The sequence below is a fragment of the Macaca mulatta genome, chromosome 3 (genome assembly GCF_049350105.2).
Source record: "Macaca mulatta isolate MMU2019108-1 chromosome 3, T2T-MMU8v2.0, whole genome shotgun sequence".
In the NCBI taxonomy this organism is placed as follows: domain Eukaryota; kingdom Metazoa; phylum Chordata; class Mammalia; order Primates; family Cercopithecidae; genus Macaca; species Macaca mulatta.
Genome location: NC_133408.1, coordinates 58,438,307 through 58,580,851, shown reverse-complemented (window position 1 = coordinate 58,580,851; position 142,545 = coordinate 58,438,307). Strand labels below are relative to the sequence as shown.

The following is a 142,545-nucleotide window of genomic DNA, read 5'->3' as shown; positions in this document are numbered from 1 at the left end:
AGTGGACTGAATGTCCTCATGGGGATGAAGGACGGTTGGGGTCAGGGTCCTAGAGGGGGGGCTGGAAGGAGGGAAGGAGACGGCCAGAAAAGGATGTAGGACACAGAGGTGCCATCGTGGATCACCAAGAGGTTCAGTACTGGCCAGAGGGAGGACAGGAGGTCAAGGCACGTGTGGGGCACTTGGGAGATGCATCTGTGCCTGCACACAGCTGAAATCCCCAGGAAATAAGACAGGAGCAGGATGGGTTTCTGCAGCCAAGGCGAGACCAAAGTGCCACCTCACTGCCACCCTCAGTAAAGACTAACTTGCGCCGGGCGCGGTGGCTCACGCCTGTAATCCCAGCACTTTGGGAGGCCGAGGCGGGCGGATCACAAGGTCAGGAGATCGAGACCACGGTGAAACCCCGTCTCTACTAAAAATACAAAAAATTAGCCGGGCGCGGTTGTGGGCGCCTGTAGTCCCAGCTACTCGGGAGGCTGAGGCAGGAGAATGGCGTGAACCCGGGAGGCGGAGCTTGCAGTGAGCCGAGATCGCGCCACTGCACTCCAGCCTGGGCGACAGAGCGAGACTCCGTCTCAAAAAAAAAAAAAAAAAAAAAAGACTAACTTGCCCTTTCCCCCAACTCCCCTTCCAGAAGTAGCTCGCTCTCCTCTGCGTGCCACACATCGGGGGGTCAGGGAAAGCTCCCCCTCCTTGGAGAACTGGTGTTCCTTAGGCCAGGGGCCAGTCCCTGCAGAGATGAGGAGCTGGGAAATCCCCTCCTCCCATCTCGCATGTCCACGTGTGCCAGACCCTGTGCTGCGGGCTTTTCACACACAGCTTCTTAGACGCTTAGCCTGTGAGGCGGGTGCTGTTGTCCTTCCCATTTTGCAACTGAGCAAACAGCCTGAAAGAGACAAAAACCAGGTAGTTAGCAAGAGGCCAAAGCCATTCCCTGGTCTATGCTGTTCTGCAGCCTGAGCCTGGGGTGGCCAGGCGGGGTTGTGCAGTAGGGGGAAGGAGAATAGCCCCCAAAAATGCTGCCAGAATGGTAAAGGGCCTGGACTGCAAAGCTAGTGACTTGAACTTTATTTTGTGGCACTGACGGTTTTTCCAGTCATTGTAATGATACAATAAGATTTGTGTTGTCTTCAGGTTACCATGGTAACCGTACTTCCACCCACTGAGGGTGGATTGGAGAAGGCAAAAATAGGGCAGAGAAGCCAGGGAGGGTTGAGAAGGTCTGAACCCAGGCAATGGGCAGCTGGGCCCCACGAGGGATGGGGTTAGGATCTAGAGGCAGCAGCAGGGTGTGAAGAGGGCAGAAGGTTCTGGAAGGGTGATGGTGGTGCTGGTCTCCAAGGCTGGATCTGTGATCCTGTGAGACACATCCAGGGGCCCATGTTCAGTAGGTGAAACCTGAGTGGTATTTACTGCAGGCAGGGTGGCAGGCAGGCTGGGGGCCTCTCAGAAGCGTGGAGCTGGCAGAGAGAGACCTGCCCAGGGCGCCGGAGGAAAGGGCGACTGCGCAGGAACAGAGTAGACGAGGTGGGGAAACTTTGGGTAGGAAGAGCTGAGTCAGGAGCATTGAGGCAGCGGTTTTCAAACCTCAGAAGCAACAGCAGGACCGGGCACAGTGGCTCAGCCTGTAATCCCAGGACTTGAGGAGGCTGAGGCGGGTAGATCACTTGAGGTCGGGAGTTCGGAACTAGCCTGGCCAATATGCTGAGACCCTGTCTCCACCAAAAACTACAAAAATTAGCCAGGCATGGTGGCAGACGCCTGTAATCCCAGCTACTTGGGAGCTTGAGGCAGGAGAATTGCTTGAACCTGGGGGATGCAGAGGTTGCAATGAACCGAGATCACACCACTGCACTCTAGCCTGGGTGACAGAGCAAGACTCTCCCAAAAACAAACAAACAAAAAACCGCCAGATGCAGTGGCTCATGCCTGTAATCCCAGCACTTTGGGAGGCCAAGGCAGGAGGATTGCTTGAAGCCAGGAGACCAGCCTGGGCAACATAGTAAGACCCTGTCTCTACAAAAAGAGAAAACAATGAGCCAGTGTGGTGCTGCACATCTGTACATCTGTAGTCTCAGGTACTCGGGAGGCTGAGGAGGGAGGATCGCTTGAGCCCAGGAAGTCAAAGCTGCAGTGAGCTATGATCACACCACTGCACTCTAGCCTGCGAGACAGAATGAGACCTTCTCTTTCAAAAGAAAAAATTCTAGAATTGTTCTTGAATAGCAGTGGTTAACATTTTTTAAAAAGCTTTGGAAGGTAGTGAACTCCCCATCGCTGCAGGCATTTAAGCAGAGATTGAGGTGCCACTCACCAGCTAGGCCGCTTCCCATAGGGCTTGCTGCAGGAGAGGAGAAAGGGACAGGAGAGCCCTGCCCGTTTGGGAGGGGCTGCGGGGAGGACTAGAACCAAGGGGGGGCCCCTCTACCCACCAAATCCACTTCTCTTTGCTGCTTCCCACAGCTCCTCCCTGCACATGGGCCGAGCCGCCCCTCTCCAGCTCCCTTTTGGGCAAACACAAGGGCTCTCCCCGGACCCAGGCCAGCTTCCGCTCCTTTTAGTTCTCCTCTGACCCTGGGGGTACAGCCATCCCTGCCAGCTTGAGGGGACTCTGGGAAGGCAGCGCCCCACCTCTCCTTCCCCAGAGCAGGGGCTCCAGACCCAGGGATGGTACAGAGCTGCCAACTTCCTGTGTGACTCCAGCAAGTCAGGCTTGCCTACCTGGGCCTCAGTTTCCCAGTAAAATGGGAAGAATTGCCCATGCCACGTCTGCCTCCCCTGGGGCCACCCTGGAGTGCATAACCAGGTGAGGAGGAGGGATGGGCTGTCATGAGTGGGACGTGGTGAGGCAGACAGGCTGGCCAGGCTGGAGTATGGACGGCCTGGGAGGCCTGGCTTTGCAACATGGACTGGGCCCTTCAGACCTGGCCCTGGCAAGCTCTTTTGCTGATGTCCCCATGACTGAGGAGCCCATACAGCCCCACTGGTCAGGGCCAAGCTCTTGGCGGGCTCCAGTTTTATCTAGGACATCCCCACATTGTCTCCTCTGTAAACGTTCCACTTTCATCTCAATTTAAGGAACTATGTCAAATTGCATGCTGCTAGCTGGGTGCAGTGGCTCACGCCTGTAATCCCAGCACTTTGGGAGGCCAAGGAAGGAGGGTCGCTTGCATCCAGGAGTTCGAAACCAGCCTGGGAAACATAATGAGGTCCTATCTCTACAAAAAATAAAAAATTAGCCGGGCATGGTGGTGTGTGCCTATAGTCCCAGCTACTCAGGAGGCTGAAGTGGGAGGACCGCTGGACCCTGGAAGTTGGAGGCTGTAGTGGGCTATGATTTTGCCACTGTACTCCAGCCTGGGCAGCAGAGTGAGACCTTGTCTCAAAAAAAAAAAAAAAAAAAATTACATGTCGCTGAGAAAGATCATTCCACCTACACTCACCTACCTCTCTCCACACCAGAATTGTTTGAGGCCCATTTCGAGAAGTTCAGCTGTGGGGGAAACGCCTGCCAGGCAGAGGGCTGTGATCCCTTTTCGGGGGGTACAAGTGGAGAAAGGCCAGAAGCCTCAAATACAATAGCACCACTTGTCATCGTCCTCTTTGATCTCCTGCTAAGCCTCTCTCTTCTGTGGGGTCTCCTGTCACCCAGTGGGTGCTGTGGTGGGACAGGCTTGCTGGAGAGGATGAGCTGAGCCAGGCCTGGATGCTAGTGTAGGATTGACCTCTGCAGAGGGTACTGGGGGGACACGGGGAGGGACTGAACAGTGGCAGGCACAGGGATAGGTCCCTTTTTGCCTTCTCAGGAACCAGTACCATCACTTTTGAGCTGTGTGATCTTGGATAAGTTAACCTACTGTCTCTGATCTTGGATAACTTAACTTGCTGTCTCTGATCTTGGATGAGTTAACTGTCTTTGGGCCTCTATTTCTTTGAGGTGATACAGAACAAGGGCATTCTCCATGATCCTCCCTTCTGCTGCCCAAGACCTGAGAGTCATTTCCTTGTCCCCAGTCACACACAGGCACACACCCTCTGGCCCCTGCCTCCCTCTCTCAGCCTTCCCCACCCCCTCTCCACCCTTCCAACTCTGTCTTGAGCTCTTGAGAGCTCTTTTTTTTTTTTGAGACGGAGTCTCGCTCTGTTGCCCAGGCTGGAGTGCAGTGGCATGATCTCGGCTCACTGCAAGCTCTGCCTCCCGGGTTTATGCCATTCTCCTGCCTCAGCCTCCTGAGTAGCTGGGACTACAGGCACCCACCACCACGCCCGGCTAATTTTTTGTATTTTCGGTAGAGACGGGGTTTCACCATGTTAGCCAGGATGGTCTTGATCTCCTGACCTCATGATCCGCCCGCCTCGCCCTCCCAAAGTGCTGGGATTACAGGCATGAGCCACCACACCCGACCATCTTTCTCGAGTTTCTAAAGAGATCGCAATTCCAGCACCAGTCACATGTTTCTCCACTGAAATGTGTCTGCTTGTCTTTGTTAATTAGGGTTCAGTAATGATCTCCCTTCTGCCTTCCCAGGGAAAGCTGGCATCTGCGGGGCGGGGCTTGGAGGCCTTTGTGGGCAGACGAGACGCCCTACTGCCAGGCCTAGAGTTGGCCCAGTGCCTAAAGTGGCAGAGTCAGCCATGAAATGATGGCATGTTGGGGAGACCCTGCCCTTTTCTGGCTGTTAGGGACTCAGCTGGGGTCATTACAGCCCCATCCTGCCCCCAAACCTTCCACATGTCGGGGAAGGGAACCCCACGCTTCTTTGCCTTTATTAGACAGGGGCTTCCAGGCTGGGCGCGGTTGCTTATGCTTGTCATCCCAGCACTATGGGAAGTTGAGGCAGGCGGATTGCTTGAGCTCAGGAGTTCGAGACCAGCCTGGGCAACATGGCAAAATCCCATCTTGACAAAAATTAGCCAGGCATGATGGCACATGCCTGTAGTCCAAGCTACTCAGGAGGCTAAGGCAAGAGGCTCACTTGAGCCCAGGAAGTCAAGGCTGCAGTGAGCCGTGATGGTGCCACTGCACACCAGCCTGGGCAACAGAGCAAGACCTTCTCTCAAAAAAAAAAAAAATTAATTAAAATAAAAGTAAAAATAGACAGGGGCTTTCTGGCCCCAAAAGGGAGCAGGGTTGGGGGTGCCTTTAGAGTCTCTTGCAACATCCCAGAAAGCCTCCCACAAACCCTTTCCCCAACAGAGACCACCCAAGCTGACAAGAGCAACCCACACCTTTATTTAGGCTGGAATGAGATCAGCACCGAGGGGTCGCCAGGCACCTTGTGCCGAACAGAAGCTGATGAGTGTGTCTGAGCCACCGAAGTAGAGCAGGGGCAGGGTGGTAACCATGGCTCAGTACATGTGGTTTACTGGGTGTACCGGATCCTTCTAGCCTTGTGGGGAGGGGTGTGGTGACAAAGGAGGAGGGAGGTGGAGGTGGGGGGACACGCAGGCCTAGCCCTCTAAGGACCTTCCCGTCATGGAGAGGGCTCAGCGCCGCCCGCAGAGGATTTCGTGGGGTCCAACAGAGGCCTTGGGGACTCAGGTACAGTCACTCACCCGTGCACGGGCACAGGTGTCTCCACTGGGGCCAGCACTGTGCCAGATGCTGGTCTTTTATTATTATTCCATTATTCTTTTTGTTTGTTTTTGTTTTGTTTTGTTTTGTTTTAGAAACAGAGTTTCGCTCCTATTGCCCAGGCTGGAGAGCAGCGGTGCAATCTCAGCTCACTGCAACCTCTGCCTCCTGGGTTCAAGCGATTCTCCTGCCTCAGCCTCCTGAGTAGCTGGGATTACAGGCATGCACCACCAGGCCCAGCTAATTTTTTTTTTTTTTTTTGTATTTTTAGTAGAGATGGGGTTTCACCATGTTGGCCAGGCTGGTCTCGAACTCCTAACCTCAGGTGATCCAGCCGCCTCAACCTCCCAAAGTGCAGGGATTACAAGCATGAGCCACTGAGCCCGGCCTCATTATTCTTATTTAATGTTTTTGTAGAGACAGTGTCTTGCTTTATTGCCCAGGCTGGTCTAGAACTCCTGGCTTCAAGGGATCTCACCCCCTTGGTGTCCCAAAGTGCTGGGATTACAGGCGTGAGCCACTACACCCAGCCTAGATACTGGACCTTTTTTTTTTTTTTTTTTTTAGGTAGGGTCTCTCTCTGTCACTCAGGCTGGAGTGCAGTGGCATGATCACGGCTCACTGCATCCTTGACCTCCCTAAGCTCAAGTGATCCTCCTGCCTCAGCCTCCCAAGTAGCTGCGACTGGAGTTGTGCACCACTGTGCCAGGCTATAATTTTTGTATTTTTTTTTTTTTTTTTTTTGTAGAGACAGGGTTTTACCATGTTTCCCAGGCTGATCTGGAACTCCTGGGCTCAAGTAATCCACACATCTCAAACTTCCAAAGTACTAGGATTACAGACGTGAGTCACTGTGCCCGGCCTATGCTGGATTTTTTTTTTTTTTTTTTTTTTTTTTTGAGACGAAGTCTCACTCTGTTCCCCAGGCTGGAGTGCAGTGGCGCGATCTCGGCTCACTGCAAGCTCCGCCTCCCGGGTTCACACCATTCTCCTGCCTCAGCCTCCCCAGTAGCTGGAACTACAGGTGCCCGCCAGCACGCCCAGCTAATTTTTTGTGGTTTTGGTAGAGACTGGGTTTCACCGTGTTAGCCAGGATGGTCTTGATCTCCCTCCTGACCTTGTGATCCGCCTGCCTCAGCCTCCCAAAGTGCTGGGATTACAGGCGTGAGCCACCACACCCAGCCAATGCTGGACTTTTAATCAACACTGATTAAAAAAAAAACAAAACTGGCTGGGCGCAGTGGCTCATGCCTGTAATCCCAACACTTTGGGAGGCCGAGGCAGGTGGATCGCCTGAGGTCAGGAGTTCGAGACCAGCCTGGCTAACATGGTGAAACCCCATTTCTACTAAAAATACAAAAAAATTTGCCTGGCGTCATGACACACACCTATAATCCCAGCTACTTGGGAGGCTGAGGCAGGAGAATCGCTTGAACCCAGGAGGCTCAGGTTGCAGTGAACTGAGATCATGCCACTGCACTCCAGCCTGGGCAACAGAGCAAGACTCCATCTGAAAAAAATAAATAAATAAAAAGCAGAGGAAGAGAAGTGGAGATTCCCCCATTCCAACAGCCTCCTTCCCACCCCCACTGCAGGTTTGGATTTGGGGGTTTGATGACTCTGGCATGTCTAGGCCCTAGAGGGGTTCAGAAGGAGGGGTCTTGGGGACCCAGAGAGTAGTTCGACAAGTCAATCCCACTTTAAGACAGTTCCCTTTGAGCCAGGCATGGTGGCTTATGCCTGTAATCCCAGCACTTTGGGAGGCCGAGGCGGGCAGATCAACTGAGGTCAGGAGTTCGAGACCAGCCTGGCCAACATAGTGAAACCCCATCTCTACTAAAAATACAAAAATTAGCCGAGAGTGGTGGCTCGTGCCTGTAGTCTCAGCTACTCGAGGGTCTAAGGCAGGAGAATTGCTGGAACCTGGGAGGTGGAGATTGCAGTGAGCCCAGATCATGCCACTGCACTCCACCCTGAGTGACAGAGCGAGACTCCATCTTAAGAAAAAAATGGCAGTTCCCTTTGTAAAATGGGTCAAGGCTTAAGGGCCCCTCCTGCATGCAGTGTCCAGGCCCAGCCAGGTCTGGGGTGGCAGGAGAAGCACAGGCTCATGATCACTGGCCTGGGCACAGGTGTCTGCCCCATTGCAGCTTGGCCCTCCTCTCTCCAGGCCTCAGTTATCTCATCCATGAAATGGAGCTGATGGAATTCCTGCTAAACCTGTGCACACGCCCTACAAGGGGTTAAAAACTGAACCTGAATGTACCTTTTTTAAATTTTTTCGAGACTGGGTCTCACTGTGTCACCCAGGCTGGAATGCAGTGGTGCAATTGCTGCAGCCGTGAACTCTGCCCGGGCCTGGCAGCGAGATGGGGCTCTGTGAAGTGGTTCAGGACGGGAGAGGAGGACTATTATGCCACGCTTCTGCTACAGATCGTAGTCTCTCCCCTCTAAGCCACCCTTTCTCATCGCTGGCTGCGTCTCCCTGCTGTGAATCCGTCGTAATTACCAACATGAGATCGTCAGTCTGAGCTGAAGACCTCTAACTAGGTGGGGAGAGTCAGGGCTGCCCAGGGCTCTTGCACTTTGTCCCGGGAGAGAGCCGCAGAGCCAGCCCAGGCATCACCCGAGCCAGCTGGTTTAAAATTGTGTACATAGCATGGCTGATTCAGTGAGCTCGGTTGTCTTTTTTTTCTCGTTGGCAAAATTCAGTTACTCCTTGGGCTAACAGACAGCAGGTTGGAAAAGATAAGATGAGAGTTGCCCAGGCAGCGTTCAGAAGAGAGAGGAGACCGAAGAACAGAATGAGCAGGAGGGGGCAGGAAAAATGTCAAGGGACGGCCTGTCCACCAAAGGTGTCACTGTCCGGGGCAGTGGGCAAGAGGTCACTGCTGTGGGGATGGGTTCTTTCAGCAAGACTTTCTCACAGCACTGGGGGCAGAAACATGAAGGTGAAACCCCGCACACACTGAGTCCCAACTATGACATTTCCAAACAGGGAACACTGAAATGTTTGCAACTGTGGGTGTCATTTACAGCCAGTCTGGGTTCAGGGAAGCTCAGGCAGGTCCCCTCCCCGAGAATAGGTTTGCTGACTTGGCATTCAGGACAGTAAACTAAACCCCACCTTTTTTTTTTTTTTTTAGAGACAGGGTTTCCCTATGTTGCCCAGGCTGGTCTCGAACTCCTGGCCTCAAGCAATCCTCCCACTTCAGCCTTCCAAAGTGCTGGGATGACAGGCATGAGCCACTCTGCTCAGCCTGTAGTGCTTTTTGATTGTGAGATTAGATCCAACAGGCCCAGAGTCCCAGTTGAGGAATGTGGAAACAGGCTCAGAGAGGTTGAGTGACTTTCCGTACACCACACAGCATTCGGGGTTAGACTCAAGATTGCCTTCCTGTCTAATGAGCCAGGAACTTTCCCCATCCCTGTCCCTGGAAATCCCCCTTTTCCCCACTGTATGCAGGCATTCAAGCAGGGGCTCATCCAGTCCAGCCCCTACCAGAGCCTGCCCTGCCCCATTTCCTTCAAAAACTCACGATATAAAAAAATGTAGCTTGGACAACATAACAAGATCTTATCTCTACAAAAAATGGAAAAATTAGCTGGGCGTGATGGCCTGCACCTGTAGTCCTAGCTACTGCACTTCAGCCTGAATGACAGCAAGACCCTGTCTGTATCAAAAAAAGAAAAGAAAAGTAATTATCTGTCCTCTAAATTAAATAAAAAGAAAGAGGTAGGAAAATGCAAGAGCAGCTACAGAGAAAAATCAGTGTTCTTCCTGAGCTTGATGTTGACTGAGCTAGAGAATCCCACGGACAAGGCACATTGTGGGCCTTGCACAGTGTCTGCACATAGTATGTGCCGAGCTTGTTTATTTTTTAATTTTTGTTGGTTGTTTGTTCGAGACAGGGTCTAGCTCAGTTGCCCAGGCTGGAGTGCAGTGGTGCGATCATGGCTCACTGCAAACTTCCAGGCTTAAGCGATCCTCCCACCTCAGCCTCCCGGGTAGCTGGGATTATAGGCACACACCACCATGCCCAGCTAATTTTTTTTTTTTTTTTTTTTTTTTTTTAGAGACAGGGTCTTGCCATGTTGCCCAGGCTGGTTTCAAACTCCTGACCTCAGCCTCCCAAAGTGCTGGGATTACAGGCATGAGCCACTACATCCGGCCAGTTCTTGGTGTTATTAACAAAGGCATTTAGCCCCACTCCACCCCGCCACACTCCAGAGGTGATCAGGACGCCTCGCCAAACCACCAGCCCCCTCAGCCAGCCCAGCCCCACTTTCCTCACATGCACACTCCCGCCACTTCTGGTTCACCGCCTGGCACCTGTGTGCGCCATATAGAACTGCCATAGTGTCCTGTTGACTGCCCCGTAGTGTCACTCCCGGTTAGCCGCAGACTGGTTTAGGGTTGCACTTCTCCCCAGACCAGGCAAGACTTGGAAGGAACAGGGGAAGTTTCCTGATTGGCTAATGCATGTTGAGCACCCGAAATTACAAGATACTGCAAGTTTCCTTGTGTCTTACTCGCCGCTCCCAACTGCCTTGGAGGTCCGTGTGATGAGCCCCAGCGTGCAGATGAGCCCACATCCTTGGAGCTTTGGGCCCCGTCTGGTGGTCACCTCCTCTGGGAAGCCCTCCCTGACTCCCAGCTGAGTCAGGATCCCTGTTACAGGCTCCCGCGGGCCATGTAAACCAAAAAGTGCCTGAAACAGGTCTCCATCGATTTAGAGATTTATTTTGCCATAGTGGAGGACACAGCCAGGAAAAAGAGACTCAAGCTGCAATAGGGTCTGTGGCCTGTGCTTTTTTCCAGAGAGGGTTTTGAGGACTTTGGTATTTCAAGGGGAAAGAGGGGCTGGGCACAGTGGCTCACGCTAGTAATCCCAGCACTTTGGGAGGCCAAGGCAGGTGGATCACCTGAGGTCAGGAGCATAATGGGCAGCATAATGAAACCCCGTCTCTACTAAAAATAAAAAAATTTAGCCAGGCGTGGTGGCGGGTGCCTGTAATCCCAGCTACTCTGGAGGCTGAGGCACGAGAATCACTCAAACCCGGTAGGCGGAGGTTGCATTGAGCCAAAATCAGGTCACTGCACTCCAGCCTGGAAAACAGTGAGACTCTGTCTCAAAAAATAAAAAAATAAAGGGGGAAGGGGAATAGTTAATGATGTATTCGTCCTGTGCTCAGTAAATCTGCATTTTACATAAGATAAACAGAATAGAGGAAGTCAAATACACATTTGTCTTGGGTGGACAGAGCAATGATTTCTCTTCTTATCTTTGTCCCCTGCCGGTGAAGATAAGCTGTGATTTTACATGGCCAGGGTGAGGGAGGCCACCAGGGGAGATAGGTGACCTTCTATCTCACAACTATCTGCTTAGGGACAAAAGGCTATCGCGTGACTCAGTTCCCAAGCTTAACATTTCCCTTTGGCATAGTGAGTTTGGGGTCCCATGTTTTTTGTTTGTTTGCTTGTCTTGTTTTGTTTTTTTCTTGAGATGGAGTCTCGGTCTGTCGCCCAGGCTGGAGTGCAGTGGCGCAATCTCAGCTCACTGCAACCTCCACCTCCCAGTTCAAGGGATTCTCCTGCCTCAGGCTCCTGAGTAGCTGGGATTACAGGCACGCATCACCACGCTCAGCTAATTTTTTGTATTTTTAGTAGGGACGGGGTTTCACCATGTTGGCCAGGCTGGTCTAGAACTCCTGACCTCAAGTGAGCCACTATGCCCGTTCTGGGCCTCGTCTTTGAGGGGCCTGCTAAGCTTCTTTCTATCCTGCAGGCTTCGTAGCGCTCTGACTTTGAGTCTCACTCTGTCCCGGCACAGGAGAAGACAGAGGGGTGGCATTGTGGGCTGAGAGCAACAGATTTAGAGGAAACTATCTTAAAGATTAAGCCTGCTTTCTACAGCTACTATAGCAGATGCCAGGCATGGTGGTTCACATCTGTAATCCCAGCATTTTGGGAGGTTGAGGCGGGCAGATAACCTGAGGCCAGGAGTTCGAGACCAGCCTGAGCAACATGGTGAAACCCTGTCTCTACTAAAAATACAAAAATTAGCCAGGCATGGTGGTGGGCACCTGTAATCCCAGATACTCGGGAGGCTGAGGCATGAGAATCACTTGAACCCAGGAGGCAGAGGTTGCAGTGAGCCAAGATCGTACCACTGCACTCCAGCCTGGGTGACAGAGCATGACTCTTAAAAAAAAAGAAAGAAAGAAAGAAAGAAATGTAGGGGAATCCGAGACATCAGGAAACCCAGGGCTCATGGTAGAGTGGAAAGACCAGGGCTTTGGGGTCGACACAGAGTACTCCTGGTGCTTAGTGGCTGTGTGACCTTGGGCAAGCTTCTTTACTTCTCTGAGCCTCTGTGTCCTTGGCTGCAGTGTCTAGGAAAGTATCTGCACACAGTGATGTGTGTGATCCAGGCCATCCTTTCTCTGTACTGTGCACACACAGCCGTGCCTGCTGAGAATTCTGCCACCAAAGATTCCTCAGTGGCATGGGGACAGATGGAATGTGCCGTCGCTTCCCTGCAGGCTCTAGGAACTGGTCCTTGGGCCCAGGACTCCATTACAGTGGTCTGCATGGGATTTGGACAAGGGTGGCCTTGATTCTTCCCACATCCTAGTCCTGAAAGAAAGGGCCATGTTGGGCCACAGGAGAAGAGGAGGGTTCTAGGAGATGTGGAGCGTGGGGTCTTGGTGTGGCTGAATTAGAGGCATTACTCCACAAGATAGGGACACGGGAGGAGGACATTGTCTGGGATGGCTGATGTTTGCAGTGTATCTGGGCACCCAGGGGGGCTGGCAGGCTGTGCCTGAAGACAGATGCAGCAACTCAGAGATGTGCGGAGATTCCTCAATGTGGGTGTGGATGGACCAGGCCAGGGACCTGCAGGGTTTGGAAGGACCTGAGGTGGTGAGTGTTGGAGCCCTGGGAAAAGGAGGAACCAGGCCAAGCAGGTGCCCAGCCTGTCTCCTGTGGGAAGCTCCCTGCTCTTTGGGGCAACCCCCACATTGGGAACAGGGCCTCCCTTCTGGGCAGCTTGTGCATAGGAGGCCAAACCACCCAGATGGGGTCAGCAGACTCCAAGCAGCACAGAGCACCAGCCCAGGAGATGCAGTTCCCAAGGCAGCCTCTAAACAGAAGTGAGCTCTTCGCAGAGTTTTCAAGATTAAAAGAGCCAGGTAGGCCGGGCGCGGTGGCTCAAGCCTGTAATCCCAGCACTTTGGGAGGCCGAGACGGGCGGATCACGAGGTCAGGAGATCGAGACCATCCTGGCTAACACAGTGAAACCCCGTCTCTACTAAACATACAAAAAACTAGCCGGGCGAGGTGGCGGGCGCCTGTAGTCCCAGCAACTCGGGAGGCTGAGGCAGGAGAATGGCGTAAACCCGGGAGGCGGAGCTTGCAGTGAGCAGAGATCCGGCCACCGCACTCCAGCCTGGGTGACAGAGCGAGACTCCGTCTCAAAAAAAAAAAAAAAAAAAAAAAAAAAAAAGAGCCAGGCACAGTGGCTCACAACTGTAATCCCAGCACTTTCGGAGGCTGAGGGCAGGAGGATCGCTTGAGCCTAGGAGTTGAAGAACAGCCTGTGCAACAGAGAGAGACTCTCTCTACAAAAAATTTAAAAAAAACCTTAGTCTGGCACGGTAGTCCATGCCTGGAGCCCCAGCGACTTGAGAGGCTGAGCGGGGAGGATTGCTTGAACCAAAAAGTTCAAGGCTGCAGTGAGTCATGATGGCACCACTGTACTCCAACCTGGGAAACAGGGAGTCTCAAAAAATAGTAGTCAGGCCGGGCACGGTGGCTCACGCCTATAATCCCAGCACTTTGGGAGGCCAAGGTAGGCAGATCACCTGAGCTCAGGAGTTCGAGACCAGCCTGGCCAACATGGCAAAACCCCATCTCTATTAAAAATACAAAAATTAACCAGACGTGGTGGCAGGCGCCTGTAGTCCCAGCTCTCAGGAGGCTGACGCACGAGAATAGCTTGAACCTGGGAGGCAGAGGTTGCAGTGAACCGAGACCGCACCCCTGCACTCCAGCCTGAGCAACAGAGTGAGACTCTGTCTTGGAAAAACAAGAGGAAAAAAAACAGGAGTCATTTTGTTCCAAAGATCCATCAGTCTCCTCTGCCCTACATCATCCGGCCCTGGCTCCCTGCCTGCTTCTAGCTCTACTCCCCCAACATCTCACCCTTACCCTATCCGCCTGCCCCAGAGGCCCAGCCCACGTGACCCCACGCTTCTCAGAGAGATTTCCTGTTGGACATGCAAACCACCCTTCCTGCAATCCCAGCCCCGTCCTCAACCCTGGCACAAGCCTGCAGGCTGCTGCAGAGCTCTACCCCAGACCCCATCTCCAGCCCAACCACCCCTCAGCCTTACAGCCCAGCTCAGGCCCCGTCTCCAGGGCCAACTGACCCCAGCAGCTTCTCTAGGCTACAGGGAGGGGACAGCGGAGCACGCCAGGGCTCAAGTAGCAGATAGGCCATGACGGTTGCCTGGGCAGTGAGCGGGGAGAATGCACAGCCCCCACACTCCCAGACACAGTCTGTTTCCCATTCACAGATCTTGGCCAGCGAGCAGTCAGGGGATTTCCAACAGCCCAGCACAGTCACACCAGCCCCTGTGCACAGACCCCGCTAGGCCCATCAGTCGTCTCCCCTATACCACCCCGAAGTTCAGCCACTTCCAGTACACAGGATCTTTCTTTTTTTTTCCTTTTTTTTTTTTTCCTTTTTTTTTTGAGACGGAGTTTCACTCTTGTCGCCCAGTCTGGAGCACAGTGGCGCAATCTTGGCTCACTGCAACTGCTGCCTTCCAGGTTCAAGCAGTTCTCCTGTCTCAACCTCTTGAGTAGTTGGGATTACAGGTGCCCGCCACCACACTTGGCTAATTTTCGTATTTTTAGTAGAGACGGGGTTTCGCCATGTTGGCCAGGGTGGTCTCGAACTCCTGACCTCAGGTGATCTGCCCGTCTCGGCCTCCCACAGTGCTGGGATTACAGGTGTGAGTTGCTGCACCCGGCCAACACAGGATCTTTCACCCTTGAGTGCCTGTGATTGGATGGTCCTTCTGCCCCATTGTCTTCCCACTGCCACTCCATCCTTCACAAACTCCTACCTGCCTTTTCGGAGTCCGTTTTTTTCTGTTGTTGTTTTCATTTTTGTTTGAGACAGGTCTCCGTCTCCCAGGCTGGAGTACAGTGACGTGATCTCTGCTCACTGCAACCTCCACCTCCCAGGCTCAAGCGATTCTCCTGCCTCACCCTCCCGTGTAGCTGGACTACAGGTGCCCGCCGCCACACCCAGCTAATCTTTTTGTATTTTTAGTAGAGACAGGGTTTCACCATGTTGGCCAGGCTGGTCTCGAACTCCTGGCCTCAAGTGATCTGCCTGCCTCTGCCTCCGCAAGTGCTGGGATTATAGGCATGAGCCACCATGTCAGGCCTTGAGAGCCCATTCAAGCATCCTGCTCTCCTGGGGGAGGTCTCCCCAGACTTGCCCAGACAGGGTGGGCATTCCTGATTCATGCCCCTTGTCTCCTAAGTGTGTTCTGTTGTACTTTAGTGACCAGGTGACACCCCCTCTGGCTGGGATCCCCTCAGGGGAGCAGCCCTGTCTCTTCTCTTTAGGTTGTTTCATGCCCAACACAGGGCCTGTGCTGGGGACACTGGTAAGAAAATGTAGGATGGGCTGGCCACCGTGGCTCACACCTGTAATTCCTGAACTTTGGAAGTCCAAGGCAAGAGGATCACTTGAGGCCAGGAGTTCAAGATCAGCCTGGGCAACATAGCGAGGCTCCATCTCTAACAAAAATTTAAAAAATTAGGCGTGGTGGCGCACATCTTTATTCCCAGCTACTCAGGAGGCTGAGGCAGGAGGATCACTTGAGCCTGGGATTTGGAGGCTACTATGAGCTATCTATGATTGCACTACTGCCTTCCAGCCTGGATGACAGAGCAAGACCATGTCTCAAAAAAAGAAAAATGGATGGATGGACAGACCAACAACTGAGACTAGAAACCAGCTACTGCCAGGTGCAGTGGCTCAAGCCTGTAATCCTAGCATTTTGGGAGGCTGAGGTGGGTGGATCACCTGAGCCCAAGAGTTTGGGACCAGCCTGGGCAACATGGTGAAAACCCGTCTCTACTAAAAAATACAAAAATTAGCTGGGCATGGTGGTGTGTGCCTGTGATCCCAGCAACTTGGGAGGCTGAGGCAGGAGAATCGCTTGAACCTGGGAGGTGGAGGTTGCAGTGAGCTGAGATTATGCCACTGCACTCCAGCCTGGGCAACAGAGCGAGACTCTGTCTCAAAAATATATAAATAAAATTAAATAAATAAATAAATAAATAAACAGGTGCATGGGAGTGGGTGGGGCCTGCAGATAATGTTTTGGCAAGTCAGGGATGCCTGGTGGGAGAAGCAGCAGGTCCGGTGGCCAAGCCGATGCCAACTCTCATGCCCCCTTGTCTTCCTCTTTAGATAAAGATGACGCCAACAGACTCGGGGAGAAGGTGATCCTGTGGGAGCAGGTGAAGGAACTCTTCAACGAGAAATATGGTCAGTGCCTATGGTCGGGATCAGCACACCAAGCCCTCCTCCCGGGGGAAGCAGGAGGCCCTCCCTCCCTCTGCAGCCAGCCTCGCCTTCAGAAGCCCCCAGCTGGCCTGCCTGCTCCCTGGGGACACGGCTGCTCTGCCTATGACCCACATTTTGTGTATGTTGATTTTCTTTTTTTTTAAACAGGGTCTCACTCTGTTGCCCAGGTTGGAGTACAGTGGTGCAATCTCTGCTCACTGCAGCCTCCACCTCCTGGGCTTAGGCGATCCTTCTGCCCCAGCCTCCCAAGTAGCTGGGTCTACAAGTGTGCGCCACCACTCCCGGCTAATTTTTCTATTTTTAGTAGAGAGGATGTTTCACCATGTTGCCCAGACTGGTCTTGATCTTCTGGGCTCAAGCGATCCTTCCACCTCAGCCTCCCAAAGTCGTGGGATTACAGGTATGAGCCACCACACCCAGCCTGTGTGTCTTGATTTTTAAATTCTCTAGGTGTGATGGCTGCTGGGCTGAGGCAGACCAGACTCCAGCCCTTTCCCTACCGGGCTTTGCCTTGGACAGGAGACATCTTTCCTCACTGTGACTTCCTGTGCCCTCTAGGTGAGGCCCTGGGCCTGAACCGACCGGTGCTGGTCCCTTATAAACCGATCCGGGACAGTCCAGATGCCGTGGAGGTCACGGGCCTGCCTGATGACATCCCCTTCCGGAACCCCAACACCTACGACATCCACTGGCTTGAGAAGATCCTGAAGGCCCGAGAGCACATCCTCATGGTCATCATTAACCAGCTCCAGTAAGGGCCTGGCCTCTGGAACGGGCAACAGAGAGGGTGAGGCCATGGGGAGGGTGAAAGTCAAGGTCACAGTGGGTCAGCTGGGATCCAGACCCAGGTGTACTGTAATAGTTCCTGCCTCTTTCTCCTGAAACATACACTTCAACACTCATGGACATTTACTTATTTTTAAAGATTTTTTTTTTTAGATATTAAATTTGTTCTCTGGGGAAGAAACAAAAACAAAATATGTTTTCATTAAATTTGACTTCTTCTGAGTATACAATTCTGATTTTTAACATATGTAAATATAAATATGTATTTAAATATGAATGTTTAAATAAAACATGAATATTTATTTAAAAAATAATTATAATTCCATAGTCTCAGTGATTACTTTTTTTTCTTTTTTTTTGAGACAGGGTCTTGCTCTGTCACCCAGGCTGGAGTGCAGTGGCACAATCTCAGTTCACTGCAACCTTCACCTCCTGGCTTCAACCGATTCTCGTGCCTTAACCTCCCAAGTAGCTGGGATTACAGGTGTGCACCACCATACCAGCTAATTTTTGTATTTTTTGGTAGAGATGCAGTTTCACCATGTTGGCCAGGCTGGTCTCAAAGTCCTGACCTGAAGTGATCTGTCTGCCTCAGCCTCCCAAAGTGCTGGGATTACAGGCGTGAGCCACTGCACTCAGCCTCCGTTATTACTATTATACCATATATCCTTACAGTCTTTTGGGTTTTGGTTTTTGTTTTGAGACAGGGTCTCACTCTTTTGCCCAGGCAGGCATACAGAGGTATGATCATGGCCCACTGCAGCCTCAATAGGGTCTCACTGTGTTGCCCAGGCTGGTCTTGAACTCCTAAGCTCAAGTGATCCTCCCACCTCAGCCTCCCAAATTGCTGGGGTTACAGGTGTGAACCACCACACCCAAACTGTGCGGCCCAGTCTTTCTTTTTAATACAATAGATGATTTTATTATTTTCAGAACAATACACAAAGCAACCTGGAAAATACAAAAAAAAATAGAAGAAAAGAACATAGCTGTAACTCTCCTACTGAAAGTCAACACTGTGATGCATTTCTTTATATTTTTAAATTATTATTTTATTAATATATTATTACTTTCTTTTTGAGATGGAGTCTCATTCTGTCTTGCAGGCCACTATATTGGTAAGGCAGGTCTCAAACCCCTGACCTCAGGTGATCCACCCACCTTGGCCTCACAAAGTGCTAGGATTACAGGCATGAGTCACCGCGCCCAGCCACTTTTTATTTTATTTTATTTTATTTTATTTTGTATTGCACAGGCTAGTCTCGAACTCCTGGGCTCAGGCCATCCTCCCATGTCAGCCTTTCAAAGTGCTGGGATTATGGGGGTCAGCCACCACACCTGGCCTGTGGTGTATTTCTTTTTTCTTTTTTTTAAGATGGAGTTCTGCTCTTATTACCCAGGCTGAAGTGCAATGGCACAATCTCAGCTCATTGCAACCTCCACCTCCCAGGTTCAAGCAATTCTCCTGCCTCAGCCTCCCGAGTAGCTAGGATTACAAGCATGTGCCACCACACCTGGCTAATTTTTTTTTTTTTTTTTTTTAATAGAGACGGGGGTTTCACCATATTGGTAAGGCAGGTCTCGAACCCCTGACCTCAGGTGATCTGCCCTCCTCGGCCTCTCAAACTGCTGGGATTACAAGCTTGAGCCACAGCACTTGGCCTGCCTTCAGTGTTATATTACATGTTTTGTTTCTTGAGATGAGGTTTTGCTCTATTGCCCAGGCTGGAGTGCAGTGGCACCATCTTGGCTCACTGCAACCTCTGCCTCCCAGATTCAAGCGATTCTCATGCCTCAGCCTCCTGAATAGCTGGGATCACAGGTGCCCGCCACCACCCCCAGCTAATTTTTGTATTTTTGTAGAGGCAGGGTTTCACCATGTTGGCCAGGCTGGTCTCAAACTCCTGACCTTAAGTGATCCGCCTACCTCGGCCTCCCAAAGTGCTGGGATTACAAACATGAACCACCATGCCTGGTCTACCTGTTTTTTTAAATTAAGATAATATTTGCATGTGTAAAAAAAAAAAACAAATTGTTCAAAATCAAAAAGTGGAGGTTTCCTTTCTCCCACAGATAGTTCACCCCCTGAAGTAACAACTAGAAAATGCAGGAAAACGGCCAGGTGTGGTGGCTCACGCCTGTAATCCCAGCTATACAGGAGGCTAAGGCAAGACAATTGCTTGAACCCGGGAGGTGGAGGTGGCGGTGAACTGAGACCATGCCACAGCACACCAGCCTGGGCAATAGAGCGAGACTCCGTCTCAAAAATAATGATAATAATAATAATTAATTTAAAAAAGTTAGCCAGGCATGGTGGTATGCACCTGCATTCCCAGCTACTGGGAAGCTGAGGCAAGAGGATCAATTGATCCCAGGAGTTCGAGGCTGCAGTGAGCTAGGATGGCACCACTGAACTCCAGCCTGGGCAAAAGAGTGAGACTGTCTCAAAAATAATAATTAATAATAATGCTGTGATGACTATCCACTTGCATAAATCTGGGCACACATTTCTGATCACTTGGTCAGACAACATCCTCGCTTTATAGATGAGGACAGCAGACCCAGAGGAATGATTTGCTGGCACAGGCCCATCATCCAGGGCCTATATGGGGGCTCCTCTGTTGGGACAGTGTGTTCTCCATTTTTATTTGGGTCTTACTGGGCAGCAGCAGCAGCACATCTCAGGCAGCAGGTGAGAAGGAGGGGAAAACAGCCAGATGCAATGGCTCATGCCTGTAATCCCAGTACTTTGGGAGGCGGAGACAGGAGGATCACCTGAGGCCAAGACCAGCCTGGCCAACATGGTGAAACCATGTCTCTACTAAAAATATAAAACTTAGCTGGGCGTGGTGGCGGGCGCCTATAGTCCCAGCTACTCAGGAGGCTGAGGCAGGAGAATGGCGTGAACCCAGGAGGTGGAGGCTGCCGTGAGCCGAAATTGCACCACTGCACTTCAGCCTGGGTGACCGAGCGAGACTCCATATCAAAAAAAAAAAAAAAAGGAGGGGAAAACCTCATTTTCTAACTGCCACCTAATTTCTTTCTTTTTCAGACCCTTTGCAGAAATCTGCAATGATGCCAAGGTGCCAGGTGAGTCGGAGGTGAAGAAGCCGCCCTTCTGCCCCGCAGGGACTAGAGACTGTTCTTTTTGAAAAAAGGTAGAGCCGGGCACAGTGGCTCACGCCTGTCATCCCAGCACTTTGGGAGGCCAAGGCAGGCAGATCACTTGAGGTCAGGAGTTCAAGACCAGCCTGAGCAACATGGTGAAACCCCGTCTCTACTAAAAATACAACAATTAGCTAGGCGTGGTCATGGGCACCTGTAATCCCAGCTACTCGGGGGACTGAGGCAGGAGATTTGCATGAACCCAGGAGGCGGAGGTTGCAGTGAACTGAGATCGCGCCCCTGCACTCCAGCCTGAGCAACGGAGCAAGACCTCGTCTCTTAAAAAAAAAATTGAATAAATTTCTTAAAGGCAGAGATAGATGTGGTCCAGGTGGGCATGCAATAGATGGCTGACCACCTTGAAAAATATATAACCCCTCTCCACCCTGGTACCTCCCCAGGGAGCCTGAGGTCTCCATGAATGAGGCCAGGTATCCCCAAGAGGCCCCCGGAAACCTGCAGGTGCCCTGCAGAGGGGAGGCCCTACCATAGCACCAATGAATGTAGGAGGTCAGCTAGAAGGACAAGAGGCAGGCCGGGCCTCAGGGAGCATCATGGAGGCCTCCTGGGTAGCAGAGGGGTAGCATGTGACTGAAGGGGTGAGGCAGGCAGGCACTGCCCGAGACTGGCCAGACCCCCTCCGTTCTGCTGGCATCTGCAGGGTATACAGATCCTTTCGTCAGGCACCTGGGGCCGCCTGGCATGATGGTTCTGATTAAGGTGGATGATGGGACTTAGGAGAAGGTACTCCCAGGTGACTATGATGTGCACCCGATTAAGAAACACTGATTGGGCCAGGCGCGGAGGCTCACACCTGTAATCCCAGCACTTTGGGAGGCCGAGGCAGGCAGATCACTTGAGATCAGGAGTTCGAGTCCAGACTGGCCAACATGGTGAAACCCCGTCTCAACTGAAAATAGAAAAATTAGGGCTGGAAGCGGTGGCTCACGCGTGTAATCCCAGCACTTTGGGAGGCCAAGGTGGGTGGATCACCTGAGGTCAGGAGTTCGAGACCAGCCTGGTCAACATGGCAAAACCCCATCTCTACTAAAAATACAAAAATTAGCCAGGTATGGTGGCATGTTCCTGTAGTCCCAGCTACTAGCGTGGCTGAGGCAGGAGGATCGCTTGAACCTGGGAGGCAGAGGTTGCAATGAGCCAAGATTGTGCCACTGCACTCTAGCCTGGGCAACAGAGCAAGACTCCGCCTCAAAAAAAATCAAAAAAGAAAGAAAAAGAAAAATTGGCCTGGCATGGTGGTGCACGCCTGTAGTCCTAGCTACTTGGGAGTCTGAGGTGGGAGGATCGCTTCAGCCCAGGAGGCAGAGGTTGCAGTGAGTCAAAGTCACACCACTGTGTTCCAGGCTGGGTGACAGAGCAAGACTCTGTCTTAAAAAGAAAAAGAAAAAGAAACTGATTGGCCGGGTGTGGCGGCTCACGCCTCTAATCCCAGCAGTTTGGGAGGCCTAAATGGGAGGATTGCTTGAGTCCAGGAGTTTGAGACCAACCTGGGCAACATAGTGAGACCTTGTCTCTACAAAAGGTTTTTTTCTCCTATCCAAGTACTAACCAGGCCTTCTGAGATCAGGAAAGATCAGGCGTGTTCAGGGTGGTATGGCCATAGACCAAAAAGTTTTTTCTAAAATTTAGCAGGGCATGGTAGTAGGCACTTGTAGTCCCAGCTACACAGGAGGCTGAGGCTGGAGGATCACTTGAGCCCAAGAGTTTAAGGCTGCAGTGAGCTATGATTATGCCACTGTACTCCTGCCTGGATGACAGAATGAGACCCCAACTCTTTTTTTCCTTTTTTTTTTTTCCAAGACAGAGTCTTGCTCTGTCACCCAGGCTGGAGTGCAGTGGCATGATCTCACTCACTGCAACCTCCGCCTCCTGGGTTCAAGTGATTCTCCTGCCTCAGCTTCCCAAGTAGCTGGGATTACAGGCTCCTGTCACCACACCCAGCTATTTTTTGTATTTTTAGTAGAGATGGGGTTTCCCCATGTTGGCCAGGCTGGTCTCGAACTCCTGACCTCATGATCCGCCCACCTCGGCCCCCCAAAGTGCTGGGATCACAGGTGTGAGCCACTGCTCCCGGCCTTTTTTTTTTCCCAGACAGAGTCTCGCTCTGTCACTCAGGCTGGAGTCAATCTTGCAATCTTGGCTCACTGTAACCTCCACCTCCCGAGTTCAAGCGATTCTCATGCCTCAGCCTCCCGAGTAGCTGGGACTTCAGGCATGCACCACCACACCCAGCTAACTTTCTGTATTTTTAGTAGAGGCGAGGTTTCACCATGTTGTCCAGGCTGGTCTCAAACTCCTGACCTCAAGTGATCCTCCCACCCCAGCATCCCAAAGTGCTGGGATGACAGGCGTGAGTCACTGTGCCTGGTTGAGACTCCATCTCCTAAGAAATAAAAAAGAAGAAAGAAAAAATACCGATCTAATCTTACCTCACCTCATTGTACAGCTGGGAAGCTGAGGCGCAGAGACGCCCAGGGACTTGCCCAGGCCACATAGTGAGTCAGATGCTGTGTAGACCCTGCTGTCAGGACCACCCATCTGAACCATAGACCACCGTGGGTCACAGGGCCCAGTATGGCTGCTCAGCCAGGATAGTGATAGGATTCAGCAAGGCCACGCTACAACCTGGCCTGAGACCCAAGGCCCTGACTCCTGTCAGGACCAGGTTCACCTGGAACTCCAGAGCCTGAGGTGGCACAACCCAGCTAGAAGCCACCTCCTTCCATCAAGAGCTGATCACAAGCCTGGGCCATATAGTGAGACCCCCCACCCCGCCCCACTATCTCTGCAAAAAGTTAAAAATTAGCCAGGCGCAGTGGTGCATACCTGTTGTCCCAGCTACACAAAAGGATGAGGCAGGAGGAGTGCTTGAGGCCGGAAGGTGGAGGCTGCAGTGAGCTGTAATTGCGCCACTGCGCTCCAGCCTGGGCGACAGAGTGAGACCTTGTTTCCAAAAAAAAAAAGAGCCAGTTACAAGGGTCAGGCATGGCACTGAACACACAGATCTGGAGGCGACTTGGTTTGCTCGCAGGTCAAAGGCAGAGATGAGGCTGGGCACGGTGGCTCATGTCTGTAATCCCAACACTTTGGGAGGCTGAGGCAGGGAGGCAGGTGGATCACCAGAGGTCAGGAGTTCAAGACGAGCCTGGCCAACATGGTGAAACCCTGTCTCTACAAAAAAAAAAAAAAAAAATTAGCTGGGGGTGGTGGTGGGCACCTGTAATCCCAGACACTCAGGAGGCTGAGGCAGGAGTAAACCCAGGAAGCGGAGGTTGCAATGAGCCGAGATGGCACTACTATACTCCAGCCTGGGCAACACAGCCAGGCTCTGTCTCAAAAAAAAAAAAAAAAAAAAAAAAACATGGCAGAGACATAGAAGGCCACATGAAGGTCTCAGAAGGATTTGGGACAGATGCCCAGAGGGTGGATACTGTCACCCACATCCACCACTCCCTCCAATGTGGCCATCTCTCATGGTGACTCAAGGATGACCACAGCCCATGGACCAGTCTGAGACAGAGGGTGGGGCAGCCTCTGACTTCTTTTTCATGTGGAATCTCCCACAAAATTCCCTCTGACTCAGAGCCTGGGCTCCTCCTGCCTCCAGGGTCTTCTCTTTCCCAGGGTCTCTATGCCACATCACAGACCCCTAGTTTCTGACTTTTCTCCAGTTGAAGAGACATTTGCCCCATGGACCTCGCCTGCCCTTACTCTGTGTCATTAAGACCCTTCTGGTGAGCTGAGTACAGTGGCTCACACCTGTAATTCCAGCACTTTGGGAGGCTGAAGCAGGAGAATTCTTTGAGCCCAGGAGTTCAAGACCAGACTGGGCAACATAGAGAGACCTCGTCTCGACAAAAAATTAGCCAGGCAGGGTGGTGTGCACCTGTAGTCCCAGTTACTCGGGAGGCTGAGGCAGGAGGATCACTTGAGCTTGGGAAGTGGAGGTTGCAGTGAGCTAAGACCACACCACTGCACTCCAGCGTGGGCGACAGAGTGAGACCTTGTCTCAAAAAGACAATAAAAGCCCTTCTTCATTGGGCTGGGCGAGGTTTCCATGCAGTAACCCATCCAATCAGGACATGCCGCTCAGAGTTTTACATCTTCATCTCAAGTGAATTCAGCAACCGCAGAACACCTGCTCCGTGCTGGGCCAGGTGCTGGGTTCTTGTATGCATGCGGTGCTTTCTGAGTCTCACCTCACACTGGTTTCCCCATTTGACTCAGAGAGGTTCATCGGTTTTCCCAAATTCACACAGTGATAATAGTAAGTGGCCACAGGGAAATTTGAACTTAGGACTTCTCATTCCAAACCAGAGTTTCTTTCCCTGGGGCACTGCCTGTCTACTTGGACCTGTGAACTCTCCACTCAGGGCCACCATACATCAGTGATAACCATAGCAATACAATTTTTAAATATTTTAATAGAGACAGGGTCTCACCATGTTGCCCAAGCTGGTCTCTAACTCCTGACCTCAGTCAATCCAGCCACCTTGGTCTCCCAACATGCTGGGATTACCAGTGTGAGCCACTGCACCCAGTCCCAGGTCCTCTTTATACCCTCCCTGGACCACCTAGCCTGCAGGCCCAGCCTCCCCAGAACTCCCAGAGCCTCTCCCGGGGCCCCACATCCCCTCCCAGCCTTAAAGAGCCCAGGAAAGAATGTGGCCTCTGGAGTCACACAGACTTGGCCTTGGAGAAAGTCCTTTAACAGCCCTGCCCCTTCGGGTGCTCATGAGTGAAATGTGAATAGGATTTTAGAGGGTTGCTGGGAGGATCCCAGGAGACAATGTGCAAAGCATTTAGCACAGTGCCCAGCATCCAGAAAATACTCAGAGACTGAGAATGTGATTAATATTGTTGCCACGAGTCAGGCACGATGGCTCATGGCTGTAATCTCAGCATCTGGGGAGGCTGAGGCAGGAGGATGGCTTGAGGTTGGGAATTTGAAACCAGCCTGGGCAACATAATGATACAAAAATACAAAAAGTTAGCCAGGCGTGGTGGTGCACACCTATAGTCCCAGCTACTCGGGAGCCTGAAGTGGGAAGATTGCTTGAGCCCAGGACTTGGAGGCTGCAGTGAGCTACAATTGCACCACTGTACTCCAGCCTGGACAACAGAGTGAGACCTTAAAAAACAATATAGGCCAGGTTTGATGGCCCATGCCTATAATCCCAGCACTTTGGGAGGCCGAGGTGGATGGATCACTTGAGGTCAGGAGTTCAAGACCTGCCTGCCCAACACAGTGAAACCCCATCTCTACTAAAATACAAAAAATTAGCCGGGCGTGGTGGCAGATGCCTGTAATCCCAGCTACTCGGGAGGCTAAGGCAGTAGAATCGCTTGAACCCAGGAGGTGGAGGTTGCAGGGAGCCAAGATCGCGCCACTGCACTCCAGGCTGGGTGACAGAGCAAGACTCTATCTCAAAACAAAACAACAACAACAACAACAAACAGAGAGAGGACCTAGGGCCTGAGGGGTGAGTTTGCTGGGGAGGAGAAGGGACACCTGGGAATGAGGATGCAGTGTTAACGAAGGCAGGCAGGCCAGCAAGAGCAGGAGGCCGGGGAGAGTGGGCCCTCGGGCTTGCTTTGGGAAGGAGGCTGGACAGGTGGGCTCTGGACAGGTGAGCCCTGACCCCCAGGGGATCAGGAGCCTGAAATCCTGAAAGGGGGACTCGAAAACTTAAGACAGAACACTTTTCCAGAGAGCTCAGGAGGCTGAGACAGAAAACCCTCAGCTTCCAGCATCAACAGGCTTTTCCCCTCCTTCTAGCCAAAGACAGCAGCATTCCCAAGCACAAGAGAAAGCGGGTCTCGGAAGGAAATTCCATCTCCTCTTCCTCCTTGTCTTCCTCTTCCTCATCCTCTAACCCGGATTCAGTGGCATTGGCCAATCAGATCTCACTCATGGTAAAGTTGCACAGATTTGGACTCCAGCCCTCTTCTCTGTGACCCTCCCCCCTCAGTCAGGCAGGGCCGTCTACTCTGGATGTGGGCCCAGGGGATGGGGAGGCATTGGGCTTTGAGGGGGGACCTTCTGGCCTTAGGGGTTATAGATGCATCCACCCGTCTCACCCAAGAGGTAGCCCATCCTTCTCACGGGGTACTCACAGGCACTCAGGCAGGAATTCACATCCCCGCTGGGCAGATGGGCCAGCGGAGGTCCAGGGAGGGACCTGCCCATGCCCTTCAGCCATGCCAGAGCTGGAGACATGAAAAGAAATGTCACTGGCCAGGCGCGGTGGCTCACACCTGTAATCCCAGCACTTTGGGAGGCCAAGGTGGGTGGATTACCTGAGGTCAGGAGTTTGAGACCAGCCCGGCCAACATGGTGAAACCCCATCTCTACTAAAAATACAAAAATTATCCCAGCATGGTGGTGCACGCCTGTAATCCCAGCTACTAGGGAGGCTGAGGCAGGAGAATCACTTGAACCCGCGAGGCGGAGGTTGCGGTGAGCCAAGATCATGCCATTGCACTCCAGCCTGGGCAACAAGAGCAAAACTCCATCTCAAGACAAATAAATAAATTAATTAAATTAAATTAAATTAAAAAAAAAAAAAAGAAAACAGGCTGGGCATAGTGGCTCACACCTCTAATCCCAGCACTTTAAGAGGCCAAGGCAGGTGGATCACCTGAGGTCAGGAGTTTGAGACCAGCCTGACCAACATGGAGAAACCCCATCTCTACTAAAAATACAAGATTAGCTGGGCATAGTGGTACATGCCTGTTATCCCAGCTACTGGGGAGGCTGAAACGGGAGAATTGCTTGAACCTGGGAGGCAGAGGTTGCAATGAGCCAAGGCTGCACCACTGCACTCCAGCCTGGGCGACAAGAGTGAAACTCTGTATCAGAAAAAAAAAAAAAAAAATTGGCCAGGCACGGTGGCACATGCCTGTGGTTCCAGCTACTTGGGAGGCTGGGGTAGGAGGACTGCTTGAGCCCAAGGGGATTGAGGGTGCAGTGAGCCAAGATCATGCCATTGCACTCCAGCCTGGGCAAGAGAATGAGACTCCATCTCAAAAATAAATAGGCTGGGTGTGGTGGCTCACACCTGTAATCCTAGCACTTTGGGAGGCCGAGGCAGGTGGATCACTTGAGGTTCAGGAGTTCAAGACCAGCCTGGCCAACATGGCAAAACCCCATCTCTACTAAAAATAGAAAAATTAGCCAGGCATGGTGGCCGGTGCCTATAATCCCAGCTACTCGGGAGGCTGAGGCAGGAGACTCGCTTGAACCTGGGGGGCCAAAGTTGCAGTGAGCCGAGATTGCGTCACTGCACGCTAGCCTGGGCAAAAGAGTGAAACTCCATCTCAAAAAAATAAAAAATATCAAATATAAATAAATAACCTCTGAGAAAAGCCCCTCCAAAAGCAGAGCTAAGCATTTTGGGTTCGTTCCGCATCACCTGGAGTCCTAGCCCAGTCCCTTTGTCACTCTCTCTAGCAATGACCAATGTACATGGTGGACTATGCTGGCCTGAACGTGCAGCTCCCCGGACCTCTTAACTACTAGACCTCAGTACTGAATCAGGACCTCACTCAGAAAGACTAAAGGAAATGTAATTTATGTACAAAGTGTATATTCGGATATGTATCGATGCCTTTTAGTTTTTCCAATGATTTTCACACTATATTCCTGCCACCAAGGCCTTTTTTTTTTGAGACGGAGTCTCGCTCTGTCGCCCAGGCTGGAGTGCAGTGGCGCAATCTCGGCTCACTGCAAGCTCGGCCTCCCGGGTTCCCGCCATTCTCCTGCCTCAGCCTCCCGAGTAGCTGGGACTACAGGCGCCCACAACCGCGCCCAGCTAATTTTTTGTATTTTTAGTAGAGACGGGGTTTCACCGTGGTCTCGATCTCCTGACCTTGTGATCCGCCCGCCTCGGCCTCCCAAAGTGCTGGGATTACAGGCGTGAGCCACCACGCCCGGCAGGCCTTTTTAAATAAGTAAAAAAAAGAAAGAAAAAGTGCTGCCTTTACTTTTATGGTCACTGTTTCACATTCTCGTTTGGATCGCAGCCGCAGCTGTCACTGGGGACAAGGTCGGGAAACGCAGCTCAGGTGCCCTGCCCTCTTCCTCATCACAGCAGAGGTAGTGTCCAGGAAGCCCTCAGAGCTCTTTGTGCTCCTGGGAGCATGTGACATCAAGAAGAAAAGCCACGGAAGGAAAATGTGCCATGGGGCCGGGCATGGTGGCTCACGCCTGGAATCCCAGCACTTTGGGAGGTTGGTGGCTCACGCCTGGAATCCCAGCACTTTGGGAGATCGAGGTGGGTGGATTGCTTGAGGTCAGGAGTTCGACCTCGTTGGGCTGTAATATTGATGTTTTGGGAGGCCAAGGTGGAGGATTGCTTGAGACCAGAAGTTTGAGACCAGGCTAGGCAACACAGTGGAACCCTTTCTCTAGAAAAATTTAAATGTGGCTCACACCTGTAATCCCAGCACTCTGGGAGGCTGAGGCGGGTGGATCACCTAAGGTCAGGAGTTTGAGACTAGCCTGGGCAACATAGGGAGACCCTATCTGTACAAAAATACAAAAATGAGGCCGGGCACGGTGGCTTACGCCTATAATCCCAGCACTTTGGGAGGCCGAGGCAGGTGGATCACCTGAGGTCAGCAGTTCAAGACCAGCCTGGCCAACATGGTGAAACCCCGTCTCTACTAAAAATACAAAAATTAACCAGGCGTGGTGGCGGGTGCCTGTAATCCCAGCTACTCAGCAGGCTGAGGCAGGAAAATTGCTTGAACCTGGGAGGCAGAGGTTGCAGTGAGCTGAGACCACGTCATTGTACTGCACCTGGGGCAACAAGAACGAAACTCCGTCTCAAAAAAACCAAAAAAAACAAAACAAAAAACACAAAATTAGCCAGGCATGGTGGTGCGCACATCTGGAGTCCAGCTACTCAGGAGGCTGAGGCATGAGGAGGTTTGATTGCTTGAGTACAGAAGGTTGAGATTGTAGTGAGTCGTGATTACACCACTGCACTCCAGCCTGGATAACAGAGCAAGACCCTATCTCAAAAACAAAAACAACAACAAAAAAAGTGTTAAATATGGTAAATGTCAGAGAGGGAGGGGCCCATCCCGGTGAAGCACTGTGGCTGGATGGGAGGCATTTTCAAAAAGGGGTTTGGAGACCAGGCGCAGTGGTTTACGCCTGTAATCTCAGCACATTGGGAGGCCAAGGTGTGCAGATTGCCTGAGGTCAGGAGTTCGAGACCAGTCCAGCCAACATGATGAAACCCCATCTCTACTAAAAATGCAAAAAAATTAGCTGGGTGTGGTGGCGTGCGACTGTAATTCCAGCTACTTGGAAGGCTGAGGCAGGAGAATTGCTTGGACCCAGGAGGCAGAGGTTGCAGTGAGCTGAGACTGCACCATTACACTCCAGCCTGGGCAACAAGAGTGAAACTCCATCTCAAAAAAAAAGGGGGGGCGGTGGGGGCAGGACAAGTATTCTTTTTTCAGAGGCAAGGTCTTTCTGTGTCCCCAGGCTGGAATGCAGTGGCACGATCACATCTTCCTGCAGCCTCAAACTCCTGGGCTCAAGCAATCCTCCTGCCTCAGCCTCCAGAGTAGCTGGGGCTACAGGTGTGAGCCACCACGCCCAGCCAATTTTTTTATTTTTTTGTGTAGATGGAGTCTTGCTATGTTGCCCAGGCTGGCTTCAAACTCCTGGGCTCAAGCCATCCTGCTGCCCCAGCCTCCCAGAGTGCTGGGATTAGAGGCGTGAGCCACCATGCCCAACCTGGAATGATTTTGGATAGAGCTCTGGATACCTGACAGGCAGAGTGACGGGTCCCAGCTGGGTCTTAGAAAGACCACTTTAGGGGCAGGTGGGAAATTGAAGGAAGGGACCAGACTAAAGGCAGAAAGACAAGTCACAAGAGCGTGGCAGGCATCCAAGACTTGGCACCCAGTCCCTGCTCATTGAGTCAACACATATTTACTGAGCCCTGCCCTTCTGGCTGGGAGGCCAAGCAGCTGAGTGTCCTCACTGGGGAAGCAGCTGCCAGGGAGCACAAAACAGAGTAAGGCTCATGCGGTGGCTCAGGCCTGTAATCTCAGTGCTTTGGGAGGCCAAGGTGGGAGGATCACTTGAGGCCAGGAGTTCGAGACCAGCCTAGGCAACATAGTGGAACCCTTTCTCTAAAAAATTTTAATTAGCTAGGTATGGTGGTGTGTGCCTGTGGTCCCAGCTACTCTGGAGGCTGAGGCAGGAGGACTGTTTGAGACCAGGAGTTTGACACTGCAGTGAGCCGTGACACTGCTCTTGAGCATGGGCCACAGAGCAAGACCCTGCCTCTGAAAAAACAAAGCAGGGGACCTCACCTAATGCAGAAAGTAGGAAGAGTCCTAGAAGCTGAGGCTTGAAGAGCAAGTGAGGCTTTGGGGGCACAAAGAGAGGAGGGCTGAGGCAGGTGGGTGTTTGAGAGGAGAGCCATGTGGGCAAAAACGGAGCTGGACAGGGACTTCGTGCATTCCAGGAATAAGAAGGTGTCACCACAGTAGACACAGGGTGGCTGGAGGTGACATGTCGGGGCAGGTGCAGACTCGGTCAAGGTTCCCGAGGACGCTCAGCACATGGTGCTGGGCTGAAGTGGTGGGCAGAGGCGGACATCCAGCCCGGGTTACGTCTGCCCAGCCATGCACTCTGGGACAGAGCTGCGTCCTTTTACTCACTGACCCATGTAGAAGGCCTCATAAGCTGGGCCAAGGCAATTTCCAGAGGGCAAATGAGACCCACAACAGGAAGTACCTGGGGGAGAGCCAGGCCTAGGTCTGCATTTTGGAAGGGTGCCCCTGCCCGCTGAGAGACATTGGAGAAGGAAGGGAGGAATAAATCGGAAGACCACGTGGGAGGCTCCAAAAGAAGGTAGCAGTGGAGGCCAGGCGCAGTAGCTCATGCCTGTAACTCCAGCACTTTGGGAGGCTGAGGTGGGTGGATCACCTGAGGTCAGGAGTTCGAGACCAGCTTGGCCAACATAGCGAAACCCCATCTCTACTAAAAAATACAAAAATTAGCCGGGCATAAGGCTGAGGCAGGAGAATCTCTTGAACCCAAGAGGCAGAGGTTGGCAGTGAGCTGAGATCGCACCACTGCACTCCAGCCTGGGCGACAGAGCAAGACTCTGTCTCAAACAAAAAAAAAAGAGAGAGAGAGAGAGAGAAATGGCAGTGGTTTGGGCCAGGTGGAGAAAATAACTAGAGGGTCAGCCAATCAGATGGACCAGGGGTTCTGGAGAGTCAGGGGTCAGGGTGGCCCCAGGATCTGGCTCTAACCATCCACCCAGGGCCCAGAATGAGGCCTGTGGCTTGGAGGGACTGAGTTCTGAGTCAATGAGGAAATGGTCTGAGGAAATGGTCTGAGTTCTGAGGAAATGGTCAAAACTTTAGTCCAGGGCTTTTGCAAGCCCTCAGGGTCAGTCTCATCCATGCCCAGAGCTGGGAGGAAGGCTCCATCCCAGCCCTCCAGACCATGCTTCCTCCTGGAAAGATGCTAGAAACCACGTGCCTGGCACAGCCACCCCTCTCTCCACTAGTGCAAACCCCCCACCCAGTCAGCTGCCAGCCTCACCCTCCTCCCTCCCACCTCCTAGTGGCTCCCAGTGCCACCAGGCACCTCCACTCCACCATCAGCTCCTGCCCTGGGCCAGGCCCACTTTTTCCACTCCAGGATGGGGGCAGGGGTGACCTCCTAAAATGGCCACTACCTCCAAGCAGAAACTCCCTATGAAGTCAAGATGATCTGAAGAGTCCTTGCAGCTGTCACCTAGCCTTCAACCCTCACATCCTGTAACCTATCCCTCACCCATGATCCTGTGACTCTGGATTTAAAATCTGTTTTGCTTTCCTTGCACCAAGTGCAAGCATCTAGGCACGGCATTCCAAGCGCCTCGCAGGGCGTAGGGGTCCCCAGTCTTCTGTCCCACCGTTCCGTCCCCAGGGAGCGGACCACCTGGCGCCCCCTCCCGCCCGCCACCGCCCGCTGGCGCCTGTCGGTCGTCTAGACCTGCCGCCCCCACTCCACCGCTCAGATCCACGGCCAGAGCCAGAAGTGGCTCCTGCCTGGCCGGGAGCGGCGAGGCTGAGACTGTGCCCGCGGGCACTGCCATCCCATGCATGGAGAGGCGCAGAGATCGGGGGTAGGGCCCAGGGAACCCAATCCTCCTTCATCGCACAGAGGCCCACGAAGCTTCCCATCTGTTCTTTCAGGCTCACTGTGCAGATGGCGTGCAATTAAGTGGGTAGGTGCAGCAAACCCTTGTGTCCTCCTGCTTCCCTAAAGGCAGAGGATTGAGCCACTGCACTCCAGCCTGGGCAACACAGTGAGACCCTATGTCTTAAAGAAAGGGCAGAAGTGGGGACCCCTCTCCCACCCCCTTCCCCTGCTCCAAGCCAAAGCCTTTGAAGCAAGAGGTTGCCTCCTGTGAGTTTCCCCCAGTCCCTGGGGGCCTGGGCTTTGGGAGGTGTGTCCAGGCAGAGGACAGAGGTCTCCTACAAAGGGCCGCTGTTCCCTTCGCCCACCCTGCGCCCGCCCAGCCCCTTATCCGATGGGAAAGCCTTACCGACTCTTCCTCACAGAAGCGCCCAGATGCTGTTTATGCAACCTCTCCAGAATCTCCGTGTACTGTACTTCTTAAAAAGTGATTTGATTCAAAGCACTCATTCTTTAATTAAACTTCATTTAGCTGCCATCTGTCTCGGTTCGAAATGGCTTCGTGTTTTGCAACTCTAAATGAGAATTGTTATTGGATTAAACACATCCCCACAAAAAATCACAAAACATGTTCAAAAGTAATAAATGAAGGATGGTTAGGAGCTACATCTTAAACGTTCTAATTGCCAGGGAATGTATTCTGGTGGGCACACAATCATTTTATATACAAATATTTGTATAAAAATCTGGTATCAATGAAAAGATCAAGATTATAGAAAATGCTGGAATTATATCTGACTAAAAACAATAATAAAGCAATAATTGGCGCAGGGAAGGGCCACAAAACGAGAGGGGGCACCTGCTCCCCTCAGGCCACCCTCCCGCACCGCCCAGGTGCCTAGTTTGGTACACTCAGGGGAAGATGGTCCTGAGCTCTCCTGGCTGAGGCTTCCAATGGCTCTGCGAGGTACCTCTTTTTATGGAACCAAAGCATTATTTATCTTCATTATTATTACTTTTTTTTTTTTTTTTTTTTAAAGAGACAGTGTCTCGGCCAAATGAGGTGGCTCACACCTGTAATCCCAGCACTTTGGGAGGCCGAGGTGGGCGGATTACGAGGTCAGGAGTTCAAGACCAGCCTGGCCAACATGGCAAAACCGCATCTCTACTGAAAATATAAAAATTAGCCGGGCACGGTGGCGGATGCCTATAATCCCAGCTACTCGGGAGGCTGAGGCAGGAGAATCGCTTGAAACCAGAAGGCAGAGGTTGCAGTGAGTGGAGATTGGGCCACTGCACCCCAGCCTGGGCAACAGAGTGAAACTCCATTTCAAAAAACAAAGAGAGAGACAGAGAGAGGGTCTCTTTGTGTGGCCCAGGCTGGAAAGCAGTGGCTCGATCATAGCTCACTGCACCTTGGAGCTCCTGGGCTCAAGTGATTCCCCCCGCTTCAGCCTCCCAACTGGCTGGGACCACAGGCACATACCACCACGCCCAGCTATTTTTTTTCATTTATTGTAAAGACAGAATCTCGCTATGTTGCCCAGGCTGGTCTCAACCTCCTGGCCTCAAGGAATCCTCCCACTTAGGACTCCCAAAATGCTGGGATTACAGGTGTGAGCCATTGCACTTGGCCCCTGCCCTGTAATTTTTAAATTTCATCTTATTCTTAAAACTCATAGCTGGGCATGATGGTGGGCATCCAGCTACTAAGTCCCAGCTACTAAGGAGGCCAAGGCAGGAGGCTCACCTGAGCCCAGGGATTCAAGGCTGCAATGAACTATAATTGTGCCACTGTACTCCAGCCTGGGTGACAGAGCAATACACTATCTCAAGTAAATAAATATCATTTTATTAATATCAAGTATAATACTTTTTTTTTTTTTTTGAGGTGGAGTCTATTCAGTCACCCAGGCTGGAGTGCAGCATTGGGATCTTGGCTCACTGCAACCTCCACCTCCCAGGTTCAAGTGATTCTCCTGCCTCAGCCCCCAAAGCAGTTGGGATTACAGGCTCGCGCCACCACGCCCGGCTAATTTTTGTATTTTTAGTAGAGACGAGGTTTCACCATGTTGGCCAGGCTGGGCTTGAACTCCTGACCTCAAGTGATCTGCCTGTTTCAGCCATCCAAAATGCTGGGATTACAGGTGTGAGCCACTGCACCCAGCCTATAATACCTTATTTTCTGTGTCATTATTTTCTGGTTGTCTGCCTGCTTTATGCTTTATGGTGTCAGGGACTGTGTTCATTTCATCCAATGTTCTATCCTAGTGCCTACATCCAGGACATACAAGTTACTCACTAGATGTGAGCCAGTTGGATGAAAGAATACAAACTACACCGATCTCCTAGAAAATAAGAGAGCCCTTAAATCTTTTTTTTTTTTTTTTTTTTTTTGAGACAGGGTCTCACTCTGTCACTCAGCTGGAGTGCAGTGGCATGCTCCTAGCTCATTGCAGCCTCCCACTCCCAGACTCAAGTGATCCTCCCTCCACAAAAGCAGTTTTGTTTTTTGTTTTTTTTTTAAAGCAGGCTGGGATTACAGGCATGAGCCACCACGCCCGGCCCATTATGCAAGAACTTTTGTGTGTTCTGTTAATCCTCACAGGCCTGCAAAGTAAATATTATTTCTTCACTTCACAAATGAAGAATCTGAGGTTCAGGAAGATGAAGGGCTGAGTCCAGGGTTATACAACTAGAAAAGATGAAGCACCAAGTTTGACTTCAGAGGAGACCGCCAGACTGAGAGACTCAGGCCCGAGTACTGCCCCAGGTGAACCCTGCAACTTGGGGCTAGGCAGAGCTTGTCTTCCAGTTTTCCCTCATGTGTTTGAAAGAGAGTAACAGAGGTACATTTGAAAAGAAAAACAGAAATGGGTCCCAACAAGTCAGGTTTGCTCAGACCAGACCTCCTCTGCACAGGAAAAGGACATCAATAAAGATCCAAGCTGGAAAGACCAGAGAAATATGTGCACACACACACTCACCCACACACATACACACAGGCACACACACTTTTTATTTTTTTAGTAGAGACAGAGGTCTCACTATGTTGCAGGCTGGTCTCAAACTCCTCGACTCAAGTGACCTCCCAAAATGCTGGGATTACAGGCATGAACCTCTGTGCTCAGGCTGCTTTAAAAAAAAAAAAAAACAAACTGCTTTTGTGGTGGTTTGTTTGTTTGTTTGTTGTTTTGAGACGGAGGTCTCACCTTGTTCCCTAGGCTGGAGTGCAGTGGCGCAATCTCCACTCTGCAACCTCCGCCTCCTGGGTTCAAGCGATCTCTTGTCTCAGCCTCTGAGTAGCTGAAATTACAGGCGCCCGCCACCCCACCCAGCTAATTTTTGTATTTTTAGTAGAGACAGGGTTTCATGTTAGCCAGGTTGGTATCAAACTCCTGACCTCAAGTGATCTGCCTGCCTCGGCCTCCCAAAGTGTTGGGATTACAGGGAGGAGCCACTGCACCTGGCAAAAAAAAACACATTAATTAGGGCTGGGTGCCGTGGCTCCCACCTGTAATCCCGGCACTTCAGGAGCCCAAGGTGGGAAGGAGGATTCCTTGAGGCCAGCAGTTCAAGAGCAGCCTGGGCAATGTAGCCAAATCCCATCTCTACAAAAAAATAAATGAGCCAGGCGTGGTGGTGTGTGCCTGTAATCCCAGCTACTCGGGAGGCTGAGGCAGGAGGATCACTTCAGCTTGGGAGGTAGAGGCCACGGTAAGCCATGATCGCATCATTGCATTCCAGTCTGGGTGACAGAGCAAGACTTTGCCTCAAAAACACATGCCAAAAACAAAACAAAAAACAAAAAAACACCAAAACTGTCAATTAGAGGTGCTGCCACAATCCCAATAATAGCACAGTGTTTGACTCACAGTTATTAAGAAGTTGGCACTTGAAAAATAAAACGAAGCAGTGAGAAGACATTCTCCTCCCCAGTTCTTAACTGCCCGTTCCTGCTTAAGTACAGCCGTGCGAGCCTCCACTCCCTCCAGGAGGAAACCCACAGGCGTGAGTCTGGGATCGGAGACCCAGACCTGACCCCAATAGCTCTCTTTCCTGTCCCCTAGGGAGCCTTGGGTTCCAGCCAAACCAGGCCACCGCCCCCACTCACCAGTCTCAGATCATTCTAGAGCCTCTCACACCTCCAGGCCTTTTGCCTGGCTGGTTCTTGCCTTTCCTTTGCCTGGCCTTGATCCAGCTGAAATGTCTTCTGTCCCCTGAAGCCTTCCCCAGCGGCCCAGGCCCAGGAGGCGCTCTCAGAGCCAAGTCACACAATGTGTCATTGTCCCTGCAGAAATGATTCATTGAACACACAGCTTGAAACACAAGCTCATGATACCGCCGTCTAAATACCTCCCGAGCAAAAAGAATGTTTTCTTTTTTTATTCTTCCTTTGTGTATGTATGTGTGTTTGTGTGAGAGACAGGGTCTCACTCAGTTGCCCAGGCTGGAGTGCAGTGGGGCCATCATAGCTCACTGCAGCCTCAACCTCCTGGACTCAAGCCATCCTCCCACCTCAGCCTTCCAAGTAGCTGGGACTACAGACACGCACCACTGTGCCCAGATAATTTTTTTTTTTAATGGAGTTTTGCTCTTGTCCAGGCTGGAGTGCAATGGCGCAATCTCAGCTCACTGCAACCTCCACCTCCCAGGTTCATGATTCTCCTGCCTCAGCCTCCCGAGTAGCTGGGACTACAAGCTCTGCCACCACGCCTGGCTAATTTTTTGTATTTTTCTTAGAGACAGGGGTTCTCCATGTTGGTCAGGCTGGTCTTGAACTCCCGACCTTAGGTGATCCTCCCACTTCAGCCTCCCAAAGTGCTGGGATTACAGGCGCGAGCCATCGCACCCAGCCCACCCAACCTTTTTGGTTTTATTTGAGACAAAGTCTCACTCTCACTCTGTCACCCAGGCTGGAGTGCAGTGGTGCAATCTCGGCTTACTGTGACCTCCACCTCCCGGGTTCAAGCGATTCTCCTGCCTCAGCCTCCCAAGTAGCTAGAATTACAGGCACCTATCACCACACCCACCTAATTCTTGCATTTTTAGTAGAGACGGGATTTCACCATGTTGGCCAGGCTGGTCTCAAACTCCCGACCTCAAGGGATCTGCCTGCCTCAGCCTCCCAAATTGCTGGAATTACAGGCATAAGCCACCACGCCCGGCCGCAGCTAATATTTTTTTAATGTTTTATAGAGACAGGAGTCTCACTATGTTGCCAGTCTGGTCTCTAACTCCTGGCCTCAAGGGATCCTCCCGCCTTGGCCTCCCAAAGTGCTAGGATTCCACATGTGAGTCACCACACCTGGCCCAGAATGCTCTTTTCTTCTTCACAGGCTTCAGGCTTCATGCTCAGAACAGAGTCTCACTCTGTCACCCAGGCTGGAGTGCAGTGGTGTGATCTTGGCTCACTGCAACCCCTGCCTCTCGGGTTCAAGCAATTCTCCTGCCTCAGCCTCCCAAGTAGCTGGAACTACAGGCATGCAACACCATGCCTGGCTAATTTTTGTATTTTTATTTTATTTATTTATTTTTGGAGATGGAGTCTTGCTGTCACTCAGGCTAGAGTACAGTGGCGCCACCTCAGCTCACTATAACCTCTGCCTCCTAGGTTCAAGCTATTCTCCTACCTCAGCCTGCAGAGTAGCTGGGATTACAGGTGCCCGCCACCTTGCCCAACTAATTTTTGTATTTTTAGTAGAGACGGGGTTTCACCATGTTGGCCAGGCTAGTCTCAAACTCCTGACCTCATGATCCACCTGCCTCAGCCTCCCAAAGTGGGGCATGAGCCACCTCATCTGGCCGACCCCATCTCTAACATAAAAATTTTTTTACACTGGTAGGGCGTTTGGGAGAAGATTAGGTCATGAGGGTGGAGCCCTCATGAATGGGATTAGTGCCCTTATAAAAGGGACCTGTGGAAGTTTGTTTGCCCATTCCGTCATATGAGGACATGTGAGAAGGGACCATCTATGAGAAACGGTTCCCTTACCAGACACCAAATCTGCCAGCACTTTGATCTTGGACTTCCCACCTTCCAGAACTGTCAGAAACTGGCCAGGCACAATGGCTCACATCTGTAATCCCAGCACTGTGGGAGGACGAGGCAGGAGGATCACCTGAAGTCAGGAGGACCTAGGGGAGTTTGTCTAAACACTTCTCGAGTCATTTTAGTAGAACAAACCAAATAAAATGGTGCTAAAGGCAAACATTCAATATATTTCATTTTAAACTAAAAAATTAACATATAAAATGTCATGCAGAGCAGACACCATTCTTTTTTTACATATTTACAATTTTACATATTTACTTATCAATATAATTTCTATCTTTACAATTATAAAATTATTTCGAACTGTGGAAAAGTGGTACCCTTTAATTTCCTTGAACATACACTTTGTAGCATTCGTTTTGTCCTTTAAAAGGCAATTATTTACCAAACCACAGTGAATGCCAGAGGAAGCACATAGGAAAATCATGGAGGGAAAAAAGATTGAGACAAAATCTGCACACAAGCCTTAAATGAATCTGTATCAGTAACTCAAATAAATAGTATTTTATTATTAACTAAGCTTCCCCTGCTAGGAAAAACAAAACAAAACAATCCCCATATACTGTACCTTTAAAAATGCTCTGACATTTATAAGCAATTTAGTTACATTCTAGATCCCAATCAGTTCAGTGTAGTAAGGGCTACCTATAATTTAGGCTCAAATAAATACTCTCCATGTAAACTGTGATCATCCTGCACAAACTTGAGGTTGCAGTGGTGGAGGAAGTTTATCATTTTCAATGTTTTCAGAGTCAACAGCTACTAACGGTTGATTTGGAGGCTTAATTTCCAGCGGGTATTTCTCAACAATGTCTTGAACTTCTCTTGTAATTCCATCTGTCCAATCTATGAGGTCTTTTTCCAGTTTCTTGGCTTCATTCATGATCCTTTCTTGTCGTTCATTCAACTGAGACAGGAGATCCAAGTTCTTATACATTTGCTTGACGCCTAAGCAAGCATCAGGAGACCAACTCTCAGCTTCTTGCTTCCTGGGAGAGGTCTGGCCAGACATGTAGCGATCAAAATCCTCCTGACTTAAATTCAAAGACTGGGCGTCTAACTTCTCAATGAAAGCCACGGCACAGCACTACAAGAAGAGGACGTTAATACAGTCATATTAGGAAAGCTACGCACACTCCAATCGATTTGTAAAAATCTTTTGATCACAGAGAATTTAAAATAGAAGCAAAAGTAAACAAAACAAACTCATGAACTTCCGTGTAATTCAGCCTCAAAAATTACCTACTCCTATCCCCGGTCATGCTTCCTGTACACTCCCAGGAGCTCTGGGGCCAATGTCTGGGTGCAGCCTCCCCAGGTACACCATGAAGCCATTCTGTCTGAGTCTTCCCAGACCTGCTATCCCCACCCAGGATATAGTCCCCGAGTGGGTGTGGTTCCTCAAGACACTGGTATGGCACACGGACCTCTGATCCTCAAATAAATATTTTAACATCAAGTGGTTAAAAGAACAGCTCTGAAGCAACAGAACCTGAGTTGACTGTCACCTCTTTCACTTAACAACAACAGTGAGTGACCCTGGGAAAGTTACTTAAGCTCTCTGAGGTTTCTGTACCTGTAACAGAAATACCAGGTATTCTGTTGGGAATGGGGGAAATACCATTCAGGTTTATTGTGAGAATTAACAACATAACACATGTCATGGGCTTCCAAGAGGCCTGCAGTGAGCAATGAATACATGGTAGCAATTATTAGCACAGAAATGCCACTGCAAATGCCCAATTCAACAGACATCTGAGCCGGGTGTGTTGGGTCATGCTTATAATCCCAGCACTTTGGGGGGCCGAGGTGGGAGGATTGCTTGAGACCAGCCTGGGCAACGGTCGGGATAGAAACCTCACCTCTAGAGAAAAGGAATAAAGAAAAAGAAAAATGTGATTCATCCGAGGAGAACGGAAGCGCATGCCCATCTGGCTCATGGTGTGTGTGGAGCTGCTGTGGCCCCTGTGACTGGAGAGAGGAGGTGATTCTAACTCCTCACTTAGGTGAATGGAGACATGGCATGGCCACTAACAGAAATAAAGAATACTGGAAAAGAAACAAACATCTGAAGGGGACGTAGCTCTGAACAAATTATATTTGAGGTGCGATACAAGTGTGAGGTCAAGACAGGTGACACAGAGCTGTGGGTCATCACTGCACAGGTGAGTGACAGCTCTTTGACAGAGGAGATGGTGCAGGAAGAGATGCAGAGACGATGGAGTCCCAGGGAATGACACAATTCAAGGTGGAAGTAGAAGACAGACTTTACAAAGAGACAAGGAAGTAGTGGGATTGTGGAAGCCAAGGAACAACACAAGTTGCAGAACAAAGGACTCATGGAGAGTGCTATGAGAAGCGAAGAAGATCTGTTGGTGATAATAAAGTTGCTATGTAAAATATTCTATTAATATCTGCACTAACACTGAACTGTCTTAGTTTCAAATAATTGATAATGTAACGCCACCAATGCTTCATGATGACAAACTGACATTCAAAGGAGAAATACAAACTCTGTTTGTAGAAGATGTTCAATTACTCGAATACATGGCTTTTCATTTTCAGAACCTGATAGAGGACCAACCCAGAATGTCTGTATTTAAGGATTTAACCCACAGAGTTTCAGATAAAATGCTGCTGCTAAAATACTAAATACAAGATTATGTTTGCTGTGATAAGAGCAATGGTAGAAAGTATTCAACAAAGCACACCAAACAAAAGGGATTTCACCATTTTTTTTTTGAACATGTGATAAGATTATCTGAGGCAACAGCTTCCTAATTATGATTTCCTTAGGTTACTAAATCGAGTGCCCGCGGGGTTTGTCAGCTGGAAACTTTCTACTTTTGCCAGAGCAGTTTCATTGGAGCAGTGGGTGTAGGGGACGAGACAGACTCTGAGTCAGGCAAGAAGAGGATGAAGAGGGAAGGCACAAATGTACTTAAGGCTGCAGGCCAAGGGCCCTAGAAGCTGCTGTGTGTGTGCGAGCCAGCCACCTCTACTGTCAGTGACTGTGGCTATGCTCGAATGCATCCTGGTCCTCCTTCACTTCTCTCACTATCTGCCATGTCTCCACCTTCACACTTCTCAGGGACTTCCAAGTTGTCTGACCCACTCTGGATAAAGAGCTGAATCCAAAAGGCTCTTCCCTCGCAAGCAAGTGTATGTTTCATTTATATTAAGAAATATAAGGCCAGGTGTGGTGGCTCATGCCTGTAATCCCAGCACTGTGGGAGACGGAGGTGGGTGGACTGCTTGAGGCCAGGAGTTCAAGACCAGCCTGGCTAACAAGGTGAAACCCTGTCTCTACTAAAAATACAAACATCAACCAGGCATGGTGGCACATGCCTGTAATCCCAGCTACCTGGGAGGCTGAATCATGAGAATCGCTTGAACCCGGGAGGCGGAGGTTACAGTGAGCTGAGATCACGTCTTTGTATTCCAGCCTGGGCAACAGAGACACTCCATCTCAAAATAAAAAAGATATATGAGTACCTCTAATCTCATTCTACATGGGCCACTTAAACTTTTTTAGTACTACAGATTAAACCACCATGTACCTGGAAGGATGGAAAACAGTGTGAATAAAGGTGAAAGCATCTGATCAAGAGCATTCCCAAGTCCCTCCACCTGCAAATCACCCTCCCGAGATGCTGGTGACTAGAGTAACACGTAGCTGAACACAATGGTGGAGGGTGATGAGTGATGGGGGCAGGTCCAGGTTTGGAGGAACCTGAGGCTTCTACAACTTTTGGAATCTACTTACAGGAAAAGGAAAAAAAGCGACAAATACAAAAGTAGGTATAAATGTGAATACATACTTAGAATCTAGAAATAAATCATGACATATTTCTAGAGATTCATGTACCTGTTTTGAGACATTTTTTGGCAATTTATCAAAAATGCTCCCTATGCATCCTGGCTTCCCCTCCCCATCTCTTAGTTCCTAGGCTTTCAACACAAAAAACCAAGTCCATAAGCTGCCCCAAGGATCCAAATTCATTAGCTTCACAATATATTCAGTTGAAAGCAAATAAGCAGAGTTTACTAGGAAGAAAAAGAAAGAATTCAGGTCAGGAGCAGTGGCTCATACCTGCAATTCCAGCTCTTACGGAGGCTGAGGTGGGCGGACTGCTTGAGCCCAGGAGTATGAGACCAGCCTGGGCAACACAGTGAGACCCCATCTCTAAAAAAAAAAAATTATCCCAGTGTGATGGTGCATGCCTGTGGTACCAGCTACACAGCAGGCTGAGGTGAGAGGATTGCTTGAGCCTGGAGGTCAAGGCTGCAGTGAGCTACGATTGTATCACAGCACTCCAGCCTGGGTGACAGAGTGAGACTCTGTAGAAAAAAAAAATACATAAATAAAAGAAAAAAAAAGGTGGGAAGTATTCAGCCTTATTAACTGATACATAATTAGATACTGTCTTGCCTATAATCAATAACCACTGTAACAACATAATACTTGAAAATCATTTCACATCCTCTGAACTGACCTGTAAAAAAAATCTCAGTATTCAATTCTTAGAACTTGAGAAATAAAACAAAAAAAATCAATCTTAGATCCTCTATAAAAATGAATTAAAGTGCAAGATTTGCCTTCTTCACGGTTGAAGAGGCCCAGCCAAGTGAAGGACTCTTCTACCCAGGACCGTGGGGAGTGATGCCCAACGCATGTCATCTGTTTCCGTAGGACAAACACAAGTTCTGACCAAGTGCTGGGAGGCAGAGTGTCTGTATCACCTGGTCCTTGTGCTCCCTGACACACAGTGAGCTTCCTCAGCCATGCTGCCTTCTCAAACAGGAGCATTTACCTGTCACAGGCCTGAGTCACCTGTCACATCCCCAAAACCACCATCTTCCTAGTCCTTCTCTACAACACCAAGAACTCACTTACTCACCAGATTGGTGAAATAGTAGCCATCCTCTCCAGTCATCAGTCGGCTTGGATTGCAGAAGCGTGTGATATACTGGATATTAGACTGAAGGGGTGGGGGGTCTGTCCTTCAAAACGATGTAGATGAGGGTGGGGAGGAAGTCATCTGCTGACGCTGGCTCGTTCTTGGTGATCTTGATGGCATTGAAGATGTGCTTGCTGCACTTGGTGATGCAGGCCAACTTGTCTCGAGGCACACGCTTGGAATCCATTTCAATGATATCTACAAAGCAGAAAAGACAATATTTCCCATGAAAAAAGAATCACAAAAAAGAAGCAATAGGAAAATCATGTTTTATCTCTAAAGTTATGAAGGAATCCTCACTAACCCCCTTTCCAGGAGTTAACTTAGTGTATATGTGACTTACTAAATATGATCTCATACAGAAAACAGAAACAAGAGCCAGATACTACACAGTGTGCCCTACAAGCACATTTCTCTAATCCTCAGATTATGCAATGGATACTCATATTTTTTTCTTTTTCTTTTTTTTTGAGATGGAGTTTCACTCTTTGTTGCCCAGGCTGGAGTGCAGTGGCCTGATCTCTGCTCACTGCAACTTCCGCCTCCCAGATTCAAGCGATTCTCCTGCCTCAGCCTTTCAAGTAGCTGAGATTACAGGTGCCCACCACCATGCCCAGCTAATTTTTGTATTTTTAGTACAGACAGTGTTTCACCATGTTGGCCAGGCTGGTCTTGAACTCTTCACCCCAGGTGACCTGCCCACCTTGGCCTCCCAAAGTCCTGGGATTACAGGCGTAAGCCACCATGCCTGGCCAAGCCCACACTTCTAATCACAATGTAAGCTGCCTCTGAGCTCCATGGAGAAGGAAGAAGTTGTCTGATAATCTTTTTATTGCTTCTGTACTTCTGTTACATTTTAGAATGTTTTCGACAATCTCAATTTGCATACCGCTTTTTAGAAATGTGGCTACCACACAAAGCATCTTTCTACTGGATGCGAGAATACAAAAATCAGCTGGCGTAGAGGTGCATGGCTGTAGTCCCAACTACTCTGAGTTGGCTGAGGCAGGAGACTGGCTTGAGCCCAAGAGGTTGAGGCTGCAGTGAGCTACGATCACACCACTGCATTCCAGCCTGGCAAAGAGTAAAATCATGTATCCAAAAAAAAAAAAAACCTATTGTCGCCGCTGGCTGAGCGTGCTGGGCCGGCCCCGCTGTGGGGCCGCGCGGGGACAGAGCCCGGGTGCCCATGGCCTGGGCCGACGCGGCTGAGCGGGCCTGCGTGCCTACCCCCGGCGCTGGCGCCCAGCACCGAGGGGCTGCCGCTCGCCTTCCTGCAGAGCCTGCGCACCCTGTTGGACATCCTGGACGACCGGCGGCGCGGCTTGCGTGCACCTGCGCGAGATCCAGTCCCGCTGGCAGGGCGCCAACGGGCAGGACCTGCCCCGCGGGATGCTGGAGGGCCTGCGCCAGGTGGCCACGGCCGGCGGCTACCTAACTTTCGAGCGCTTTGTGGCCGGCCTGCGCACCTCGCTGCTGAGCGCCAACTGCGGCCCCCGGGACCCCACGTGCGCCCCAGCCCGGCCTGGGGTTGGCGCTGGACAACGAGCCACGGATGGTCCTGGAGAAGCCCCTGCCCAGGTCCAGGCGGCGCGGCCCACAGCCCGGAGCAGCTGTGCGCCCCAGCAGAGGCGCCGTCCTGCCCCACGCAGCCTGAGCGGTCCCAGAGCGCGAGCGCCAACACAGGTGCATCGGCCTGCAGGGCCCTGGAGGCGGACTCAGTGCCCGAGAGGAAATCAGAGGCACACCATCACCACCGGCATGGACTGCGGCCTGCTGAAGCAGATGAAGGAGCTGCAGCAGGAGGAGGTGCTGCTGCAGGGTTTGGAGATGATGGCAGAGACGCGACTGGTACCAGCAGCAGCTACGAGTGCAGGAGCGCCAGTGCTGCCTGGGTCAGAGCACAGACAGCGCCGACTTTGGGGCTGCAGGGAGCCCCCGCCCACTGGGGCGGCTACTGCCCAAGGTACAGGAGGTGGCTCAGTGCCTGGGAGAGCTGCTGGCTGCGGCCTGTGCCAGCCGGGCCCTGCCTACGTCCTCCTCCGGGCCCCTCCGCCCTGCCCTGACATCCACCTCGTCCCCAGGCTGACAGCAGCAGACTATCCTTATGCTGAAGGAGCAGAACCGACGCCTCACCCGGGAGGTGACCGAGGAGAGTGGGCACATCATGCAGTTGGAGCAGGAGAAGTCGGCTTAAGCAGCTGTTTGAGGCCCACGCCCTCAGCCAGCAGGATGTGGGGGGACCTCTGGACTCCACCTTCATCTAGCCCGTGTGGGCTGAGCGGACCCCCGGGGCAGACCTGGCACTCAGCCTTCAGGGCGGGCGCCCCGTCGCACCCTGGCTTTGACTGGAGAGCCCCTGCAGGCCCAGGCAGTCCCGGAGTGCAGGCGCCTTCCTGCCTCACTTGCCATCCAGGCTCCCCAGGCTTGCCCCCGGCTGGTCTCCGCACCGAGCCCTCGACTCGGTTTTGGCTCCTGGTGCTGACATACACTGGGGCTCTCTTGAGTCCGCATGGTCCGCAGTTACTACTGCCACTGTCAGGGGACAGTGGGGGACTCCTCCACGAGTTACCGCCTCCCCGTTTCCAGCGGTGCTGCCCTGGGTCCCATCTCCAGGAAAGGCAAGGCTCACGCCAGGCTGCACTTCCGACAACGGCCAGCAGAGGGGGGCTGGGCGGCTCCGATGCGGCGCTGAGGCTGCACCCGAGACCAGGGGTGCAAGGGCAGCTTCCTTCCCTCAACCAGGGCACCAGGACAAGGTGGCTGTCGCTAAGACAGGGGCAGATGGAGGGGGTGGGGATGGCCTCTAAGCGGGGGGTGCCCGCCTGGCAGCGGAGCCCCAGGGATGGCGGTCAGACTTCGGGTCCCGGCCAAGGCTGAGGGACTGGCTGCAGCGGATCGGGGAGCCAGGCAGGCGACAGCTTAGCCTGCATATGCCTCCCGCAGACCCCGGGGTGATAGCCTTCCTCATTCTGGCCAGGAGGCTGCCCCCGTTGAGTCCCACAGAACAACCTGTGAGCCTGGCTCCTCAGGAGGGGGTTCAGCCTGGGCCCCCAGGCACGTTCTAGGCAGAGCCTGTGCCCCCAACTCAGGATTCCCAAGGTCTGGGGTCCTGCTCACCCCGCCGCCCCGTTTCCTCCCACACCCAGCCTGGCCCTAGGTTTCAGCAGGGAGAGGCCACTTCCCTCAGCCAAGAAAAACGAGAACCCCCAGGGTATAAGAGGAGGCTGGGGTAAGTCCCCTTGGGCGTCACTCCCTGCCCCCCTGCCTAGGCCCACTCCTGTTGGTGCTGGGGTACGCACTGGTGGGAGGCCCTGCTCAGCCCATCCTGGAGGGTCCCAGTGCCACCAGAGCCAGGTGCATGGCAACATCATGGATAGGTTCTGCAGCCCAGGGCCCCCCAGTGCAGGGTCAGTGTGTGTGGGGTGGGGTGCAGGGACCCCTCGTGCCCAGAGCACTTTGGTGCACTGTCCCACAAGGCACCCCTGTCTCAGAGGAGGTGTTCTGGCAGGCAGCATGGCAACTCCCTTCCAGAACCCAGCTCCACGTTAACCCGCCCACAGCAACCCCTCAGAGCCACATCCCCTGCTGCACCTGGCCTGCAGGGGTGTCCCAGGACAGGCCCAAACCAGCCCAGCGTGCAACTGCCCTCCTACCCTGAGGATGGGAGTGAGCTTTCCAGGGGACATAAGGACTCCAGGCCTGGACCTCCTGGGAGGGTAAGGGAGTAGGTCCTGAAGGCCTGTGCCCCACAGCCCCAGCACCAAGTGGACTGCAGCGCAGTGGGTGGACCAGCGGCAGCCTGGGAGAAGTCACCACCACCCCACCCCCGTCAGCAGGCTGCAGTCAGACCATTAGGGCCTCCCCACATCTGCCTTTGAGGGTGCCTGTCATGCCCTGGAAGATCCTAGCATCTTTACAGGACTGGAAGCAGGAGACAGAACGGTGTCTGCCCCAGGCTCGCAGATGGTTTGAATGGTAAGACAGGGTTTTACTGGGTGAAAAGGAGGAAAAGGGGGAAACGGGGACTTTCACAAGGTCGAAGTCCCTGCTAGAGTGCTTTCCGCCAGCAGCTAGAATCCCAGGTTCTACACAGAAAGAAGAGGGGCCAGGCTCCCCACTGCTACAAAAGGCTGCGCAACTTCCCGAAGCTCCACCCCAGTGCACAGGCCGGCTGGAGTTTTTCCGGGGACCCCTTCCCACCTAACAGTCTCACCATGACCATCTCATTCTTTTTGCTATATCTACATAGTCTTAAATAGATTTAATACATGTTTTGATAATTTACATATTTTATGGACATTTCTATTTATCTAACCCACTGAATCATTTTTGGTGGCTTTATAACATTCCATTATATTAACTGACTTATTCGACTCTTCTCTACCACTGTGTATTTGAGTTGCTTCCCCTCTTTCTTTTTTTTTTTTTTTTTTTTTGAGACGGAGTCTCGCTCTGTCGCCAGGGCTGGAGCGCAGTGGCCGGATCTCAGCTCACTGCAAGCTCCGCCTCCCGGGTTCCCGCCATTCTCCTGCCTCAGCCTCCTGTGTAGCTGGGACTACAGGCGCCCGCCACCTCGCCCGGCTAGTTTTTTGTATTTTTTTAGTAGACACGGGGTTTCACCGTGTTCGCCAGGATGGTCTCGATCTCCTGACCTCGTGATCCGCCCGTCTCGGCCTCCCAAAGTGCTGGGATTACAGGCTTGAGCCACCGCGCTTCCCCTCTTTCATTGTTGTGCATCGTAGCTATCTTCTTTTGGGTTACTTCTCTGTGATACATTTCCAAAAGTGGCATTAACCGCTTAATAAGAATAAATAACGTTGTAACTCTAAGCATCTATTGCTACTCACACTCCTCAGAAACTCAGCGCACACTGTCATTAACCACGTGTATGTGCTTATTTCCCTATGGCCCTGACAACATTGGGCTTGATGATTTTCATTTGGTTTTACTGATTTTATAGGTGTAATATATGTATTTATTCCTCACTTTCTGCCAAAGAACATTTAAAGTCTATTTAAAAGATAAATGCAATTCAGCACAACAGCACAAAATTTACTATATTTTCTATAGTAACATCTATTACTATAGAAAATATAGTAAATACAGATAGATATTAAACAATTTTTAAAAATTTTAAACAATAGGCCAGGTGCAGCAGCTCACCCTATAATCCCAGCACTTTGGGGAGCCGAGGCAGGTGGTTCACCTGAAGTCAGGAGTTCATAGACAAGCCTGGCCAACATGGTAAAACTCTGTCTCTACTAAAAATACAAAAAATAGCCAGGCGTGGTGGCATGCACCTGTAATCCCAGCACTCAGGAGACTGAGGCAGCAGAATCGCTTGAACCCGGTAGGTGGAGGTTGCAGTGAGCCGAGCTCGCGCCATTGCACTCCAGCCTGGGGGACAAGAGCGAGACTTCATCTCAAAAAAAAAAAAAAACAAAAAAAATTTAAACAGTAAGTAAACAAAAACAAACAAACAAAAGCATGGAGAGACCCCAAAAGCAGAGCCACAGATGACAAGACAGAAATGTTTTCCTGGAAGATGTCTAAATTAGTCAAGAGTCAGCCCATACATCTGCCTCTAACTAAACTTTTTAGCAATCATCACTAAGATGAAAACAGTTACATAATTCAGGGTTCAAAAGACGAAAGCAAACGAATTCTTCAGGTGAAATTCTGACACCAAAATCAAAAATTTCTCCCAAGGGTTCTCACAAGGATGTCACAGTAGAAGAGCATGAATACGGCCGAGAACAAACCCCTGGGACCGAGAACAAACAAATTCTTCAGGTGAAATTCTTTTTTTTTTTTTTTTTTTTTTTTTTGAGACGGAGTCTCGCTCTGTCGCCCAGGCTGGAGTGCAGTGGCGCGATCTCGGCTCACTGCAAGCTCCGCCTCCCGGGTTCACGCCATTCTCCTGCCTCAGCCTCCCGAGTAGCTGGGACTACAGGCGCCCACAACCGCGCCCGGCTAATTTTTTGTATTTTTAGTAGAGACGGGGTTTCACCGTGGTCTCGATCTCCTGACCTTGTGATCCGCCCGCCTCGGCCTCCCAAAGTGCTGGGATTACAGGCGTGAGCCACCGCGCCCGGCCCAGGTGAAATTCTGACACCAAAATCAAAAATTTCTCCCAAGGGTTCTCACAAGGATGTCACAGTAGAAGAGCATGAATAAGGCCGAGAACAAACCCCTGGGACCGGCTGTCACAGACCTCATCTACATAGGCCATTGACATCACACGCCAAGGGCCAATACATCCTGTGGAAGCCTGCAGCAGTCTGACGGTCTGGCTTAAGTCTAAAAGGATGGCAGGACTCTCGGGGTCGCGGGCAGTCACCTCGTTCCCTCAGTGAAAAAGGCCAAAAGCACTCACGGCACTTTGTGATCAGCGTGACTGCAACCCTCGTTACTGTCGACTACTTACCCATATCCATGCCATTTGTTGAATTAAAATTGATCCCTCGTCTATAAAGGCCTAAGTACACCGGGCGCGGTGGCTCACACCTAGAATTCCAGCACTTTGGGAGGCCGAGGCAGGCGGATCACAAGGTCAGGAGATTGAGACCATCCTGGCTAATACAGAGAAATCTTGTCTCTACAACAAAATACAAAAAATTAGCCGGGCATGGTAGCACGCGCCTGTAGTCCCAGCTACTTGGGAGGCTGAGGCAGGAGAATCGCTTGAACCTGGGAGGCAGAGGTTACAGTGAGCCGAGACTGCACAATGCACTCCAGCCTGGGCGACAGAGTGAGACACCATCTCAAAAAAAAAAAACCACCAAAGCGTAGGTACTACCTTTAGTGAAGTTTACATATTTCACTATATTAAGCTCATTTATATTCATGACTTCCCACTGTTGCCTTCCACTTTATCTGAGTTTTATTTTTTATTGCACAGACTTTTAAAAAGTTAATACAATTAAGCCTTTTACCTGGTCATTAAAAACAATTCTTTTGGCCAGGCGCGGTGGCTCACACCTGTAACCCCAGCACTTTGGGAGGCTGAGGCGGGTGGATCACCTGGGGTCAGGAGCTTTGAGACCAGCCTGGCCAACGGGGTGAAACCCCATCTCTAATAAAAGTACAAAAAGTAGCCGGGTGTGGTGGTGGGCACCTGTAGTCCTGGCTACTTGGGAGGCTGAGGCAGGATAATTTCTTGAACCCGGGAGGCAGAGGTTACAGTGAGCCAAGATGGCACCATTGCAATCCAGCCTGGGCAACAGAGTAAGACTTCATCTCAAAAAAACAAAACAGAACAAAAACAAAAACCAATTTTTTTTTAAGTTTTTAATTTTCTCTTTTTATTTTTAAAAAATATACAGAGACAAGGTCTCACTATGTTGCCCAGGCCGGTGTCAAACTCCTGGGCTCAAGTGATCCTTCTGCCTTCACTTCCCAAAGTGCTAGAATTACAGGTGTTAGCCACTGCACCAGGGCAAAACAATTTTTTGAAAGTTCAATTTTAGCTCCTCTCCACAGCTGAAATACATGTTCTAATCTACTTCCCCCCCTCCAGAGTCTGGCTCTCTCACACAGGCTGGAGCGCAGTGAGTGGAGTGAGCTCACTGCAACCTCTGCCTCCCAGGTTCAAGCAATTATCCTGCCTCAGCCTCCCAGCTAGCTGGGATTACAGGCGTGAACCACCATGCCCAGCTAATTTTTGTGTTTTTGTTTTTTGAGACAGTCTCGTTCTGTCGCCCAGGCTGGAGTGCAATGGTGGGATCTCGGCTCACTGCAACCTCTGCCTCCTGGATCAAGTGATTCTCCTCCCTCAGCCTTCTGAGCAGCTAGGACTTGCCACCACGCCTGGCTAATTTTTGTATTTTTAGAGACAGGATTTCACCATGCTGGCCAGGCTGGTCTTGAACTCCTGGCCTCCAGTAATCCAGCTGTCTCGGCCTCCCAAAGCGCTGGGATTAAAGGCATGAGCCACCACACCTAGCCTATATCCTAATCTACTTTCTTCTCAATTTTTTCATGTTTAGCTCTTTGATTTGGCTGGAATGTAAGGTGCATGGTACGAAACACATAACTAAAATAAACTCTATACAGGAATCTGTCAGCAGCAGCAGTTAGTAAAGTGCGATCTTGCTCCCCCTCCTCCTCCCAGTTGTCATATAAATTGCTCCTCATAAATTAAATCTATTTCTGAAATCTCTGGTTTATTTCACTGTTCTGTATTTTCATCTTTTACCCAAATCTCATCTAGGTGTGATGACTTTCATTTTAGAATATATTTAAAAGTCTGCTGGATTTAGAAGCCTCCCCACTTCACAAATTCTTGCTTTTTAACCGCTCACCAAAAAAAAACCATATAATATATTTGTTTCATTGTTTTTCTAGAATAAATAATGTAACATTTTGTAATTTAAATGATATTTTAAGTATTTATACTAACCTGCAAAGTATTTTTTTCTTTCTTTTTTTTTTTTGAGATGGAGCCTCGCTGTCACCCCAGCTGGAGTGCAGTGGCATGATCTCAGCTTACTGAAACCTCTGCCTCCCGAGTTCAAGCGATTCTCCTGCCTCAGCCTCCTGAGTAGCCGGGACTATAGGTGTCCTCCACCATGCCTGGCTAATTTTTATATTTTTAGTAGACACAGGGTTTCACCACATTGGCCAGGCTGGTCTCGAACTCCTGACCCCAAGTGATCCGTCCACCTCAGCCTCCCAAAGAGCCAGGATCACAGGTGTGAGGCTCCATGCCCCGCCACCATCAAACTGTCTTTTAATTCTTTAGATGAACTTCTAATTTGCTACATTAAATTCTCAATATTTAACATTATTGCTGTTGTCTTTAAAAATTATTATTTAAAAAAAAAGCTAGGCTGTTTAATTTTCTTATCACTAGTATGTACACTGTAAGTAAATTTTTTAGACTTATCTTGCCATGTTGCTGTATTTGTACTTTTATTACTGTTCTGTTTTCCCTTGGATTTTCCTAAGATTATTTTTTCATGGATTTCCCAAAAATTACATTTGCATTCATTCTAAAAGCACTCATTACATGATGAGTAGAACTCAAGCCACTGTACCAATTATACAAAAAGGACAAGAAAATGCTCAGACGGCTTTCAATTTACATGGGAAGACTGAATGCAATCATTATTAATATTCTGTAATTACAAACAAGAAGGACAAAGTACCGTGGGGCACACTGTAAGTGTCACTTTTTCTTACTGGAGCTGTCTCCTTCTCTAGATTGGTACGGTGGTAGCAGCAGTAAGTGTGCTTATTTTATACTAACGCCTGTGGTGAGACGATGGTGACCAGATCTTTCTAGCGATGCTCGCAAGAAAAGTTGTTACCTTCCTGCTCTGAGGTGTGAACCCAAGTAGATCCAGTACTACTCTATGAGAAAAGTCCTGATGCTACCCACCCTACCCCAGAGTTGACTGTGAAAGCAGGATGGGCCTCGATCTGAGCATGCTCCGTAGGTCAAATGCATGGGTTTTTATTACCACCACCCCACACCTCTATTTCCAGTTCTCCAAGGAGACTTCCATCTAGCCCTCACCTATGAATTGATGAAATATATTTACACTATACATTCTCTAAGTTTCATTTCTGTACTAAACTAGATCACCAGACAAATATATCCATAGACTACACTTTAGATCTGCTGGCGATATTTTTTCAGAGAACTAGTTTTAGTTTAAGCTTGGGCTTTTTTTATATTTTTAGACAAGAGTCTTGCTGTGTTACCTAGGCTGGAGTGCAGTGGTGCCATCTTGGCTCACTGCAACTTCTGCTTCCCAGGTTCAAGTGCTTCAGCCTCCCTTGTAGCTGGGATTACAAGTGAATACCATCGCACCGGCTAACTTTTGTATTCTTAGTAGAGACGGGATTTTGCCATGTTGAACAGTCTGGTCTCAAATTCCCAGCCTCAAGTGATCCTCTCGCCTTGGCCTCCCAAAGTGCTGTGATTATAGGCATGAGCCACCACGCCCAGCCTATGCCTTGACTTCTATGTAGGTAATCACAGTAGTAGCTACATTAAGAACATGTTTATGAACTCCAAGTACCATCAAATTATGACCTTGTTCTCTCAATCTTATTTTAAATTCATTTTGTAAACCTCAAATCCTTTCAATAAGCAGAATGGGTCTATATAACAAAAGGACTACTATTACGGAGTGTGAGAATTTTTCTTTTTCTTTTTTTTTTTTTTTTTGGAGACAGAGTTTCGCTCTTCTTGCCCAGGCTAGAGTGCAATGATGTGATCTTAGCTACTGCAATCACCACCTCCTGGGTTCAAGCAATTCTCCTGCCTCGGCCTCCTGAGTATCTGGGAGTACAGGTGCCTGTCGCCACGCCTGGCTAATTTCTGTGTTTTTAGTAAAGACGGGGTTTCACCATGTTGGCCAGGCTGGTCTTTAACTCCTGACCTCAGGTGATCTGCCCACCTCAGCCTCCCAAAGTGCTGGGATGACAGGTGTGAGCCATCACGGCCAGCAAAAAATGAGCTTTTGGTTTTTTTCTACTATTAAGACCTCAAGTCTAACTTTAATACAGGAGATAACATTTTAACTGATATTTGAATTTTCTTTTATGGTGCTATAATTTAACTTGTTATTGTTTTATTTATCTTTCTTTAGAAATGGCATTTCACTACATTGCCCAGGATGGAGTATAGTAGCTATTCACAGACTTAATTATAGCTCACTGCAGCCTCACATTACTGGGCTCAAGCAATCCTCCCGCCTCAGCCTCCTCCTGGGTAGTGGGGACTACAGGTACACACTGCATGCCCAAATCTGTCCTTTTAGTTCATGTATTTTCTGCAAAAGCTTATCCATTCATTTAATCTTCTTAGGTAGTTTACACATGGTTTTACACCTTTCATTTGCACCAAATTTTAGCACTTAACTTAGAACAAACCATATTCATTGTTGTGATTATTATTACAGGTTTGAGCATTCCTAACCCAAAAATCAAAAATCCGAAATGCTCTAAAATCCCAAATTTTTCAGTGGCTACATGACACCACAAGTGGGAAATTCCACACCTGGCCTCATGTGATGGGCTGTAGCCAAAACTGTTACATGCACAAAACTGCTTAAAATGTGGTATAATATTACCTTCAGGCTACGTATGTAAGGTATATACACAACAAATGAATTCTGTGTTTGGACTTAGGTCCCAGTCCCAAATTATCTTATATATGTGTAAATATTCCAAAATCTGGGAAAACCCCAAATCTGAAACACTTCTGGTCCCAAGGCTTTCGGATAAGGGATACTCAACCTGTAGTGCTCGCTTCCAACTAGAAACTCTCTGAGTTCCTTTTAGAGACCCGAGTGGCCTGTCTTACTGGTGTCAAGGGATCACGTTCTCCTCCCCCAGCTCAGTACAACCCCTATAATTTTACAGTACAATACAGAAAACTCCTTTTCCATTTCTACCACAGTTTATGCTCCAGTAGAGTATTTATTTCATAATGTAAAAGAACTCCCCTGCCACTCTGTCTCTCGTCCCGCTTTCCATTCTTGTAGGACTTACACTATGTTACAGATCTGCTTATTGTCCATTTCCCCCACTAAACTGTTAGCTCCACAAGGGCACCGTTCACCACCATATCCTCACGCCTAGAACAGCACCAAGAACAGGGTTAGTGCTCAGTATGGGTTGACTGAATGAATGTGGCCATTTATTACCATTCCTCCCTTTATAAGATGCTGAAGACAATTCTCCATAGATCTCTTTCTACCTATCTGTGAACAGAGGCAATGACTGCCTTTGTTTTGCAACATCTTTTCAAGGATATCTGTATAACAGCTTTCAGAGACAGAGATAGTGCCTCCTTCAAGAGAAAAGGCTAGACCACTTACTGTCTAATAAGGATCCCTAAGTCCAAGGTTCCTCTCCTCTAATACAACTCACTGCATGCACAGGCTTTCCCTGGTCTTCTCTGCATTATCCCATAGCAACAGATACTCAGGGGATAAGCACAAATGCAAATGCTCTGGCTACTGCTGCTGCTGTAAGAAACTGGCCTTTGTCTCTGACCCAGGAGACTCGTGTCTTTGGCTAGTATCTGTGAAACCATGGCAGGTTAAGGTTAATTTGTTAGCCTGCAAATAAGGTAACTCTCAGGCCCCACTCAGCGTTTGCCAAAGGGGCAAAGTAAGAGCAAGTTTGTTTTGGTAAGCTCTTTTAGGCTCTACAAAACTCCAAAAGGTTTGTCATAGTTTTCCAAGAAAAAAAGATAACAGAACAGTGAAAGTAAACCCTTTTCCTCAAGTACTCTCTAATCCCTGTAAGGGATCATCTTTTCTATAACATCTGAGTAAAGCTGTTGTTTTATTTTTCTAAAATAAATGTTTTACTTTGTGATTAAAACATTGACAAGTGGGTGTCTTTCTTTGACTATTATGCCAAGAGGCACTTTGTACACTTTCTTAACGGTCTGACTGAGATCTTTGTTTTCACTTTGAAAACCTCTGACTGGCCGGGCGCGGTGGCTCAAGCCTGTAATCCCAGCACTTTGGGAGGCCGAGGCGGGCGGATCACAAGGTCAGGAGATCCAGACCACAGTGAAACCCCCTCTCTACTAAAAATACAAAAAATTAGCCGGGCGCGGTGGCGGGCGCCTGTAGTCCCAGCTACTCAGGAGGCTGAGGCAGGAGAATGGCGGGAACCCGGGAGGCGGAGCTTGCAGTGAGCCGAGATCGCGCCACTGCACTCCAGCCTGGGCAACAGCGTGAGACTCCGTCTCAAAAAAAAAAAAAAAAAAGAAAACCTCTGACTATCTTCCTTAACTATGTTTTCTGTGTATTTCATCTGGAATTCCCGTCATTATGATATGAATCGCCACAATCTATTTTCTGGGTTCATTAAGTTTTGTCTGTACTGCTGTTAATTGTTTAATCTATTTAGGTTTTAGTTTTGATGTCCTTTTTTTTTTTAACCAATTTGTGCTGCCTGAAGTAGTTTTTTAAAGGAAAATAAACATATGAGGGCTTTAATCCTCTTGAAAAATGAAACACTAACATTTAAAGAGTGCCAAGCATGCAGTCCTCACATTCTGAGAAAGTCCATCTCACCAGGGAATATATCTTGAGGTCATTAGTAACTAGTAGAACACAGAGTTAAACATTTCCACATTTAGATGAAGAAAACAGGGCAAAACTAACTGATTTTCTCAAATTCAATTACTGGCAAAATAAAGGTGGTGGGAACCATTAAGGTACATACGCTCATTTTGCATCTCCAAAAACCAACCAACCAAAAACCAGAAATCTGTCATTTTTAGCAGCTAGACAGTGTCTAACAAACTCATGTTCTTCATAAAGGTCATCATAAAATTATTTTTAGCATAAGAAATGTTTCAACCCTTGCTTTCCCCTTTATTGAATGAAATGTGTAGTGGGCTAAGAAATCCAGTAACTCCCATGCTACAAGCTACACAAGAGAGACACAGTGCAGACGGGAGTGTCCAGATTGCCAAAAAGTAGAATTCCCAGACATTTCGTTCATTTAAAATACTTTGATGTCACTAGAGTCTGAGCAGATACAGTGTGATTAATGAAAATCCAGATAACCTGTAGTCTCCTATTGGCCTTTTTTTACTAAGTGGAATGATTAAACATGTGGTACTAAAAATCAGAGAACACTCCTGAATACAAGTTCATTAATGTAACTGTGAGATCAGCTTACTGGGCTGTTTACCCACTGGTTACTTCAGGTTTCCAACCTTGAGGAAAGTCAAAAGTATTCATAGATGAGAAAAGGTGAACCAGCTTTTCATGAATTATGGAAAGAGATTTAAAGAAAAAAAAAGTCTTGTAAGAGGCAGCTAAGCCTTCTTCACCACACCAACAAGGGCGGGTCTCAGGAGCTGCCCATGCAGCTTGAACCTCACTTTAGTAACCAGAACCACCGGGCTCAGCTCTTTCCCCTAAACCAGCATGTGGAACAAGACCTCATGCTAGATCTTCCTGTGATTCGTAAGTGTGACGGTTGGGTTTTCACGCTGGGTTTTCATGTGTGAGATATGCCTCCCTCAAACCTTGTTACAACACCGGCACATTGCCTGTCAGATATGAACAAAGATGAAAAAAAGACCGCATGCTCATAAGGGTGGAACTTGGCACTGACAGGGTTCGGCTTGGCAGTGCTTGCTGAACACTTCCTGAAACTGGACTTCACTCATTGTGAGAGTCTCACAGAGGTTCTTCAGGTGAGGGTTATTGTCTTTAATTTCTTCTTCTGGAACACACAGTGTTGCCTTCTCCAAAACATCTGCCACCTCTAACGAGTCCTCGCAGAAGCCCTGAATGCTATACATATTTGCCGCCTCCACCAATTTTTGGCTGCTCTGCTGCGAGCCCTCAGTATCTGCCAATGCTTGCTTATCTTCTTCCACAGCCTCCTTCAGCTGCTCTTCCAACTTGACTTCTTCCATGAGTATCTTGTCTGTAGAGGGAGTATCTGTCCCCCATTTGGTTTGGATCCACGTCCTCTTCCAAGTGCTGGCAACTGTTCTTTTGTTTTGTAGTTGTGTGCAGAACTGAGAAGGTCTGGAGACACTGCCAACACCGGGAGACTGTGTGGCACCAGCCTCACGCATGGAGCCACCATGGCTGCCCCGGGATGATGATATAAGTTTCCCCTCGCCTGTCACTCTATGCTTCTATGACACGTTTTAAATTATTTTTATTCCTTCAATATAATTATCAAATACATCTTGTATCTACTTTTGTTCCTTATGACATAGATTCAGAGAGCTCAGAGCTATTTCCACGGCCTCACTTCTCATCCTCAGTGCTCCTAATTTTAAAATTGGGTCCTGGGTTGCTATCCCTGCTGAAGTTCTCACAATAATTAAAGTCTATTTGCTGGTTAAAGTTGCTCTGTTTTGGATACATACTTCTGTTCTTCTAACAGTAATTACACAGCAGGGCAAATTACTCCCTGCATAAATACATAGTTTAGAACAGTGGAGTCATTGTAAGGTACAGGAGGACACTTATCTCTACTTATTCCAGGAAAGATCACAGGAATGAAGATATAGCCATGTCTTAAATTGTGTATTTTTTGTCCTCATTCAGGTACAAAGCTTTAGGTCCATATAATATAATCAGTATCAGATTTTTTTTTTTTTTTTTTTGGAGACAGAGTGTTTTGCTCCTGTTGCTCAGGCTGGAGTGCAATGGCGCAATCTTGGCTAACTGCAACCTTCACCTCCCAGGTTCAAGTGATTCTCCTGCCTCAGCCTCCCTAGTAGCTGGGATTATAGGCGCCCGCCACCACGCCCACCTAATTTTTTCTATTTTTAGTAGAGAGAGGTTTTCACTATGTTGGCCAGGCTGGTCTCGAACTCATGACCTCAGGCGATCCCCCTGCCTCAGCCTCCCAAAGTGCTGGGATTACAGGCGTGAACCACATAAATAAAACAGGTACAATCTAATTCAAAACAAAAAAGGCAACATCTCTTTTAAAATATTTTTTATCTCGGCCGGGCGCGGTGGCTCAAGCCTGTAATCCCAGCACTTTGGGAGGCCGAGACGGGCGGATCACGAGGTCAGGAGATCGAGACCATCCTGACTAACACGGTGAAACCCCATCTCTACTAAAAAATACAAAAAACTAGCCGGGCGTGGTGGCGGGCGCCTGTAGTCCCAGCTACTCGGGAGGCTGAGGCAGGAGAATGGCGTCAACCCGGGAGGCGGAGCTTGCAGTGAGCTGAGATCCGGCCACTGCACTCCAGCCTGAACTGCAGAGCGAGACTCCGTCTCAAAAAAAAAAAAAAAAAAAAAAATTTTATCTCAATGGAAAACCAAAGATTATGCTGACATCGGTATGATTAGAAAAAAATTCTTTAGTGTTTGGAAGTGAATCCTTCTCTGTCTGATAATTCTGCTTCTAGTCATGATGGAATATTCTAATGGCATCAGGTTTACCCTACCATCTTAACAAATTGAAAGGTCAGACAACTATATGAACGAAAGGTTTTCAGACACTAGATGACAGGCAAACAGCAGATTAACTCCTGAAAGAAGGGAAACAAACATAGTCTGTCCTAGAGTGTCACAGCTCACTGCTGGGAGAGTTTTAAAGTCATGGCACAGGGAGAGGCCACTCAAACAGAACCTAGCTGACTTGGTGAACTGAGGAGACAGCATTTGGAGTTCAGGGAGGCCAATGTGACCAGAATCTGCATGGCAAAATATCATGCAAATGCTACGAAGGGCAGAGGGCTACAAAGAAAAAGCTCCAAGTATCTGCAGAGGGTTCCCTTGAGTGTGGCTGACTACTGCACATGCATATGAGGAAACTACCCAAGATGAGAGAAAGAACCACCAAGTAACATGTAGAACCACAGCACAAAGGACGGGAGGAAGAAATGTAAGAATCCTGTTTAAGATTCTTATGTGTAAAGTGGTATAATACTATTGTTTTAATTTTTCTTTTTTCTGTAAAGTGGCATACTACTACTTGAAGGTAGGTAAGTTAAAGATGTATTCTGTAAACCCCAGAACAACCAGTAACAAAAACCAAACCAAACAAAACAAAGAGGTATAGCTAACAAGCTGATAGTGGAGATAAAGGTGTGGTCATAAAGAAGGCAAGAAAAGAGGAGAAAAGGAACTAAGACAAGATGAGATAAACACAAAGAGCAAGATGGCAGGGGTAAACTTTCCCTTATCAAAAATCACATTAGGCTGGGCATGGTGGCTCATGCCTGTAATCCCAGCACTTTGGGAGGCTGACGCAGGTGGATCATCGGAGGTCAGGAGTTCAAGACCAGCCTGACCAACATGGAGAAACCCGTCTCTACTAAAAATACAAAAAAATTAGCCGGGCATGGTGGTGCATGCCTGTAATTCCAGCTACTTGGGAGGCTGAGGCAGGAGAATTGCTTGAACCCGGGAAGCAGAGGTTGTGGTGAGCCGAGATCGTGCCATTGCACTCCAGCCTGGGCAACAAGAGTGAAACTCTGTCTCCCAAAAAAAAAAAAAAAAAAAAAAACACCTTAAATATAAGTGCTATAAACAGTCTGATTAAATGTCAGAGATTATCGGAGTAGATTAAAAAACAAGACCCCACTTCATGTTGTCTGTAAGAAATTTACTATAAAGAGGCCGGGCGCGGTGGCTCACGCCTGTAATCCCAGCACTTTGGGAGGCCGAGGCGGGCGGATCACAAGGTCAGGAGATCGAGACCACGGTGAAACCCCGTCTCTACTAAAAATACAAAAAATTAGCCGGGCGCGGTTGTGGGCTCCTGTAGTCCCAGCTACTCGGGAGGCTGAGGCAGGAGAATGGCGTGAACCCGGGAGGTGGAGCTTGCAGTGAGCCGAGATCGCGCCACTGCACTCCAGCCTGGGCGACACAGCGAGACTCCGTCTCAAAAAAAAAAAAAAAAAAAAAAAAGAAATTTACTATAAAGATACAAATATGTTAAAAACTAATGAAAGGAAGAGGATACTCTGAAACAATGAAAAAGAGCTTAAGTGGTTATACAAATGTTAGACAAAGTAAACTTAAGAACATGGACCGTATTACCAAGAACAGAGAGGGGTATCTCATCATAAAAAAGGGGTTAATTCTTCAAGAAGACACAGCAATCCTAAACATGTATATACTGATAACACTGCTTCAAAACACATAAGACAAAATTTGACAGAACTGAAAGGAGAAACAAATTAACAATGATATTTGGAGATTTCAGGATTCCTCACTTAGTAATTGACAGAGAAGTGATTTTTAAAACGTCAGTAAAGACAGAAAACTTGAATGATGCTATCAACCAACTTGACCTATCTGACTCTGGTAGAACACTCAACCCAATAAAAACATAATACATATTCCACCTGACAAAATAATAATGGTAGTAACTTATATACAGATAATGCCTATAACCACTAAGTACTTTTACAATGCTATTTTGTATAATTCTCACAAGTCTATCAGGTAGTACACTTATGATATTTACAAATGAGGAAGCTGAGGTCTGAATATGTTAAGTAACTTGAATAATGTTGCAGTCACTTACATAATAAAGACAAGAATTGGAACCCAGGTCTGTGCACTTAAATCCAAAGCCTGAGCTGTTGACTATGCTACAACTACCTCAGTAAGCCAAAGAGAGGACTGAAGACTCTTCAGAAAAACACCAATCCCTCTGACTCTGGAGGTCTGTAGGCCAGTCAAAGACAGGAAAACCCTACTCATTTCCTTTATTGTTTTGCTTACAACATGCTTCCCTCCCACACATACTTATCCAAAGAGACAATTTGCTTAAAACAAAAATCCCCTTTTAAAATATAAATGACAATTAATTCTACTAGCTAGTTATGATCATAGAAGTTACTAAAATCAACACTTGGTTGTTTTTCTCTAAGTTTTCTAAAAATCAACCCCTACTAAGAGGCCAGAAGTTTGGATTAGAGAGTGGAAAGTGAGAGACAGTTCAGGTGTTCGATACACAGGAAGGAGGTGAGTTATGTCTGAACAGCCGATAGGGATTCAGTGTGTAAGATGAAAGAAGTGAAGAAGGAAATATGGAAAACAACAACCTCATCCACATTAGTTTATAGTTCTGGCTAGGGCTCAAATGGCAAGTGCTTGCTCTTCAACTTAAAGTCACCTTGTGTTTGTTTTTTGCTTGTTTTAATCAGGGTCTCACTCTTCACCCAGGCTGGAGTACAGTGGCACAATCACAGTTTACTGCTGCCTTAACCTCCCAGACTGAAAGGATCCTCCCACCTCAGCCTCCACAGTAGATAGGGCTACAAGCACTAGTTCGGTTGATTTTTTTTTTTTTTTTTTTTAAGAGATGGGATCTCACTATGTTGCCCGAACTGCTCTTCAACTCTTGGGATCAAGCAATCCTCCTGCCTCATTTCAGTCTCCAGAACACTGGGATTACAAGCAGGAGCCAGTGGACCCAGCTTCGCCTTATGTTTTTAATACAGAAACAAAGCTTGTGTTTCAGGTATAGCAAGCAGACCATGATTGTCAAGCCTTCCATTGCCCATCGCCCAATCTCTCTCCCTATCTTTTTTTTTTTTTTTTTTTTTTTTGAGAAGGAGTCTCACACTCTGCTGGCCAGGCGGGAGTACATTGGTACAATCTCGGCTCGCTGCAACGCTGCCTTCCAGGTTCAAGTGATACTCCTGCCTCAGCCTCCTGAGTAGCTGGGATTAGAGGCACAGGCCACCGTGCTTGGCCAATTTTTGTATTTTCAGTAGAGACAGGTTTCACCATGTTGGCCAGGCTGGTCTCGAACTCCTGGCCTCAAGTGATCTGCCCATCTCGGCCTCTGAAAGTGTTGGAATTACAGCCGTGAGCCACTGCACCTGGCTTGTCTCCATGCTTCTTCCACAGCCTGCAGAACTGTGAGCCAAATGAACCTCTTTCCTTTGCAAGTGACCCAGCCTCAGGTATTACTTTGTAGTAATACAAACGGATAAAGCCATTGTTTTATGTCCCTTACAGGATAGTTACCAAATTCAGGAAAATTTACACTGATACAATACTTTTACTCAATTGAAAATCCATATTCCAATTTTCTCAACTGTTCACAATGTTCCCAGCCTTTGTTTCTCTCGCATGACATTTTTGAAGAACACAGGCCAGGTATCTTGTTGAATGCCATTTAGATTGGGTTTCCCAGTTGTTTCCTCATGACTGGATTCAGGTTGTTAAAAATTTTCGGCTTAGACATTTCATAAATGATGTTGTGTTCTCAAAGTGTCGTGTCTGGAAGCACATGACATCTATCCTTGCCTCCTACATCACCATTTTATAGTTACCATTTCTCCATTTATAATTAATAAATAATCTGGCTGGGCATAGTAACTCATGCCTGTACTCCCAGCACTTTGAGGCTGCGGTGGTGGGATCACTTGAGGTCAGGAGTTCAAGACCAGCCTAGGCAACATAGCGAGACCCATCTCCTGTCTCCACAAAAAAAGGAAAAAAAGAAAAATAAATAAATAAATAAATAATTCATAGGCAGTTAATTTGAGATCATGTTCATAACTTGTTCCCTGGGAAACTCCCTCCCCTCATCCCAGATTTAGCACCCAGATAAACTTTACTTGAATCAATTTTTACTACTAACATGACTACAACTTTTTTTTTTTTTGACATGAAGTCTTGCTCTTGTTGCCCAGGCTGGAGTACAATGGCATGATCTCAGCTCACCGCAACCTCCGCCTCCTGGGTTCGAGCGAGTTTCCTGCCTCAGCCTCCCAAGTAGCTGGGATTACAGGCATGCACCACCATGCCCAGCTAATTTTGTATATTTTTAGTAGAGACGGGGTTTCTCCATGTTGGTCAGGTTGGTCTCAAACTCCCAACCTAAGGTGATCCACCCACCTCGGCCTCCCAAAGTGCTGGGATTACAGGTGTGAGCCCCTGCGCCAGCTGTATTTCTCTATTTTACTAGTTAAATTAACACAAGGATTATGATTTTGTTTAATCAGTTACACTCCATTTATTGTCCTTATTGATTTCTTCACTTTATTTTTTTTTTAAGAGGGGGCCTCGCTTCGTGCAATCTCTGTCTCTCCCAGGTTCAAGCAATTCTCCCGACTCCACCTCCCAAGTAGCTGGGATTACAGGTGCTCACCTCCACACCTCACTAATTTGGTATTTTTAGTAGAGACGGGGTTGCACCATGTTGACCAGGCTGGTCTTGAACTCCCGACCTTAGGTGATCTGCCCGCCTTGGCCTCCCAAAGTGCTGGGATTACAGGCGCGAGCCGCCGTGCCCAGCCTTATTGTCCTTATTTATTTTGACACTCAAACTTATCCCACACTTGACCAGTGGAAATTCCTCCAAGCTGGCTTCTGGATCTTCTGAAATGTCCCCAAAATATTGAAGGGGCCCTTTTTTCCCTGTCCCAGCCCCAGAATCAGTCATTTCTCCAAGAAGCCCTGGTTCACTTTAATGAATAATAGTATTTAGAATCTAAGGTCTGGGTGGTATTGGTATTTTAACTCTAAAAAAGAAAAGATACGCTTTGTAGGATCACTGTCTTCAGATCCGTTCGTGAATGAGGTACAAAAGATGATACTTGGGATGACAAGATTATAGGAGTTCTGAAAGAAAAGGGCACTTTGAAATGTATAAGCAAATATCTCAGCTTGGCCAACCACTGTGACTTCCTCTACACAGCTCACTCACCCTGACTGTGGAGACTAAAACACTTTAACTGAGTCTTTACAGTCAAGATATTCCATGTACTTTCTCTGAAGGCGTATCCAACTCTACAAGAATGTGAAAATATTCTTCAAATTCCGTAGAAGGTTATTTGTATTTTGCCTGCTACCAAGCTCCTATGTATGGCGTAAAAGCTTTCCTTTATGCTACTAACGGAAACAAGTAAAATATCAAGAGCAAGGGCATCACGGACTAAAGAAGATGAAGAATACGGAATACAAAAAGTCTGTTTCTAGTCTAGACCCAATACATTAAAACTGCACTCAGGCTAACCTTATCCACACACAATGGCCAAAGAAGTAATCAGTGTGAAATGCAAAATTTGCCTGGCTAAGTTATATTAAGTGGTCTGTGAAACAAAGATACAATGGAATCTTCTTTTCTAACATGAATTTTTAAATACTTTAAGGTCTTTATCCCCAAAAGCTTTCTACAGACAAAAAGCAACTAAAGAACAAAAAATCGAAAGGACAAAACTACCATCAAAAAGATGGGGGGCGGGGAGAGACAAGAACAAAGGTAAAAACCATTCTGCATACATATTTTTGAAATAAAAGTCACCTGGATTGTTTCTTTTTTAAATTAATGAATTTTTTTTTAGAGATAGTGTCTCACTCTGCTGTCCAGGCCGGAATACAGTGGCACAATTACAGCTCACTACAGCCACTAACTCCTGGGCTCATGTAATCCTCCTACCTTAGTCTTCCAAGTAGCTGGGATTATAGGTAGGTACAAGCCACGGCACCCAGCTCCAGAATTGTTTCTTTTTAAAGTACAGCCTCTGCACTAAATTGTAAATCTCCTTTCCATAGTATAATGCACACTGTACAAAGGCTTTTGAGACACAGGTTTTTAAAACTATCAAGGAGAGTCAGCGAATATAAATGACAATTATGTACTTAAGTAACAGAAACTTAATTATATATATATATTTACTATTGATTATATATATTAAATAACCTAGGTTTCTGAAGTATACACACTGAATAAAGGAATATAATGGAAAAATATTGACCCAGGAGTTAGGAGACCCGAGTTCTTATACACAAACTCATTGTGCAGCCTTGGGTAAATTAGTTAACCTTTATGGACTTTCATATTGTCATCTGCAAAATCAGGCTATTAGAGCTGATAATTTTATAATTTTCTTACTATTTTATCTGTTATCATAAATACTTATCATTTCACTACATACCATCAGTAAACAGACTTTAAGCTAAATAGGAATTAAGGATTTTTTTTTTTTTTTTTTTTTTTTGAGACAGAGTCTCGCTCTGGAGTGCAGTGGTGCAATCCTGGCTCACCGCAAGCTCCACCTCCCAGGTTCACGCCATTCTCCTGCCTCAGCCTCCCGAGTAGCTGGGACTACAGGTGCCCGCCACCACTCCCGGCTAATTTTTTTTTTTTTTTTTTTGTATTTTTAGTGGAGACAGGGTTTCAATGGCCTTGTGCTCCCTGCAAGATTATTCTATCAGAAGAATAACTTGCATTTTAAAAAAGCTAACACTTTCTGGAGATCTACTGTGTGTGTCAGGCACTATGCTAAGCTCTTTACATGCATTAACTCATTGAATCCTCATCACATGCCTCTGGTAGGTATTACTGTCCCTCACTGTGGACAAGACTTGGAGTTGTTAGTCCGCCCAGGGTCACAAAGCTGGTAAATGACAGGATTGACTCCAAAGTCACCTTACTAACCACCTGGCTATCCCACCTCCTAATAAATAAATCATGAGCCCAATACATTCTTATCTAATCTCTGGCAAGTACTAATTTTTTTCTCCTTTATAGTAGAGACAAAATTGCTACAACTGGCAGCCAACCAAGAAACAACTCATTTTTGTATTTTTTCTAGAGACAGGGTTTCACCATGTTGCCCGGGCTGGTCTCAAACTCCCAAGCTCAGGTGATCCATCCATCATGGCCTCCCAAGTGGCCTCCCAAAGTGCTGAGATTATATAGGTGTGAGCCACTGCACCTGGTATCCAATCCATGTCTTACAGAGAAGTGTGTTTTTGGTTCTATGCAATATTTCCTTTTATTTCCTTATAATAAAACAAAAGGAAACACCAAAAGTCACAAAACCTAGAAGACCGGCAAGGATCTTAAGGGGTAACACTGTCTTATTATTCATTCTGTTGCCTCCAGGGGAGAAGACGTCATTACAATTACCATAGGGTAGGAAGTGGGGAGCAAGTGAGGGGGCTCCCAGAGAACAGGTCTTCTGACAGCATCAGTGTTGGTTCCCAGTCTCTCCCATTATTTCACGTTGACTACATAACTGAGTAACAACATAAATTTTCAGAGACTGAAGCCTAACAACAGAGATGCTTTCCTGCTTCATGTTGGGCCACTTCAACTGGCTAGGCTGCTCAGTTGTAGAACAACTGTGACTTAAGTGACAATCCTCTTGCTGGTTACATGGCATTTTAAGAAGCAGGGTGAATATGATCACCTACATACAAATCCATGCACTGGAAAATAGCTACTACGGCTCACTCTCATCCCCCCAGGAGCCCAACGTGGGCCTTTTCCTATATTTTCTCAATACACTTTCTCAAGACACAAGTTGTCTCTCAAATAAGCTCTCGAGCAGAAAATCTCTCTCAGATGACTTTCAAGCCCAGAAATCACCATTTCTGACAAGCTGTGAACAGTGAGGGCATTACACCACAGAACAAACCAGGATCCACAAATAAAGGCACAAAAAACAAAACATCCAAAGAGACAGTCATTTGGATGGGGATGAATTTCATAAACAAAACTACCTATTTCAATTCTCTTTATTCCTCCTATAAACAAATTTCTCTAAAACACAATGTCTTTCAACCAAAGGAGTATTGGTTTCATATATTGTCTGACCCTCAAACCCACTTTCAGTCTCAAATCTGAGCTGATGTTCTCAAAAAGTTGATAGATATTACAAAGCTGAGCCTGTGAGCATTGTGGATCTACTCTGTGTCTCACTCAGGCAGAGAAGAAAAAAAGAGTATCAGAACATTACCCTTCTTTGATCTGACCCTGGAAGACGCACTGAAGAATTTCTTCACTGTGGTAACCTCGCGGGTCTTCTCGTTGGTTTTCTTTTCTTCAAACTTGGAGAATGTGAGGGATTGGGCCCCTTGGCTGCTCTGACTGCTGGCAAAGGCCTCTTCTTCCTCCCGCTGGAGTCTGCAATTCAAGAAAGGATTAGAATGATCTAGATATTCTCCAAGGTTCTCTGTATCTGAAGGTTATTACTCCATTAATTCAGGAGGATCTCAAGATTTTAGAACTAGAGACTAAATATACCAAATCAGCCTGAGGTCTCACATAGCTACAGGATGGGCTGCTCTTCATGCACTACAGATTTCAAATGGGAGCTTCTCATGCTCATTCAGCAACTGCTCTAGGGCTACATGAAAGAAATCAAGTCTAGTCCTTTTCCCTAACAAGCTCAGGGTTAGAACAGATGAAAAGGTAAGTAAACTGCTACATAATGGGACAGCTGCTACATTAGAGAGTAAAAATTGAGTGCTGTGAGAACACAGGAAAGAACAACTCAATCTGCTGGAGGAGTCTGTTGGGGCCTTACAACAGTGATGTTTGGGCTGGGTCTTAAAGGACACATAGGATCCTTTTTTGTTTGTTTTTTATTGAGACAGAGTGTCACTCCATCACCCAGGCTGGGGTGCAATGGTACGATCTTGGCTCACTACAACCTCTGCCTCCCAAGTTCAAGCAATTCTCCTCCCTCAGCCTTCCAAGTTATTGAGACTATAGGCACACACCACCACGCCTGACTAATAAGGCTGAATAGTATTCTAAGTGAAAGGATATTCCAGGAAGAAGGAACTACAGATGTGCAAGCCTGTGGTTTGCTTCACAACAAGGTGAATGTAGCCAGAGCACTGGGCGTGTGATGAACTGTGATGCTGGATACATAGGAAGGCACCAGAGGGTAAGGAATCCTGACTGCTAAGCCCACTATTCTGGATTTCATCATGTGGTGGGGAAGCAAGACTGTAAATCCAAAAAGTTATCGTTGTCAGATCTGTGCTTTAGAAAGATCATGCAGGTAGCTGTGTGAACAACCTGAAGGGTAGAGAAACTAGAGACAGGGACAAGAAGTAAGAGTATATTATAAAGGTTTAAGTAAAAGAAAATAAGTACCTGGGAAATAGGAGTATAAAAGGTAAAATTCAGAAGCCTTTTCTGAGTTGGAAGAAATAGAACTTGGTCAAGTTGTAGGTAGCAAGGGAGATGAAACAGAAATCAAGAATGAAAACAAGATTTTTTAGCTAACTTGGTAAATAGTGATGCCATTAATTGACTCAAGAGAAGGATTAGGAGGAAAATGTTCAGAATGGGGAGAATAATAAATAAAAGCAATAAAATTTGGCTTTGGATTAGCTGCATGTGAACCATCTGTAATAATTACCAAACACAGGTCGGATATGGTGGCTCACGCCTGTAATACCAGCACGCAGGGAGGCCAACGTGCTCGGCCGGATCACTTGAGTTCAGGAGTTTGAGACCAGCCTGGGCAACATGGTGAAACCCTGTCTCTACACAAAATACAAAAACTAGCTGGGCATGGTGTCATGCTCCTGTAGTCCTAGCTACTTGGGAGGCTGAAGTAGGAGGATCACTTGAGCCCAGGAAGCAGAGGTTGCAGTGAGTCAAGACTGTACCACTGCACTCCAGCAGGGATGACAGAGCAAGACCCTGTCTCAAAACAAACAAACAAAAAACTCAAGCACTATCTATAAGACAGTGGTTCTCAAAGTGTGATTCCCCAGACAGTAGGAGCAGCATCACCAGGCAACTTGTTAGAAATGCAAATTCTCTAGTCTTACTCCCAAGCTACTAAAATCAGAGACTCTGAGGGTAAGGTCCAGCAGTCACTGCTTTTACAAACTTTCCAAGTGATTTAGCAGCGTCACAATTAAAAGCAGTAAGAAACAGAAATGCCTATCTCCATTCTTCTACTCCAAGGAGCTTACTGTCTAAATTTGAGAACTAAGACTAACACAACCCAAGGAAAATAATCAGAAGTTAAGACATACACAAAATGAAGAAACTACTGAAAGCTGTTCATCAAAGGCTAACTGAGAAGAAGAGGGGAAAACATCCTTTTCCTTAATATTAAACTGACGTGCTGATAGCTCAATGCAGAAGAGAAAAATGTATTTCGACGGTGACAGAACTATGTATCCAGTCACGTCACTGTTCAACCACTCCTAGTTAAGTCCTTTTACCGCTCTGCCAGCTCCCAGTCCTCCTGCATCTCCTACAGCCTGGCCTTGTGGTACTCTTCCCTCCAGTGCTTGGAGCAGAAACCCTGCCAGACTGGGTTGCCGTAGTAACCACATCCTTTCTTGCACAGGATCCACATGAATTCCGCCGCGTTCGGACTTCGGGCTCATCTTCTTCCTGCTAACCAATGAACAAACAACAAAGTGTTGTTGAAAATGAATCATCATTCTACTAACTAAAATCTTACCAATTATGAACAAAAAGTGAGTGATTCCATTATCTTCAAGCCGTAAGAGAGGGAAGAAGGGAATGAAGGAGGGAGGGAAGGAGGGAGGGAAAGAGGGGAGGAAGGAAGAAGAAAAAAAGGTATATATAGTAAATTCCTGCCACAGTTATATTAAAAAAAGACTTATTCCCTGCCCAAAATACAAAGAACCCATTAAGAAAGAGCTAACATTAAAGACCTAAATGTATAGGCTTGAAACTAGAAAACTCCTAGAAGAAAACTTAGGGGAAAAGCTTCCCGACACTGGATTTTGCAAGGACTTCTAGGATATGACACCAAAAGCACAGGCAACAAAAGCAAAATCAGACAAACACATTAATTCCATCAAACTTGAAAATGCTTGCACAACACAGGAACCAAATGACAGAGTAAAAAGGAACAACACACAGAAAGGGAGAACATATCTGCAAACCACATATCTAATAAGGGGTTAATATCCAGAATATAAAGGAACTCTTACCACTCAATAACAAAAAAAACCAAGATGATCTGGTTAACAAATGGGAAAAGGACTTCAATAGACAATTATCCAAAGACATACAAACAGCCAATAAACATGTGAAAACGTGCTCAACATCACTAATCAGGGAAATGCAAATCAAAACCTACGTACCCATTAGGATGACTACTATAAAAAAATATGCAGTTTTTGATGCAGTGGCAAATAAGCATATAAATACTTGTTCAACATTGTTCAGTCATTAGAGAAATGCAAATTAAAACCACCATGAGATATCACTCAAATCATTAGAATGGCTAAAACAAAAAATATTGACACAGCCTGGGCAACATGGCAAAATCCAGTCTCTACCAAAAAATACAAAAAAAAAAAAAAATTAGGCAGGGATGGTGGTGCATGGATATGGTTCCAGCTACTCAGTAGGCTGAGGTGGGAGGATCACTTGAGCCCGGGAGGTGGAAGCTGCAGCAAGCCAGTATCATCACACCACTGCACTTCAGCCTGGGTGACAGAGTGAGACCCCACCTCAGAAAAAAAAAAAATACTGACAATACCAAGTGGCAGCAGGGATGCAGAGCAACTACAACCCTCACACATTCCTAGTGGACTACAAAATAGTACAGACACTAGAGAAAACACTTTTATAGTTTCTCAAAAATGTATACATACAATGACCATCCAACCATACAATCCCTCTCCTGGGTATTCCCTCTAGAGAAATAAAAACTGCTATTTACAAAATTCTTTTTTTTTTTTTTTTTTTTTTTTTTTTGAGACGGAGTCTCGCCCTGTCGCCCAGGCTGGAGTGCAGTGGCGCAATCTCGGCTCACGGCAAGCTCCACCTCCCGGGTTCACGCCATTCTCCTGCCTCAGCCTCCCGAGTAGCTGGGACCACAGGCGCCCGCCCCTGCGCCCGGCTAATTTTTTCTATTCTTAGTAGAGACGGGGTTTCACCATGGTCTCGATCTCCTGACCTTGTGATCCGCCCACCTCGGCCTCCCAAAGTGCTGGGATTACAGGCGTGAGCCACCACGCCCGGCCTACTTACAAAATTCTATACACAAACAGTTATAGTAGCATTATCTGTGATGACAAAAAATGACCACTAAAATATCTTTCAATGGGAGAATGAATAAACAAACTATGGTACATCCACACAACAGAATGCTACTCAGGAAAACAACAGGTATCAGTACACCCAACAACTTCGATGAATCTCAAAGGCTTTATGCTGACAGAAGCCAGCATCTTAGTTCCTTCTGGCTGCAGGAACAAAATACCATAAACTGGGTAGGTCACAAAAAACAGAAATTTATTTCTCACAGTTCAGGAAGCTGGCAAGTTCAAGATCAAGAAGTCAACAGATGTTGGTGTCTGGTGGTTCAATGAAGGTACCTTCTCCCTGTGTCCTCACATGGTGGGAGCGGAAGACAGGCTAGGCTCTCTGTAGTCTCTTTTAAGGGCACTTATAAGCCCCAGTCATGGGGGCTCCACTTTCATGAACTACTCACCTCCCAAAGGCTCCACCTCCTGGTAGCATCACCTTGCGGTTTAGATTTTCAACATACGAATTCGGGGGACACACAAAGATTCAGACCATAGCAGCCATCTTAAAAGTTTACACATTGTATGATTCCATTTAGGAACTAGGGGTAGGAAAGGATGTGACTATAAAGGATGAGCACAAGAAAGTTTTTGGGTGATGAAACTTCTGTATTCTGATTGTGGAGGTGTTTACATAAATCTATTAAAATTTTAAAATTCCGGCCGGGCGCAGTGGCTCATGCCTGTAATCCCAGCACTTTGGGAGGCCGAGGCGGGCGGATCACAAGGTCAGGAGATCGAGACCATCCTGGTTAACATGGTGAAACCCCAACTCTACTAAAAATACAAAAAAATTAGCTGGGCGTGGTGGTGGGCGCCTGTACTCCCAGCTACTTGGGAGGCTGAGGCAGGAGAATGGTGTGAACCCGGAAGGTGGAGCTTGCAGTGAGCCGAGATCGCACCACTGCACTCCAGAATGGGCGACAGAGCCAGACTTCGTCTCAAAAAAAGAAAAAAAAAAAAAAAAAAAAAATTCCCAGAACATTATACTCCTCCCAAATAAATTTTACTCTATGATTAAAAAGTTGTTGCCACCACTGCACTCCAGCCTGGGCAACAGAGCAAGATGCCATCTTAAAATAACAAAAAACAAAACAAAACAAAACAAAACTTGAGAGGCAATTTCTAGGTTGGATTAGGGAGAAGTACAGAACAGGAGACATGGAAACTGACCAAGAAGCAACTACAATTAGAGGACTAGAGGTAACACAGTGGGTAGCTAGGTATGGTGGCACTGACCTGTAATCCCAGCTACTTGGGAGGCTGAGGCACAAGAATTGCTTGGACCCGCGCGCAGAGACTGCAGGAAGCCGAGATCGCACCAGGGCACTCCAGTCTGGGCAACAGAGTGAAACCCTGTCTCAAAAATAAATAAATAAATAAATTAATTAATTAATTAAATATGTAACACAGTGGGAATGGAAAGACGACAGACGGAAATCTACCTTAGAGGTAAGATCTGTAATAGTTACTTAATGAGACTTGGCAGGGAGAGGGAAATCAAATAACATTAAGAAATCCTGGCCAGGCACGGTGGCTCACGCCTGTAATCCCAGCACTTTGGGAGGCTGACACAGGCGGATCACCTGAGGTTGGGAGTTCGAGATCAGCCTGACCAACATGGAGAAACCCCGTCTCTACTGAAAATACAAAAAAATTATCCAGGCATGGTAGTGCATGCCTGTAATTCCAGCTACTCAGGAGGCTGAGGCAGGAGAATTGCTTGAACTCGGGAAGCAGAGGTTGCAGTGAGCCAAGATGGTGCAATTGCACTCCAGCCCCAGCAACAAGAGCGAAACTCTGTCTCAAAAAAAAAAAAAGAAATCTCGACTTATTCCATCAAAAAGGGAGTAAGTGGCAGAGTCATCACTAAGCTTCCGGGGTCTGTCAGGCTGGAGTACAGTGGTGTGATCACAGCTCACTGCAGCCTTGACTTCCCGAGCTCAAGCAATACTCCCACCACTCAGCCACCACGCCTGGCTAACTGTTGTATTTTTTTTGTAGAGGCGGTGTTTTGCCACGTTACCCAGGTGGTCTTGAACTCTAGGGCTCCACTAAGCCTACACTTAGTATGCCAAGTCCTGGGTTTCAAATTATTTTGAAAGTTTGAGCTAATCTTGCCATTATCATCCTGCTGTCCCTTCCCTTCCAAGAGAAATGGGCAAAAGGAAATACCTATTTTTTCGCATAGATCAATTCACTTCTTAAAATTTTGTACTGTAAGTATGATAGTACTAGTCCATGTTACTAAAATAAACACAGTTTGGGGAATCTGCCTAGCACATGTGCAAATACCTCCCGTGTATCAGGAAACTGTCCTCTCAATCCACAAAGATAAGCTGGCAGCAGCTACATTTGTATAAGGTATTTGAATGGTCCCCCAATTCAGGGTCACAGCTGATTCTCTCTGTGTTAGAGTCTTTTGCTTGGAGTTTTGGAAATGGGACTAAATCGGGGCTGTTCTCTTGAATGATGGAACTGTGTAACATGATCATCTTCCATCAAGTGGTCTGAGTATCAGGACAGTCTACACAGTGAAATAGACATACCCGAAGAAGCAGAGAAAAGTAGAAGGCCCAGTAGGTCCTGAGTGATTTCAATCTCCCAGATCCAATCCCTGGCTAATGTTTAGCTGCACGCCCACCCTCAGATTCTGAGACATACACACTGGTTCCCTAACTGCTTTTTTCTTTTTTTCTTAAGCTGGTTCCAGTAGAGCCAAAAGAGTCTATGCCAAAAGACTTCTACAAAGCCGGGCGCGGTGGCTCGCGCCTGTAATCCCAGCACTTTGGGAGGCCGAGGCGGGCGGATCACAAGGTCAGGAGATCGAGACCACGGTGAAACCCCGTCTCTACTAAAAATACAAAAAATTAGCCGGGCGCGGTTGTGGGCGCCTGTAGTCCCAGCTACTCGGGAGGCTGAGGCAGGAGAATGGCGTGAACCCGGGAGGCGGAGCTTGCAGTGAGCCGAGATCGCGCCACTGCACTCCAGCCTGGGCGACAGAGCGAGACTCCGTCTCAAAAAAAAAAAAAAAAAAAAAAAAAAAGACTTCTACAGATGCTCTTTAAGAGCTAGAAAAACATAAAGGAGTGCTCTGTGCATTACTTGGCATACATTAAAAGCTCTATATGTATTAGACAGAAACAGTAACAATAGCTCTGAGTCTAAGAAGACTGATTTGGTGGCCAGGCGCGGTGGCTCACGCCTGTAATCCCAGCACTTTGGGAGGCCGGGACGGGTGGATCATGAGGTAAGGAGATCGAGACCATCCTGGCTAACATGGTGAAACCCCGTCTCCACTAAAAATACAAAAAATTAGCCAGGCGTGGTGGCGGGCACCTGTAGTCCCAGCTACTCGGGAGGCTGAGGCAGGAGAATGGCATGAACTGGGAAGGCAGAGCTTGCAGTGAGCCGAGATCGCGCCACTGCACTCCAGCCTGGGCAACAGAGCACGACTCCGTCTCAAAAAAAAAAAAAAAGAAAGAAGACTGATTTGATGTGGACCATGAAATCACAGGGATCAGTCGTATCTGCACTCGAACCCCAGCTTTGCCACGTACTAGAAATGTGACTGTAGGCAAACTATGTAATATTTCTGAAACTCCCTTTCCTATCTCTCTCTCCAACCTCACTGCTCCTATCATTCTCCACCTTTATACCAAATTAAACCTCACAGGACCTGTGCACCCATGACCTTCACTCTCTGGTGCTACACCTGTGATTATGTCACCTTTCACTGCAAAAAGGACTTTGCAGATATAATTGAGTTGACTAATCATTAAAACAAGGAGATTATCCTAGATATCTAGATGGGCCCAATGAAGCACATGAACCCTAAAACGCAGAAGAGAATAAGGACCCAGAATGACCAAAACAATCTTGAAACCGAATGTAAGAAAACTTATATTTCCTGATTTCAAACCTTACTACAAAGCCATGGGAATTACTACAGCATGGTACTGGCACAAGAACAGTCATAGAAATCAACAGAATAAATTGAGATTCCATAAATAAACTCACAATTCTTCTGTCAACTGATTTTCCACAGAAGTACCAAGAGTATTCAATGGCGAAAAAAGAGTCTTTTCGGCCAAGCACGGTGGCTCATGCCTGTAATCCCACCACTTTGGGAGACTGAGGCGGGCGGATCATGAGTTCAGGAGATCGAGACCATCCTGGCGAACACAGTGAAGCCCTGTCTCTACGAAAAATACAAAAAAATTAGCTGGGCGTGGTGGTGGGCGCCTGTAATCCCAGCTACACAGGAGGCTGAGGCAGGAGAATGGTGTGAACCCAGGAGGTGGAGCTTGCAGCGAGCAGAGATCACACCACTCACTGCAGCCTGGGGGACAGAGCAAGACTCTGTCTCAAAAAAAAAAAAAAAAAGAGTCTTTTCACCAAATACTGCTGGGAAAATCGGATAGCCACATGTAAAAGAATGATGCTAGATACCACATACAAAAATGAACTCAGAATCAATCAAAGACTTAAATGTAAAAGCCAAAACTAAAGCTCTCAGAAGAAAATACAGAGGTAAAATTTTCATGATATTGGATTGGACAAAGGATATTTAGATATGGCACCAAAAGCAGGAGCAACAAAAGACAGATAAATTGTACTCCAACAAAATTTTAATGTTTGTGCTTCAGAGGACCTTATTAAGTGAAAATAGAACACACAGAATGAGAGAAAACATTTGCAAGTCATTTATGTAATAAGGAACTTCTATCCAGAATATATAAAAAATTCTTGGCCGGGCGCGGTGGCTCAAGCCTGTAATCCCAGCACTTTGGGAGGCCGAGACGGGCGGATCACGAGGTCAGGAAATCGAGACCATCCTGGCTAACACCGTGAAACCCCGTCTCTACTAAAAAATACAAAAAACTAGCTGGGCGAGGTGGCGGGCGCCTGTAGTCCCATCTACTCGGGAGGCTGAGGCAAGAGAATGGCGTGAACCCGGGAGGCGGAGCTTGCAGTGAGCCGAGATCCGGCCACTGCACTCCAGCCCGGGCGACAGAGCGAGACTCCGTCTCAAAAAAAAAAAAAAAAAAAAAATTCTTATAACTCAATAATAAAAACTAAGTAACAATTTTTTCAACGGGTAAAAGATCTGAATGGACATTTCTCCAGAAAGACAAACAGTCGTGAGTATGTGAAAAGATGTTCCACATCATCTGTCATCAAGGAAATGCAAAACGAAACCAAAATGAGATGCCACTTCACATCCAGTAGGATGACTAGAACCAAAAAGTCAGAAATAACAAGTGTTGCCAAGGATGTGGGGAAACTGGAACCCTCATACACTGTTTGTAGGAATGTGAAATGGTACAGCCATTGTGGAGAAGCCCTGCAGTTTCTCAAATGATTAAACAATATTACCATAGAAACCAGCAATTTCACTCCTAGACTAAGAGAAACAAAAACATATGTTCACAGAGAAACTTGTACATGTTCTTATCAGCATCATCCATAATAATCCAAGAGCAGAAACAACCCAAATGTACATTAACTGATGAATTAATAAACAAAATGTCATATATCCATAAAATGGAGTATTATTTGGTCATAAAAAGGAATGAAGTACTGATATATGCTACAACATGGTGAACCCTGAAAACATGCTAAGTGAGAGATGCCAGTTATAAAACACCACACATTATACGATTCCATTCATCCGAACATCCATACCAGGGAAATCTAGAGAGACAGAAAATAGACTGGTGGTCACTTAGTACTGAGAGGGAACAGGATGGAAATAAAGGGGATAGAGAAAGGGCATGGGTTTCTTTGTGAGATGATGAAAATATTCTAAATTTGGCTGTGGTAATGGTTGTAATTGTGCACTTGAAAAGGGAGAATTGTATGGTATGTGAATTATACCTCAATAAAGCTGTCTTTTTCAAAAACAGAAGAGACAAAATGTGCAGTTAGGGAGAGTCAAATCACTATTGATGGTTTTGAAGCTGGAGGAGACTAAAAGCCAAGAAATTTGAGTGGCTTCTAGAGGCCGAGAATGACTTCTGGCTGACAGCCAGCAAAGAAATGAGGACCTCACACCTTCACCACATGAAAATGAATTCTGCCAACATGAGTGTGTGTGGAAGGAGACTCTCCCTATCACCTCCAAATAAAAACCCAGGATGAGCGATGCTTAATTCTGACCTCCTGAGGTCCTCAGCAGAACACCCAGTGGAGCCTGCTTGAACCTCTAATCTACAGAACTTTGAGATAATAAATGAGTACTGTGGACACGGGCAATGACTCACGCCTCTATTCCCAGCACTTAGGAAGGCTGAATTAGGACGACTGGTTGAGAATGGGAATTTGAGGCTGCAGCGAGCTATGACGGCACCACTGAACTCCAGCATGGGCAATAGAGACCTCTTTTAAAAAAATAAAAACAAAAAATAAGTGTTTCAAACTGCTATCCTTTCCACTTCCCCCTTTGTTGGGAGAGGCTTTGCAAGTCCTGTTCCAATGTGAGGAAAGCCATGGCCCTTGCTGTACAAGAGGTGGTTTCTTTCTCATTGTTTAGGTCTAAGCTGTGAGAGACCTTCCCTAGCCTATCTGAAATACTACCTACCCCAACCTACCCTACCCTCACCTCCATTGTGGACCCAATTCTCTATGTCCTATTTCTTATATTTCTTTGGGGGTGCAGGGGTAGAGGCGGGGTCTTACCACGTAGCCCAGGCTGGTCTTGAACTTTTTATGGATGTGAGCCACCATGCCCAGCCCTCATGTCCTATTTCTTTGCCTTCCCTACCGCTCCTTGAAACAGGGTCTGACTCTGTCATCTAGGCTAGAGTGCACTAGTGCAATCACGGCTTACTACACTCGACCTCCCCAGGCTCAAGAGATCCTCTCACCTCAGCCTCTTGAGTAGCTGGGACTACAGGCATGTGGCATCACGCCTGGCTAAGTTTTGTATTTTTTGTAGAGACAGGGTTTTACCACATTGACCAGACTGATCTCGAATTCCTGGCCTTAAGTGATCCACCCACCTTGGCCTCCCAAAGTGCTGGGATTGTAGGCATGAGCTACTGCACCCAGCCTCCATGTCCTATTTCTAATAAATATTTTTTATTTACTTCTTTACTTGTTGGTCTGTCTCCCTCACTGCGAAGAATGCAATTTGCTGAGGACAGAGACCTTATTTTCCTTCTCCACTGTTACATTTCTAGTGATTCAAATAGTACCAGTGTGATGTTATAACCTATATTGGTTTTCGTCCACGGTTCCTGGCTGGTAACTACCATAGTCCTCATCCTAGGTTTTCTGTTTTTTGTGACAGGTTCTCGCTCTGTTGCCCAAGCTGGAGTGCAGTGGTGAGGTCTCAGTTCACTGCAACTCCGCCTCCTGGGTTCAAGTGATTCTCCTGCCTCAGCCTCCTGAGTAACTGGTACTACAGGTGCCTGCCACCATGCCCATGGTGTATTTTAGGTAGAGACGGGGTTTCACCATGTTGGCCAGGCTGGTCTCGAACTCCTGACATCAAATGATCTGCCCACCTCAGACTCCCAAAGTGCTGGGATTACAGGCATGAGCCACCATGGCCAGCCCCAGGCTTTTGTGTTATAAGGCTGGGTGTGTTAGGCCTCATGGGCAGCCTCTCTGACTTTTCTCTACCCTCCTTTTACCTGCCCCAAGGCAGGACTCTACTCTGGATTGGTCTTAAACCCTCCCCAGAGAGGGTCCAGCTCTATACTCTGAGGGACGAATGCTGATGTCAGGAAGCCTCCATAAAAACCCAAGAGAACTGGGCCCAGGAAGCTTTCAGGTAGCTGAACACAGTGGAGGTTCCTGGAGGGCTTACACCCAGGGAGGGCATGGAAGTTCCGCACCTTCCCCTAGTCCTCACCCCCAGCATCTCCTTCACCTGGATCCTTTGCAATATCCGTTGCAATAAACCGGTAAACATAAGCATCTCTCTAAGTTCTGTAAACCACTTCAGCAAATTAATCGAACCTAAAAAGGGAGCCATGGGAACCCGAACTTGGAGCTGGTCAGTTAGAAGTTCTGAGGCCGGGCGCGGTGGCTCAAGCCTGTAATCCCAGCACTTTGGGAGGCCGAGACGGGCGGATCACGAGGTCAGGAGATTGAGACCATCCTGGCTAACCCGGTGAAACCCCCTCTCTACTAAAAAATACAAAAAAACTAGCCAGGCGAGGTGGCGGGCGCCTGTAGTCCCAGCTGCTCGGGAGGCTGAGGCAGGAGAATGGCGTGAACCCGGGAGGCGGAGCTTGCAGTGAGCTGAGATCTGGCCACTGCACTCCAGCCTGGGCGACAGAGCGAGGCTCCGTCTCAAAAAAAAAAAACAAAAAAAGAAGTTCTGGAGGCCCGGAGTTCCAACTGATGGGGATTAGGAAGGGCAGTCATGGAGACTGAGTCCTCACCCTGTGCAATCTGACACTATCTCCTGGTAGATAGTGCAGGAAGTGAACACTATCTCCTGGTAGATAGTGAAGGAAGACACCCAGTCGGTGTGGTGTGTAGGGGAAGAATCCGCACACATATGGTCATGGAAGTCTTCTGTGTTGATGATTGCTTGGCATGAGCAGAGGAAAAACACAGTTTGAGGAGGTTTTTCCCTGCACAACTGGGCATATCATAGGTTCTCAAATCTTTATTGAAAGAACAATAACTAAATGAATAAGGTTATTGTAGAGACCATAGAATAACATGGCTATAAATAAAGCAATGATACATACTAAATGCTTAATAAATACAAAAATCCCTTCCCCGGGGCCAGGTGCAATGGTTCATGCGTATAATCCCAGCACTTTGGGAGGTGAAGGTGGGAGGATGGCTTGAAGCCAAGTGTTTAAGACCAGCCTGGGCAACATAGCAAGACCCTGTCTCTATTATTTAAAAATGTTCAAAAGTCTCCTCCTCTCATGGGTGATTAGCCATTATGTTAAAATTACTCATGCTGGATGGGCGCGGTTACTCATGCCTATAATCCCAGAACTTTGGGAGGCCAAGGCGGGCAGATCACGAGGTCAGGAGTTTGAGACCAGCCTGGTCAACACAGTGAAACTCCATCTCTATTAAAAATACAAAAATTAGCTGGGCATGGTGGCATGCGCCTGTAGTCCCAGTTACTCAGGAGGCTGAGGCAGGAGAATCACTTGAACCCAGGAGGCAGAGGTTGAGGTGAACTGAGGTCATGCCACTGCACTCCAGCCTGGGCAACAGAGAACACTCTGTTTCAGAAAAAAAAAAAAAAAAAATTATACATGCTAACCAACTTTACAAGGGAAAATAAACATCTATGGGATGGGTAAACAAACTGGGGCATGACCACACTAAAAAGGACACACTATTAACACATGCAAAAACCTGGAGGCTCAAGAGCAACATGTTGACTTTTTTAAAAAGTGTATCTTAAAAGGTCACATACTCTAGGATTTATACAACCTTTCCAAATGACAAAGCTACAGATATGGAGAACAAATTAGTGCTTTTTCCAGGTTAAGAGTGGTGAAGGCAAGGGAGAGGAGGGGAAGGAAAATGGTATAAACAGTTAACCCAGCAGGCTTGCGTTGCTCAAATGATGCACATTCTCAGACGGGCCTGCTTGGTCAGCTGGGTTAGACTGGCCCTTGGTCAGCTTCTAGAAACTGAGGTCTTGTACTAGCCCTATGCCCTAAGTGATACGGATATTTTGTATGGTTACGGTACTGAACCACACTGTTCCAGCTTGTCTAGATATTTTGTGCAAATTGTATGATTTATGGTAAACACCTGCTTTCCTTTTGGAGTTGCTCTAACAGTGGTCAGTCCCAAAGGGACTATATGCCTATGTGATATGGTTTGGATCTGTGTCCCCACCCAAATGTCATGTTGAATTGTAATCCCCAGTGTTGGAAGTGGGGCCTGTGAAAGGTGATCTGATCATGGGGCAGTTACTCATGAATGGTTTCGCACCACCCCCTGTGGTTCTGTGCTTGTGAGATCTGGTTGTTTAAAAGTGTGTAGCACCTTCTCTCTTGCTCCTGCTCCCACCAGGGGAGACACTTTGCTCCCTCTTTGCTTTCCACTGTGATTGGAAGCTTCCTGAGGCCTCCCTAGAAGCAGAAGCTGCAATGCTTCCCGTATAGCCTGTAGAACTGTGAGCTAATCAAACCTCCTTTCTTTATAAATGACTCAGTGTCAGGTATTTCTTTATAGCAATGTGAGAATGAACGAACGAATACACTATGTGACCAGCCTCCAGTAAAAGCCCTGGATTCTGAGGCGTACCTGAGCTTTCACAATAAAAAACACTTCACACGTGTTGCTAGAGTTTACGGCTGGGGAAGTAAGCACATCCTGGGCAACTCTGCTGGGAGAAGACTCTTCGAATCTTAACAGTGCTGGTGTCCTGTAGAATCTGCTCAATGCACAACTACCCTTTATTAATCCTGCTTTGTATCCCGTCACTGCAACAAACCATAGCAAGGAGTAAGTATGACCTGTGAGAGCCCCAAGCGAATTACGAAACCTGGGGGCAGCCCTGGGGACTGCTGACACAGGATGTGACTAAAAAGGCAGGAGGGAAGTCTTTGGGGTAATGGAATAGTTCTGTATCTTGACTATGGCGGTGGCTACAGGAATCTACGTATGAGATAAAATGTGCATGACACTATACACATACGTTGCACAAATATCAATTTCCAGGTTTCGACATTATATTACAGTTATGTAAGATATAACCATTAAGCAAACTAGAAGAGTACACAGGACCTGTCTGTACTATCTTTACGGCTTCCTATAGATTTAAAGTTATTAAGTATTCCAAATTTTAAAGTTTTGTTAAAAATCACACATGAGGCCAGGCGTGGTGGCTCACGCCTGTAATCTCAGCACTTTGAGAGGCCGAGGTGGGTGGATCAAGAGGTCAGGAAATCAAGACCTTCCTGGCTAGCACGGTGAAACCCCGTCTCTACTAAAAATACAAAAAAAAATTAGCTGGGCATGGTGGCAGGTGCCTGTAGTCCCAGCTACTAGGCAGGCTGAGGCAGGAGAATGGCATGAACCCAGGAGGCGGAGCTTGCAGTCAGCAGAGATTGCACCACTGCACTTCAGTCTGGGCAACAGAGCGAGGCTCCCTCTCAAGAAAAAAAAAAATCACACGTGAACGTTTTTTAATAAAAATAAACACCTATCATGGGACCAATGTGTATCAGTTAAACACACCACTCATTCTGCTGCTTCTAGGTATAAAAAGAGAGCAAGGGTACCACCAAAAGAGAGTGCCATCATTTGAAAGGCTATGTAGTGGTGGTGACAGTGTCTGTTATGGTAGAAGGCAGGAGAGTTGGCACACCCAGATCGGACATCAGAGCTACAGACGGCATAGCCTGTAAACGCAGGAAGAAACGTGGGGGATCAACTGCGTGAAACTCAACTCTTTCTCTCCTGGGCAGACAGACCTGTCCCTAGACAGGTAACCACCACCAGCACCGGTTACAGGAGGGAGCTCTGAGGGGCCACACGCTCCTGTGGGAGCACTGCATTCCAATAAAGAGGAGCTTGATTGAGCAACCTGGACATAAAGAATGCACAATTCAGCCGGGCGCGGTGGCTCAAGCCTGTAATCCCAGCACTTTGGGAGGCCGAGGCGGGCGGATCACAAGGTCAGGAGATCGAGACCACGGTGAAACCCCGTCTCTACTAAAAATACAAAAAATTAGCCGGGCGCGGTTGTGGGCGCCTGTAGTCCCAGCTACTCGGGAGGCTGAGGCAGGAGAATGGCGTGAACCCGGGAGGCGGAGCTTGCAGTGAGCCGAGATCGTGCCACTGCACTCCAGCCTGGGCTGGGCGACAGAGCGAGACTCCGTCTCAAAAAAAAAAAAAAAAAAAAAAAAGAATGCACAATTCAATTGGTCCCACTGATGTCAGACAAGACAGAGTAAAAATGATCTCTGCTGCTGGGACAGTTAGGATTCTACAAATCGTGCCCCAGGGCTAGGATTTATTCCGGGTCCAGGTACCCTAAAAAGGACAGAGAGGTACAAAGCTTACTTACAAAGCTCCCAGAACTATTAGTACTCTTTCTTAAGGCTCTGGATGCAAGCCAGTTTCGTCTCAGAAAAGCAAAACAAAAACACTTTGCAGATGTGAGTAGTTTCCCGCTATCCTTCTTGAGGGTCCGCTTCCTATTCCTGGGTTCAATGTCATGCCCTCAGAAGTCACTCCTCTCCTCCAGGCAACTCATCTGGGACTTACAGGAAACATTCCATCAATTCTAGTAAAACGATAAGCTATCCTTTGACCTCAGTTAAGGAATAAAACTTTTGGGTGATTTTTTTCCCTTAAATTTTCCCTTAAATGAGTAAAGAATACTCATTATTGGCGGAGAATGCAGTGAGCCGAGATCACGCCATTGCACTCCAGCCTGGGCGACAGAGCGAGACTCCATCTCAAAAAAAAAAAAAAAAAAAAAGAACACTTACTATTTACAAAACCCGACATATATAGACAAGTAGAAAAAAAAGTTTCCGTCATCATCCAGAGACAGTTACTGTACGTGGTACATATTCTTATAATGTTCCCTCTGCACTCATTCAACAAATATTTATATACTGATGGATTACTGTACGACAGGCACTTGGGACAGGCACTTGGGATACAAATGTAAGTAAAAATAAATCAAACAGTTTGCTAGAAACAGAAACGGAATGCCAAAGGGTATGTACATTTAAAATTTTGACATATACCAAATTGGTTTGACAAAATATACTATTTACATTCCCACCTACAGTGTATGAGAATCTGGTTTCCCATAACCTCACAAGCATAACATTACTGAACTTTAATTTTCTGTCAATCTGACAGGCAAACAAAAAAAATCATTTAACGTGCATTTCCCTAAGGTTAGCCATCTTTACAGACATTTATTGGCATTAACATATTTTCTTTGAAGAAATTAACTGATCTTGCTCATTTTTCTATGTCATTACTATTTTCTTTCGATTTATAGGTACTCTTCTTATATATCTTTCAGTCCTCAACTTCACGGTATGAAGACACCATCATTCTAATAAAAGGCTTATTAGCATTTGCACTCTGTAATCCAAGGTTCACCAACTTTCATATGATTAAATATAATGCTTCCAAAACGAATGTGAATGTCAATGTCAGAGTTTTAATGTTAAATATAACAAAACATTATTTGTCCAAACGTTAGCCTGGACAAATAATTCCAAATGATAATCAACTCCTGGGAATATAATGTAGAGCTGATTGCTGCTGGAATGAGCACAGCAAGCAGGGCAGCATTCTTAAGGAATGAGTTCCAGACAACAGTCTTCTATTGTACTAGATCAAGCCCTTCTTGGTTAAGCAAAATTGTAACTCTAATCTGAGCATGCCATTCTCTGGACTAACAGATCAAAATTACACATAAGATAATCTGGCTACTGTAGCCTACTTTGTACCATTTCTCTATGCTCTCACCCAGGGAAGCAGCACAAATGGTCAATTTATTCACTAAGTTACTGACCAAAAATTATTTCTCCTAACTCCACCTAAAGGAACAGCAACCTGCAACACATGAGACCGTCTCTGTTAAAGGCATTTCTTTTCTTTACCTTTTTTTCCTTTTCTTTTCTCTATCTGACATATGGTCTTGCTCTATAACCCAGGCTAGAATGCAGTGGCATGATAACAGCTCACTGTAGCCGTGACTGCCTGGGCTCAAGTGATCCTCCCCACTTTAGCTTCCCAAGTAGCTGGGACTACAAGTGTGCACCAGCATCCCTTGATGCTTGAGGTGACACTTGAGGGACACTTGAGGCGGGAGGATTGCTTGAGTCCAGGAGTTTGAGACCAGCCTGGGCAACACAGCAAGACCCCATCTTGACAAAATATTTAAAAATCAGCTGGGTGTGACAGCACCCATCTGCAGTCTCAGCTACTCGGAAGGCTGAGGTGGAAGGATCACTTGAGCCTAGGCAGTTGAGACTTCAGTGACTCATGATCTTGTCACTGTACTCCAGCCTGGGTGACAAAGTGAGACCCTGTCTCCAAATAAATAAGCACCTCCTTATAGTTACTGGTCTCCTCTCCTTTGGTCCGCCCCTCTCCATCACTCCACCCTGTTAGTCTAAATGTTACTCATTCTTCAGGACACCTGCAGAAAGTATTCCCTGATCCCTTCCAGGCTCCACACCCAACAGCATGGCCTAAATGCCCGGCTCCTTCCTCGGTGCTCCATCTTAGCTCACACTCCTTACCACACTGTTTTCAAAGTATCTTGACTGTCCCTTCTCCTCAACTGGGCAACTTCTAGACAGCAGAAACATGACTGCTTAGAAGGTCATTAAAAATTCAAATCCTGAACATTTCTTAATCCTATGGATATGAATCAGTAACTCGTAAAAGCAAAATGTTATTTATCATTAAATATTAACAATATAATCACATTTTCATCTCTGGCAAGTTTCTTGGTACAACAATTTTAAGGAACAGACTCTTTAACAACAGTTAAAGCCGCGCGCTGGCTCACGCCTGTAATTCCAGCACTCTAGGAGGCTGAGGCGGGAGGATCACTTAAGGCCAGGAGTTTGACACCTGCCTGGGCAACATTGTGAGATCCCATCTCGAAAAAAAATAGTAAATAAAAACAAAGCAGTTTTAGGTTTAGAGGGGGGAAAGTAGCTCTCCAAGCCAAAAACCAACTCCCAAGATGCTCCTGTAAACTCGCCCTGGAAAAATCTATCTAATCTCAAAGGCAAAACGAACCCACGGGCGCCCACGACACATTTCTCAACCACAAGGATTGGTCACCCGCGCTGAGACACCGCCAGCTGCCTATGACCTAGCCTCCAAAGCGGCAGAGTCCCTCCCTCTCTCTCCCTAAACTTCCGCTATAGCATACCCCGGCTCTCCTCCCAGACGGTTCGGAAATAGGGACTTCGACTCCTAACCCCAGCCCCACAGCCTCGCCATCAGCCACGGGGTGGAAGTCAGGACCACAGGCTTCAAATCCCCTCCCAATTCCGGGACGCTTCTGTCCCCCCAGGGCCACGCGGCATCAAGTCCCGGTGCCCCCGCCGCCGCCTGGGGCTGTGGTCTGGGTCCACGCGTCCCATCCCGGCGCGTTCCGGGGAGGTCCTGGGAGGGGCCACGAGCGAGCACAGATGTTGCTTTGGAGCCCGCGTCCTGGACGGGAAGTGGGAGCCAGGCCCAGGGAAACCGCCAGAGAGGGAGGCAGCCAGGAAACGCTCCGCGTCAGGCCTCCGGAGCTTGGCCGGGCACTGGAGATTCCGGCAACCAGCGCCTGAGACAGAAAGGCCGCGCACTGTGAGGATTAAAGGAGCCGAGGGCGGCCTGGAACTGGGCAGGCGGCGCTGATGGGGCGGGAACGTGGGACGAAGGACAGCGGGAGGCACCGACGCGCAACTGCCCCCGCCGCGCGGATGGCACAGACCAACCGCCCCGCCGCCCCCGGCCCGAGACGCCCCGCCGCCCCGCCACCCCGCTCCCAGAGCTGAGAGCCGCGCAGCTCTTAGGCCCAGTCCATCCGCTCTGTACCTCGCCCGCTTCTCCACCGGCGCCCAAAGCGCCGCTCGCCCGCGTCCTTTGGGTAGGTCTCGGCTCCGCGATCCGCTTCCGCCTCAAACCCACCCTCCTGCTAGCCCCGCTCCCGTCACTGCCAGCGAATGCAAGTTAGGCACGGCGTGCAAACGTCACTTCCGGCGCCTTTGGCTCTTGGCGGGAGGAAATGCCAGCGGATCCAAAGGTGGCGCATCCCTGTAACCCTATCTACTAGGGAGGCTGAGGCAGGAGGATCGGTTGAACCTGGGAGGCGGTGGTTGCGGTGAGCCGAGATCGTGCCAGTGCACTGCAGCCTGGGTAACAGAGTGAAACTCTCTCAAACAAAAGAAAAAAAAAAGGAACCCAAGATCAGATCACAGAACTGGCAGGTTTGGTTTCTCTTGAGGCCTCTCTCCTTGGATTATAGATGGTCACTGTCAGGCCTCTGAGCCCAAAGCTAAGCCATCATATCCCCTGTGACCTGCACGTATTCCTCCAGATGGCCTGAAGTAACTGAAGAATCACAAAAGAAGTGAAAATGGCCTGTTACTGCCTTAACTGATGACATTACCTTGTGAAATTCCTTTTCCTGGCTCATCCTGGCTCAAAAACTCCCACTGAGCACCTTGTGTGCCCCGCCCCTGCCCGCCAGAGAAGAACCCCCTTTGACTGTAATTTTCCTTTACCTACCCAAATCCTATAAAACGGCCCCACCCGTTTCTCCCTTACCTGACTCTTTTCGGACTCAGCCCGCCTGCACACAGGTGAAATAAACAGCCTCGTTGCTCACACAAAGCCTGTTTGTTAGTCTCTTCACACAGACGCGAAAGTCACCTCTTCACTGTGTCCTCACATGGCCTTTTCTCTGTGAACATGCATTTTTAGTGTCTGTATGTGTGTCAAAATTTCCTCGTTTTATAAAGTCACCAGTCGAATTGGATTAGGGCCCACCCTAATGGCATCATCTTAACTCACCTCTTTAGAGACACTGTTTCTAAATACAGCCACATTCTGAGGTACTGGGGTTAGGACTTCAACATATGAATTTGGTGGGGATCACAATTAAGCCTATAATGTAATCATAATTACTTTAAAAATAAATAACATGGTGCTATAGAATAAGCAGGCAGGAGTGAGGGTTTGGGAGCCTAGGGAGACCCTGATAAGATGATGGCTCCAAGTTGAGACCATAAGGGACTATGAGGGTGAAGCCACACGGGACGGAAGAGGAGAAGGAAGATGCCAGCAGTTCTGGAGTTTAAGCAAGACTTAAGTGACTTTCAGACTGGTCACTCATCCAAACATGAAAACTCTCAGGACTCAGAAAATGATAGTGAGGAAAGAGAGAGACCCTCTCATATTGTTTTATATTGTTTTATACTCAGTACCTGTTTTAAGAAAAAAATGAGGAAGTAAAACCAAAGACAGGCAGCCCAATGACAGGCCCGAAACCAGGCCTGGGCCTGCCTGGCCTAAACCCAGTAGTTAAAAATCAACTCATAACTTAAAAACCGATGTTATTCATAGATTCCAGACATTGTATAGAAAAACATTGTGAATCTCCCTGCCCTGTTCTGTTTCTCTCTGACCACCGGTGCATGCAGCCCCTGTCACATACCCCCTGCTTGCTCAAATCAGTCACGACCCTTTCATGTGAAATCTTTAGTGTTGTGAGCCCTTAAAAGGGACAGAAATTGTGCACTCAGAAAGCTCGGATTTTAAAGCAGTAGCTTGCCGATGCTCCCAGCTGAATAAAGCCCTTCCTTCTACAACTCGGTGTCTGAGAGGTTTTGTCTGCAGCTCATCCTGCTACAATACGACTAAGCAAAAATGCAGCACCAGTGCAGATGTTTTGGCTTCTTCTTGTGTAGCTCATCTCATATCTCGCAGTTACAAAATTTCTTTGTATTTAATGTAGAATCAGTCTTGCTGGGATATAAACCTGTATCCTCCTGTTTTGTTCCCAGGGAAGAGATGTCACAAGTCTGTTCATTTATTGGAATACTATTATTTATCTTTTCTGCAGACTTATTTTCTGCAAGTTGTTTTGGCTTTTTTTCTGTAACTGGATCTGGGTAACCTGGCAGTGCAGAGCCAGGCCCTGGGCTTCAAGACAGGGACACACTGAGGCTCAGGACACAGACATGTCCCCACTCTGCTACCCACCAGCCTAGGGACTCAGCTGGACTAGTTGGCTTTGTCAAACTCTTCATCTGGGAAACAATGTTAGATTCTAGTTAAATTTAACTCTGAATATGATCTTATCTATAATAATTTTTAAGGTTTCCTAAAAATCAAGTACTCTGTATTTCTGTCAAGCTTTGGAGCCTAAATTAGAAATAGTCCTGAAATCAAAATCTGGTTTCTGCCTATTTTTTTTCTTTACATTCTATTTCGGCTAATGATGTTTGTTCATTTTTTGAACAGCTAAATAGCAGCTTGGGCTCAAATTCACTATAAAGTTCACAATTACTCCTTGGCCATTTCAAGCCAACAGTGGCTGGCATGTTCCAGCCATGCCTTTCCTCATTTCAGTCACCCACTGACATCTAAGTTGCTCCCTAAATCCAACAGTGTGTGGGCACTTGGCACATAGTTGGTCTCCATGCTGGTCATCCGTGACAATGGCCCATTTGATTTTTTTCTTTTGCTTTGTTTTGAGACAAAGTCTCACTCTGTTCCCAGGCTAGAGTGCAGTGGCGCGATCTCGGCTCACTGCAACGTCCACCCCCGGGTTCAAGCGATTCTCCTGCCTTAGTCTCCTAAGTAGCTGGGATTACAGGTATGCACCACCACACCTGGCTAACAATGACTCATTTGAGATTCTCACCTTCTGGCTTCTAACTGCCACCTCCCCTCGCAGAGTTTGGTAGAGTTGATCCCATCCAAAATCTAGTCTTATGGAATCCCCATCTGATGACCATCATCTCATTTCCTCAATACCCTTGTGTCATAAACTTGCTTTCAGACCCTATCAGGCTTTGGACCTGTACACCTTTCCCATTTGCAGAGTCCAGAAACTGGCCCCTGTCTTATTGCTTCTTTACTTCATCCAGGTCCCATCATTCCAACCACATTCCTGAAGGTTAGCCCCATCCTTTGATGCTTACTGCTCGAGCACTTCCTCTACTCATCATCTTGCCAGGACCGCCCAGCTATCTGGCTTTCTCCCTCTCCCATGCTGATCACTGGGCCTTGTAAGACAAATGAAACACTGATCTCATCTGAGTTACTGCAACTCATCAGAGCTGGTTTTCTCACTTCATCCAGGTCCTCAGTGCTGCTTGGCAATTATTGTTTGTCTTCACGCAGTTTCCTCTCTGTTTCTCCCACAATGGCTAGCCCAAAATGTCGCCACTTTGCTCCAGCGCCTTCCTTGACCTGCCTGTTTCTTTACAGTTATCTTTATTTGCTGATCCCTCACTTCTCTAATTAAAGGTATAAATTATTCAAATTACTCTTGATTTCTTTCTCCTAATACAAATGACCCTAAAAACAAGACAGGTCAGATGACCCAAGGAGACAATGACGGTGTAGACCTTTCTTTTTTTTTTTTTTTTTTTTTTTTTTTTTGAGACTGGGTCTCACTCCATTGCCCAGGCTGGAGTGCAGTGGCCTGATTACAACTCACTGCAGCCTCGACCTCCTGGGCACAGGCAATCCTCTCACCTCAGCCTCCTGAGTAGCTGGGACTACAGGCATGTACCACTACACCAAACTAATTTTTTTTTGTATTTCTTGAAGAGAGGATTTCACCATGTTGCTCAGACTGGTCTGGAACTCCTGTGCTCAAGCAATCTGCCCATCTCAGCCTTCCAAAGTGCTAGGATTACAGGTATGAGCCCCTGCACCCAGCCCAATGTGTAGGCTGGTCTTACATGTCAGATATAAGGTTCCAATAATTCCATGTTATTTATTTTGAATGGGTGACATGTGAATGCACATGGGATGGCATTTGGGCAGAGCAGCAGCGCCTGAGTTCATCTTCCTGTCTTGGGTGGGACATCAGGAATAGTCCCCGCTGGTGTCCACTTTGGGAAGCTCTGGGTTTCAGCTGACCTCTGCTTCTCATGGGTACCTAACTGCAACTTGCAGTGCCTTTCTCAGGCATAAGAGCTGGAATTTCCATTAATCTCTCAATATTTGCATAGGTAATGAAGTGTCTTCTGAAGTCAAAATATTTGAAAAAGAATGGCCCACCCCCATTGTGTGGGTCAAAATCTCAGGTTCACCTTGGCTGCTCCAGGCTGCTGTGGATAGACATCCCTGAAGGGGTTCTTTCAAATGGTGCCTCAAGACCTTGAAACTGTTGATTATATTGCAACTGTCACACCTACGAGGACTGCTGGCCTCAGCCAACCCCTCATCATGGAGCTGTAGAAACAAGGGAGAGGCTGCCCCTGCTCATGGCGCTCTGTATAGCCTTACTGAGGGGTTCAAGTGTGTCTTGGGTAAGGCAGGCTGGGAGAAAAGATATCCAGGGTTTTCAGCTATTGGAATGCTGGATCCTTAGCCAGGGATGGGGTAAACCATATCCTAAAAAGACAGAATGATTAGGTAAAAAACAGAGTCACGGCCCGGCGCGGTGGCTCAAGCCTGTAATCCCAGCACTTTGGGAGGCCGAGATGGGCGGATCACGAGGTCAGGAGTTCGAGACCATCCTGGCTAACACGGTGAAACCCCGTCTCTACTAAAAAAAATACAAAAAACTAGCCGGGCGAGGTGGTGGGCGCCTGTAGTCCCAGCTACTCGGGAGGCTGAGGCAGGAGAATGGCGTAAAAACCCAGGAGGCGGAGCTTGCAGTGAGCTGAGATCCGGCCACTGCACTCCACCCTGGGCGACAGAGCGAGACTCCGTCTCAAAAAAAAAAAAAAAAAAAAAAAAACCGAGTCACAAATGGCCAGTACTACTTATAAACCCCAGAAATCCTGGGACACGGTGAGAGCTTTCCACTCTGGAAACATCACTTGATACCTTGGTTGGACTGTCTGGAAATTCTACCTTTGGATCTCAATCCACAAATCCAGGTTGTCCCAGGGGTGTTTTTGCCACAAAAGGGTCAGAATTGCCATGCAAACAGAGAACAGTGCTGACAGGTGTTCAAAATCAAGTCGTAAACTCCATCTCAATGGAATCCTCTAGCCCATGGAAGTGGTGGAATATTCCTGCAGGTAACTGGACAGGGGATTTCCTCTCATTGTTCTGCCTCTCTGGACCAATGGGAGTTTCCAGATACAGCCGCCTTTGAAGAATAAAATTAGATAATTGGGTGGAATATCCCCTGAATATGTCTGGAAGCAATTACATTCTGCCTTGACTCCTGAGAGTGCTGAGTGAATAATGCCACCTTCATTTCATCTAATAGCGATGTGGTCAGCTCATTAGTGAAGTTCATATTTTTGTTAAGAAACTCGTGGTGAACTCGGTTTCCAGGCAAAATATTTATTTATTTATTTATTTATTTATTTTACTTTTTATTTTAGAGACAGGGTCTTGCTCTGTCACTGAGGCTGGACTGCAGTGGTGCAATCATGGCTCACTGCAACCTCAACCGCATGAGCTCAAGTGAACCTCCCACCTCAGGCTCCCAAGTACCTGGGACTGCAGGTGCAGGCCACCATGCCTGGCTAATGTTTTTGATTTTTTTCTTTTTTTTTTTTTTTTTTTTTGAGACGGAGTCTCGCTCTGCCACCCAGGCTGGAGTGCAGTGGCCAGATCTCGGCTCACTGCAAGCTCCACATCCCGGGTTCACGCCATTCTCCTGCCTCAGCCTCCCGAGTATCTGGGACTACAGGCGCCCGCCACCTCGCCCGTCTAGTTTTTTGTATTTTTTAGTAGAGACGGGGTTTCACCGTGTCAGCCAGGATGGTCTCGATCTCCTGACCTCATGATCCGCCCGTCTCGGCCTCCCAAAGTGCTGGGATTACAGGCTTGAGCCACCGCGCCCGGCCTCTTTTTTTTTTTTTGAAATGCAGTCTCACTCTGTCACCCAGGCTGGAGTGCAGTCACATGATCTTGGCTCACTGCAACCTCTTGTTCTTGGATTCAAGAAATTCTCTGCCTCAGCCTCCTGAATAGCTGGGATTGCAGGCGCCTGCCACCATGCCTGGCTAATTTTTGTGTGTTTTTAGTAGAGACGGGGTGTCACCATCTTGGCCAGGTTGGTATTAAACTCCTGACTTTGTGATCCACCCACCTTGGCCTCCCAAAGTGCTGGGATTACAGGCGTGAGCCACTGCGCCCGGCCTGAATTTTGTTATTTTAGACACAGGTTCTTGCTATGTCGCCCAGGCTGGTCCTGGAACCCTGGCCTCAGGCAATCCTCTCAAAGTGCTATAGGATTACAGGTGTGAACCACCATGCCTGGCCAGGCAAAATAATTAGATTCTTCCTTTCTGGTACAGAAGGTGAAACTAGTGTCTCTGCTCAGTGGGATCCTGCAGGATCCTCTGCAGCTGTTGTGGAGGTAGATGCAGAGCTTCCAGGATGTGTATCCACCTTACCTTAACTTAGGTGGACATAGAGCCTACAGGATCCTCTGCTGCTGCTGCTGCTGCTATGGAGACTGAAAATGCTCTCCAGTGCCTAGCAGGCCAGGTGTAAAAGCTGACTTGGAAAGCAAGGGACATCAGTGCTGAGAGCCCCTACCTGCCTGAGAATAAGAAGCAGACAGTCCTGGATATGGCATCACTGTCATGGTTGCCTAACAGGTATCAGATAAGGCGTGGCCAGAAGTGGCCAACCAGCTTTTAAATGCCAAAGACAGGACAGTTACAGAGGGGAGAGGTGGAGAGGACATGGTGAGAGGGACAGTAAACACCTGCAACATGTGCACACACAGGTGGGTCCTTGGGGCAGAGTCAGCTGAGGTACAGTTGGTGATGAAGATGCTGTGTTGAGACACTGGATACCCAAGGCATTTATAAAAGTTCATACACATTGGAGGGACTTAAGCCTACTCATGATACTACCCGGACCTCTTTACAAAAATACTGAAGGTATAAAGATTTCTCCAACTGGACTCTGAACCTGTAAGTTTCTTTTAATGAGGGTCAAGCTCCAAGTTTTGTGTTGCTATGTGATTCTATTTCTTGATTTTAATAATGACAGAGAAAAGTATGGATACTTCCATTCCAGAAATCTACTGGGGCCGGGGTATTTGCCAGGATCACGTGATACGGGGAAGAAATGAGGGTCTGTATTACATTAAGAGAATCCTGGCCAGGTGTGGTGGCTCATGCCTGTAATCCCAGCACTTTGGGAGGCTGAGGTGGGCGGATCACCTGAGTTCAGGATTTTGAGACCAGCCTGACCAACATGGAGAAACCCCGTCTCTACTAAAAATACAAAATTAGCCAGGCATGGTGACGCATGCCTGTAATCCCAGCTACTCGGGAGACTGAGGCAGGAGAATCGCTTGAACCCGGGAAGCAGAGGTTGCATTGAGCTGAGATTGCACCATTGCACTCCACCCTGGGCAACAAGAGCGAGACTCCGTCTCAAAAAAAAAAAAAAAAAAAAAAAAATGATGGCAAAGGCCGAGCATGGTGGCTTATGCCTGTAATCCCAGCACTTTGGGAGGCCAAGGCAGGCAGATCATGAGGTCATGAGATCGAGATCATCAGGCTAACACAGTGAACTCCCCATCTCTACTAAAAATATAAATTATTAGCTGGGCATGGTGGCAGGCACCTGTAGTCCCAGAGAGGCTGAGGCAGGAAAATCACTTGAACCAGGAAGGCAGAGGTTACAGTGAACTGAGATCATGCCAATGCACTCCAGCCTAGGCAACAGAGCGAGACTCCGTGTCAAAAAAAAACAAAAAAATGAGTCTGGCGCAGTGGCTCACGCCTGTAATCCCAGCACTTTGGGAGGCCAAGACAGGCGGATCATGAGGTCAGGACCAGCCTGACCAATGTGGTGACCCCCATCTCTATTAAAAATACAAAAATTAGCCAGGCATGGTGGCGGGCACCTGTAATCCCAGCCACTCAGAAGGCTGAGGCAGGAGAATCGCTTGTACCTGGGAGACGGAAGTTTCAATGAGCCGAAATTGCGACGCTGCACTCCACCCTGGGCAACAGAGACTCTGTCAAGAGAAGAAAGAGAGAAAGAGAGAAAGAGAGAAAGAGAGAAAGAGAGAAAGAGAGAAAGAAAGAAAGAAAGAAAGAAAGAAAGAAAGAAAGAAAGAAAGAAAGGAAGGAAGGAAGGAAGGAAGGAAGGAAGGAAGGAAGGAAGGAAGGAAGAAAGAAAGAAAGAGAAAGACATGCCTGAAACTAGGTAATTTATTAAAAAAGAGGTTTAATGGGCTCACTGTTCACCATGGCTGGAGAGGCCTCACAATCATGACGGAAGGCAAAGGAAGACCAAAGGCACATCTTCCATGGCAGCAGGCAAGAAAGCATGTGCAGGGGAACTGCCCTTTTATAAAACCATTGGATCTTTGAGACTTATTCACTATCATGAGAACAGCACGGGAAAAACCTGCTCCCATGATTCCATTACCTCCTACTGGGTCCCTGCCAAAACACGTGGGGATTATGGGAGTTAAAATTCAAGATTTGGGTGAGGACACAGCCAGACCATATCACTGGTCTTTCCCCAGGTTCCCCCACCTAAGTCAGGGGATGCAGATGGATACTTGTGAGAAAGGGCACCATTGAGGTCTAGATACTGAATACACTGAGGTCCCACCTCCTGCTCTGCCAGGATACCCTGTCCCCCCTGCTAGGAGCTCCCCTCAACCACCTCCCTGTTCAGGAGGTGCCCATATATTCAAGAAAGAGTTTTCATAACTTTCTTTTTTTTCTTTTTTTTAGACAGAGTCTTGCTCTGTCACCCTGGCTGGAGTGCAGTGACATGATCTCAGCTCACTGCAACCTCCACCTCCCAGGCTCAAGAGATTCTCATGCCTCAGCCTCCTCAGTAGCTGGGATTACAGGTGCACACCATCACACCCGGCTAATTTTTTGTATTTTTAGTAGAGATGGGGTTTTGCCATATTGGTCAGGCTGGTCTCAAACTCCTGACCTTGAGTGATCCACCCCAGTTGGCCTCTCAAAGTGCTGGGATTACAGGCATGAGTCGTCACACCTGGCCAGTTTTCATAATTTTCTTTACTTCCACTATAGTGGGAGAACTGTCTTCAGAGAAAACCATCCTGGACAGGTGGGTTGGCCCAACCAGGAACAGGTTTCAATGAGGTGTTTTAGAAGCAGTGATGCCTGTGTACCCTGGTGAGAAGGAGCATGGCATGAACATCAGAAACCAGACTTCACCTTAGAGAAGGAGAGGCCACAGGTGGGGGCTGAAGGAGCAGTTCTCACAAGTGATCCTGTGGGCACTGGGGCCACACCATGCACCTTGGTGCACAAGTGTCAATGTGGTTTGGAGTGGGGTAGAGGACTCAGGGTATTAAAAGCATCAAGGCATCCAGGGGAGAGCCACCGCACCCAACTTTACTTTCACCCACAGACTGATGCACCCAACTTTACTTTCATCCACAGGCTGACGCACTCAAGGAAATGTTACTCCACGACGACCTCAGTGATACACACAGAACCTGTTTGCCAGGCCCTTGCCACAGGCTGTAATCTCAAAATGGGGGCCACCAAGGCTTGTTAGAATAACTGGGACTCAGAGGAAAATTTTTTTTATTATTATTATTTTTGAGACAAGGTCTTGCTCTGTCACCCAGGCTGGAGTGCAGTGGTGTGATCATAGCTCACTGCAGCCTGTCTCCCAGGTTCAAGCCATCCTCCTGCCTCAGACCCCAAGTAGCCAGGACCACAGGCGCACACCACCACACCCAGCTAAGAAAATAATTTAAACATTTTATTCATTTATTTTTTTATTTATTTATTGAGACGAAGTCCCACTCTGTCACCTAGGTTGGAGTGAAGTGGCAGGATCTCAGCTCACTGCAACCTCCGTCTCCTCAGTTCAAGTGATTCTGCCTCAGCCTCCCGAGTAGCTGGCATTATAGGCGCCCGCCACCATGACCAGCTTATTTATTTATTTATTTATTTATTTGTTTATTTATTTATTTCGAGATAGAGTCTCACTCTGCCACCCAGGCTGGAGTGCAGTGGTGCAATCCTGGCTCACTGAAAGCTCCGCCTCCTGGGTTCATGCCGTTCTCGTGCCTCAGCCTCTGGAGTAGCTGGGACTACAGGCGCCCGCCACCACACCCGGCTAATTTTTTATATTTTCAGTAGAGACAGGGTTTCACCATATTAGCCAGGATGGTCTCGATCTCCTGACCTTTTGATCCACCCGCCTCGGCCTCCCAAAGTGCTGGGATTACAGGCGTGAGCCATGGCATCCAGCCTAATTTTTGTATTTTTTGTATTTTGTATTTTGTAGAGATGGGGTTTCACCATGTTGGCCAGGCTGGTCTTGAACTCCTGACCTCGGGTAATCCGCCCACCTTGGCCTCCCAAAGTGCTGGATTACAGGTGTGAGCCACTGTGCCGGCCTAATTTAAACATTTTAAAATTTTGTTTACATTTTTAAATAAAATCTCAATTCGGTTTTTAAAAAAACACTGTTGGGGTTGTGATGACTCACATTTGTAACATCAGCACTTTGGGAGGCTGAGGTGGGAGGATCACCCAGGAGTTCAAGATCAGACTGGGCAACATAGGGATACCCAGTATCTCTAAAAAGTAATGATAGGCCAGAACTGCTTGAGCTCAAACTCTTGGGCTCAAGCAGTTCTGCCTCAGCCGCCCAAGTAGCAAGGACTACAGATTTGCGCCACCACACCGGCTTTTTCTTTTCTTTTCTTTTTTTGTGGAAATGGGGTTCTCACCATGATAGCCAGTCTGGTCTCAAACTCTTGGCCTAGAGTAATCATCCCACCTTGGCCTCTCAAATGGATGGGATTATAGGCCTGAGCCACCATGCCTGGCCATCTAGTCTCTAAATGCTAGTTAACTGCTTTGATGGAGCGGGCACGGTGGCTCACATCTGTAATCCCAGCACTTTGGGAGCCTGAGGCGGGCAGATCATGAGGTCAAGAGTTTGACCTTTGAGGTTTAAGTGATTCTCATGCCTCAGCCTCCCAAGTAACTGGGATTACAGGTGCCTGCCACTATTCCTGGCTAATTTTTAATATTTTTAGTAGAGACAGGCTTTTACCACGTTGGCCAGGCTGGTCTCAAACTCCTGATCTCAAGCGATCCACCTGCCTCAGCCTCCTAAAGTACTGGGATTACAGGCACAAGCCACCAGGCCCAGCCAAGATTCGGCCTATTTTTTTTTTTTTTTGGGACGGAGTCTCGCTCTGTCCCTCAGGCTGGAGTGCAGTGGCACGATCTCCGCTCACTGCAAGCTCTGCCTCCTGGGTTCACGCCATTCTCCTGCCTCAACCTCCCGAGTAGCTGGGACTACAGGTGCCCGCCAACACACCCGGCTAATTTTTTGTATTCTTTAGTAGAGACAGGGTTTCACCATGTAAGTCAGGATGGTCTCGATCTCCTGTCTCCTGACCTCGTGATCTGCCCACCTTGGCCTCCCAAAGTGTTGGGATTACAGGCGTCAGCCACCTCATCCAGTCTTTTTTTTTTTTTTTAATAAATTTATTCATTTTCTTTTTGAGACAGAGTCTCACTCTGTTTCCCAGGCTGCAGTGCACTGGCAGTATTTCTGCTCACTGCAACCTCTACCTCCCAGGTTCAAGCGATTCTCCTGCCTCAACCTCCCAAGTAGCTGGGACTACAGGTACGCACCACCATACCCAGCTTTTTTTTTTTTTGAGACAGAGTCTCACCCTGTCACCCAGGCTGGAGTGCAGTGCCGCGATCTTCACTCACTGCAACCTCTGCCTCCTGGGTTCAAGCAATTCTCCTGAATCAGCCTCCAGAGTAGCTGAGACTGCAGGTGCGTGCCACCATGCCCAGCTAACTTTTCTGTATTTTTAGTAGAGATGGGCCCAGCCCCTAAGATCTTTTTAAGGAGCTTAACAAACCAGTAGTTTTTAAAGAAAAAAGTAATGGGAGTGTCTAGTACAACTAAAATCAGGAATCAAAGTCAGCAGTCAAACATTCCAGGCTGGGCACAGTGGCTCACGCATGTAAATCTCAGCACTTTGGGAGGCTGAGGCGGATGGATTGCCTGAGGTCAGTAGTTCGAGACCAGCCTGGCCACCCTGGTGAAACCCCGTCTCTACTAAAAATACAAAAATTAGCTGGGCGTGGTGGCGGGTGCCTGTAACCCCAGCTACTTGGGAGGCTGAGGCAGAATGATCACTTGAGGCCAGGAGTTTGAGACTAGCCTGGGCAACATAGTGAGACCCTGTCTCTACAAAATAATTCTAAAAATTATCTGGGCATGGTGGTGTGAGCCTGTTGTCCCAGCTACTCCGGAGGCTGGGATGGGAGGATCACTTGAAGCTAGGAATTGGAGGTTGCAGTGAGCCAGAATTGCGCCACTGCTCTCCAGTCTGGGTGACAGGGAGAGATTTTGTCTCCAAAAAGGAAATAAAGGGAACAAGGAAGGGCTTCTCTTCCAAATACTCCCACTTCATTTGGGGCAATTACAAGATTCCAGGAAACATGGAAAACCTAGCTTTAGTACCTTTTTGGATGTATGCTAACGGGAAAACAAATCTCATTAATTAACTCATAGATGGCTAAGAGAAAAGGATCTTAGCGGATGTGTAGTTTCACTTCCTAAATTTAAACATGAGGGAACTGGGTACCAAAGAGACTCACCAGGTAGAGAGAGAAGAGCCTCTCTTACCACAAGGGGTCTCTTATTGAAAACCCAGCAAAACTCGTCCCCTGCCTGCATTCTCCAAGATCATAACCCAACATAGGATAGAAATGTCTCCACTTCAGAGGACAACCGGTTTGTCCTTTGCCTTTTACACTCCTTTCAGCAAGGAGTATTTCTCAACTTTGTGTTTATGCAAACTCTTGAGCAGCACAAACTCCTGAGCTAAGAGACACTCCACTCTGTTTGCAATTGAGGGCAAAGGCTGGGATGCTTGGGCACCACTCCAGGCTCCTTTCCCAGAAGTCTGGGGTGGCAGAAAAAAAAAAGCATTTATTTTTCACACACTGAGTAGAGACTTGGCTCATCAAGTAAAGGTAAACTTACGCTTTTGCTCTTTTTTTTTTTTTTTTTCGAGACAGAATTTCCCTCTTGTTGCACAGGCTGGAGTGCAATGATATGACCTCAGCTCACTGCAACCTCCACCTCCTGGATTCAAGTGATTCTCCTGCCTCAGCCTCCCAAGTAGCTGGGATTACAGGCATGCACCACTATGCCCAGTTAATTTTTGTATTTTTTTTAACTTTTTAATTTTTTTATTTTATTTTATTTTTGAGATGGAGTTTCACTTTTGTCACCCAGGCTGGAGTGCAATGGTGCAATCTCGGCTCACTGCAACCTCTGCCTCCAGTGTTCAAGTGATTCTCCTGGCCTCAGCCTCCTGAGTAACTGGGATTACAGGCACCCATCACCCTGCCCGGCTAATTTTTTTGTATTTTTAGGAGAGATGGGGTTTCACCATCTTGGCCAGGCTGGTCTCAAACTCCTGACCTCAGGTGATCCACCCGCTTCAGCTTTCCAAAATGCTGGGATTATAGGTGTGAGCCACTGTGCCTCACCACTGGGTGACAACTTTTAAGTAACTGCCGTGTACTTAGTAAATTGATAGGTATAATTGTGTGTGCCAAGGCAGATCGCTGCCCTTAGGACTTTATGATTTTGGTGAAAATCAAGAAAAATATAAATAAAACCTTTATTTCAAGCTCTATCAAACAAATGTATAGTATTACCTAGTGAAAACTGTCTGGTAAGTAATGGGTAAGAAATGGTGTAGGTAAGACTCAATTCAATGTTAACCCCAAATCTGTATTTCTACGGAGCTAAAAATCTTGGGATCTTTGGGTTTTTCTTTGGCAAATTCAGTATTTTGGGGAAGAAGGAAGGAAGCGAGGGAGGGAGGAATTTTCAGGATTGAGTTGCATTTACTGCCAGTCAGTATTAACCACAGTCTTCTACAGAGACCTCATGTCTTTTCATAAACCAGAATGCTCCTTTAGTAATTCCGAAATAAGCAAAAGAGGTCATTTTTGGCTGGGTGCAGTGGATCACACCTGTAATCCCAGCACTTTGGGAGGCCAAGGCAGGTGAATCACTTTAGCCCAGGAGTTCAAGACTAGCCTGGCCAACATGGTGAAACCCCAGCTCTACTAAAAATACAAAAATTAACCAGGCACGGTGGTGCGTGCCTGTAATCCCAGCTACATGGAAGACTAGGGCAGAAGAATCATTTGAACCCTGGAGGCAGAGTTTGCAGTGAACCAAGATCACACCACTGCTCTCCAGCCTGGGTGACAGAAGGAGACTCTGTCTCAAAAAAAAGTCATCTTTATTTTGTGGGGGGCGGGGGTTAAGGCCTAACAAAGCAGCTCATTATTTTTTTGAGTATTGGGGAGGGGGTGTTTAATCTTGTTAGACAAATAAATGACTGTTGTTCTCCCCTCGGAGTTAGTAATTACTGAAAATCGGCCGAGCTTGTTGGCTCACACCTGTAATCCCAGCACTTTGGGAGGCCGAGGTGGGCAGATCACTTGAAGTGAGGAGTTGAAGACCAGCCTGGTCAATATGGTGAAACCCCGTGTCTACTAAAAATACAAAAATTAGCTGGGAGTAGTGGCACGTGTCTGTAATCCCAGCTACTCGAGAGGCTGAGGCAGGAGAATCGCTTGAACCCGGGAGGCAGAGGTTTCACTGAGCGGAGATCAGGCCACTGCACTCCAGCCTGGCGACAGAGCAAGAATCTGTCTCAAAATAATAATAATAATAATAACAATAATAATAATAACTGAAAATCCAAAATTGAATAAGTTTCATAATGAAACCACTTTTTATTTGTTTTTTGTTTGTTTGAGACAGAGTTTCGTTCTTGTCACTCAGGCTCCAGTGCAATGGCGCAATCTCAGCTCACTGCAACCTCCGCCTCCCGGGTTCAAGCGATTCTCCTGCCTTAGCCTTCACGAGTTGCTGGGATTACAGACAGGCATGAGCCACCACCCCCGGCTAATTTCTTTTTTTTTTTTTTTTTTTTTTTTTTGAGATGGAGTCTCACTCTGTCACCTAGGCTTGAGTACCGTGGCGCCATCTCGGCTCACTGCAACCTCGGCCTGCCTCCCAGGGTCAAGTGATTCTCCTGCCTCAGCCTCCCGAGTAGCTGGGATTACAGGCACCCGCCACCACACCCAGCTAATTTTTGTATTTTTAGTAGAGACGGGGTTTCACCACCTTGGCCAGGCTGGTCTCGAGCTCCTGACCTCCTGATCCACCCGCCTCAACCTCCCGAAGTGCTGGGATTATAAGCGTGAGCCACCGTGCCCGGCCGACCCCCCGCTGATTTTGTATATTTAATAGAGACGGAGTTTCTCCATGTGGGTTAGGCTGGTCAAGAACTCCCGACCTCAGGTGATCTGCCCGCTTCAGCCTTCCAAAGGGCTGGGATTAAAGGCGTGAACCACTGCGCCCGCCCACTTTTAAAAATTATATACCATAGAAATTATATACCATGGCCCTGTCGTGCGAAGGAAAGCCTATGATGCCGTCTGATGGCCATATCTGGAATGACTGCTAAACCTATGAAAAAGTTTAAAAGTTAAAAGAAATAAGGAAATAGATCATGAACGTCTTGAAAACTTTCTCTACAAACGTGTCCATGGCAATGCAGTTTATAAAAGCAAAACATCTGAAACAATCTAGTAATAGAGGGATTGGTTAAATGAATAATGGCACATTCACATCATAAAATACTACTCAAGGCTACCTGTAATCCCAGCACTTTGGGAGGCCGAGGCTGGAGTTCAAGACCAGCCTGCCCAACACGGTGAAACCCCACCTCTACTAAAAAATACAAAAATTAGCCGGGCATGGTGGCGGATGCCTGTAGTCCCAGCTACTCAAGAGGCTAAGGTAGGGAGAATTGCTTGAACCGGATAGCAGAGATTGCAGTGAGTTGAGATCATGCCACTACACTCCAGCCTGAGTGACAGAGCAAGACTCCATCTCAAAAAACAAACCCTCAGAAATAAGATGTAAAAATATATTTACTAACACAAAAAAATTCATATTATATTATATTAAGTGAAAATTTGAAGTCACAAAGCTGTTTAGTATGAATCTATTATTATTATAATTATTATTATTTTCATTTTTAGAGGCAGGTTCTTACTGTGTCACCCAGGCTGGAGCACAGTGGTGCAATCATAGCTCCCTGCAGCTCAGAACTCCTGGATTGAAGAGATCCTCCCACCTCAGCCTCCTGAGTAGCTGGTACTATAGGTGCTCCATGACACCTGCATGACTTTTTTTTTTTTTTTTTTTGGTAGAAATGGGATCTCACTCTGTTGCCCAGGCTGGTCTCAAACTTCTGGTCTCAAGCATCGCTGAGATTACAGATGCAAGCCACTGTTCCTGGCTCTCCATTTTTGTTATGTAAAGGATAGACAGAAAAGTAAATAGAAGCTAAGCACAGTAGCTCACACCTGCAATCCCAGTACTTTCAGAGGCCAAGGCAGGAGGATTGTTTGAGCCCAGGAGTTCTCGACCAGCCTGGGAAACATGGTGAAACCCCATCTCTTCTAAAAATACAAAAATTGAAGCAGCAGGATCACCTGAGCTTGGGGAGGTCGAGACTGCAGTGAGCCGAGATCACACCACTGCACTGCAGCCTGGGTGACAGAGTGAGACCCTGTCTCAAAGAAAAAAAGACCAGCCTGGGCAACATAGTGAGACTTCAACTCTACGAAAAATTTATAAATCAGCCTCCCAAAGTGCTGGGATTACAGGTGTGAGCCACTGTGCCCAGCCTGCTGTGAGGATTTTTGATTAACCTTGTTAATCATAAATTAACAGAGCCTGATAGCTGTTAACTAATTAACTCTGTTTTATATTCTTCTTCTCTCTTTTCTTTAAATAGAGGCAGGAGTCTTGCTGTGTTGGTCAGGCTTGCCTCAACCTCCTGGGCTCAAGTAATCCTCTCGTCTTGGCCTCCCAAAGTGCTGGAATAACAGGCATGAGCCACCACACCTCACCCTAATGCTGTTTTCTAAATGTGCTATGATGAATATTAATTACTTTTGTAAAAAAAATTACAAAAACAATGAAAGTTTTTTTTGTTTTTCTTTGATATGAAGTCTTGCTCTGTCGTTCAGGCTGGAGTGCAGTGGCACGATCTCGGCTCACTGCAACCTCCGCCTCTGGGTTCAAATGATTCTCCTGCCTCAGCCTCCCAAGTACAGGCATGTGCCACCATGCCTGGCTAATTTTTATATTTTTAGTAGAGAGGGACTTTCACCATGTTGGCCAGGCTGGTCTTGAACTCCTGACCTCAAGTGATCCATCCACCTCGGCCTCCCAAAGTGCTGGAATTATAGGTGTGAACCACCGTGCTTGGCCCGAATAACTGAAACTTGAATCAGAAATGAAGCAGGGTGTCAGCTATTAGGACATTAGACTGGGTACACTTGAAAAGATCACAGTGCGGTTAGGATTTATTTCGTTCTCTTGTGCAGGGATTGGCAACTACAGTGAGTGAGCCCAGTCTCGTCACGCCTGTTCATCTATGTCTTGTCTGTCCATGGCTCCTTTCCCACAACAAGGGCAGAGTTGAGTAGCTGAGACAGAAACCATATGGTCTGGTAAACTGAAAATATTTACTACCAGGTTCTTTACGGAAAAAGTTTGCAGGCTGAACATGGTAACTCACGCCTCTAATCCCGATGCTTTGGGAGGCCGATGTGGGAGCATTGCTTGAGCCCAGCAGTTAGAGACTAGCCTAGGCAAGGTAGCAAGACCTTGTCCCTACAAAAAATTTAAAACTTAGCTGACCATGGTGGTGCATGCCTGTAGTTCCAGCTACTTGGGAGGCTAAGGCGGGAGAGTAGCTTGAACCCGAGAATTCGGGGCTGCAGTGAGCTGTGATCGCAATACTGCACTCTCAGACCCTGTCTTTTAAAAAAATAAAAGTTTTGCAGACCCCTGCTCTTTTTCTTTTGAGACGGAGTCTCACTCTGTCGCCTAGGCTGGAGTGCAGTGGTGCAATCTCGGCTCATTGTAACCTCTGCCTCCATGGTTCAAGTGATTCTCCTGCCTCAGCTACCAAGTAGCTGGGATTACAGGCACCCACCACCACACCCAGCTAATTTTTGTTTTTTTAGTAGAGACGAGGTTTCACCATGTTGGCCAGGCTGGTCTCAAACTCCTGAACTCAAGTGATCTACCCACCTCAGCCTCCCAAAGTGTCAGGATTACATGCGTGAGCCACCGTGCCCGTCCCCCCTGCTCTTATAAATTATTTAAATCCTATACTGCCTTGGGATATTTTAATATTTCACTATGCCTTAATGTTTCTAGCCAACCAAAAGAACTCTCAGCTGGCAGTTCCCAACAAATGTCAGAACTCCAGAGCTAGAAGCCACCTAACGGCAAGTTGTTTTTCCCTGGTACTCTGCTCCTGCCTCTGAGAGAAGCAGGTGCATCCCAGCCTCGAATCCAAAGCTGTTCATAAGAGGGTGGGGAGGGCTGGGAGAAGGAAGCCTGCAGAGTGGAGAACCCTAGAAGATGGGGACGTTAGGAGAAAGGATTCATTTTATCTGGGTGTCGGGGATTATATTTCCAGCGAAATTCTTTTTCCACTTAATGGAATCATACTGAGGTAACAGATATTGAAGCTGTGTGGTGCTTAAATCTGAAATGATGAGCCAGTGGAAATGACACAGAAATTGGCCATAGGGTGGGAAGAGAACTGAAGAACTGAAGAAGTGGCTCCAATATACTTATACCCACCAGTGGGATGTGACCACAGAGGTGGCTAGAACAAGAGCTCACTTAGAGACGTAAGGACTAAGCTAGGTCCAGTGGCTCACACCTATAATCTTAGCACTTTGGGAAGCTGACGCAGGAGGATGGCTTGAAGCCAGAAGCTCAGGACAAGCCTGGGCAACCTAGCAAGACCCTCATCTCTACAAAAAATTTTTAAAACTACCCATGCGGAGTGGCTCATGCCTTAGTCCCAGCTACTTGGAAGGCTGAGGTGGGAGGATCCCTTGAGCCCAGGAGTTTGAGGCTGCAGTGAGCTATGATGGTGCCACTGTACTCCAACCTGGGGGATAGTGGGAGATCCAGTCTCCAAAAATAAACAAATAAATAAATAAATGAGAAAGAAACATAATGATTAAAAAGTAACATGCAATATTATGTAAGACAACTATGGATTCTCAAATTAACTTCAAGGAACACTCTTTTCTTTTTTATTTATTTTTATTTTTATTTTTTATTATGAAGTCTCACTCTGTCACCCAGGCCAGAGTGCAGTGGTGCGATCTCAGCTCATTGCAACCTCCGTCTCCCGGGTTCAAGCGATTCTCCTGCCTCAGCCTCCTGAGTACCTGGGACTACAGGTGCATGCCACCACGCCTGGCTAATTTTTTGTGTTTTTTTTTAGTAGAGACGGGGTTTCACCATATTGGCCAGGCTGGTCTTGAACTAGTGACCTCACGATCTGCCTGCCTTGGCCTCCCAAAGTGTTGGGATTACAGGCGTGAGCCACTGCAATATAATTATATTAATAATTATATTAAATAAATAAATAAAAATGTAAAACAGAATTCATCAAAAGCTTACATGTAGGCTGGGCACGGTGGCTTATGCCTGTATCCCAGCACTTTGGAAGGTTAGGATGAAAGGATCACTTGAGGCCAGAAGTTCGAGACCAGCCTCAGCAACATAGTGGGACCCTGTCTCTACACAAAATTTTCAAACTTTAAAAATTGTCTGGGCATGGTGGTGCATACCTGTAGACCTAACTCCTCGGGAGGCTAAAATGGGAGGATCACTTGAGCCCAGGAGTTTGAGGCTGCAGCGAGCTATGATCACACCACTGCACTCCAGCCTTGGCAACAGAGTGAGACTCTGTTTAAAAAAACAACAACAAAAAGAAAAAGAAGCCTACATGTAAAGAGCTTGGGATGAGAGCACTTCAGGACCTGTGTCATCGTGCACAGTGAAGATCCTATGGTGACTAACGTGCATCCCAAACCAAAGAGCCCTCCCTGAATGCTTTGCTCTGGTTAATACTCCCAGGGATTGTCACTACTTGGGGGAAGCCCCTTCCCACCAGCCCAGCATTATAGTATCCTGGGATTCCCTACCTCTATGATATTAATAACAGCAATTTATTCCTCTGTATGCTAATAACACCAATGAAATAGGTGAGAAAAAAGTCTATGGTCAGTGGTAATTATTTGAGCTTGATCATAGCACAAACTTCTTTCACATATCAATTTATTGAGTTTCTACTATGTGCCAGGCATTGTACTAGAACTCAGAGATATTACAGAGATGAATAGAACAGCAAAATGGATGCTTCCATCCTGTCTTTTTTTTTTTTTTTTTTTTTTTTTTTTTTTTGAGACAGAGTCTTGGCTGGGCGCAGTGGCTCAAGCCTGTAATCCCAGCACTTTGGGAGGCCGAGACAGGAAGATCACAAGGTCAGGAGATCAAGACCATCCTGGCTAACACGGTGAAACCTCGTCTCTACTAAAAAATACGAAAAAACTAGCCGGGCGAGGTGGCGGGCACCTGTGGTCCCAGCTACTCGGGAGGCTGAGGCAGGAGAATGGCGTAAACCCAGGAGGCGGAGCTTGCAGTGAGGCGAGATCCGACCACTGCACTCCAGCCTGGGTGACAGAGCGAGACTCCATCTCAAAAGAAAAAAAAAAAAAAAAAAAGAGACAGAGTCTTGCTTTGTCACCCAGGAAGTGCAGTGGTGCGATCTCTGCTCACTGCAACCTCTGCCTCTCAGGTTCAAGCAATTCTCCAGCCTCAGCCTCCTGAGTAGTTAGGATTACAGGCACCCACCACCACGCTCTGGTAATTTTTGTATTTTTAGTAGGGACAAGGTTTCACCAAGTTGGCCAGACTGGTCTCGAACTCCTGACCTCAGGTGATCCGCCTGCCTCGGCCTCCCAAAGTGCTGGGGTTACAGACGTGAGCCACACAGCACCCATTCATCCATCCAGTCTTTTGACATCTAGAAAGCTGGAGACCAACACTGGGACCTCTGCTACAGCCACAGCAAAAAAGAAAAGTCTTAACATATTTGTGTCCAAGCTTGCCTGCAGAAAGAGCAAAAAGTATACGGTCTTCAATCCGGTGTTCACGTTTGCCCCCCAAATCTCCAGGACATTGAACGCTAAGTCACCTGCAGAACCCAGGACACACGGTACTGTGGGAAAAAGTAATTTTAGATTTCAAGCTTCCAGCATTCAAGTGAGACACACTTCAGGGAGTCCAGAAAAGAGATGAGAGGGCTGGGAGAGGTGGCTCACACCTGTAATCCCAGTACTTTGGAAGGCCGAGGCAGGTGGATCACTTGAGATCAGAAGTTTGAGACCAGCCCAGCCAACATGGTAAAACTCCGTCTCCATTAAAAAAAAAAAAAAAAAAAAAAAAAATTTAGCCGGGTGTGGTGGTGTGCACATGTAATCCCAGCTATTTGGGAGGCTGAGGCAGGAGAATCCCCTGAACCAGGGAGGCGGAGGTTGCAGTGAGCTGAGATTACCACACTGCACTCCAGCATGGGCAACAAAGTGACACTCTGTCTCAAAAAATAAAAAATAAAAAAAACCATGAGAAAGCCAGTCTGAACTATTAGCCACATTTACGAAGTGGACCATGGGAAGAAAAGTCCAAGCTAAGGAATAACAGTGGGTAATGAATGGGGGTGTATCAGAGACTGAAGGGGAATTGAAAGCAGTGGGCTCTTAGCCAAGCTTTTATGCCAGGGGAGGCTGCTGGCAAAAAAAAAAAAAAAAAAAAAAAACAAAACTTTTTTCTTTTATTTTTTTTCTTGAGACAGGGTCTCGCTCTGTTCCCCAGTCTGGAGTGCAATGGCACGATCTCAGCTCACTGCAACCGCCACCTTCCTGGTTCAAGTGATTCTCCTGCCTCAGCCTCTTGAGTAGCTGGAACTACAGGCACTTGCCACCACATCTGGCTAATTTTTGATTTTTGTATTTTTAGTAGAGACCAGGTTTCACCATGTTGGCCAGGTTGGTCTCTAACTTCTGACCTCAGGTGATCCACCCGCCTCTGCCTCCCAAAGTGCTGGGATTACAGGCGTGAGGCACCACGCTTAGCCCCTCCTCATGGATTCTGTAGTGTTGGATTCTAGAATTAGTCACTGACTTGCTTCCTTTCCCATTCTGCATATTCTCTCAAAGTGATTTCATCTGCTTTCTTGGTTTCAGCTACCACCTGTATATAGTAAAGATTCCTAAATATAAATTTCCAACCCAGAGTTTTCTCTTGAACTTCAAATTCTTATCCTATGTAAAACCAACAGCTCCCACGGATGTCCCCAGGGATACCTCAAACTTACTATGTTCAAATCTAACATCATCTTCCCACCAAATATTTTCATCTGTCTTTATTTCCCTCAATTCCTTTTTTTTTTTTTTTTTTTTTTTGACAAAGTCTCACTCTGTCACCTAGCCTGGAGTGCAGTGGTGTGATCTTGGCTCACTGCAACCTCCGCCTCCCGGGTTCAACTGATTCTCATGCCCCAGCCTCCTGAGTAGCTAGGATTACAGGTGCCTGCCACCAAGCCTGGCTAACTTTTGTATTTTAGTGGAGACGGGGTTTCACCATGTTGGCCAGGGTGGTCTCAAACTCCTGAACTTAGGTGATCCACCTGCCTTGGCCTCCCAAAGTGCTGGGATTACAGGCGTGAGCTACCACACTCGGCTAGTTCCCTCAATTCTTTCAATTCTTTGTCCCTTATCCATGGGGAATGAAGGGAGAAATATCAGTTGAGAAGGTGGAGTCAGAAGGTTGGCCTTCCCTTGCTCTGGCATCCTTAAAGTTTTTTTGGCCAGGCAAGGTGGCTCATGCCTGTAATCCCAGCACTTTGGGAGGCCTAGGCAGGTGACTGTACTCCCAGCTACCTGGGGGCTGAGGTGGTAGGATTCCTTGAGCCCATCAGGCAGAGGTTGCAGTGAGCTGAGACTATACCACTGCACTCTAGCCTGGGTGACAGAGTGAGACGCTGTCTCAAAAAAAAAAAAAATTGATGAGAGGGGAGAATGGGACCTGCAAAAAAGATGGAAAAGAGATGGAGATCAGAGGAGAGCCAGAAGAGGGTTGTGAAATTCAAAGGAGTAAAGTGAAATAGGGCTAGGTGAGGTGGCTCATGCCTGTAATCCCAGAACTTTGGGAGGCTGAGAAGGGCAGATCACCGGAGGTCAAGAGTTCAAGACCAGCCTGGACAACATAGTGAAACCCCATCTCTTCCAAAACTACAAAAACTTAGCCAGGCATAGTGGCACACATTGGTGGTCCAGCTACTTGGGAGGCTGAGGATGGAGGATCTCTTGAACTCAGGGGGTGGAGTTGCAGTGAGCCAAGGTCACGCCACTGTACTCCAGCCTGGGCAACAGAGTGAGACCCCATCTCAAAAAATAAAAACCAACAACAACATAAAAAAACAAAGGAGTGAGATAGGAGGCAGGATTGGACTCTGGAGGTGGAACTCAGACACCACAAAAAATTGTAGACTAGCTAAAACAGGTCTGGGGTGGAAGCAACTTGCCATAAGATACACCCACAAGTGTGCATTGTCAGTTTACCATTGCCATGGCAACACTGCCCCTTTCCACAGCAGCAACCCAACGACCCGCAAGTTACCACCCTCATCCTAGAAATTTATAATATAAACTGCCCCTCCATTTGCATATAATTAAAAGTTGGTATAAATATGAATGCAGAACTGCCTCTGAGCTGCTACTCTGGGCACACTGCTTATGGGGTAGCCCTGCTCTGTAAGGAGCAGTATCTCTGCTGCTGCTGTATGCTGCTGCGTCAATAAAAGTTGCTGTGTAAGCCAGGTGTGGTGGCTCATTCCTGTAATCCCAGCACTCTGGGAGGCTGAGGCAGGTGGATCACCTGAGGTCAGGAGTTTGAGACCAGCCTGGGCAACATGGTGAAACCCTGTCTCTACTAAAATTACACAAATTAGTCAGGCATTGTGGGATGCACCTGTAATCCCAGCTACTCAGGAGGCTGAGGCAGGAGAATAGCTTGAACCCAGAAGGTGGAGGTTGCAGTGAGCTGAGATCACGCCACTGCACTCCAACCTGGGCAACAGAATGAGTGAGACTCTGTCTCAAAAAAAAAAAAAAAATTTTTTAAAGACAGGGTCTTGCTATGTTGTCCAGGCTGGGCTCAAGCAATCCTCTTGCCTCAGCCTCCTATATAGTTGGGACTACAGGTGTGGGCCACTGCCACTATGCCCAGCTTTCGTTTTTCTTGTTTTTTGGTTTTGGTTTTTTAGAGGTAGGGCCTTGCTCTGTCACTGAGGCTGAAGTGCAGTGGCATAACTGATCATAATTCACTGCAGTCTTCATCTCCTGGGCTCAGAGATCCTACTGCCTCAGCCTCCTGAATGGCTAGGAGTACAGCCACTCCCCACAACACATGGCTAATTTATCTTTTTTTCTCTTTCTCTAGAGATGTGGTCTCACTATGTTGCCCAGACTGCAGTAATAAATCAAAAATTTGAGTCCTGGTAATTGTTTTTTGTTTTGTTTTGTTTTGTTTTAGACAGAGTTTTGCTCCTGTTGTGCAGGCTGGAGTGCAGTGGCATGACCTTGGCTCACTGTAACCTCCGCCTCCCAGGTTCAAGTGATTCTCATGCCTCAGCCTCCCTAGTAGCTGAGATAACAGGCGCCTGCCACCACACCCAGCTAATTTTTGTATTTTTAGTAGAGATGGAGTTTCACCATCTTGGCCAGGTTGGTTTCGAACTCCTGACCTCATGTAATCGACCACTTCGGCCTCCCATAGTGCTGGGATTATAGGCGTGAGCCACTGTGCGTTACTTAATAAACCAACCTCTAGGTCTGCTCAGACTTCCTGTTATGTAAGATAATAAAATTCCTTGGCCGGGCTCAGTGGTTCACGCCTGTAATCCCAGCACTTTGGGAGGCCAAGGCGGGTGGATCATGAGGTCAGGAGATCGAGACCATCCTGGCTAACACGGTGAAACCATGTCTCTAGTAAAAATACAAAAAGAAATTAGCCGAGCGTGGTGGTGGGTGCCTGTTGTCCCAGCTACTCGGGAGGCTGAGGCAGGAGAATGGCGTGAACCCAGGAGGTGAAGGTTGCAGTGAGCCGAGATCGTGCCACTGCACTCCAGCCAGGGTGACACAGCGAGACTCTGTCTCAGAAATAAATAAAAAAATAAAATTAAAATAAAATTCCCTGACTGCTTAAACTACTTTTAGTTGCAGTTTCTTGGTACAGGTGAAACATCCCAACTGGCATAAGGATTGAAAGAGGAAATTTTGTTACAGGTATTTTTGAGAAAGACGAGAGTACAATGGAAGACAAGAGAGGGCCTCATGGGGTCTCCTTTAGGGCAGTGTTACTCAAAGTGTGGTTCATGGACCGGCAGCATCATAATTATCCTGGTATTTGTTAGGAATGCAAATTACCAAGGGCTTCATCCTAGACTGGTCAACTCAGATTTTCTGGCGGTGGGACTGGGACTCTGTTTGTTTTTTTATTTTTACTTTTTAAGATTACATAGTATTTTACATATTTATGGGGTATCTGTGATATTTTGTTACGTGCACAGGATGTGTAATGATCAAGTCAGAGCATTAGTGGTATCCATCACTTTGGGAATTTACCCATGTTTTGGAAACAATTCAACTCCTCTCTTCTAGATTTTTGTTATTGTTGTTGTTGAAACAGGGTCTCTGTCACCTAGGCTCTGGAATGCAGTGGTGCAATCACAGCTCACTGCAGCTTCGACCTCTGTGGCTCCAGCGATCCTCCTTGCTTTAGCCTCCGAGTAGCTGGGACACAGATGTGAACCACCACACTCTGTGCTATATATATATATATATATATATATATTTTTTTTTTTTTACTTTTTGTAGAGGTAGGGTCTAACTATGTTGTCCAGGCTGGTCTCAAGTTATCCTCCCACCCTGGCTTCACAAAGTGCCTTCCAGCTATTTTGAAATATACAATCCATTGTTGTTAATTATAGTCACTACTCTGCTTTTGAACCATAGAACGTAAACCTTTTTATCTAAATGTATGCCCTTCATTAACCTAAATCTCTTCATTTCTCATCCAACCATTCTCAGCCTCTGGTTTCTTTCTACTCTCTAAATTTATGAGATCGATTGTTTTTTAGCTGCCACAGATGAGAACATGCAATATTTATGTCTTTCTGTGCCTGGCTTATTTCACTTAACATAATGACGTCCATCAACGTTGCGGCAAATGACGTGATTTCATTCCTTTTCATCTGTGCTTAAACAAGGTCTCCCTCCAGGGATTTTGATGCAACTGAAGTTGGAGAAAACACAGACCTAGGACACTCCTACAGCTGTCTAATCTACGACTCAGTTTTCTTTTCTGTCACTACACAGTGAGAAGGAGATGAGGAACTGGGTGTGAAAACGGTTTGAAAAGGAGAAGCATGGTTGTGGTGCACGCCTGTGATCCCAGCACTTTGGGAGGCTGATGAGGGAGGATAGCTTGAGGCAAGGAGTTTGAGACCAGCCTAGGCAACATGACAAGACCCCATTTCTTAGAAGAAAAAAAAAAATTTTTTTTTTGAGACGGAATTTTGCTCTTGCTGCTCAGGCTGGAGTGCAGTGGTTGTGATCTCGACTCACTGCAATCTCCATCTCCTGGGTTCAAGCGATTCTCCTGCCTCAGCCTCCCCACTAGCTGGGATTACAAGTGTGTCACCACGCCTGGCTAATTTTGTATTTTTAGTAGAGATGAGGTTTCACCATGTTGGCCAGGCTGGTCTCAGCCTCCTGACCAGAGGTGATCCACCAGCATCGCCTACCAAAGAGCCGGGATTACAGGCGTGAGCCACTGGGCCGGCCAAAATGTAAAAAAATCAGCTGAGTGTGGTGGAGCGAGCCTGTGGTCCCAGGTACTCGGGAGGCTGGGGCGGGAGGATCGCTTGAGCCCAGGGTTTGCAATGAGCTATGGTGGCGCCACTGCACTTCAGCCCGGGCAAGAGCGAGACCCTGTCTTTAAAAAAAAGAGAGAAAATGGCTTGAACGGGCTAAGAACCTTGATCCCCAGGAGAGTCCCTGCGCTGAACGGACCTCTGGGGCTGGACTCCACCTCCCAGCCCAGGAGCATCTTGCGGAAGGGCCTATCTCCATCTCTATGTCACGGTGGAAAAACGGTAACGGTGGGGAGTCACTGTCATTATTCACTGAACTCAAGTGCTCCGATTTGGGGTCTTCTCGTTCGGATTCCTGCGTCAGTGAGTGGGGAAGGACTGGACACCCGGGCGGTGCCCTGCGGCTCCGGGCGGAGCCAGCCGCGGTCGCGGGGCGCAGCCACCTCAGCCCTCCTCCCGCCACATCCTCCAGGAAAGGGTGCTCAGGCCTTCCATTGAGGAGACAAGGACCCGCTGCCCTGGGGACAGACACTCGAGTAAGTCGTGAGCCCTTGTGTGTAAGCGATCAGGGATCTACCCTGACGTGGGCAGGAACCGTCCTCACCGCACAAGCGGAGGCGCAGTTATGAGAGCGTAGCTGCCCACCACCGCCGGGTCTCCCGGAGAGGGCGCGCCCGCTGGCCAGAGGACCAATCAGAGCACGGCAGGCTCGCAGGCCGCCCCCCAGGGACCACTCAGGCGCAGGCCGCTGGCGCTGCCTGCTCTTCGACTGGGCGAGCTTCCTGCCAGTCATGGCGGAATCAGAGCGGCGTCGGCCAGTAGCGGGAGGCGGTGGCGTCAGGCCAGCGGCTGGGAGCAAGCGGGTAGGCGTTGACTGAGCCGCCGCCTTCCCGCCTGCGCACTGCCTCTCGGCCCCCTCAGGCCCGCCCGCAGCCGGCCGCGTCATGCCAGGCGCTGCTAGGCGGTAGGGAGTGCCCGGGGCCACCGCCTCCGCCCGCCCGCCCCAAGCCGCGCCCACTGCCCAGAGCCAGAGGGATGGTGGTAGTCACGGGGCGGGAGCCAGACAGCCGTCGCCAGGACGGTGCCATGTCCAGCTCCGACGCCGAAGACGACTTTCTGGAGCCTGCCACGCCGACGGCCACGCAGGCGGGGCACGCATTGCCCCTGCTGCCCCAGGAGGTACCCGGGCGGGCGGCGGGCCGTGGGGGCGTGGGGAGGGGCGCGGGGAAGAAGCGGGCGCCGGGCATAGCTGACCTTGGCAGGTGGGCGGTGCCGCGGTTGGGGGCGGGGCCCGCGGACCTGCGCCCCCCTCCCCCCACCCACCTGCACCTCCCTCGCCCACCTACGCCCCTCCCCCGACCACCTGCACCCCTCCCCACCCACGTTCAACCCGTCAATTGCACCCACTAGATGTGCTTCCCCATTCCCTACCACCTCCGCCCAGTACTCTTTGGGGTGATTTACTCCCATCCCCATGTCCCACGTTTGCTGAAGATAGGAGGGAGGGTGGGCCGTGGGAGGGGGACCCTGGAGCCCCGAGAGCCGATGGTGTCTGACCAGGCACGGTGGCTCAAGCCTGTAATCCCAACACATTGAGAGGGATGATCGCTTGAGGGGAGGAGTTGGAGGCCAGCCTGGGCAACATAGCAGGGGCCCCGGCCCTACTACGACTGGAAACACAAAAAAAGGCATTTTGGGTTGGATGAATTTTAGAAAAGAAAAGAAAAAGATGTCTTCTAGAGAATCCAACAGGATGCTGTAGTGGTTGCCCGCACCTAGTCTCCAGCTGCCCAAGGAACAAGGCAAGGAGCTGTCTGCAGATAAGGAGCAGGCCAGTTCATAGATGTAGCTACAGTCACCTGGCATCCCATGGCTTGCACTCACAGGCTGCTGTGCTCTGATGCACTGGGGCTTCCACGGGTCTTAATGTGTGTGATACTATCATGTCAACACCTGAAATGACGCTCGAGACAGGAAAATATACCAGGCATGGTGGCTCACATCTGTAATCTCAGCACTTTGGGATGCTGAGGTGGGAGGATTGCTTGAGGCCAGGAGTTAGAGACTAGCCAGGGCAACAGTGAGATCTTGCCCCTACAAAAATAAAAATTAGCCAGGCTTGGTGGTGTGTGCCTGTACTCTCAGGTGCTCAGGAAGGTGAGTTGGGAGAATCGCTTGAGCCCTGGTGGTTGAGGCTGCAGTGAGCCGTGATTGTGCCGCTGTAGTCCAGCCTGGGTGTGACACAATAAGACCCTACCTACAAGCAAAAACAAAAAAAGCAAGAGAGGGGAAACGATGCCAGGTGTGGTGGCTTACACTTGTAATCCCAGCATTTTGGGAGGCCAAGGCAGGAGGATTGCTTGAGGCCAGGAGTCTGGGACCGGCTTGGGCAACACAGACTCCATCTCTACAAATAAAAAATAAAGAGGAGGGAAGGTGAAGTGTTACTGGACACCGAAGATGGCTTCTAGGAGGCAGGGACTAAGATAGTGCCAAATCCAGGAGCATGTGGTATGTGGAGTCCCAGGACAATGGATAGAGGCCCTCAACAGGCTGGGCTAGGTGATGATGCTCTTGGGAAGCAGATAGTGTTGTGCTGGGATTGCAAGCTCCATACACACAATGTCATGGGAAAATGAGCAAAAATCTGGAAGTAATCTCTGCAATTGGAAAAAAGTCATTAGTCACAGTGGTGCTATTTTTTTTGTTCACTGTCGTTGGGAAAATGATGTGGTTTGAGGGAAAGAGCACAAGAGCACAGACTGCAGACTAGGGCCCCACCGCCAGCTCCCCCCGCTGATGACATTGTCCCATGTGAGCTCCAAAACTGTTTCCGATGGCTTTTGTCCTCTCTGCTTCAATCCTCTCGTCTCTAATATGGAGCAAACACTTGGATTGGTATGAAGTATCTTTGGAAAAGGTTTAAAGAGCTCCAGAAATGTTCAGTATTATTATTCCAAAATGTTATCTGAGCCCTTGATACACACATAAAATGGTTTTAGAGGACCTACAGAGTAAGCACAAGGCATTTTCATGTCCTACGGGTACAGAAGAGTAACAGTGCATACACACAGAGGTGTAACTCCCTGTCTATTTTGTTCGTTCATTCAGTGAATTTTGGGTCTTTACGTGAGCCAGGCACTGCCCAAGGCCCTGGGTCAGCTTTATTTCATGTATTTGTACCCTATTTTATTTCACAAAGGATTTGAAAGCTGGGAAGGGGACTGTGTAGACAAGCAGACTTTCACTGGAGCAGGAGAGACGTAATATTAAAAAGGACGCATGGCTATAATCCCAGCACTTTGGGAGGCCAAGGCAGGCAGATCACTTGAGGTTAGGAGTTTGAGACCAGCTTGGCCAACATGGTGAAACCCCATCTCTACCACAAATATAAAAATTAGTTGGGTGTGGCCATGCCCACCTGTAGTCCCAGCTACTTTGGAGGCTGGGGCAGCAGAATCTCTTGAACTCAGGAGGCAGAGGTTGCAGGGAACCGAGATCATGCCATTGCACTCCAGCCTGGGCATTGCAGTGAGATTCCGTTTCAAAAAAAAAGATGCATAGGGATAAAATTTGAATTGATCTGGAGGAAGTTTGTGGGAAGATTAAAGAGAACTTAAAATGACCTCACTTCTTTCAAATGCAGTTTGGTAGAAACCACAAGCAGTGCAAAACAGGAAAAACAAAAACAAACAAAAAAAACAACCTTGCATTTTAAGAGAAACCTCGAGCTTCTTAGGGTACATTTATGCCATCATTTTCACGTTCCTCACTCAGCCCTTGCCTCCAGAACCTTAGCTGGACTGGAGACCGTCTCACTTAACAGATTAGGAGAGGAGTAGGTACCTGGAAGTATTCAACACACAACTACTGAGCTCTGCTGTGGGCAGCCCGTGGTTGGTGACCAAGATGCTTTCCTTGTCTTTGGGAAGCTTGAGGTCTAGTGGAGTGAATTGACGGAGGAAAATAATTGGCAATGTATTGTGCTAGGTGCTATTATAGAGGAGAATGTGGCACACGATGAAAGCACAGTCGAAGAATGTGTCAACTCTGTCCTGGGGGCAGGTGAGGGACAGTAGAGCAGAAATGCTCACAGATGAGGGGAACTTGAATAGAAATTTCTGGAATGAGTAGATGCCACTAACCTGTATGGTACATTGGTGTGAATTAGAAAAAGGGCACATAGCAGATCACTCTCATCCAGCTTTTATGCAGTGAACAACCTGTAACACTATATGGGGCCATTTACCTTGCCATATAGACAGAAGAAGAAGGAGAGTGGTAAGAGCGTTTTGGGCACAGAAGACACTGTGAGCAAGAACACTAAGATGGTAAATTCAGGAAGTGAGAGGACACTGAAGGCTTTGAGCTCTAGAGCAGTGATAATGGAGTTGAGGTGAAGAGACCTGATTTAAGAGCTATCAGGGGGCCGGGTGCAGTGGCTCACACCTGTAATCCCAGCACTTTGGGAGGCCAAGGCGGGTGGATCATGAGGTCAGCAGATCGAGACCATCCTAGCTAACACCGTGAAACCCCGTCTGTACTAAAAAAAAGTACAAAAAAAAAACAAATACAAAAAATTAACATGGTGGCAGGAGCCTGTAGTCCCAGCTACTTGGGGAGGCTGAGGCAGGAGAATGGCGTGAACCCTGGAGGTAGAGCTTGCAGTGAGCCGAGATCACACCACTGCACTCCAGCCTGGGATACGAGAGCGAAACTCCATCTCAAATAAAAAAAACAGAAGAGCTATCAGGGTTTGAATGGGTAAGACTTGGCAGATGATGAGGGTGGGGCAGAGGGAAGAGAGAAAAGAAAGTATTCAGATGGACCCCTGGGCTTGAGTGACTGAATGAATGGTGTGGCACCAATCAGACCCGAGGGAGTGAAGATGGAGCAACCCCAGCTCTCAATCCCCGCTGCCTGCCTGAGAGCCCTGGTGATTTCTTTCCAGTTTCCTGAGGTTGTTCCGCTTAACATCGGAGGGGCTCACTTTACTACACGCCTGTCCACACTGCGGTGCTACGAAGACACCATGTTGGCAGCCATGTTCAGTGGGCGGCACTACATCCCCACGGACTCCGAGGGCCGCTACTTCATTGACCGAGATGGCACACACTTTGGGTATGTCTCTCCCTGTACAATCAACTTTGTAGTGCTAGCAAGTGATTAGCCTGGGCTTAAGTATGGGACATTGGTATCTTCCATAGTACCTAGAAGAGGAGATAACATATTGATGAAATTTAATAAATTGGCTTCTTGAAAGAGATCAAATTTTTTTTTTTTTTTTTTTTTTGCCAAAGGAGACAAAGACAGCCAGAGAAATTCCAAATAACACACACTGGCTGGATGAAATTGCTTCCATCCTAGACAGTTAAACAATTTTTATTTTCAGCTGGGCGTGGTGGCTCTTGCCTGTAATCCCAGCACTTTGGGAGGCTGAGGTAGGTTGATCACTTGAGGCCAGGAGTTCGAGACCAGTTCACTACAGCATGGTGAAACCCCATCTCTACTAAAAATACAAAAATTAACTGGGTGTGGTGGCTCATACCTGTAATCCCAGCTACTTAGGAAGCTGAGGTAGAAGAATCGCTTGAACCCAGGAGGCAGAGGTTGCAGTGACCCGAGATCGCACCTTTGCACCCCAGCCTGGGCGACAGACCGAGATTCCATCTCAAAAAAACAAAACAAAACAAAATTTCATTTTTATTTATTTATCTAATTATATACACATGCACACACAGACATACACATACACACACACACACATATATGTATATATATGTGTGCTCTGATACACTGGGGCTTCCACTGGTCTTAATGTGTGTGATACTATCATCATTTTATATATATATAGATAGATAAATGATATAATAAATGATGATATATACTATCATCTTTATATATATATATATAAATAGAGATGGGATCTTGTTGTGTTGCCCAGAGCGGTCTCAAGCTCCTGGCCTTAGGCAATCCTCCTACCTTGGCCCCCCAAAATGCTGGTATTACAGTATTTATTTAATTTTAGGTGCTTTTTTGTTTTTTGAGGGGGCTGTTTTTTTTGGAGATAGGGTCTTGCTATATTGCCCAGGGTGGAATGTAGTGGCTGTTCACCAGTGCCATCGTAGCTCACTGCATCCTTAAACTCCTAGCTCAAGCAGTCTTCTCACCTCAGCCTCCTGAATAGCTGGGACTACAGGCATGCGCCGCCACACCTGGCTATCCTACGCAATATGAGACCAGGAAGTTGTCATCTGTGTGGAGAGGAATAAGTGTAATCCCATGTCGGGGGGTAGTCTAAAACAACTTGGAGAATACCTTTAGATCTGGATTTTGGGGCTCAGCCTTGCCATGGGAAGGAAACGTGTGTACGTGTGTAGCAATGGTTACCAGACTTCTTCAGTAGTTTAAAACAGTAAAAAAAGATGAAAGACTAACCTAGTGTTGTTCTCCTTTAATTTTGACAAGGAAAGTCTTTAAAAAAAAAAAAAAGAAAAAACCTCTGTTGTTCCTGTGAGGTAACACTAAAACGTGACAAAACACAATCTCAACAACAGCAAAATAGCAGCCAGGTGCGGTGGCGCTTGCCTGTAGTCACAGCTACTTGTGAGGCAGAGTTGGGAGGATTGGTTGAGCCCAGGAGTTGGAGGCTGCGGCGAGTCGTGATCCCACCACTGTGCTCCAGCCAGGGCAATAGAGTGAGACTGTCTTTTTTTTTTTTTTTTTTTTGAGTCAGCGTCTTGCTCTGTTGCCCTAGCTGAGTGCAGTGGCGTGAGCATGGCTCACTACAGCCTTGACCTCCCAGGTGCAAGCAGTTCTCCTGTCTCAGTTTCCCAAGTAGCTGGGACTAGAGGTGCACACCACCACGCCTGGCTGAGTTTTGATTTTTTGTATAGATGAAGTTTCACTATGTTGGCCAGGATGTTCTCGAACTCCTGAACTCAAGTGATCCTCCTGCCTCAGACTCCCAAAGTGCTGGGATTACAGGCCGTGCCCGGCCGAGACTCTGTCTCTGAAAAAAGAAAACAAAACCTTTCCCAAGAAAGGAGTTCTGACAGTCTTACACATAAACAATTTAAAGACTTTATATCTCAGGTTCCATGTTTGTGAAATGAGAAATAATTATAGCTGCTGCACAGGCTTGTCAATGAGGATTATATAAAGAGCCTTGGTATGACCCCTAGCCATGTCCTTTTCAGAGTACGTGACTGGAACTCTTAGCTCTTTCAGTCTGACATTGGAGATGACTAGAGACCTTGAACCAAGTGTCCGGGAGGCAGAAACTCTCCAACCACTGCATCTCTGTGCTGGCCTCCAAGTAGGATTGCCCACACTGTGGGAAAGATCATTTTTATTCTCAGAAAGGAGCCCTTGGTCAGATAACTTGCTTGGAAGCATCTGGGTTTCCCCAGTGGGTTATCAGCTGCCTCCAATGCTGAGAAAACAAAGTGTCACATCGCTCTGCAGAACTATAAAAAGATTTTTGTTTGCAGGCTGTTTGGGGAAGGAAAGTGCCGGCTCCAGCTGGCAGCTCCCACAACACCCTTAGCTGGGCCTTACCCCAGGGTTTTGTTTTTCAGAGCTCACCAAGGTTTGCTGAAGATTTAGAAGGGATTTTGGGGAGGGGCGTCTGGGTTTGACTTGAGGTGGATGTGCCCATGCCCAGGTGGCCACAGTTAGAGAGTGACAGCGCCAGGCAAGGGCATGGCAGAAAGCAGGAGATGGCGACATTCATACTTTGGCTGATGAGTTCCTGTGACCTATGATTCATCAGCAGCAGATGAAGTTGTTGAATGACTCAGATAAAATAGGGGGTTCAGGGCATTTCGTAGGGTGCATTTCTTGCTATACAGCTTATGCACCCCTAGCATCCACCATGAAGGCCGCTTGGGCCTCCACCTGGGGTTGTTCCCCATTGTCATCAGCTTGCCACACTCTGGTCCAAATGCTTCTGCTGAAGCTGGACCATGGTGGATGTGGGTGTAGAGTCAGCCATGGCTGGATCTGAGCCTCTGGCAGCGGTGGCTACTTGAGCAAGCATGTTCCTGAACCTGGCTGGGCCCCACTTGAGCCTCATTTATGACATAGGGATAAGATAGCACACACCCCCAATGTCATTGAGAGGATTACATGGGATAACCCATGAATAGTGGCTGGCACCGAGTAATACTTAGCGAGTGTTAGCTGGTGTTGTATTAGGTCATAGACTAAGCTATTATTGAGGTAGTAGCATAATCTTGGGGTTTACTTACTCTCTTCCACACGTACCAGTGATGTATCTGATTACTCTTAGCACTAAATAATCTGAAAAGTTGGTGGCTTGCACCTGTGGTCCCAGCTATTCGGGAGGCTGAGGCAAGAGGACTGCTTGAGCCTAGGAGTTAGAGGCTGCCTTGAGCTACGATTGCACCACTGCCCTCCAGCCTGGGTGACAGAACAAGACCCTATCTCTTAAAAAAGAAGAGAAGAAAATCTGAAAAGTGAATTAGAAGGACAGAATTTTTATTTTAAGAAAATACAATATGTGATTTTATTCAGCCCTGGAACTGTTCTTTCAGACATTATGTTTAGGCATTTTACCTGCTCTGCATAGCTACAGAATAATACTAGTGGCAAGGATGGGGAACACCTAGAACTCTTCTGCATTGCTGGTGGGAATGTAAAATGCTGCAACCACTTTGTTAACCACGTGCTTACCCTATGACCGAACAATTCTACTCCTGATACTTACTCAAAAGAAATTTGTGCTTGTGTCCACTAAAGGTTTTTTTATTTTGAGATGGAGTCTCACTCTGTAACCCAGACTGGAGTGCGGTAGCATGATCTCAGCTCACTGCAACCTCCGCTTCCCAGGTTCAAGCAGTTCCCCTGCCTCAGCCTCCTGAGTAGCTGGGATTACAGACGCCCACCACCATACCTGGCTAATTTTTGTATTTTTAGTAGAGATGGAGTTTCACCATTTTGGCCAGGCTGGTCTCAAACTCCTGAGCTCAGGTGATCCACCCACCTCGGCCTCCCAAAGTGCTGGGATCACAGGTGTGAGCCACCGTGCCTGGCCTAAAGGTCTAATATAGGAATGTTTATCCCAGCTTTACTCATAATAGCCAAAAACTGGGAACAACCCAAATGTCCATCAAAGAGACAACAGGGTAAATAAATTATACCATATTCATGCAAGGGTATACTTACATAATAAATAATAATAATAACAAACTACCGGTTTGTTTTTATTTATTTGGTGGATACATTTCAAAAACATTATGTTAAAGGAAAGAAGCCAGGTACAAAAGAGAACATACTGCATAATTCTATTTATATGTATTTCAAGAAAAGGCAAAACTCATCTTTACTGATCGAAGGAGAAGTTAGAGTGGTTCCTTCCGTAGGGATTAACTGGGAAGTGGCATGAGAAACCTTAAGGAATGGAAATGTTTCATCTTGATCTAGGTGTGGTTGGATGGGTATATTCATACTTAAAAAAAATTGAACTGTACAGTTAATATTTGTACATTTATTGAATATTTCACCTCAATTCTAAAACAAATGTATATAAAGGGCTAGATGTCATATCTTCCCATTATACTTACATATGCCTAATAATACCTAATATTATACCTAATAATAGTAATTATAGTTGCTTACTGATAAGAACAACTGGTAACACTTATTGAGGCTCTACTCTGTGCCAGGAATTTTCTAATCACTTAATTCCTAATACATCATGAGGTTTTATTGTTTTCTCCAATTTTACAGACAGGGAAACTGAAGCATGGAGAGGTTAGGTTCATTTACCCAGTGTAACACAGCTGGCAGTCTAATTTTAGACTTTGTCCAATGCACTGTATGGCACTGCCCAGGAGCATGAGCTCCTTGTCACCGACCCTCTTTCCTTCCTGCTCAGAGATGTGCTGAATTTCCTGCGCTCAGGGGACCTCCCACCCAGGGAGCGTGTTCGAGCTGTGTACAAAGAGGCCCAGTACTATGCCATCGGGCCCCTCCTGGAGCAGCTGGAGAACATGCAGCCACTGAAGGGCGAGAAGGTGCGCCAAGCGTTTCTGGGACTCATGCCCTATTACAAAGGTGAGGGTCAGCTGCCCAGGATGGTGGGTATGTGGGAGGCGGTCTGCAAGGCATCTGTGAGTGTTTAGGTCTCCATCACGACACCAGGGGCAGCGTTCATCCAGATTTCTCAAGATGGGAGGGAGTGTCGTCCCCTCCCAGTCACACTGGGGAGATTCCAGTTAAGGTGGTCCTACCTGGCCTGTGACAGTCAGCAAATTGTGTTTCAGAAGGACAACCCTCGTCCCATTGGCTCTCCTTTGCTGTAGAGAACCATGACCCTTGTTTCAGTTTGTGCCCTTCGTTGGGCCCCTGAATCCTTTCCCCGAGAAATCTGTCTTTCCCCTCCTGCATCCTCCATCTTCAGGACTGTTTCTCTGTGCATCTCTGCCGCCCTGTCCTGCCCCTTCACCCCAGTGATAGGTGTTGTGTTCATCCTCATAGACCACTTGGAGCGGATTGTGGAGATCGCCCGGCTGCGTGCGGTCCAGCGAAAGGCCCGCTTTGCCAAGCTCAAGGTCTGTGTCTTCAAGGAGGAGATGCCCATCACCCCGTATGAGTGTCCGCTCCTCAACTCCCTGCGCTTTGAGCGGAGTGAGAGTGACGGGCAGCTTTTTGAGCACCACTGTGAAGTGGATGTGTCTTTTGGGCCCTGGGAGGCTGTGGCTGATGTTTATGACCTGTTGCACTGCCTGGTCACGGACCTCTCGGCCCAGGGCCTCACCGTGGACCACCAGTGCATCGGGGTGTGTGACAAGCACCTCGTGAACCACTACTACTGCAAGCGCCCCATCTATGAGTTCAAGATCACATGGTGGTGAGTAGCCTTGGTAGGCAAGAGTCCCATCAGGGAGGATGTCCACCACACTTGGTGGCTGTGGGAGTAAGATCCCTGAAGGGGCTGCTGACTGCCCCAGAATCTGCCGAGGTGAGGACCGAGTCCTGAGGCACAGCTCCCAGGGGACAGAGATGTAGCCCCACTCTCCCTGACTGCACCTCAGGGTTGGGCTCAGGGCTTGCAGCCTGCAGGCACTCCGGCCAGCGCTCACCTGGCCTTTCCTCAAGGCATGGTAGTCTTTCCTTGAGGCTGATAGCTAGGGCTTGAGCAGGAAGTCCCAAGAAGTTTCGTCACCTTCTTGACCTTGCAAGAGAGTTTCTGCCCATTTTAGAGCCACATTATCAAATCGATGAGGCCTAATCACTTCCTCGACCCTGTTCAAGCGTCCCTCCCTTGTGCTTAGTGTATTGTGTGAACACGGAACATGATGGGGGATTTACCTGACCAGCCACCCCGTAGCCCCTGGCTGAAGAAGAAAGAGCATCTTCTGTCCCACTGCACCCCTTCTCCTCCAAGAATAGTTGCCCACTTTCCTAAAATGTGGAAAGACTTCTCTTTTCCTTCCGGAACATGTTATTCACCACCTTTTGGAGATTTAACCATAGCTGCCAAAGCTATGCACCCAGTTGGCCTTAGAAAACCACAATGTTTACAGCCCTGTCTTAGGGCCACAGCTTCTCCTATCTTCCACCACCCTCCTTGCTTGCAGGGTTGTCTTCTCACAGGGCTGGAATGCAAATTTCAGAGGCTTCTTTTGAAGATTCCCCAAGTCAAGCAGGCAAGATGCCTAGATCTTCTGTTATGTTTGACATGTAACATCCTTTTTAGAGGCTCAGAACACCTCCTTGGCTGCTATCTCATGTGTTAGAATCCAATTTGTGGTGAACCTCTTTGGAAGGGGCCCCCTCTTTAAACCTTGTTGCTCTGTCCTGGTAACATTCTCCTAGGAGAGCATGTCTTCTGAGAAGGTAAAGGAAGGGCTGGGTGAGACACACAGCTATCCTAGGAGCCGTAGGAAGACAGAGAAAACTTCCCTTTTGTTTTATTCCTCACTCCTCTATTTTTGTCTTACTTCTCTATATTTTGTTTTACTCCTCACTCCTCTATATTTTGTTTTACTTACTCCTCTATTTCAGAAATTGAAAAAGATCCCCAAGGATCTGTTACTACTGCATTTCCTTCTTGCTCTGTCTACAGCCTGGGCCAACTAGTCAGGGTCTGGACATGCATCTCCTAAAGGAAGAACTGTGTAGCACCACTGATCACAATGTAACATTTCCATGCTGCATTAAGGGCGTCTCTCTGTAATCATGACCGTACCTGTCTCTTCCTGGGTATTCCTGAAGGGAGATTTTTTTTTTTAATGTGTGAAGAATTGATGTGAGCCAGGAACATGTCTGTAGTCCCAGCTACTTGGGCACACGCCTGTAGTCTAGGCTACTCAGGCACACACCTGTAGTACCCGCTACTCCAGAGGCTGAGGCAGGAGGATCACTTGAGCCCAGGAGATGAAGACTGTAGTGTACTATGGTCATGCCTATGGCTAGCCACTATGCTCCAGCCTGGGCAACACCATCATTAAAATAAATGAATAAAGGAATTGGGGAGGACAACCTCCCTGGTCTCAGACTTACAGGACCAGATAGATGAGATGGCTATAGGGGGAGCTGAAGTCTGTGTTCATATGAGGAAAAGAAGACCAAGCCCTGGGACTTTGGTTGAATTCCTCCGTGGGGCTGGAAGGCAGTGACCTCCTGTTCCCTCTGTGTAAACAAAGATTCCAGGGCATGGTTGTGCACTCCTGTTGTTCTCTTTTAGAGGTGGAAAAGAGGTGAATACTGAGATCTAAGAGGAAAGAACAGTCATTCATGTTCTGAGATATGGGCTCTCTCTATTGTTCTCATATACAAAGGGATAGTCGCTTTTTTGGAGCTGATGTCGCTGCTTGGAGGTTAGCCCAAAAACATGGCTCTTGAATTGTTCTAAGAGAAAAGTCTTTGATTTCGGTTCTTCTGATTGGTGTTACCTACTGCCTAATATGTGTTCATTTTTTGACAGAGAGGCAGACTATTGATAAAGTCTGTGTGAACAGAGAGCAGTTCATTAAGCCCAGTGCTTTCAGTAATGTGGCCTTGACCCTTTCTGCTACCCGCCATCCCACGGAGCATCGCAGGGCTTGGTTATTTAGAGTCCATACATGCAAGCCAGGGAGAAACTTGTTTGCTCAAATGCAGGTTTGCTCAAAAACAGGTCCTGAAGGCTGGCTTAGGGTTACAGGGATGCTGGGTAAGAACACTTCTTGTGGCTCTCGCTGGAGAAACCCCTGTTTCTCTGACTCCCTTTGTGATCCTCACAATAATGTCTTCTGTGCCACTGTAGGACACAAGGCTCTGGCCAGTAGAGAAGACAGAGAGGTGACACTGGGCAGCAAGCTGAGAGCTCTTTCTAAATAGAGTGAACGAATTCAGTGGTCTAGTTTCTCCATTCTCTGATGAGAAACCGAGGCCAGGCTAAAAAGTGAATTAGATGTGGTGGATTGTGCTAATGGCCTCCAAATAAAGGGGTTATCCCTGTGGAAGTGATTTCTCCCCATTTGATCCCTTTTCAACTCTGAATGGCCAGGCCCAGAGCAGAAGAAGGGTTGGGTCTGGAAGGAAGGCTCCAAAGGTTGAAAGCTTCTCCCTGATCAGAAGGAAGTGCATCTTTATAGAATTGTTGTGTGTAATGTCAGTAAATCCCTCTCGCTTGACAAGGAACTGGATTCATCTTGCCTTGAGACAGGCCAGTAGTTATCAGTGAGTCAAACCAAAGTGAAAGTTTCAGGAGATGGGACCACATGGTGAAATGCTCGCCATAATAAAATTCCTTAAAGATAAAAAAGCTAATGTTATAGCAATGAAAAAGACTGAAGCAAAACCACACTGAAACACATCCCATTCCAGGGGAGGAATTCTTTGCGTAACACTCTAAATCAAAGGAAGGAATTGTCACCTTCCTTATTCTACCTCTGCCTTGTTCACCAGGCTGCCCAGTGCTTACCATGCAGAAAGCAGTCAGCTGTACTCTGGAAGTTTCTGTTCTTTCCTGGGGCTTAGGATATTCTGGGAACTGTCTGAGCCTTGTGCTTCAGGCTTATCAGGTGATATAATCTTCCTGTTCTGGGTTGCTTGCTGGAGGACTAGGAAGTGACATTTATAAGACACAGGCGGCGTGAGCATCCATGTGTGGTCTTGGTCTAAACCAGCTCTTGAACAGGTTAAAGCAAACAGCAATAACAAAACAAAAACTACCCACACTGAGCATTTTGATCCCAGTAATATTTCAAATATTGTCCTTCTGCATATGTTCTATCCATATTTGATTCCAATATACATTATTAAGCTTTCTTGGGTACTATTTTTCTGGGGCTCTTGCATGAAGGTGGTGCCTGTCTCATGATCCTTAAAAGAGAGAGGTTTTTTTCATCCAAAGCTGGAGTGTTGGGAACTGGGGTGGGAGAGGCACTTTTTGGAATTCTGAGGGAATCATGTCTGTGTATATACGTATTGAGTGGGGAAGGATGGGGGTTGGCAGGGGTTGAGGGAGGTGGGAACAAACAGTGGGTATGGGAACAGGCAGTCACCTCGAGTCACCTGGGTCCGTCGTCGTCCTTCTGTACGGTGTTGGGTTTATGTACACAGTATAACACTTCCTGTGTGAGTTCATGTACCTGTCTGTGAGTGCTTTGGTGTATGGAGCCTCAGTACACTCCAAGGGCATTAAAGTCAAGAACTAGAACCTGCGTGCTGCGCCTTTCTTTTTTAGAGATGTGCGCTCATCCCTTCTCTGACCCCCACTTTGTCAGCAAATGTTTTTTATTTCTGCTTAAAATGTGGTATGTTTGGGGATGCTCCACACAACAAGACAGGCTTTTCCCTGAGACCAGCAACTGAACTTCTGCCCTGAAAGGGAGGTGGGCCTCTTGAGGACCCTTCTGGAGTTACTCTAGACTTGTCTCTGTTTCAGGTAGGCAAGCGCCCACCTCAGCCTAGGCAAAATCTCTGTCCTCTTCTGTTGGGAGTTCTCCAAGGAAAGAAGAGACTATAGGTGCAGTCACGTGTGTGGCTCACAACCATGTCAGGTAGTTCTAAAATAAATTCTTCCTGTCATATCACCACTTCCTTTTCAACAGGGAAATAAGTGCTCTAAATTTATGTGAGCCTCAGTAGTTAAGACCCTTCCTTGGCTGGGCGTGGTGGCTCATGCCTGTGATCCCAGCACTTTGGGAGGCTGAGGTGGGCGGATCACAGGGTCAGGAGGTTGAGACCATCCTGGCTAACACAGTGAAACCCCGTCTCTACTAAAAAAAATACAAAAAATTAGCCGGGCGTGGTGGTGGGCCCCTGTAATCCTGGTTACTTGGGAGACTGAGGCAGGAGAATGGTGTGAACCCAGGAGGCGGAGCTTGCAGTGAGCCGAGATCGCGCCACTACACTCCAGCCTGGGCGACAGAGCAAGACTCCATCTCAAAAAAAAAAAAAAAAAAAAAAAACACAAAAACCCTTCCTTAAAGAAAATGGACATAAGTTGCCCTTCCTTTGAAAGCGGAGCTTGACACCTTCCTGGCTAATGAGCATCCTCATCAAGATGCCCTTTGGAGTCACATCATGGATTAACCCAGAAAGGTGAGTTCTGAAGCTCCGAGTAGCTTCATACCCTCCAATTGCTTCCCCTAAATCTGATTATTCTGGATTTTAAATAAAAACACTGCATCATCTCTGCCAAATATATTCCCTGACCTAATTACTGAGCACAGTCACATAGTAATAGTACACTAACAATACAGGCTGGAAACTGAAGCTCATAGAGGTACAGTTTCCCCGAGAGTGCAGAGCTAGTAAGTGGAAGAGTCAGCATCCAAACCCAGAGCCCCTTTCTGAAATCCTCAGGGTTGTTCAACAGCATGATCCTCCCTTCCTCTTGAAAGATAAGTATCCTCCTTCTGAGGTTCAGGGCTTGACTCTGCGTGACCTGTGAAGATTTGGAAAGCACATATCTAGGACAAGTATTAGAAAGTCTTCGGCCGGGCACGGTGGCTCAAGCCTGTAATCCCAGCACTTTGGGAGGCCGAGATGGGCGGATCACGAGGTCAGGAGATCGAGACCATCCTGGCTAACACGGTGAAACCCCGTCTCTACTAAAAAATACAAAAAACTAACCAGGCGAGGTGGCGGGCGCCTGTAGTCCCAGCTACTCAGGAGGCTGAAGCAGGAGAATGGCCTAAACCCGGGAGGCGGAGCTTGCAGTGAGCTGAGATCCGGCCACTGCACTCCAGCCTGGGCGACAGAGCGAGACTCTGTCTCAAAAAAAAAAAAAAAGAAAAAAGAAAGTCTTCATACTTCAGGAAAGGATTCTAGGAAGAAAGGAAAAAAAATCTCCCATAGATGTTGTATTAGTCCATTTTCACACTGCTGTAAAGAACTACCTGAGACTGGATAATTTATGAAGAAAAGAGGTTTAATTGACCCACAGTTTGCATGGCTGGGAGGCCTTGGGAAACTTATAATCATGGCAGAAGGCGAAGGAGAAGCAAGGCACGTCTTACATGGTAGCAGGAGAAAGTGGGGAGGCCAGGTGTGGTGGCTGATGCCTGTATAATCCCAGTACTTTGGGAGGCCGAGGCAGGCAGATCACAAAGTCAAGAGATTGAGACCATCCTGGCCAACATGGTGAAACCCCATCTCTACTAAAAAGCAAAATACAGAAAAATTAGCTGGGCATGGTGGCATGCACCTGTAGTCCCAGCTACTCGGGAGGCTGAGGCAGGAGAATTGCTTGAACTCAGGAGGCAGAGGTTGCAATGAGCCGAGATCACGCTACTGCACTCCAACCTGGAAACAGAGTAAGACTCCATCTCAAAAAAAAAAGAGATTGGGGAAATGCACTTTTAAACCATCAGAGCTCATGAAAACTCACTATCACAAGAACAGCATAGGGAAAATCTACCTCCATGATCCAATCACCTCCCTCCAGGTCCCTCCCCTGACAAGTGGGGATTACAGTTCAACATGAGATTTGGGTGGGGACACAGAGCCAAACCATATCAAATGTGTAGCCCTTAAGTAGTCCCTGTGTTAAGGGGGTAGATGGGGCTCCCAATTTACTGACCTGAGTGAGGGACACATATCCACTAGGTGAAGGAGGCCCTGCTCACAGGGTGATGAATGGAGTATGACAGAGTAGGTGAGTCATGGCTCCTTGGCTGGACCCCAGGAGTGGGACGATCTGGAACCATCTGAGTTAATGAGACTCCTGAAGCCCTGCAGGTGTCCCTGCATAGACAAGCTGTATAGCCTACTTCCGAAATCAGAAGCGTAACAGAATGGGAGGCTCCTTAGTGTAGTTCAGGGGATGCCGTGTGCCTGGCTTGGGACTCGTGGCCCTTGGACTCAGATCTCTATACTGCCAAGTGTCCCTTCATCATTCTTGTGTAGATGACCTCTTCACTAGTTTTACTTAATTTTGGTTTGTTGAACTTACAGCATGTTCCCTTAGCTTTTATTTACTTACCTTTAGCTTTCTTTTAATTCCTTACCATTTTGTTTTTCCTATCATGTACTGTAGCTTAATTTCCCTGTTTTTTAAACATAATTTTAAAATTTATTTATTTATTTATTTATTATTATTTTGGAGACAGTCTTGCTCTGTTGCCCAGGCTGGAGTGCAGTGGTTCAATCTCAGCTCACTACATCCTCCGCCAGCTGGGTTCAAGCGATCCTCCTTCGTCAGCCTCCCAAGTAGCTGGGATTACAGACGCGCCACCACGCCCGGCTAATTTTTGTATTTTTAGTAGAGATGGGGTTTCACCATATTAGCCAGACTGGTCTCGAACTCCTGAACTCAGGTGATCTGCCCGCCTTGACCACCCAAAGTACTGGGAGTACAGGCATAAGCCCCCACGCCAGCCTAGTAGTTTTTGTTCTGAGCAAGAATAGTTATGTGCTTTTCTTTTCCCTTCCCCAGTTATGTCTACAGTGATCTTATTTATTAGCTGTGAACTTAGGTACCTCATTTTTTCTCAGGTGAATACCTGTTTCTAATATCTAAATGCAAAGGAAGACTGACAGTATTACTATAGAATTCATAGATGTGCATTATCTAGGTAGATTTAAAGGACAGAATTTTGTGTCTTCTTCCAAAATGCACCCCCGACTCTCCATCACACCACACACACACACACACACACACACACACACACACACACACACAAATAAATAAACAGAGCAGCCTTAGGAAGAGGGCAGTACAATTCCTGGACTGCAGAGGATGTCTTCCCTCACACACTTGTTTCTCCTGAGGAATGACATGATCTGGAGATCCTAGGTGTCCCCCTTCTCCAACCACTTGACACCAGGTGGACACAGAGCTATTGTACACCAGGAGAAGATCCAGTCAACTGTGGGAAAGACTGAACCATCCAGAAACACTCCATAACAGGGGTCTGTCATCAGATTATGATGTACCTTTTCTAGCCACTTCTGGCCTCTATGTCAACCTTATTCACCCCTCAACAAATATGACTTCTAGAGGATTCTCTCTTTTTTTTGAGACGGAGTCTCGCTCTGTCACCCAGGCTGGAATGCAGTGGTGCAGTCTCGGCTGACTGCAACCCCTGCATCCCGGGTTCAAGCAATTCCCTGCCTCAGACTCCTAAATAACTGGGATTACAGGCGCTCGCCACCACACTTGGATAATTTTTGTATTTTTAGTAGAGACGGAGTTTCACCATCTTGGCCAGGCTGGTCTTGAACTCCTGACCTTGTGATCCACCCACCTCAGCCACCCAAAGTGCTGGGATTACAGGCATGAGCCACCGCACTCGGCCAGGATTCTCTTAATAATACAGACTCTCATTTCTTCCCCGTATCATATGATCCTTTCAGATGGCCCAGCCCCAGTAGATTTTCGGAATGGAGGTATCCATACTTTTCTCTGTCATTATTAAAATCAAGAAATAGAATCACATAGCAACACAAAACTTGGAGCTTGACCCTCATTAAAAGAGACCTACAGGTTCAGAGTCCAATTGAAGAAATCTTTATATCTTCAGTATTTTTGTAAAGAGGTCCGGGTGGTATCATGAGTAGGCTTAAGTCCCTCCAATGTGTATGAATGTTTATAAATGCCTTGGGTATCCAGTGTCTCAACACAGCATCTTCATCACCAACCATACCTCAGCTGACTCTGCCCCAAGGGCCCACCTGTGTGTGCACATGTTGCAGGTGTTTACTGTCCCTCTCACCATGTCCTCTCCACCTCTCCCCTCTGTAACTGTCCTGTCTTTGGCATTTAAAAGCTGATTGGCCACTTCTGGCCATGCCTCATCTGGTACCTGCTAGCCAACCATGACAGTGATGCCATACCCAGGACTGTCTGCTTCTTATTCTCAGGCAGGTAGGTGCTCTCAGCACTGATGTCCCTTGCTTTCCAAGTCAGCTTTTACACCTGGCCTGCTAGGCACTGGAGAGCATTTTCAGTCTCCATAGCAGCAGCAGCAGCAGAGGATCCTGCAGGCTCTATGTCCACCTAAGTTAAGGTAAGGTGGATACACATCCTGGAAGCTCTGCATCTACCTCCACAACAGCTGCAGAGGATGCCTGTAGGATCCCACTGAGCAGACATACTAGTTTCACCTTCTGTACCAGAAAGGAAGAATCTAATTATTTCGCCTGGCCAGGCATGGTGGTTCACACCTGTAATCCTATAGCACTTTGAGAGGCAGAGGCAAGAGGATTGCCTGAGGCCAGGAGTGCAGGACCAGCCTGGGCGACATAGCAAGATCCTGTGTCTAAAAAAGCAAAATTCAAAAACATAAGCCAGGCATGGTGGCCTGCACCTGCAGTCCCAGGTACTTGGGAGCCTGAGGTGGGAGGTTCACTTGAGCTCATGAGGTTGAGGTTGCAGTGAGCCATGATTGCACTGCTGCAGTCCAGCCTCAGTGACAGAGCAAGACCCTGTCTCTAAAATAAAAAGTAAAATAAGTAAATATTTTGCTTGGAAACTGAGTTCACCACGAGTTTCTTAACAAAAATATGAACTTCACTAATGAGCTGACCACATCGCTATTAGATGCAATGAAGGTGGCATTATTCACTCAGCACTCCCAGGAGTCAAGGCAGAATGTAATTGCTTCCAGACATATTCAGGGGATATTCCACCCAATTATCTAATTTTATTCTTCAAAGGCGGCTGTATCTGGAAACTCCCATTGGTCCAGAGAGGCAGAACAATGAGAGGAAATCCCCTGTCCAGTTACCTGCAGGAATATTCCACCACTTCCATGGGCTAGAGGATTCCATTGAGATGGAGTTTACGACTTGATTTTGAACACCTGTCAGCACTGTTCTCTGTTTGCATGGCAATTCTGACCCTTTTATGGCAAAAACACCCCCGGGACAACCTGGATTTGTGGATTGAGATCCAAAGGTAGAATTTCCAGACAGTCCAACCAAGGTATCAAGTGATGTTTCCAGAGTGGAAGGCTCTCACCGTGTCCCAGGATTTGTGGGGTTTATAAGCAGTACTGGCCATTTGTGACTCTGTTTTTTACCTAATCATTCTGTCTTTTTAGGACATGGTTTACCAGATCCCTGGCTAAGGATCCAACATTCCAATAGCTGAAAACCCTGGATATCTTTTCTCCCAGCCTGCCTTACCCAAGACACACTTGAACCCCTCAGTAAGGCTATACAGAGCGCCATGAGCAGGGGCAGCCTCTCCCTTGTTTCTACAGCTCCATGATGAGGGGTTGGCTGAGGCCAGCAGTCCTCGTAGGTGTGACAGTTGCAATATAATCAACAGTTTCAAGATCTAGAGGCACCTTTTGAAAGAACCCCTTCAGGGATATCTATCCACAGCAGCCTGGAGCAGCCAAGGTGAACCTGAGATTTTGACCCACACAATAAGGAGGGGCCATTCCTTTTCAAATATTTTGACTTCAGAAGACACTTCATTACCTATGCAAATATTGAGAGATTAACAGAAGTTCCAGCTCTTATGCCTGACTGAGAAAAGGCACTGCAAGTTGCAGTTAGGTACCCATGAGAAGCAGAGGTCAGCTGAAACCCAGAGCTTCCCAAAGTGGACACCAGTGGGGACTATTCCTGATGTCCCACCCAAGAGAGGAAGATGAACTCGGGCGCTGCTGCTCTGCCCAAATGCCATCCCATGTGCATTCACATGTCACCCATTCAAAATAAATAACATGGAATTATTGGAACCTTATATCTGACATGTAAGACCAGCCTACACATTGGGCTGGGTGCAGGGGCTCATACCTGTAATCCTAGCACTTTGGAAGGCTGAGATGGGCAGATTGCTTAAGCACAGGAGTTCCAGACCAGTCTGAGCAACATGGTGAAATCCTCTCTTCAATTAAAAAAAAAAAATGTGGTTGGGTGTGGTGATACATGCCTATAGTCCCAGCTACTCAGGAGGCTGAGGTGGGAGGATTGCCTGTGCCCAGGAGGTCGAGGCTGCAGTGAGTTGTAATCAGGCCACTGCACTCCAGCCTGGGCAACAGAGTGAGACCCAGTCTCAAAAAAAAAAAAAAAAAAAAAAAAAAGTCTACACTGTCATTGTCTCCTTGGGTCATCTGGCCTGTATTGTATTTAGGGTCATTTATATTAGGAGAAAGAAATCAGAAATCACAGTAACTTGAATAATTTATACCTTTAATTAGGGAAGTGAGGGATCAACAAATAAAGGTAACTATAAAGAAACAGGCAGGTCAAGAAAGGGGCTGGAGCAAAATGGTGACATTTTTGGCTAGCCATTGTGGGAGAGAGGACAAAGCAAAAATGCAGCACCAGGGCTGGGCAAGGTGGCTCACGCCTGTAATCCTAGCACTTTGGGAGGCCGAGGTGGACGGATCACCTGAGGTCAGGAGTTCGAGACCAGCTCTGGCCAACATGGTGAAACCCCGTCTCTACTAAAAATACAAAAAAAAAAAAGGCAAAAATTAGCTGTCATGGTAGTGCACACTGTGTATGAGGACAAACAGAATAACTGCCAAGCAGCACTGAGGACTTGGATGAGGTGAGAAAACCAGCTGTGATGAGTTGTAGTAACTCAGATAAATCAGCTTTTCATTTGTCTCACAAGGCCCAGCGATCAGCATGGGAGAGAGAGAAAGCCAGATAGAGTGGTGGCATGTGCCTGCAGTCCAAGCTACTCAGGCAGTTGAGGTGGGAGGATTACTTAAGCCCAGGAGAGACTGTTAGAATGATTTAATGAAAAGGTGGATGACAGAGCCTTGGGAAATGTAAAAAAATAAGTAAAATAAAATACAACATGATCCATCTATATACTGTCTATAAGAGACTCACTTTAGATACACAGACACAAAGAGATTAAAAACAAAAGAATGAAAAAATAAATTCCATGCAAAAAGTAACCAAATGAGGTCGGGCTTGGTGGCTAATGCCTGGGATGTTGAGGCAGATGGATCACCTGAGGTCAGGAGTTTGAGACCAGCCTGACAACATGGAGGAACCCTGTCTCTACTAAAAATACAAAATTAGCTGAGCATGGTGGCGCTTGCCTGTAATCCCAGCTACTCGGTAGGCTGAGGCAGGAGAATTGCTTGAACCTGGGAGGCAGAAGTTGTGGTAAGCTGAGATCACGCCATTGCACTCCAGCCTAGGCAAGAAGAGCAAAACTCTATCTCAAAAAAAAAAAAAGCAGCAGGTGCGGTGGCTCACGCCTGTAATCACAGCACTTTGGGAGGCCAAGGCGGGTGGATCAGGAGGTCAGGAGATCAAGACCATCCTGGATAACACGGTGAAACCCCGTCTCTACTAAAAATACAAAAAATTAGTTGGGCATGGTGGCGTCCGCCTGTAGTCCCAGCTACTTGGGAGGCTGAGGCAGGAGAATGGCATGAACTCAGGAGGCGAAGCTTGCAGTGAGCAGAGATTGCACCACTGTGCTCCAGCCTGGTCGACAGAGCAAGACTCCATCTCAAAAAAAAGAAAATAAAAAGTAACCAAATGAGACCAGGAGTGGCCATATGTTAGGCAAGATAGGTTTTAAGCCAAAAATGGTTATGAGAGACAAGGGAATTCTACACTGATAAAAAGATTAATCCAACAAGAAGATATAATAATTTAAAACATATATGCACCTAACAACAGAGCACCAAAACCTATGAAGCAAAAAAGGATAGAATTGAAAGGAGAAATAGAGTTTCACAATGATCATTGGAGACCTCACTACCTCAATGTTAATAATACAGAGATCAGATCAACAGGAAAGAGAGCACTTGAGCAACATGATAATCCAATTAGATCTAATGGACATTTACAGACACCCACCCAACAACAGCAAAATACACATTCTTTTCAAGAGCATGTGGGATATTGTCCAGAGTATACAGTGTATTAGGCTGCAAAACAAATATTAATGTTTTAAAAGTTTGCAAGTATGCAAAGTGCTAAATATTTTATAATCACAATGAATGAAACTAGAAATCAGTAATAAGGAAAACTTGAAAACTCACAAATATATGGAAAGTGAACACACTCTTAATCAGTGGTTGAAGATGAAATCATACAGGAAATTAGAAAACACTTTGAGATGAATGAAAATGAAAACACAGCATACCAGAACTTATGGGATGCAGTTAAAGCAGCACTCAGAGGGAAGTGTATAGCTGTAATCATCTACATTTAAAAATAAGAAAGCCAGGAGTGGTGGCTCATGCCAACATCCCAGCATTTTGGGATGCCAAAGCAGGAGGATCACCTGAGGTCAGGAGTTCAAGACCAGTCTGACCAACTTGGCAAAAGCGCATCACTACTAAAATACAAAAATTAACCAGGCATGGTGTGCAGGCCTGTAATCCCAGCTACTTGGGAGACTGGGGCAGTAGAATCGCTTGAATCTGGGAGAGGGAGGTTGCAGTGAGCCGAGATTGCACCACTGCATTCCAGCCTGGGTGACAGAGTGAGACTCCATCTCAAAAAAAAATAAAAATAAAAAATAAAAGTAAGAAAGATCTCAAATCAGTCACCTAACTATACATTTTAAAGGATCTAGAAAAAGAAGAGCTAACCCCAACCTAGCAGAATACAAGAAACGAAAGATTAGAGTGGAAATAAAGAAAAATAAGAGAATAGGTAAAATTAAAATTTTTTTTACAGATCAGCTAAATTGACAAATTTTTAGCTAGATTGACTAAGAAACAAAAGAAGACTCAAATAGCCAAAATCAGACATGAAAATGAGGGCATTATTGTGACTTTACAGCAATTAAGGTGATTATAAGAGAATACTATAAACATATGTACACCAGCAAATTGAATAAACAAATGAGATGGCAAATCTCTAGAAACACAAACCTACCAAGACTGAATCACGCAGAAATAAAAAATATGGCTAAACTGGCCAGGTGTGGTGGCTCACGCCTGTAATCCCAGCACTTTGGGAGTCTGAGGTGGGCGGATCACCCAAGGTCAGGAGTTCAAGACTAGCCTGGCCAACATGGTGAAGCCCCATCTCTACTAAAAATACAAAAATGAGCTGGGCATGGTGGCAGGCGCCTACAATCCCAGCAACTCAGGAGGCTGAGGCAGGAGAATCACTTGAACCCGGGAGGCAGAAGTTGTAGTGAGCTGGGATAGCACCATTGCACTCCAGCGGGGGGTGGGGGTGGGGGGGGTGGGGGGGAGGTGGGGGGGAAAGAGTGGGACTTCGTCTCAAAAAAAAAAAAAGTAAAAGAAAAAGAAAATATGGGTAAGCCTATAACTAGTAAGAAGATTAAATTACTAATTAAAATCTTCCCAACAAAGAAATACCCTTGACTGTATGACTTTACCAGTGAATGCTACCAGACATTTAAAGGAAAAATTAATGCCAATCCTTTGCAAACTCTTTCAAAAACTTGAAGAGGAGGAAATATATATATATATTTTTTTTCGGACGGAGTCTCGCTCTGTCTCCCAGGCTGGAGTGTGCAGTGGCAGGATCTCAGCTCACTGCAAGCTCCACCTCCTGGGTTCATGCCATTCTCCTGCCTCAGCCTCCCGAGTAGCTGGGACTACAGGCGCCCGCCACAATGCCCAGCTAATTTGCCGTATTTTTAGTAGAGACAGGGTTTCACCGTGTTAGCCAGGATGGTCTCGATCTCCTGACCTCGTGATCCGCCCGCCTTGGCCTCCCAAAGTGCTGGGATTACAGGCGTGAGCCGCCGCGCCCGGCGGAGGAGGAAATACTTTCCAACTCACTCTATGAGAACAGCATTGCCTTGATACTAGGGCCAGACAAAGGCAGGACAAGAAGACAGCTGACCAATATTGCTTATGAACATTGATTTAAAAAATTCTCAAGAAAACACTGCCGGCCGGGTGCAGTGGCTCACGCCTGTGATCCCAGCACTTTGGGAGGCCAAGGCGGGTGGATCACGAGGTCAGGAGTTCGAGACCAGTCTGGTCAAGATGGTGAAACCCTGTTTCTACTAAAAATAAAGAAAATTAGCCCGGCGTAGTGGTGGGTGTCTGTAATCCCAGCTACTAGGGAGGCTGAGACAGGGAAATCGCTTGAACCCGGGAGGCGGAGGTGACTGTGAGCCGAGATTGCACCACTGCACTCCAGCCTGGGCAACAGAGTGAGACTCCATCTCAAAAAAAAAGAAAAGAAAGAAAAAGAAATAAGAAAACACTGCCAAACTGGCTAGGTGCAGTGGCTCAGGCGGGTAATCCCAGCTCTTTGGGAGGCCAAGGCAGGTGGATCACTCGAGCTCAAGAGTTCAAGACCAGTCTGGGCAACATAGGGAAACCCCACCTCTACCTAAAATACAAAAATCATCTGGGTATGGTGTTACACGCCTGTGGTTCCAGCTACTTGTGAGGCTGAAGTGGGAGGGTCACTGGAACCAGGAAGTTGAGGCTGCAGTGAGCCGAGATTGCACCACTGCATACCAGCCTGCGCGACAGAGTGAGATTCCATCTCAAAAAAAATAAATAGCTTTTCCGCCCGCTCCCCCCTCCCCCCGAGCGCCGCTCCGGCTGCACGGCGCTCGCTCCGTCGTCTCCCTTCAGTCGCCATCATGATTATCTACCGGGACCTCATCAGCCATCATGATTATCTACCGGGACCTCATCAGCCACATCAGCCACGATGAGTTGTTCTCCGACATCTACAAGATCCGGGAGATCGCGGACGGACTGTGCCTGGAGGTGGAGGGGAAGATGGGCAATAGGACATAAGGTAACATTGATGACTCGCTCATTGGTGGAAATGCCTCCGCTGAAGGCCCAGAGAGCGAAGGTACCGAAAGCACAGTAACCACTGGTGTCCATACTGTCATGAACCATCACCTGCAGGAAACAAGTTTCACAAAAGAAACCTATAAGAAGTGCATAAGGCCGGGCGCGGTGGCTCAAGCCTGTAATCCCAGCACTTTGGGAGGCCGAGACGGGCGGATCACGAGGTCAGGAGATCGAGACCATCCTGGCTAACACGGTGAAACCCCGTCTCTACTAAAAATACAAAAAACTAGCCGGGCGAGGTGGCGGGCGCCTGTAGTCCCAGCTACTCCGGAGGCTGAGGCAGGAGAATGGCGCAAACCCGGGAGGCGGAGCTTGCAGTGAGCTGAGATTCGGCCACTGCACTCCAGCCCGGGCTACAGAGCAAAGACTCCGTCTCAAAAAAAAAAAAAAAAGAAGTGCATAAAAGATTACATGAAATCAATCAAAGGCAAACTTGAAAAACAGAGTAAAACCTTTTATGACAGGGGCTGCAGAATAAATCAAGCTAATTTCTTTTTTTTTTTTTTTGAGACGGAGTCTCACGCTGTTTCCCAGGCTGGAGTGCAGTGGCGCGATCTCGGCTCACTGCAAGCTCCGCCTCCCGGGTTCCCGCCATTCTCCTGCCTCAGCCTCCTGAGTAGCTGGGACTACAGGCGCCCGCCACCGCGCCCGGCTAATTTTTTGTATTTTTAGTAGAGACGGGGTTTCACTGTGGTCTCGATCTCCTGACCTTGTGATCCGCCCGCCTCGGCCTCCCAAAGTGCTGGGATTACAGGCTTGAGCCACCGCGCCCGGCCTAAATCAAGCTAATTTCAAACATCCTTGCTAATTTCAAAAACTACCAGTTCTTTATTGGTGAAAACATGAATCCTGATGGCATGGTTGCTCTATTGGACTACCGCGAGGATGGTGTGACTCCATGTATGATTTTCTTTAAGAATGGTTTAGAGGCCGGGCGCGGTGGCTCACGCCTGTAATCCCTGCACTTTGGGAGGCCGAGGTGGGCGGATCACGAGGTCAGGAGATCGAGACCATCCTGGCTAACACGGTGAAACCCCGTCTCTACTAAAATACAAAAAAAATTAGCCGGGCGCGGTGGCGGGCGCCTGTAGTCCCAGCTACTCGGGAGGCTGAGGCAGGAGAATGGCGCGAACCCGGGAGGCGGAGCTTGCAGTGAGCCGAGATGGTGCCACTGCACTCCAGCCTGGGCGACAGAGTGAAGACTCCGCCTCAAAAAAAAAAAAAAAAAAAAAAAGAATGGTTTAGAAATGGAAAAATGTTAACAAATTTGGCAATTACTTTGGATCACCTGTCATCATAACTGGCTTCTGCTTGTCATCCACACAACACCAGGACCTAAGACAAATGGGACTGATGTCATCTTGAGCTCTTCATTTATTTTGACTGTGATTTATTTGGAGTTGGAGGCATTGTTTTTAAGAAAAACATGTCATGTAGGTTGTCTAAAAATAAAATGCATTTTAACTCAAATATTTGAGAGAATGCCTTTTAGTTTAACGCATAGTTAAATTCATCCTGTAGTGTTCCTAGAGGAGCTAGAGCCTGGTTATAGGCTACTACTCATCAATTAACTTCTACAGTGGAGACTACTTCTGGGACTGGAGTATAAAAAAGAATAAAAGGTTTTGATTGTGAGTTGCAATAAAGGGAAAGACCATGCTCATAGCAGTGCCAACATCTGAAGTGTGGAGCCTTACCCATTTCATCACCTATAACGGAAGTAGTTAACTGGAAGAGATTACCAAGAGAATAAAAAGAGGCTCATTCAGTGGAAAAAAATAAAATAAAAAAATAATAAATAAATAAATAAAAATAAAAAATAAAAGACCTCAATTCAGTCACCTAACTATACAGTTTAAAGGATCCAGAAAAAGAAGAGATAAATACAGGAAACAAAGATTAGAGTAAAAATAAATAAATAATAGGAAAAGAAGAGAATAGGTAAAATTAAAAGGTTTTTTACAGGTCAGCAAAATTGATAACTTTTTAGTGGATTGACTAAGAAAAAAAAAAAAAAGAAGGGCCGGGCGCAGTGGCTCAAGCCTGTAATCCCAGCACTTTGGGAGGCCGAGACGGGCGGATCACGAGGTCAGGAGATCGAGACCATCCTGGCTAACACAGTGAAACCCCGTCTCTACTAAAAATACAAAAACTTAGCCGGGCAAGGTGGCAGGCGCCTGTAGTCCCAGCTACTCGGGAGGCTGAGGCAGG

The 142,545-nt window shown here is 47.6% G+C and overlaps 1 protein-coding gene, 2 long non-coding RNA genes and 3 pseudogenes across 5 annotated transcripts; 3 read left to right on the top strand and 3 right to left on the bottom strand.

The window, feature by feature from the left end:
* Positions 1-21,943: 21,943 nt before the first annotated feature.
* LOC144339828 (uncharacterized) lies at positions 21,944-32,910 on the bottom strand. The gene is made up of 3 exons (XR_013415250.1): positions 32,745-32,910; positions 22,996-23,112; positions 21,944-22,552 (listed from the first exon to the last, which is right to left on the bottom strand). It is a non-coding gene; the product is annotated as an uncharacterized LOC144339828 (long non-coding RNA).
* A 5,627-nt stretch (positions 32,911-38,537) lies between these two features.
* LOC698613 (rab5 GDP/GTP exchange factor-like) lies at positions 38,538-87,298 on the bottom strand (annotated as a pseudogene). Its single transcript, XR_013415244.1, has 5 exons — positions 87,145-87,298; positions 69,775-69,949; positions 67,539-67,705; positions 43,292-43,549; positions 38,538-39,477 (listed from the first exon to the last, which is right to left on the bottom strand). The product of XR_013415244.1 is annotated as a rab5 GDP/GTP exchange factor-like (transcript).
* Positions 44,458-45,618, top strand: LOC100425784 (suppressor APC domain-containing protein 2 pseudogene; annotated as a pseudogene).
* On the bottom strand, positions 53,900-58,501 carry LOC106997371 (uncharacterized). The gene is made up of 2 exons (XR_013415252.1): positions 56,100-58,501; positions 53,900-55,798 (listed from the first exon to the last, which is right to left on the bottom strand). It is a non-coding gene; the product is annotated as an uncharacterized LOC106997371 (long non-coding RNA).
* LOC114677280 (small nucleolar RNA U13) lies at positions 57,292-57,402 on the top strand (annotated as a pseudogene).
* Positions 87,299-114,104: 26,806 nt separating the features above from the next.
* KCTD7 (potassium channel tetramerization domain containing 7) lies at positions 114,105-128,804 on the top strand. 2 transcript variants are annotated; one of them, XM_028845716.2, is made up of 4 exons: positions 114,105-114,666; positions 119,082-119,251; positions 124,032-124,210; positions 124,634-128,804. In XM_028845716.2, exons 1-4 carry the CDS (start codon positions 114,394-114,396, stop codon positions 125,008-125,010), a joined length of 999 nt encoding a protein of 332 aa, XP_028701549.1. In that variant the 5' UTR covers positions 114,105-114,393; the 3' UTR covers positions 125,011-128,804. The 2 variants fall into 2 exon arrangements, with proteins under 2 accessions (XP_028701549.1, XP_014988859.2); XM_015133373.3 differs by lacking the exon at positions 114,105-114,666 and adding an exon at positions 115,141-115,309.
* The last annotated feature ends 13,741 nt before the right edge of the window (positions 128,805-142,545 follow it).

What these genes read in the sequence shown, in the direction of transcription:
- KCTD7 (XM_028845716.2), top strand. Translation starts at nt 114,394, where the DNA reads ATGTCACGGTGGAAAAACGGTAACGGTGGGGAGTCACTGTCATTATTC. An exon ending in CCCTGGGGACAGACACTCGA is followed by an intron (nt 114,667 to 119,081) that starts GTAAGTCGTGAG and finishes ATTTCTTTCCAG; the next exon opens with TTTCCTGAGGTTGTTCCGCT. An exon ending in ACTCATGCCCTATTACAAAG is followed by an intron (nt 124,211 to 124,633) that starts GTGAGGGTCAGC and finishes TCATCCTCATAG; the next exon opens with ACCACTTGGAGCGGATTGTG.